This window comes from Crinia signifera, chromosome 4 (genome assembly GCF_055691185.1).
Source record: "Crinia signifera chromosome 4, ASM5569118v1, whole genome shotgun sequence".
In the NCBI taxonomy this organism is placed as follows: Eukaryota; Metazoa; Chordata; class Amphibia; order Anura; family Myobatrachidae; genus Crinia; species Crinia signifera.
In genome coordinates, this window is record NC_139220.1 from 67,525,809 (window position 1) to 67,669,987 (window position 144,179).

Below are 144,179 nucleotides of genomic sequence, written 5' to 3' on the forward strand. Positions count from 1 at the left end.
GCATATTTAGACTTGTAGGCATTGTGTGAACAAGATAGCGTTGAAAAATCGGCTCTAGCTTATTCCGCCTTAGAGAAAACCGCGTTGACATTTTTTCCAAATGCCTTGCAATAACTCCTTAAGGAAAAGAGCTAGAAGGCTGAAAATGCATATTTAGACTTGTAGGCATTGTCTGAACAAGATAGCGTTGAAAAATCTGCTCCAGCTTATTCCGCCTTAGAGAAAACCGCGTTGACATTTTTTCCAAATGCCTTGCAATAACTCCTTAAGGAAAAGAGCTAGAAGGCTGAAAATGCATATTTAGACTTGTAGGCATTGTCTGAACAAGATAGCGTTGAAAAATCTGCTCCAGCTTATTCCGCCTTAGAGAAAACCGCGTTGACATTTTTTCCAAATGCCTTGCAATAACTCCTTAACGAAAAGAGCTAGAAGGCTGAAAATGCATATTTAGACTTGTAGGCATTGTGTGAACAAGATAGCGTTGAAAAATCGGCTCTAGCTTATTCCGCCTTAGAGAAAACCGCGTTGACATTTTTTCCAAATGCCTTGCAATAACTCCTTAAGGAAAAGAGCTAGAAGGCTGAAAATGCATATTTAGACTTGTAGGCATTGTCTGAACAAGATAGCGTTGAAAAATCTGCTCCAGCTTATTCCGCCTTAGAGAAAACCGCGTTGACATTTTTTCCAAATGCCTTGCAATAACTCCTTAAGGAAAAGAGCTAGAAGGCTGAAAATGCATATTTAGACTTGTAGGCATTGTCTGAACAAGATAGCGTTGAAAAATCGGCTCTAGCTTATTCCGCCTTAGAGAAAACCGCGTTGACATTTTTTCCAAATGCCTTGCAATAACTCCTTAACGAAAAGAGATAGAAGGCTGAAAATGCATATTTAGACTTGTAGGCATTGTCTGAACAAGATAGCGTTAAAAAATCTGCTCCAGCTTATTCCGCCTTAGAGAAAACCGCGTTGACATTTTTTCCAAATGCCTTGCAATAACTCCTTAACGAAAAGAGATAGAAGGCTGAAAATGCATATTTAGACTTGTAGGCATTGTCTGAACAAGATAGCGTTGAAAAATCTGCTCCAGCTTATTCCGCCTTAGAGAAAACCGCGTTGACATTTTTTCCAAATGCCTTGCAATAACTCCTTAACGAAAAGAGATAGAAGGCTGAAAATGCATATTTAGACTTGTAGGCATTGTGTGAACAAGATAGCGTTGAAAAATCTGCTCCAGCTTATTCCGCCTTAGAGAAAACCGCGTTGACATTTTTTCCAAATGCCTTGCAATAACTCCTTAACGAAAAGAGCTAGAAGGCTGAAAATGCATATTTAGACTTGTAGGCATTGTGTGAACAAGATAGCGTTGAAAAATCGGCTCTAGCTTATTCCGCCTTAGAGAAAACCGCGTTGACATTTTTTCCAAATGCCTTGCAATAACTCCTTAAGGAAAAGAGCTAGAAGGCTGAAAATGCATATTTAGACTTGTAGGCATTGTCTGAACAAGATAGCGTTGAAAAATCTGCTCCAGCTTATTCCGCCTTAGAGAAAACCGCGTTGACATTTTTTCCAAATGCCTTGCAATAACTCCTTAACGAAAAGAGCTAGAAGGCTGAAAATGCATATTTAGACTTGTAGGCACTGTCTGAACAAGATAGCGTTGAAAAATCTGCTCCAGCTTATTCCGCCTTAGAGAAAACCGCGTTGACATTTTTTCCAAATGCCTTGCAATAACTCCTTAACGAAAAGAGCTAGAAGGCTGAAAATGCATATTTAGACTTGTAGGCATTGTGTGAACAAGATAGCGTTGAAAAATCGGCTCTAGCTTATTCCGCCTTAGAGAAAACCGCGTTGACATTTTTTCCAAATGCCTTGCAATAACTCCTTAACGAAAAGAGCTAGAAGGCTGAAAATGCATATTTAGACTTGTAGGCATTGTCTGAACAAGATAGCGTTGAAAAATCTACTCCAGCTTATTCCGCCTTCGAGAAAACCGCGTTGACATTTTTTCCAAATGCCTTGCAATAACTCCTTAACGAAAAGAGATAGAAGGCTGAAAATGCATATTTAGACTTGTAGGCATTGTCTGAACAAGATAGCGTTGAAAAATCTGCTCCAGCTTATTCCGCCTTAGAGAAAACCGCGTTGACATTTTTTCCAAATGCCTTGCAATAACTCCTTAACGAAAAGAGCTAGAAGGCTGAAAATGCATATTTAGACTTGTAGGCATTGTGTGAACAAGATAGCGTTGAAAAATCGGCTCTAGCTTATTCCGCCTTAGAGAAAACCGCGTTGACATTTTTTCCAAATGCCTTGCAATAACTCCTTAAGGAAAAGAGCTAGAAGGCTGAAAATGCATATTTAGACTTGTAGGCATTGTCTGAACAAGATAGCGTTGAAAAATCTGCTCCAGCTTATTCCGCCTTAGAGAAAACCGCGTTGACATTTTTTCCAAATGCCTTGCAATAACTCCTTAACGAAAAGAGCTAGAAGGCTGAAAATGCATATTTAGACTTGTAGGCATTGTCTGAACAAGATAGCGTTGAAAAATCGGCTCTAGCTTATTCCGCCTTAGAGAAAACCGCGTTGACATTTTTTCCAAATGCCTTGCAATAACTCCTTAACGAAAAGAGATAGAAGGCTGAAAATGCATATTTAGACTTGTAGGCATTGTCTGAACAAGATAGCGTTGAAAAATCTGCTCCAGCTTATTCCGCCTTAGAGAAAACCGCGTTGACATTTTTTCCAAATGCCTTGCAATAACTCCTTAACGAAAAGAGATAGAAGGCTGAAAATGCATATTTAGACTTGTAGGCATTGTCTGAACAAGATAGCGTTGAAAAATCTGCTCCAGCTTATTCCGCCTTAGAGAAAACCGCGTTGACATTTTTTCCAAATGCCTTGCAATAACTCCTTAACGAAAAGAGATAGAAGGCTGAAAATGCATATTTAGACTTGTAGGCATTGTGTGAACAAGATAGCGTTGAAAAATCTGCTCCAGCTTATTCCGCCTTAGAGAAAACCGCGTTGACATTTTTTCCAAATGCCTTGCAATAACTCCTTAACGAAAAGAGCTAGAAGGCTGAAAATGCATATTTAGACTTGTAGACATTGTCTGAACAAGATAGCGTTGAAAAATCGGCTCTAGCTTATTCCGCCTTAGAGAAAACCGCGTTGACATTTTTTCCAAATGCCTTGCAATAACTCCTTAACGAAAAGAGCTAGAAGGCTGAAAATGCATATTTAGACTTGTAGGCATTGTGTGAACAAGATAGCGTTGAAAAATCGGCTCTAGCTTATTCCGCCTTAGAGAAAACCGCGTTGACATTTTTTCCAAATGCCTTGCAATAACTCCTTAACGAAAAGAGATAGAAGGCTGAAAATGCATATTTAGACTTGTAGGCATTGTCTGAACAAGATAGCGTTGAAAAATCTGCTCCAGCTTATTCCGCCTTAGAGAAAACCGCGTTGACATTTTTTCCAAATGCCTTGCAATAACTCCTTAACGAAAAGAGATAGAAGGCTGAAAATGCATATTTAGACTTGTAGGCATTGTGTGAACAAGATAGCGTTGAAAAATCGGCTCTAGCTTATTCCGCCTTAGAGAAAACCGCGTTGACATTTTTTCCAAATGCCTTGCAATAACTCCTTAAGGAAAAGAGCTAGAAGGCTGAAAATGCATATTTAGACTTGTAGGCATTGTCTGAACAAGATAGCGTTGAAAAATCTGCTCCAGCTTATTCCGCCTTAGAGAAAACCGCGTTGACATTTTTTCCAAATGCCTTGCAATAACTCCTTAAGGAAAAGAGCTAGAAGGCTGAAAATGCATATTTAGACTTGTAGGCATTGTCTGAACAAGATAGCGTTGAAAAATCTGCTCCAGCTTATTCCGCCTTAGAGAAAACCGCGTTGACATTTTTTCCAAATGCCTTGCAATAACTCCTTAACGAAAAGAGCTAGAAGGCTGAAAATGCATATTTAGACTTGTAGGCATTGTGTGAACAAGATAGCGTTGAAAAATCGGCTCTAGCTTATTCCGCCTTAGAGAAAACCGCGTTGACATTTTTTCCAAATGCCTTGCAATAACTCCTTAAGGAAAAGAGCTAGAAGGCTGAAAATGCATATTTAGACTTGTAGGCATTGTCTGAACAAGATAGCGTTGAAAAATCTGCTCCAGCTTATTCCGCCTTAGAGAAAACCGCGTTGACATTTTTTCCAAATGCCTTGCAATAACTCCTTAAGGAAAAGAGCTAGAAGGCTGAAAATGCATATTTAGACTTGTAGGCATTGTCTGAACAAGATAGCGTTGAAAAATCGGCTCTAGCTTATTCCGCCTTAGAGAAAACCGCGTTGACATTTTTTCCAAATGCCTTGCAATAACTCCTTAACGAAAAGAGATAGAAGGCTGAAAATGCATATTTAGACTTGTAGGCATTGTCTGAACAAGATAGCGTTAAAAAATCTGCTCCAGCTTATTCCGCCTTAGAGAAAACCGCGTTGACATTTTTTCCAAATGCCTTGCAATAACTCCTTAACGAAAAGAGATAGAAGGCTGAAAATGCATATTTAGACTTGTAGGCATTGTCTGAACAAGATAGCGTTGAAAAATCTGCTCCAGCTTATTCCGCCTTAGAGAAAACCGCGTTGACATTTTTTCCAAATGCCTTGCAATAACTCCTTAACGAAAAGAGATAGAAGGCTGAAAATGCATATTTAGACTTGTAGGCATTGTGTGAACAAGATAGCGTTGAAAAATCTGCTCCAGCTTATTCCGCCTTAGAGAAAACCGCGTTGACATTTTTTCCAAATGCCTTGCAATAACTCCTTAACGAAAAGAGCTAGAAGGCTGAAAATGCATATTTAGACTTGTAGGCATTGTGTGAACAAGATAGCGTTGAAAAATCGGCTCTAGCTTATTCCGCCTTAGAGAAAACCGCGTTGACATTTTTTCCAAATGCCTTGCAATAACTCCTTAAGGAAAAGAGCTAGAAGGCTGAAAATGCATATTTAGACTTGTAGGCATTGTCTGAACAAGATAGCGTTGAAAAATCTGCTCCAGCTTATTCCGCCTTAGAGAAAACCGCGTTGACATTTTTTCCAAATGCCTTGCAATAACTCCTTAAGGAAAAGAGCTAGAAGGCTGAAAATGCATATTTAGACTTGTAGGCATTGTCTGAACAAGATAGCGTTGAAAAATCGGCTCTAGCTTATTCCGCCTTAGAGAAAACCGCGTTGACATTTTTTCCAAATGCCTTGCAATAACTCCTTAACGAAAAGAGATAGAAGGCTGAAAATGCATATTTAGACTTGTAGGCATTGTCTGAACAAGATAGCGTTAAAAAATCTGCTCCAGCTTATTCCGCCTTAGAGAAAACCGCGTTGACATTTTTTCCAAATGCCTTGCAATAACTCCTTAACGAAAAGAGATAGAAGGCTGAAAATGCATATTTAGACTTGTAGGCATTGTCTGAACAAGATAGCGTTGAAAAATCTGCTCCAGCTTATTCCGCCTTAGAGAAAACCGCGTTGACATTTTTTCCAAATGCCTTGCAATAACTCCTTAACGAAAAGAGATAGAAGGCTGAAAATGCATATTTAGACTTGTAGGCATTGTGTGAACAAGATAGCGTTGAAAAATCTGCTCCAGCTTATTCCGCCTTAGAGAAAACCGCGTTGACATTTTTTCCAAATGCCTTGCAATAACTCCTTAACGAAAAGAGCTAGAAGGCTGAAAATGCATATTTAGACTTGTAGGCATTGTGTGAACAAGATAGCGTTGAAAAATCGGCTCTAGCTTATTCCGCCTTAGAGAAAACCGCGTTGACATTTTTTCCAAATGCCTTGCAATAACTCCTTAAGGAAAAGAGCTAGAAGGCTGAAAATGCATATTTAGACTTGTAGGCATTGTCTGAACAAGATAGCGTTGAAAAATCTGCTCCAGCTTATTCCGCCTTAGAGAAAACCGCGTTGACATTTTTTCCAAATGCCTTGCAATAACTCCTTAACGAAAAGAGCTAGAAGGCTGAAAATGCATATTTAGACTTGTAGGCACTGTCTGAACAAGATAGCGTTGAAAAATCTGCTCCAGCTTATTCCGCCTTAGAGAAAACCGCGTTGACATTTTTTCCAAATGCCTTGCAATAACTCCTTAACGAAAAGAGCTAGAAGGCTGAAAATGCATATTTAGACTTGTAGGCATTGTGTGAACAAGATAGCGTTGAAAAATCGGCTCTAGCTTATTCCGCCTTAGAGAAAACCGCGTTGACATTTTTTCCAAATGCCTTGCAATAACTCCTTAACGAAAAGAGCTAGAAGGCTGAAAATGCATATTTAGACTTGTAGGCATTGTCTGAACAAGATAGCGTTGAAAAATCTACTCCAGCTTATTCCGCCTTCGAGAAAACCGCGTTGACATTTTTTCCAAATGCCTTGCAATAACTCCTTAACGAAAAGAGATAGAAGGCTGAAAATGCATATTTAGACTTGTAGGCATTGTCTGAACAAGATAGCGTTGAAAAATCTGCTCCAGCTTATTCCGCCTTAGAGAAAACCGCGTTGACATTTTTTCCAAATGCCTTGCAATAACTCCTTAACGAAAAGAGCTAGAAGGCTGAAAATGCATATTTAGACTTGTAGGCATTGTGTGAACAAGATAGCGTTGAAAAATCGGCTCTAGCTTATTCCGCCTTAGAGAAAACCGCGTTGACATTTTTTCCAAATGCCTTGCAATAACTCCTTAAGGAAAAGAGCTAGAAGGCTGAAAATGCATATTTAGACTTGTAGGCATTGTCTGAACAAGATAGCGTTGAAAAATCTGCTCCAGCTTATTCCGCCTTAGAGAAAACCGCGTTGACATTTTTTCCAAATGCCTTGCAATAACTCCTTAACGAAAAGAGCTAGAAGGCTGAAAATGCATATTTAGACTTGTAGGCATTGTCTGAACAAGATAGCGTTGAAAAATCGGCTCTAGCTTATTCCGCCTTAGAGAAAACCGCGTTGACATTTTTTCCAAATGCCTTGCAATAACTCCTTAACGAAAAGAGATAGAAGGCTGAAAATGCATATTTAGACTTGTAGGCATTGTCTGAACAAGATAGCGTTGAAAAATCTGCTCCAGCTTATTCCGCCTTAGAGAAAACCGCGTTGACATTTTTTCCAAATGCCTTGCAATAACTCCTTAACGAAAAGAGATAGAAGGCTGAAAATGCATATTTAGACTTGTAGGCATTGTCTGAACAAGATAGCGTTGAAAAATCTGCTCCAGCTTATTCCGCCTTAGAGAAAACCGCGTTGACATTTTTTCCAAATGCCTTGCAATAACTCCTTAACGAAAAGAGATAGAAGGCTGAAAATGCATATTTAGACTTGTAGGCATTGTGTGAACAAGATAGCGTTGAAAAATCTGCTCCAGCTTATTCCGCCTTAGAGAAAACCGCGTTGACATTTTTTCCAAATGCCTTGCAATAACTCCTTAACGAAAAGAGCTAGAAGGCTGAAAATGCATATTTAGACTTGTAGACATTGTCTGAACAAGATAGCGTTGAAAAATCGGCTCTAGCTTATTCCGCCTTAGAGAAAACCGCGTTGACATTTTTTCCAAATGCCTTGCAATAACTCCTTAACGAAAAGAGATAGAAGGCTGAAAATGCATATTTAGACTTGTAGGCATTGTCTGAACAAGATAGCGTTGAAAAATCTGCTCCAGCTTATTCCGCCTTAGAGAAAACCGCGTTGACATTTTTTCCAAATGCCTTGCAATAACTCCTTAACGAAAAGAGATAGAAGGCTGAAAATGCATATTTAGACTTGTAGGCATTGTCTGAACAAGATAGCGTTGAAAAATCTGCTCCAGCTTATTCCGCCTTAGAGAAAACCGCGTTGACATTTTTTCCAAATGCCTTGCAATAACTCCTTAACGAAAAGAGCTAGAAGGCTGAAAATGCATATTTAGACTTGTAGGCATTGTGTGAACAAGATAGCGTTGAAAAATCGGCTCTAGCTTATTCCGCCTTAGAGAAAACCGCGTTGACATTTTTTCCAAATGCCTTGCAATAACTCCTTAACGAAAAGAGCTAGAAGGCTGAAAATGCATATTTAGACTTGTAGGCATTGTCTGAACAAGATAGCGTTGAAAAATCTGCTCCAGCTTATTCCGCCTTAGAGAAAACCGCGTTGACATTTTTTCCAAATGCCTTGCAATAACTCCTTAACGAAAAGAGCTAGAAGGCTGAAAATGCATATTTAGACTTGTAGGCATTGTCTGAACAAGATAGCGTTGAAAAATCTGCTCCAGCTTATTCCGCCTTAGAGAAAACCGCGTTGACATTTTTTCCAAATGCCTTGCAATAACTCCTTAACGAAAAGAGCTAGAAGGCTGAAAATGCATATTTAGACTTGTAGACATTGTCTGAACAAGATAGCGTTGAAAAATCGGCTCTAGCTTATTCCGCCTTAGAGAAAACCGCGTTGACATTTTTTCCAAATGCCTTGCAATAACTCCTTAACGAAAAGAGATAGAAGGCTGAAAATGCATATTTAGACTTGTAGGCATTGTCTGAACAAGATAGCGTTGAAAAATCTGCTCCAGCTTATTCCGCCTTAGAGAAAACCGCGTTGACATTTTTTCCAAATGCCTTGCAATAACTCCTTAACGAAAAGAGATAGAAGGCTGAAAATGCATATTTAGACTTGTAGGCATTGTGTGAACAAGATAGCGTTGAAAAATCGGCTCTAGCTTATTCCGCCTTAGAGAAAACCGCGTTGACATTTTTTCCAAATGCCTTGCAATAACTCCTTAAGGAAAAGAGCTAGAAGGCTGAAAATGCATATTTAGACTTGTAGGCATTGTCTGAACAAGATAGCGTTGAAAAATCTGCTCCAGCTTATTCCGCCTTAGAGAAAACCGCGTTGACATTTTTTCCAAATGCCTTGCAATAACTCCTTAAGGAAAAGAGCTAGAAGGCTGAAAATGCATATTTAGACTTGTAGGCATTGTCTGAACAAGATAGCGTTGAAAAATCTGCTCCAGCTTATTCCGCCTTAGAGAAAACCGCGTTGACATTTTTTCCAAATGCCTTGCAATAACTCCTTAACGAAAAGAGCTAGAAGGCTGAAAATGCATATTTAGACTTGTAGGCATTGTGTGAACAAGATAGCGTTGAAAAATCGGCTCTAGCTTATTCCGCCTTAGAGAAAACCGCGTTGACATTTTTTCCAAATGCCTTGCAATAACTCCTTAAGGAAAAGAGCTAGAAGGCTGAAAATGCATATTTAGACTTGTAGGCATTGTCTGAACAAGATAGCGTTGAAAAATCTGCTCCAGCTTATTCCGCCTTAGAGAAAACCGCGTTGACATTTTTTCCAAATGCCTTGCAATAACTCCTTAAGGAAAAGAGCTAGAAGGCTGAAAATGCATATTTAGACTTGTAGGCATTGTCTGAACAAGATAGCGTTGAAAAATCGGCTCTAGCTTATTCCGCCTTAGAGAAAACCGCGTTGACATTTTTTCCAAATGCCTTGCAATAACTCCTTAACGAAAAGAGATAGAAGGCTGAAAATGCATATTTAGACTTGTAGGCATTGTCTGAACAAGATAGCGTTAAAAAATCTGCTCCAGCTTATTCCGCCTTAGAGAAAACCGCGTTGACATTTTTTCCAAATGCCTTGCAATAACTCCTTAACGAAAAGAGATAGAAGGCTGAAAATGCATATTTAGACTTGTAGGCATTGTCTGAACAAGATAGCGTTGAAAAATCTGCTCCAGCTTATTCCGCCTTAGAGAAAACCGCGTTGACATTTTTTCCAAATGCCTTGCAATAACTCCTTAACGAAAAGAGATAGAAGGCTGAAAATGCATATTTAGACTTGTAGGCATTGTCTGAACAAGATAGCATTGAAAAATCGGCTCTAGCTTATTCCGCCTTAGAGAAAACCGCGTTGACATTTTTTCCAAATGCCTTGCAATAACTCCTTAACGAAAAGAGATAGAAGGCTGAAAATGCATATTTAGACTTGTAGGCATTGTGTGAACAAGATAGCGTTGAAAAATCGGCTCTAGCTTATTCCGCCTTAGAGAAAACCGCGTTGACATTTTTTCCAAATGCCTTGCAATAACTCCTTAAGGAAAAGAGCTAGAAGGCTGAAAATGCATATTTAGACTTGTAGGCATTGTCTGAACAAGATAGCGTTGAAAAATCTGCTCCAGCTTATTCCGCCTTAGAGAAAACCGCGTTGACATTTTTTCCAAATGCCTTGCAATAACTCCTTAACGAAAAGAGATAGAAGGCTGAAAATGCATATTTAGACTTGTAGGCATTGTCTGAACAAGATAGCGTTAAAAAATCTGCTCCAGCTTATTCCGCCTTAGAGAAAACCGCGTTGACATTTTTTCCAAATGCCTTGCAATAACTCCTTAACGAAAAGAGATAGAAGGCTGAAAATGCATATTTAGACTTGTAGGCATTGTCTGAACAAGATAGCGTTGAAAAATCTGCTCCAGCTTATTCCGCCTTAGAGAAAACCGCGTTGACATTTTTTCCAAATGCCTTGCAATAACTCCTTAACGAAAAGAGATAGAAGGCTGAAAATGCATATTTAGACTTGTAGGCATTGTCTGAACAAGATAGCATTGAAAAATCGGCTCTAGCTTATTCCGCCTTAGAGAAAACCGCGTTGACATTTTTTCCAAATGCCTTGCAATAACTCCTTAACGAAAAGAGATAGAAGGCTGAAAATGCATATTTAGACTTGTAGGCATTGTGTGAACAAGATAGCGTTGAAAAATCGGCTCTAGCTTATTCCGCCTTAGAGAAAACCGCGTTGACATTTTTTCCAAATGCCTTGCAATAACTCCTTAAGGAAAAGAGCTAGAAGGCTGAAAATGCATATTTAGACTTGTAGGCATTGTCTGAACAAGATAGCGTTGAAAAATCTGCTCCAGCTTATTCCGCCTTAGAGAAAACCGCGTTGACATTTTTTCCAAATGCCTTGCAATAACTCCTTAAGGAAAAGAGCTAGAAGGCTGAAAATGCATATTTAGACTTGTAGGCATTGTGTGAACAAGATAGCGTTGAAAAATCGGCTCTAGCTTATTCCGCCTTAGAGAAAACCGCGTTGACATTTTTTCCAAATGCCTTGCAATAACTCCTTAAGGAAAAGAGCTAGAAGGCTGAAAATGCATATTTAGACTTGTAGGCATTGTCTGAACAAGATAGCGTTGAAAAATCTGCTCCAGCTTATTCCGCCTTAGAGAAAACCGCGTTGACATTTTTTCCAAATGCCTTGCAATAACTCCTTAAGGAAAAGAGCTAGAAGGCTGAAAATGCATATTTAGACTTGTAGGCATTGTCTGAACAAGATAGCGTTGAAAAATCTGCTCCAGCTTATTCCGCCTTAGAGAAAACCGCGTTGACATTTTTTCCAAATGCCTTGCAATAACTCCTTAACGAAAAGAGCTAGAAGGCTGAAAATGCATATTTAGACTTGTAGGCATTGTGTGAACAAGATAGCGTTGAAAAATCGGCTCTAGCTTATTCCGCCTTAGAGAAAACCGCGTTGACATTTTTTCCAAATGCCTTGCAATAACTCCTTAACGAAAAGAGCTAGAAGGCTGAAAATGCATATTTAGACTTGTAGGCATTGTCTGAACAAGATAGCGTTGAAAAATCTGCTCCAGCTTATTCCGCCTTAGAGAAAACCGCGTTGACATTTTTTCCAAATGCCTTGCAATAACTCCTTAACGAAAAGAGCTAGAAGGCTGAAAATGCATATTTAGACTTGTAGGCATTGTCTGAACAAGATAGCGTTGAAAAATCTGCTCCAGCTTATTCCGCCTTAGAGAAAACCGCGTTGACATTTTTTCCAAATGCCTTGCAATAACTCCTTAACGAAAAGAGCTAGAAGGCTGAAAATGCATATTTAGACTTGTAGACATTGTCTGAACAAGATAGCGTTGAAAAATCGGCTCTAGCTTATTCCGCCTTAGAGAAAACCGCGTTGACATTTTTTCCAAATGCCTTGCAATAACTCCTTAACGAAAAGAGATAGAAGGCTGAAAATGCATATTTAGACTTGTAGGCATTGTCTGAACAAGATAGCGTTGAAAAATCTGCTCCAGCTTATTCCGCCTTAGAGAAAACCGCGTTGACATTTTTTCCAAATGCCTTGCAATAACTCCTTAACGAAAAGAGATAGAAGGCTGAAAATGCATATTTAGACTTGTAGGCATTGTGTGAACAAGATAGCGTTGAAAAATCGGCTCTAGCTTATTCCGCCTTAGAGAAAACCGCGTTGACATTTTTTCCAAATGCCTTGCAATAACTCCTTAAGGAAAAGAGCTAGAAGGCTGAAAATGCATATTTAGACTTGTAGGCATTGTCTGAACAAGATAGCGTTGAAAAATCTGCTCCAGCTTATTCCGCCTTAGAGAAAACCGCGTTGACATTTTTTCCAAATGCCTTGCAATAACTCCTTAAGGAAAAGAGCTAGAAGGCTGAAAATGCATATTTAGACTTGTAGGCATTGTCTGAACAAGATAGCGTTGAAAAATCTGCTCCAGCTTATTCCGCCTTAGAGAAAACCGCGTTGACATTTTTTCCAAATGCCTTGCAATAACTCCTTAACGAAAAGAGCTAGAAGGCTGAAAATGCATATTTAGACTTGTAGGCATTGTGTGAACAAGATAGCGTTGAAAAATCGGCTCTAGCTTATTCCGCCTTAGAGAAAACCGCGTTGACATTTTTTCCAAATGCCTTGCAATAACTCCTTAAGGAAAAGAGCTAGAAGGCTGAAAATGCATATTTAGACTTGTAGGCATTGTCTGAACAAGATAGCGTTGAAAAATCTGCTCCAGCTTATTCCGCCTTAGAGAAAACCGCGTTGACATTTTTTCCAAATGCCTTGCAATAACTCCTTAAGGAAAAGAGCTAGAAGGCTGAAAATGCATATTTAGACTTGTAGGCATTGTCTGAACAAGATAGCGTTGAAAAATCGGCTCTAGCTTATTCCGCCTTAGAGAAAACCGCGTTGACATTTTTTCCAAATGCCTTGCAATAACTCCTTAACGAAAAGAGATAGAAGGCTGAAAATGCATATTTAGACTTGTAGGCATTGTCTGAACAAGATAGCGTTAAAAAATCTGCTCCAGCTTATTCCGCCTTAGAGAAAACCGCGTTGACATTTTTTCCAAATGCCTTGCAATAACTCCTTAACGAAAAGAGATAGAAGGCTGAAAATGCATATTTAGACTTGTAGGCATTGTCTGAACAAGATAGCGTTGAAAAATCTGCTCCAGCTTATTCCGCCTTAGAGAAAACCGCGTTGACATTTTTTCCAAATGCCTTGCAATAACTCCTTAACGAAAAGAGATAGAAGGCTGAAAATGCATATTTAGACTTGTAGGCATTGTCTGAACAAGATAGCATTGAAAAATCGGCTCTAGCTTATTCCGCCTTAGAGAAAACCGCGTTGACATTTTTTCCAAATGCCTTGCAATAACTCCTTAACGAAAAGAGATAGAAGGCTGAAAATGCATATTTAGACTTGTAGGCATTGTCTGAACAAGATAGCGTTGAAAAATCTGCTCCAGCTTATTCCGCCTTAGAGAAAACCGCGTTGACATTTTTTCCAAATGCCTTGCAATAACTCCTTAACGAAAAGAGATAGAAGGCTGAAAATGCATATTTAGACTTGTAGGCATTGTGTGAACAAGATAGCGTTGAAAAATCGGCTCTAGCTTATTCCGCCTTAGAGAAAACCGCGTTGACATTTTTTCCAAATGCCTTGCAATAACTCCTTAAGGAAAAGAGCTAGAAGGCTGAAAATGCATATTTAGACTTGTAGGCATTGTCTGAACAAGATAGCGTTGAAAAATCTGCTCCAGCTTATTCCGCCTTAGAGAAAACCGCGTTGACATTTTTTCCAAATGCCTTGCAATAACTCCTTAAGGAAAAGAGCTAGAAGGCTGAAAATGCATATTTAGACTTGTAGGCATTGTCTGAACAAGATAGCGTTGAAAAATCTGCTCCAGCTTATTCCGCCTTAGAGAAAACCGCGTTGACATTTTTTCCAAATGCCTTGCAATAACTCCTTAACGAAAAGAGCTAGAAGGCTGAAAATGCATATTTAGACTTGTAGGCATTGTGTGAACAAGATAGCGTTGAAAAATCGGCTCTAGCTTATTCCGCCTTAGAGAAAACCGCGTTGACATTTTTTCCAAATGCCTTGCAATAACTCCTTAAGGAAAAGAGCTAGAAGGCTGAAAATGCATATTTAGACTTGTAGGCATTGTCTGAACAAGATAGCGTTGAAAAATCTGCTCCAGCTTATTCCGCCTTAGAGAAAACCGCGTTGACATTTTTTCCAAATGCCTTGCAATAACTCCTTAAGGAAAAGAGCTAGAAGGCTGAAAATGCATATTTAGACTTGTAGGCATTGTCTGAACAAGATAGCGTTGAAAAATCGGCTCTAGCTTATTCCGCCTTAGAGAAAACCGCGTTGACATTTTTTCCAAATGCCTTGCAATAACTCCTTAACGAAAAGAGATAGAAGGCTGAAAATGCATATTTAGACTTGTAGGCATTGTCTGAACAAGATAGCGTTGAAAAATCTGCTCCAGCTTATTCCGCCTTAGAGAAAACCGCGTTGACATTTTTTCCAAATGCCTTGCAATAACTCCTTAAGGAAAAGAGCTAGAAGGCTGAAAATGCATATTTAGACTTGTAGGCATTGTGTGAACAAGATAGCGTTGAAAAATCGGCTCTAGCTTATTCCGCCTTAGAGAAAACCGCGTTGACATTTTTTCCAAATGCCTTGCAATAACTCCTTAAGGAAAAGAGCTAGAAGGCTGAAAATGCATATTTAGACTTGTAGGCATTGTCTGAACAAGATAGCGTTGAAAAATCTGCTCCAGCTTATTCCGCCTTAGAGAAAACCGCGTTGACATTTTTTCCAAATGCCTTGCAATAACTCCTTAAGGAAAAGAGCTAGAAGGCTGAAAATGCATATTTAGACTTGTAGGCATTGTCTGAACAAGATAGCGTTGAAAAATCTGCTCCAGCTTATTCCGCCTTAGAGAAAACCGCGTTGACATTTTTTCCAAATGCCTTGCAATAACTCCTTAACGAAAAGAGCTAGAAGGCTGAAAATGCATATTTAGACTTGTAGGCATTGTGTGAACAAGATAGCGTTGAAAAATCGGCTCTAGCTTATTCCGCCTTAGAGAAAACCGCGTTGACATTTTTTCCAAATGCCTTGCAATAACTCCTTAACGAAAAGAGCTAGAAGGCTGAAAATGCATATTTAGACTTGTAGGCATTGTCTGAACAAGATAGCGTTGAAAAATCTGCTCCAGCTTATTCCGCCTTAGAGAAAACCGCGTTGACATTTTTTCCAAATGCCTTGCAATAACTCCTTAAGGAAAAGAGCTAGAAGGCTGAAAATGCATATTTAGACTTGTAGGCATTGTCTGAACAAGATAGCGTTGAAAAATCTGCTCCAGCTTATTCCGCCTTAGAGAAAACCGCGTTGACATTTTTTCCAAATGCCTTGCAATAACTCCTTAACGAAAAGAGCTAGAAGGCTGAAAATGCATATTTAGACTTGTAGGCATTGTCTGAACAAGATAGCGTTGAAAAATCTGCTCCAGCTTATTCCGCCTTAGAGAAAACCGCGTTGACATTTTTTCCAAATGCCTTGCAATAACTCCTTAACGAAAAGAGCTAGAAGGCTGAAAATGCATATTTAGACTTGTAGACATTGTCTGAACAAGATAGCGTTGAAAAATCGGCTCTAGCTTATTCCGCCTTAGAGAAAACCGCGTTGACATTTTTTCCAAATGCCTTGCAATAACTCCTTAACGAAAAGAGATAGAAGGCTGAAAATGCATATTTAGACTTGTAGGCATTGTCTGAACAAGATAGCGTTGAAAAATCTGCTCCAGCTTATTCCGCCTTAGAGAAAACCGCGTTGACATTTTTTCCAAATGCCTTGCAATAACTCCTTAACGAAAAGAGATAGAAGGCTGAAAATGCATATTTAGACTTGTAGGCATTGTGTGAACAAGATAGCGTTGAAAAATCGGCTCTAGCTTATTCCGCCTTAGAGAAAACCGCGTTGACATTTTTTCCAAATGCCTTGCAATAACTCCTTAAGGAAAAGAGCTAGAAGGCTGAAAATGCATATTTAGACTTGTAGGCATTGTCTGAACAAGATAGCGTTGAAAAATCTGCTCCAGCTTATTCCGCCTTAGAGAAAACCGCGTTGACATTTTTTCCAAATGCCTTGCAATAACTCCTTAAGGAAAAGAGCTAGAAGGCTGAAAATGCATATTTAGACTTGTAGGCATTGTCTGAACAAGATAGCGTTGAAAAATCTGCTCCAGCTTATTCCGCCTTAGAGAAAACCGCGTTGACATTTTTTCCAAATGCCTTGCAATAACTCCTTAACGAAAAGAGCTAGAAGGCTGAAAATGCATATTTAGACTTGTAGGCATTGTGTGAACAAGATAGCGTTGAAAAATCGGCTCTAGCTTATTCCGCCTTAGAGAAAACCGCGTTGACATTTTTTCCAAATGCCTTGCAATAACTCCTTAAGGAAAAGAGCTAGAAGGCTGAAAATGCATATTTAGACTTGTAGGCATTGTCTGAACAAGATAGCGTTGAAAAATCTGCTCCAGCTTATTCCGCCTTAGAGAAAACCGCGTTGACATTTTTTCCAAATGCCTTGCAATAACTCCTTAAGGAAAAGAGCTAGAAGGCTGAAAATGCATATTTAGACTTGTAGGCATTGTCTGAACAAGATAGCGTTGAAAAATCGGCTCTAGCTTATTCCGCCTTAGAGAAAACCGCGTTGACATTTTTTCCAAATGCCTTGCAATAACTCCTTAACGAAAAGAGATAGAAGGCTGAAAATGCATATTTAGACTTGTAGGCATTGTCTGAACAAGATAGCGTTAAAAAATCTGCTCCAGCTTATTCCGCCTTAGAGAAAACCGCGTTGACATTTTTTCCAAATGCCTTGCAATAACTCCTTAACGAAAAGAGATAGAAGGCTGAAAATGCATATTTAGACTTGTAGGCATTGTCTGAACAAGATAGCGTTGAAAAATCTGCTCCAGCTTATTCCGCCTTAGAGAAAACCGCGTTGACATTTTTTCCAAATGCCTTGCAATAACTCCTTAACGAAAAGAGATAGAAGGCTGAAAATGCATATTTAGACTTGTAGGCATTGTCTGAACAAGATAGCATTGAAAAATCGGCTCTAGCTTATTCCGCCTTAGAGAAAACCGCGTTGACATTTTTTCCAAATGCCTTGCAATAACTCCTTAACGAAAAGAGATAGAAGGCTGAAAATGCATATTTAGACTTGTAGGCATTGTCTGAACAAGATAGCGTTGAAAAATCTGCTCCAGCTTATTCCGCCTTAGAGAAAACCGCGTTGACATTTTTTCCAAATGCCTTGCAATAACTCCTTAACGAAAAGAGATAGAAGGCTGAAAATGCATATTTAGACTTGTAGGCATTGTGTGAACAAGATAGCGTTGAAAAATCGGCTCTAGCTTATTCCGCCTTAGAGAAAACCGCGTTGACATTTTTTCCAAATGCCTTGCAATAACTCCTTAAGGAAAAGAGCTAGAAGGCTGAAAATGCATATTTAGACTTGTAGGCATTGTCTGAACAAGATAGCGTTGAAAAATCTGCTCCAGCTTATTCCGCCTTAGAGAAAACCGCGTTGACATTTTTTCCAAATGCCTTGCAATAACTCCTTAAGGAAAAGAGCTAGAAGGCTGAAAATGCATATTTAGACTTGTAGGCATTGTCTGAACAAGATAGCGTTGAAAAATCTGCTCCAGCTTATTCCGCCTTAGAGAAAACCGCGTTGACATTTTTTCCAAATGCCTTGCAATAACTCCTTAACGAAAAGAGCTAGAAGGCTGAAAATGCATATTTAGACTTGTAGGCATTGTGTGAACAAGATAGCGTTGAAAAATCGGCTCTAGCTTATTCCGCCTTAGAGAAAACCGCGTTGACATTTTTTCCAAATGCCTTGCAATAACTCCTTAAGGAAAAGAGCTAGAAGGCTGAAAATGCATATTTAGACTTGTAGGCATTGTCTGAACAAGATAGCGTTGAAAAATCTGCTCCAGCTTATTCCGCCTTAGAGAAAACCGCGTTGACATTTTTTCCAAATGCCTTGCAATAACTCCTTAAGGAAAAGAGCTAGAAGGCTGAAAATGCATATTTAGACTTGTAGGCATTGTCTGAACAAGATAGCGTTGAAAAATCGGCTCTAGCTTATTCCGCCTTAGAGAAAACCGCGTTGACATTTTTTCCAAATGCCTTGCAATAACTCCTTAACGAAAAGAGATAGAAGGCTGAAAATGCATATTTAGACTTGTAGGCATTGTCTGAACAAGATAGCGTTGAAAAATCTGCTCCAGCTTATTCCGCCTTAGAGAAAACCGCGTTGACATTTTTTCCAAATGCCTTGCAATAACTCCTTAAGGAAAAGAGCTAGAAGGCTGAAAATGCATATTTAGACTTGTAGGCATTGTGTGAACAAGATAGCGTTGAAAAATCGGCTCTAGCTTATTCCGCCTTAGAGAAAACCGCGTTGACATTTTTTCCAAATGCCTTGCAATAACTCCTTAAGGAAAAGAGCTAGAAGGCTGAAAATGCATATTTAGACTTGTAGGCATTGTCTGAACAAGATAGCGTTGAAAAATCTGCTCCAGCTTATTCCGCCTTAGAGAAAACCGCGTTGACATTTTTTCCAAATGCCTTGCAATAACTCCTTAAGGAAAAGAGCTAGAAGGCTGAAAATGCATATTTAGACTTGTAGGCATTGTCTGAACAAGATAGCGTTGAAAAATCTGCTCCAGCTTATTCCGCCTTAGAGAAAACCGCGTTGACATTTTTTCCAAATGCCTTGCAATAACTCCTTAACGAAAAGAGCTAGAAGGCTGAAAATGCATATTTAGACTTGTAGGCATTGTGTGAACAAGATAGCGTTGAAAAATCGGCTCTAGCTTATTCCGCCTTAGAGAAAACCGCGTTGACATTTTTTCCAAATGCCTTGCAATAACTCCTTAACGAAAAGAGCTAGAAGGCTGAAAATGCATATTTAGACTTGTAGGCATTGTCTGAACAAGATAGCGTTGAAAAATCTGCTCCAGCTTATTCCGCCTTAGAGAAAACCGCGTTGACATTTTTTCCAAATGCCTTGCAATAACTCCTTAAGGAAAAGAGCTAGAAGGCTGAAAATGCATATTTAGACTTGTAGGCATTGTCTGAACAAGATAGCGTTGAAAAATCTGCTCCAGCTTATTCCGCCTTAGAGAAAACCGCGTTGACATTTTTTCCAAATGCCTTGCAATAACTCCTTAACGAAAAGAGCTAGAAGGCTGAAAATGCATATTTAGACTTGTAGGCATTGTCTGAACAAGATAGCGTTGAAAAATCTGCTCCAGCTTATTCCGCCTTAGAGAAAACCGCGTTGACATTTTTTCCAAATGCCTTGCAATAACTCCTTAACGAAAAGAGCTAGAAGGCTGAAAATGCATATTTAGACTTGTAGACATTGTCTGAACAAGATAGCGTTGAAAAATCGGCTCTAGCTTATTCCGCCTTAGAGAAAACCGCGTTGACATTTTTTCCAAATGCCTTGCAATAACTCCTTAACGAAAAGAGATAGAAGGCTGAAAATGCATATTTAGACTTGTAGGCATTGTCTGAACAAGATAGCGTTGAAAAATCTGCTCCAGCTTATTCCGCCTTAGAGAAAACCGCGTTGACATTTTTTCCAAATGCCTTGCAATAACTCCTTAACGAAAAGAGATAGAAGGCTGAAAATGCATATTTAGACTTGTAGGCATTGTGTGAACAAGATAGCGTTGAAAAATCGGCTCTAGCTTATTCCGCCTTAGAGAAAACCGCGTTGACATTTTTTCCAAATGCCTTGCAATAACTCCTTAAGGAAAAGAGCTAGAAGGCTGAAAATGCATATTTAGACTTGTAGGCATTGTCTGAACAAGATAGCGTTGAAAAATCTGCTCCAGCTTATTCCGCCTTAGAGAAAACCGCGTTGACATTTTTTCCAAATGCCTTGCAATAACTCCTTAAGGAAAAGAGCTAGAAGGCTGAAAATGCATATTTAGACTTGTAGGCATTGTCTGAACAAGATAGCGTTGAAAAATCTGCTCCAGCTTATTCCGCCTTAGAGAAAACCGCGTTGACATTTTTTCCAAATGCCTTGCAATAACTCCTTAACGAAAAGAGCTAGAAGGCTGAAAATGCATATTTAGACTTGTAGGCATTGTGTGAACAAGATAGCGTTGAAAAATCGGCTCTAGCTTATTCCGCCTTAGAGAAAACCGCGTTGACATTTTTTCCAAATGCCTTGCAATAACTCCTTAAGGAAAAGAGCTAGAAGGCTGAAAATGCATATTTAGACTTGTAGGCATTGTCTGAACAAGATAGCGTTGAAAAATCTGCTCCAGCTTATTCCGCCTTAGAGAAAACCGCGTTGACATTTTTTCCAAATGCCTTGCAATAACTCCTTAACGAAAAGAGCTAGAAGGCTGAAAATGCATATTTAGACTTGTAGGCATTGTGTGAACAAGATAGCGTTGAAAAATCGGCTCTAGCTTATTCCGCCTTAGAGAAAACCGCGTTGACATTTTTTCCAAATGCCTTGCAATAACTCCTTAACGAAAAGAGCTAGAAGGCTGAAAATGCATATTTAGACTTATAGGCATTGTCTGAACAAGATAGCGTTGAAAAATCGGCTCTAGCTTATTCCGCCTTAGAGAAAACCGCGTTGACATTTTTTCCAAATGCCTTGCAATATCTCCTTAACGAAAAGAGCTAGAAAGCTGAAAATGCATATTTAGACTTGTAGGCATTGTGTGAACAAGATAGCGTTGAAAAATCTGCTCCAGCTTATTCCGCCTTCGAGAAAACCGCGTTGACATTTTTTCCAAATGCCTTGCAATAACTCCTTAACGAAAAGAGATAGAAGGCTGAAAATGCATATTTAGACTTGTAGGCATTGTGTGAACAAGATAGCGTTGAAAAATCTGCTCCAGCTTATTCCGCCTTAGAGAAAACCGCGTTGACATTTTTTCCAAATGCCTTGCAATAACTCCTTAACGAAAAGAGATAGAAGGCTGAAAATGCATATTTAGACTTGTAGGCATTGTCTGAACAAGATAGCGTTGAAAAATCGGCTCTAGCTTATTCCGCCTTAGAGAAAACCGCGTTGACATTTTTTCCAAATGCCTTGCAATAACTCCTTAACGAAAAGAGCTAGAAGGCTGAAAATGCATATTTAGACTTGTAGGCATTGTGTGAACAAGATAGCGTTGAAAAATCGGCTCTAGCTTATTCCGCCTTAGAGAAAACCGCGTTGACATTTTTTCCAAATGCCTTGCAATAACTCCTTAACGAAAAGAGATAGAAGGCTGAAAATGCATATTTAGACTTGTAGGCATTGTCTGAACAAGATAGCGTTGAAAAATCTGCTCCAGCTTATTCCGCCTTAGAGAAAACCGCGTTGACATTTTTTCCAAATGCCTTGCAATAACTCCTTAACGAAAAGAGATAGAAGGCTGAAAATGCATATTTAGACTTGTAGGCATTGTGTGAACAAGATAGCGTTGAAAAATCGGCTCTAGCTTATTCCGCCTTAGAGAAAACCGCGTTGACATTTTTTCCAAATGCCTTGCAATAACTCCTTAAGGAAAAGAGCTAGAAGGCTGAAAATGCATATTTAGACTTGTAGGCATTGTCTGAACAAGATAGCGTTGAAAAATCTGCTCCAGCTTATTCCGCCTTAGAGAAAACCGCGTTGACATTTTTTCCAAATGCCTTGCAATAACTCCTTAAGGAAAAGAGCTAGAAGGCTGAAAATGCATATTTAGACTTGTAGGCATTGTCTGAACAAGATAGCGTTGAAAAATCTGCTCCAGCTTATTCCGCCTTAGAGAAAACCGCGTTGACATTTTTTCCAAATGCCTTGCAATAACTCCTTAACGAAAAGAGCTAGAAGGCTGAAAATGCATATTTAGACTTGTAGGCATTGTGTGAACAAGATAGCGTTGAAAAATCGGCTCTAGCTTATTCCGCCTTAGAGAAAACCGCGTTGACATTTTTTCCAAATGCCTTGCAATAACTCCTTAACGAAAAGAGCTAGAAGGCTGAAAATGCATATTTAGACTTGTAGGCATTGTGTGAACAAGATAGCGTTGAAAAATCGGCTCTAGCTTATTCCGCCTTAGAGAAAACCGCGTTGACATTTTTTCCAAATGCCTTGCAATAACTCCTTAACGAAAAGAGATAGAAGGCTGAAAATGCATATTTAGACTTGTAGGCATTGTGTGAACAAGATAGCGTTGAAAAATCTGCTCCAGCTTATTCCGCCTTAGAGAAAACCGCGTTGACATTTTTTCCAAATGCCTTGCAATAACTCCTTAACGAAAAGAGCTAGAAGGCTGAAAATGCATATTTAGACTTGTAGGCATTGTGTGAACAAGATAGCGTTGAAAAATCGGCTCTAGCTTATTCCGCCTTAGAGAAAACCGCGTTGACATTTTTTCCAAATGCCTTGCAATAACTCCTTAACGAAAAGAGCTAGAAGGCTGAAAATGCATATTTAGACTTGTAGGCATTGTGTGAACAAGATAGCGTTGAAAAATCGGCTCTAGCTTATTCCGCCTTAGAGAAAACCGCGTTGACATTTTTTCCAAATGCCTTGCAATAACTCCTTAACGAAAAGAGATAGAAGGCTGAAAATGCATATTTAGACTTGTAGGCATTGTCTGAACAAGATAGCGTTGAAAAATCTGCTCCAGCTTATTCCGCCTTAGAGAAAACCGCGTTGACATTTTTTCCAAATGCCTTGCAATAACTCCTTAACGAAAAGAGATAGAAGGCTGAAAATGCATATTTAGACTTGTAGGCATTGTGTGAACAAGATAGCGTTGAAAAATCGGCTCTAGCTTATTCCGCCTTAGAGAAAACCGCGTTGACATTTTTTCCAAATGCCTTGCAATAACTCCTTAAGGAAAAGAGCTAGAAGGCTGAAAATGCATATTTAGACTTGTAGGCATTGTCTGAACAAGATAGCGTTGAAAAATCTGCTCCAGCTTATTCCGCCTTAGAGAAAACCGCGTTGACATTTTTTCCAAATGCCTTGCAATAACTCCTTAAGGAAAAGAGCTAGAAGGCTGAAAATGCATATTTAGACTTGTAGGCATTGTCTGAACAAGATAGCGTTGAAAAATCTGCTCCAGCTTATTCCGCCTTAGAGAAAACCGCGTTGACATTTTTTCCAAATGCCTTGCAATAACTCCTTAACGAAAAGAGCTAGAAGGCTGAAAATGCATATTTAGACTTGTAGGCATTGTGTGAACAAGATAGCGTTGAAAAATCGGCTCTAGCTTATTCCGCCTTAGAGAAAACCGCGTTGACATTTTTTCCAAATGCCTTGCAATAACTCCTTAAGGAAAAGAGCTAGAAGGCTGAAAATGCATATTTAGACTTGTAGGCATTGTCTGAACAAGATAGCGTTGAAAAATCTGCTCCAGCTTATTCCGCCTTAGAGAAAACCGCGTTGACATTTTTTCCAAATGCCTTGCAATAACTCCTTAAGGAAAAGAGCTAGAAGGCTGAAAATGCATATTTAGACTTGTAGGCATTGTCTGAACAAGATAGCGTTGAAAAATCGGCTCTAGCTTATTCCGCCTTAGAGAAAACCGCGTTGACATTTTTTCCAAATGCCTTGCAATAACTCCTTAACGAAAAGAGATAGAAGGCTGAAAATGCATATTTAGACTTGTAGGCATTGTCTGAACAAGATAGCGTTAAAAAATCTGCTCCAGCTTATTCCGCCTTAGAGAAAACCGCGTTGACATTTTTTCCAAATGCCTTGCAATAACTCCTTAACGAAAAGAGATAGAAGGCTGAAAATGCATATTTAGACTTGTAGGCATTGTCTGAACAAGATAGCGTTGAAAAATCTGCTCCAGCTTATTCCGCCTTAGAGAAAACCGCGTTGACATTTTTTCCAAATGCCTTGCAATAACTCCTTAACGAAAAGAGATAGAAGGCTGAAAATGCATATTTAGACTTGTAGGCATTGTGTGAACAAGATAGCGTTGAAAAATCTGCTCCAGCTTATTCCGCCTTAGAGAAAACCGCGTTGACATTTTTTCCAAATGCCTTGCAATAACTCCTTAACGAAAAGAGCTAGAAGGCTGAAAATGCATATTTAGACTTGTAGGCATTGTGTGAACAAGATAGCGTTGAAAAATCGGCTCTAGCTTATTCCGCCTTAGAGAAAACCGCGTTGACATTTTTTCCAAATGCCTTGCAATAACTCCTTAAGGAAAAGAGCTAGAAGGCTGAAAATGCATATTTAGACTTGTAGGCATTGTCTGAACAAGATAGCGTTGAAAAATCTGCTCCAGCTTATTCCGCCTTAGAGAAAACCGCGTTGACATTTTTTCCAAATGCCTTGCAATAACTCCTTAAGGAAAAGAGCTAGAAGGCTGAAAATGCATATTTAGACTTGTAGGCATTGTCTGAACAAGATAGCGTTGAAAAATCGGCTCTAGCTTATTCCGCCTTAGAGAAAACCGCGTTGACATTTTTTCCAAATGCCTTGCAATAACTCCTTAACGAAAAGAGATAGAAGGCTGAAAATGCATATTTAGACTTGTAGGCATTGTCTGAACAAGATAGCGTTAAAAAATCTGCTCCAGCTTATTCCGCCTTAGAGAAAACCGCGTTGACATTTTTTCCAAATGCCTTGCAATAACTCCTTAACGAAAAGAGATAGAAGGCTGAAAATGCATATTTAGACTTGTAGGCATTGTCTGAACAAGATAGCGTTGAAAAATCTGCTCCAGCTTATTCCGCCTTAGAGAAAACCGCGTTGACATTTTTTCCAAATGCCTTGCAATAACTCCTTAACGAAAAGAGATAGAAGGCTGAAAATGCATATTTAGACTTGTAGGCATTGTGTGAACAAGATAGCGTTGAAAAATCTGCTCCAGCTTATTCCGCCTTAGAGAAAACCGCGTTGACATTTTTTCCAAATGCCTTGCAATAACTCCTTAACGAAAAGAGCTAGAAGGCTGAAAATGCATATTTAGACTTGTAGGCATTGTGTGAACAAGATAGCGTTGAAAAATCGGCTCTAGCTTATTCCGCCTTAGAGAAAACCGCGTTGACATTTTTTCCAAATGCCTTGCAATAACTCCTTAAGGAAAAGAGCTAGAAGGCTGAAAATGCATATTTAGACTTGTAGGCATTGTCTGAACAAGATAGCGTTGAAAAATCTGCTCCAGCTTATTCCGCCTTAGAGAAAACCGCGTTGACATTTTTTCCAAATGCCTTGCAATAACTCCTTAACGAAAAGAGCTAGAAGGCTGAAAATGCATATTTAGACTTGTAGGCACTGTCTGAACAAGATAGCGTTGAAAAATCTGCTCCAGCTTATTCCGCCTTAGAGAAAACCGCGTTGACATTTTTTCCAAATGCCTTGCAATAACTCCTTAACGAAAAGAGCTAGAAGGCTGAAAATGCATATTTAGACTTGTAGGCATTGTGTGAACAAGATAGCGTTGAAAAATCGGCTCTAGCTTATTCCGCCTTAGAGAAAACCGCGTTGACATTTTTTCCAAATGCCTTGCAATAACTCCTTAACGAAAAGAGCTAGAAGGCTGAAAATGCATATTTAGACTTGTAGGCATTGTCTGAACAAGATAGCGTTGAAAAATCTACTCCAGCTTATTCCGCCTTCGAGAAAACCGCGTTGACATTTTTTCCAAATGCCTTGCAATAACTCCTTAACGAAAAGAGATAGAAGGCTGAAAATGCATATTTAGACTTGTAGGCATTGTCTGAACAAGATAGCGTTGAAAAATCTGCTCCAGCTTATTCCGCCTTAGAGAAAACCGCGTTGACATTTTTTCCAAATGCCTTGCAATAACTCCTTAACGAAAAGAGCTAGAAGGCTGAAAATGCATATTTAGACTTGTAGGCATTGTGTGAACAAGATAGCGTTGAAAAATCGGCTCCAGCTTATTCCGCCTTAGAGAAAACCGCGTTGACATTTTTTCCAAATGCCTTGCAATAACTCCTTAAGGAAAAGAGCTAGAAGGCTGAAAATGCATATTTAGACTTGTAGGCATTGTCTGAACAAGATAGCGTTGAAAAATCTGCTCCAGCTTATTCCGCCTTAGAGAAAACCGCGTTGACATTTTTTCCAAATGCCTTGCAATAACTCCTTAACGAAAAGAGCTAGAAGGCTGAAAATGCATATTTAGACTTGTAGGCATTGTCTGAACAAGATAGCGTTGAAAAATCTGCTCCAGCTTATTCCGCCTTAGAGAAAACCGCGTTGACATTTTTTCCAAATGCCTTGCAATAACTCCTTAACGAAAAGAGCTAGAAGGCTGAAAATGCATATTTAGACTTGTAGGCATTGTCTGAACAAGATAGCGTTGAAAAATCTGCTCCAGCTTATTCCGCCTTAGAGAAAACCGCGTTGACATTTTTTCCAAATGCCTTGCAATAACTCCTTAACGAAAAGAGCTAGAAGGCTGAAAATGCATATTTAGACTTGTAGACATTGTCTGAACAAGATAGCGTTGAAAAATCGGCTCTAGCTTATTCCGCCTTAGAGAAAACCGCGTTGACATTTTTTCCAAATGCCTTGCAATAACTCCTTAACGAAAAGAGATAGAAGGCTGAAAATTCATATTTAGACTTGTAGGCATTGTCTGAACAAGATAGCGTTGAAAAATCTGCTCCAGCTTATTCCGCCTTAGAGAAAACCGCGTTGACATTTTTTCCAAATGCCTTGCAATAACTCCTTAACGAAAAGAGATAGAAGGCTGAAAATGCATATTTAGACTTGTAGGCATTGTGTGAACAAGATAGCGTTGAAAAATCGGCTCTAGCTTATTCCGCCTTAGAGAAAACCGCGTTGACATTTTTTCCAAATGCCTTGCAATAACTCCTTAAGGAAAAGAGCTAGAAGGCTGAAAATGCATATTTAGACTTGTAGGCATTGTCTGAACAAGATAGCGTTGAAAAATCTGCTCCAGCTTATTCCGCCTTAGAGAAAACCGCGTTGACATTTTTTCCAAATGCCTTGCAATAACTCCTTAAGGAAAAGAGCTAGAAGGCTGAAAATGCATATTTAGACTTGTAGGCATTGTCTGAACAAGATAGCGTTGAAAAATCTGCTCCAGCTTATTCCGCCTTAGAGAAAACCGCGTTGACATTTTTTCCAAATGCCTTGCAATAACTCCTTAACGAAAAGAGCTAGAAGGCTGAAAATGCATATTTAGACTTGTAGGCATTGTGTGAACAAGATAGCGTTGAAAAATCGGCTCTAGCTTATTCCGCCTTAGAGAAAACCGCGTTGACATTTTTTCCAAATGCCTTGCAATAACTCCTTAAGGAAAAGAGCTAGAAGGCTGAAAATGCATATTTAGACTTGTAGGCATTGTCTGAACAAGATAGCGTTGAAAAATCTGCTCCAGCTTATTCCGCCTTAGAGAAAACCGCGTTGACATTTTTTCCAAATGCCTTGCAATAACTCCTTAAGGAAAAGAGCTAGAAGGCTGAAAATGCATATTTAGACTTGTAGGCATTGTCTGAACAAGATAGCGTTGAAAAATCGGCTCTAGCTTATTCCGCCTTAGAGAAAACCGCGTTGACATTTTTTCCAAATGCCTTGCAATAACTCCTTAACGAAAAGAGATAGAAGGCTGAAAATGCATATTTAGACTTGTAGGCATTGTCTGAACAAGATAGCGTTAAAAAATCTGCTCCAGCTTATTCCGCCTTAGAGAAAACCGCGTTGACATTTTTTCCAAATGCCTTGCAATAACTCCTTAACGAAAAGAGATAGAAGGCTGAAAATGCATATTTAGACTTGTAGGCATTGTCTGAACAAGATAGCGTTGAAAAATCTGCTCCAGCTTATTCCGCCTTAGAGAAAACCGCGTTGACATTTTTTCCAAATGCCTTGCAATAACTCCTTAACGAAAAGAGATAGAAGGCTGAAAATGCATATTTAGACTTGTAGGCATTGTCTGAACAAGATAGCATTGAAAAATCGGCTCTAGCTTATTCCGCCTTAGAGAAAACCGCGTTGACATTTTTTCCAAATGCCTTGCAATAACTCCTTAACGAAAAGAGATAGAAGGCTGAAAATGCATATTTAGACTTGTAGGCATTGTGTGAACAAGATAGCGTTGAAAAATCGGCTCTAGCTTATTCCGCCTTAGAGAAAACCGCGTTGACATTTTTTCCAAATGCCTTGCAATAACTCCTTAAGGAAAAGAGCTAGAAGGCTGAAAATGCATATTTAGACTTGTAGGCATTGTCTGAACAAGATAGCGTTGAAAAATCTGCTCCAGCTTATTCCGCCTTAGAGAAAACCGCGTTGACATTTTTTCCAAATGCCTTGCAATAACTCCTTAACGAAAAGAGATAGAAGGCTGAAAATGCATATTTAGACTTGTAGGCATTGTCTGAACAAGATAGCGTTAAAAAATCTGCTCCAGCTTATTCCGCCTTAGAGAAAACCGCGTTGACATTTTTTCCAAATGCCTTGCAATAACTCCTTAACGAAAAGAGATAGAAGGCTGAAAATGCATATTTAGACTTGTAGGCATTGTCTGAACAAGATAGCGTTGAAAAATCTGCTCCAGCTTATTCCGCCTTAGAGAAAACCGCGTTGACATTTTTTCCAAATGCCTTGCAATAACTCCTTAACGAAAAGAGATAGAAGGCTGAAAATGCATATTTAGACTTGTAGGCATTGTCTGAACAAGATAGCATTGAAAAATCGGCTCTAGCTTATTCCGCCTTAGAGAAAACCGCGTTGACATTTTTTCCAAATGCCTTGCAATAACTCCTTAACGAAAAGAGATAGAAGGCTGAAAATGCATATTTAGACTTGTAGGCATTGTGTGAACAAGATAGCGTTGAAAAATCGGCTCTAGCTTATTCCGCCTTAGAGAAAACCGCGTTGACATTTTTTCCAAATGCCTTGCAATAACTCCTTAAGGAAAAGAGCTAGAAGGCTGAAAATGCATATTTAGACTTGTAGGCATTGTCTGAACAAGATAGCGTTGAAAAATCTGCTCCAGCTTATTCCGCCTTAGAGAAAACCGCGTTGACATTTTTTCCAAATGCCTTGCAATAACTCCTTAAGGAAAAGAGCTAGAAGGCTGAAAATGCATATTTAGACTTGTAGGCATTGTGTGAACAAGATAGCGTTGAAAAATCGGCTCTAGCTTATTCCGCCTTAGAGAAAACCGCGTTGACATTTTTTCCAAATGCCTTGCAATAACTCCTTAAGGAAAAGAGCTAGAAGGCTGAAAATGCATATTTAGACTTGTAGGCATTGTCTGAACAAGATAGCGTTGAAAAATCTGCTCCAGCTTATTCCGCCTTAGAGAAAACCGCGTTGACATTTTTTCCAAATGCCTTGCAATAACTCCTTAAGGAAAAGAGCTAGAAGGCTGAAAATGCATATTTAGACTTGTAGGCATTGTCTGAACAAGATAGCGTTGAAAAATCTGCTCCAGCTTATTCCGCCTTAGAGAAAACCGCGTTGACATTTTTTCCAAATGCCTTGCAATAACTCCTTAACGAAAAGAGCTAGAAGGCTGAAAATGCATATTTAGACTTGTAGGCATTGTGTGAACAAGATAGCGTTGAAAAATCGGCTCTAGCTTATTCCGCCTTAGAGAAAACCGCGTTGACATTTTTTCCAAATGCCTTGCAATAACTCCTTAACGAAAAGAGCTAGAAGGCTGAAAATGCATATTTAGACTTGTAGGCATTGTCTGAACAAGATAGCGTTGAAAAATCTGCTCCAGCTTATTCCGCCTTAGAGAAAACCGCGTTGACATTTTTTCCAAATGCCTTGCAATAACTCCTTAACGAAAAGAGCTAGAAGGCTGAAAATGCATATTTAGACTTGTAGGCATTGTCTGAACAAGATAGCGTTGAAAAATCTGCTCCAGCTTATTCCGCCTTAGAGAAAACCGCGTTGACATTTTTTCCAAATGCCTTGCAATAACTCCTTAACGAAAAGAGCTAGAAGGCTGAAAATGCATATTTAGACTTGTAGACATTGTCTGAACAAGATAGCGTTGAAAAATCGGCTCTAGCTTATTCCGCCTTAGAGAAAACCGCGTTGACATTTTTTCCAAATGCCTTGCAATAACTCCTTAACGAAAAGAGATAGAAGGCTGAAAATGCATATTTAGACTTGTAGGCATTGTCTGAACAAGATAGCGTTGAAAAATCTGCTCCAGCTTATTCCGCCTTAGAGAAAACCGCGTTGACATTTTTTCCAAATGCCTTGCAATAACTCCTTAACGAAAAGAGATAGAAGGCTGAAAATGCATATTTAGACTTGTAGGCATTGTGTGAACAAGATAGCGTTGAAAAATCGGCTCTAGCTTATTCCGCCTTAGAGAAAACCGCGTTGACATTTTTTCCAAATGCCTTGCAATAACTCCTTAAGGAAAAGAGCTAGAAGGCTGAAAATGCATATTTAGACTTGTAGGCATTGTCTGAACAAGATAGCGTTGAAAAATCTGCTCCAGCTTATTCCGCCTTAGAGAAAACCGCGTTGACATTTTTTCCAAATGCCTTGCAATAACTCCTTAAGGAAAAGAGCTAGAAGGCTGAAAATGCATATTTAGACTTGTAGGCATTGTCTGAACAAGATAGCGTTGAAAAATCTGCTCCAGCTTATTCCGCCTTAGAGAAAACCGCGTTGACATTTTTTCCAAATGCCTTGCAATAACTCCTTAACGAAAAGAGCTAGAAGGCTGAAAATGCATATTTAGACTTGTAGGCATTGTGTGAACAAGATAGCGTTGAAAAATCGGCTCTAGCTTATTCCGCCTTAGAGAAAACCGCGTTGACATTTTTTCCAAATGCCTTGCAATAACTCCTTAAGGAAAAGAGCTAGAAGGCTGAAAATGCATATTTAGACTTGTAGGCATTGTCTGAACAAGATAGCGTTGAAAAATCTGCTCCAGCTTATTCCGCCTTAGAGAAAACCGCGTTGACATTTTTTCCAAATGCCTTGCAATAACTCCTTAAGGAAAAGAGCTAGAAGGCTGAAAATGCATATTTAGACTTGTAGGCATTGTCTGAACAAGATAGCGTTGAAAAATCGGCTCTAGCTTATTCCGCCTTAGAGAAAACCGCGTTGACATTTTTTCCAAATGCCTTGCAATAACTCCTTAACGAAAAGAGATAGAAGGCTGAAAATGCATATTTAGACTTGTAGGCATTGTCTGAACAAGATAGCGTTAAAAAATCTGCTCCAGCTTATTCCGCCTTAGAGAAAACCGCGTTGACATTTTTTCCAAATGCCTTGCAATAACTCCTTAACGAAAAGAGATAGAAGGCTGAAAATGCATATTTAGACTTGTAGGCATTGTCTGAACAAGATAGCGTTGAAAAATCTGCTCCAGCTTATTCCGCCTTAGAGAAAACCGCGTTGACATTTTTTCCAAATGCCTTGCAATAACTCCTTAACGAAAAGAGATAGAAGGCTGAAAATGCATATTTAGACTTGTAGGCATTGTCTGAACAAGATAGCATTGAAAAATCGGCTCTAGCTTATTCCGCCTTAGAGAAAACCGCGTTGACATTTTTTCCAAATGCCTTGCAATAACTCCTTAACGAAAAGAGATAGAAGGCTGAAAATGCATATTTAGACTTGTAGGCATTGTCTGAACAAGATAGCGTTGAAAAATCTGCTCCAGCTTATTCCGCCTTAGAGAAAACCGCGTTGACATTTTTTCCAAATGCCTTGCAATAACTCCTTAACGAAAAGAGATAGAAGGCTGAAAATGCATATTTAGACTTGTAGGCATTGTGTGAACAAGATAGCGTTGAAAAATCGGCTCTAGCTTATTCCGCCTTAGAGAAAACCGCGTTGACATTTTTTCCAAATGCCTTGCAATAACTCCTTAAGGAAAAGAGCTAGAAGGCTGAAAATGCATATTTAGACTTGTAGGCATTGTCTGAACAAGATAGCGTTGAAAAATCTGCTCCAGCTTATTCCGCCTTAGAGAAAACCGCGTTGACATTTTTTCCAAATGCCTTGCAATAACTCCTTAAGGAAAAGAGCTAGAAGGCTGAAAATGCATATTTAGACTTGTAGGCATTGTCTGAACAAGATAGCGTTGAAAAATCTGCTCCAGCTTATTCCGCCTTAGAGAAAACCGCGTTGACATTTTTTCCAAATGCCTTGCAATAACTCCTTAACGAAAAGAGCTAGAAGGCTGAAAATGCATATTTAGACTTGTAGGCATTGTGTGAACAAGATAGCGTTGAAAAATCGGCTCTAGCTTATTCCGCCTTAGAGAAAACCGCGTTGACATTTTTTCCAAATGCCTTGCAATAACTCCTTAAGGAAAAGAGCTAGAAGGCTGAAAATGCATATTTAGACTTGTAGGCATTGTCTGAACAAGATAGCGTTGAAAAATCTGCTCCAGCTTATTCCGCCTTAGAGAAAACCGCGTTGACATTTTTTCCAAATGCCTTGCAATAACTCCTTAAGGAAAAGAGCTAGAAGGCTGAAAATGCATATTTAGACTTGTAGGCATTGTCTGAACAAGATAGCGTTGAAAAATCGGCTCTAGCTTATTCCGCCTTAGAGAAAACCGCGTTGACATTTTTTCCAAATGCCTTGCAATAACTCCTTAACGAAAAGAGATAGAAGGCTGAAAATGCATATTTAGACTTGTAGGCATTGTCTGAACAAGATAGCGTTGAAAAATCTGCTCCAGCTTATTCCGCCTTAGAGAAAACCGCGTTGACATTTTTTCCAAATGCCTTGCAATAACTCCTTAAGGAAAAGAGCTAGAAGGCTGAAAATGCATATTTAGACTTGTAGGCATTGTGTGAACAAGATAGCGTTGAAAAATCGGCTCTAGCTTATTCCGCCTTAGAGAAAACCGCGTTGACATTTTTTCCAAATGCCTTGCAATAACTCCTTAAGGAAAAGAGCTAGAAGGCTGAAAATGCATATTTAGACTTGTAGGCATTGTCTGAACAAGATAGCGTTGAAAAATCTGCTCCAGCTTATTCCGCCTTAGAGAAAACCGCGTTGACATTTTTTCCAAATGCCTTGCAATAACTCCTTAAGGAAAAGAGCTAGAAGGCTGAAAATGCATATTTAGACTTGTAGGCATTGTCTGAACAAGATAGCGTTGAAAAATCTGCTCCAGCTTATTCCGCCTTAGAGAAAACCGCGTTGACATTTTTTCCAAATGCCTTGCAATAACTCCTTAACGAAAAGAGCTAGAAGGCTGAAAATGCATATTTAGACTTGTAGGCATTGTGTGAACAAGATAGCGTTGAAAAATCGGCTCTAGCTTATTCCGCCTTAGAGAAAACCGCGTTGACATTTTTTCCAAATGCCTTGCAATAACTCCTTAACGAAAAGAGCTAGAAGGCTGAAAATGCATATTTAGACTTGTAGGCATTGTCTGAACAAGATAGCGTTGAAAAATCTGCTCCAGCTTATTCCGCCTTAGAGAAAACCGCGTTGACATTTTTTCCAAATGCCTTGCAATAACTCCTTAAGGAAAAGAGCTAGAAGGCTGAAAATGCATATTTAGACTTGTAGGCATTGTCTGAACAAGATAGCGTTGAAAAATCTGCTCCAGCTTATTCCGCCTTAGAGAAAACCGCGTTGACATTTTTTCCAAATGCCTTGCAATAACTCCTTAACGAAAAGAGCTAGAAGGCTGAAAATGCATATTTAGACTTGTAGGCATTGTCTGAACAAGATAGCGTTGAAAAATCTGCTCCAGCTTATTCCGCCTTAGAGAAAACCGCGTTGACATTTTTTCCAAATGCCTTGCAATAACTCCTTAACGAAAAGAGCTAGAAGGCTGAAAATGCATATTTAGACTTGTAGACATTGTCTGAACAAGATAGCGTTGAAAAATCGGCTCTAGCTTATTCCGCCTTAGAGAAAACCGCGTTGACATTTTTTCCAAATGCCTTGCAATAACTCCTTAACGAAAAGAGATAGAAGGCTGAAAATGCATATTTAGACTTGTAGGCATTGTCTGAACAAGATAGCGTTGAAAAATCTGCTCCAGCTTATTCCGCCTTAGAGAAAACCGCGTTGACATTTTTTCCAAATGCCTTGCAATAACTCCTTAACGAAAAGAGATAGAAGGCTGAAAATGCATATTTAGACTTGTAGGCATTGTGTGAACAAGATAGCGTTGAAAAATCGGCTCTAGCTTATTCCGCCTTAGAGAAAACCGCGTTGACATTTTTTCCAAATGCCTTGCAATAACTCCTTAAGGAAAAGAGCTAGAAGGCTGAAAATGCATATTTAGACTTGTAGGCATTGTCTGAACAAGATAGCGTTGAAAAATCTGCTCCAGCTTATTCCGCCTTAGAGAAAACCGCGTTGACATTTTTTCCAAATGCCTTGCAATAACTCCTTAAGGAAAAGAGCTAGAAGGCTGAAAATGCATATTTAGACTTGTAGGCATTGTCTGAACAAGATAGCGTTGAAAAATCTGCTCCAGCTTATTCCGCCTTAGAGAAAACCGCGTTGACATTTTTTCCAAATGCCTTGCAATAACTCCTTAACGAAAAGAGCTAGAAGGCTGAAAATGCATATTTAGACTTGTAGGCATTGTGTGAACAAGATAGCGTTGAAAAATCGGCTCTAGCTTATTCCGCCTTAGAGAAAACCGCGTTGACATTTTTTCCAAATGCCTTGCAATAACTCCTTAAGGAAAAGAGCTAGAAGGCTGAAAATGCATATTTAGACTTGTAGGCATTGTCTGAACAAGATAGCGTTGAAAAATCTGCTCCAGCTTATTCCGCCTTAGAGAAAACCGCGTTGACATTTTTTCCAAATGCCTTGCAATAACTCCTTAAGGAAAAGAGCTAGAAGGCTGAAAATGCATATTTAGACTTGTAGGCATTGTCTGAACAAGATAGCGTTGAAAAATCGGCTCTAGCTTATTCCGCCTTAGAGAAAACCGCGTTGACATTTTTTCCAAATGCCTTGCAATAACTCCTTAACGAAAAGAGATAGAAGGCTGAAAATGCATATTTAGACTTGTAGGCATTGTCTGAACAAGATAGCGTTAAAAAATCTGCTCCAGCTTATTCCGCCTTAGAGAAAACCGCGTTGACATTTTTTCCAAATGCCTTGCAATAACTCCTTAACGAAAAGAGATAGAAGGCTGAAAATGCATATTTAGACTTGTAGGCATTGTCTGAACAAGATAGCGTTGAAAAATCTGCTCCAGCTTATTCCGCCTTAGAGAAAACCGCGTTGACATTTTTTCCAAATGCCTTGCAATAACTCCTTAACGAAAAGAGATAGAAGGCTGAAAATGCATATTTAGACTTGTAGGCATTGTCTGAACAAGATAGCATTGAAAAATCGGCTCTAGCTTATTCCGCCTTAGAGAAAACCGCGTTGACATTTTTTCCAAATGCCTTGCAATAACTCCTTAACGAAAAGAGATAGAAGGCTGAAAATGCATATTTAGACTTGTAGGCATTGTCTGAACAAGATAGCGTTGAAAAATCTGCTCCAGCTTATTCCGCCTTAGAGAAAACCGCGTTGACATTTTTTCCAAATGCCTTGCAATAACTCCTTAACGAAAAGAGATAGAAGGCTGAAAATGCATATTTAGACTTGTAGGCATTGTGTGAACAAGATAGCGTTGAAAAATCGGCTCTAGCTTATTCCGCCTTAGAGAAAACCGCGTTGACATTTTTTCCAAATGCCTTGCAATAACTCCTTAAGGAAAAGAGCTAGAAGGCTGAAAATGCATATTTAGACTTGTAGGCATTGTCTGAACAAGATAGCGTTGAAAAATCTGCTCCAGCTTATTCCGCCTTAGAGAAAACCGCGTTGACATTTTTTCCAAATGCCTTGCAATAACTCCTTAAGGAAAAGAGCTAGAAGGCTGAAAATGCATATTTAGACTTGTAGGCATTGTCTGAACAAGATAGCGTTGAAAAATCTGCTCCAGCTTATTCCGCCTTAGAGAAAACCGCGTTGACATTTTTTCCAAATGCCTTGCAATAACTCCTTAACGAAAAGAGCTAGAAGGCTGAAAATGCATATTTAGACTTGTAGGCATTGTGTGAACAAGATAGCGTTGAAAAATCGGCTCTAGCTTATTCCGCCTTAGAGAAAACCGCGTTGACATTTTTTCCAAATGCCTTGCAATAACTCCTTAAGGAAAAGAGCTAGAAGGCTGAAAATGCATATTTAGACTTGTAGGCATTGTCTGAACAAGATAGCGTTGAAAAATCTGCTCCAGCTTATTCCGCCTTAGAGAAAACCGCGTTGACATTTTTTCCAAATGCCTTGCAATAACTCCTTAAGGAAAAGAGCTAGAAGGCTGAAAATGCATATTTAGACTTGTAGGCATTGTCTGAACAAGATAGCGTTGAAAAATCGGCTCTAGCTTATTCCGCCTTAGAGAAAACCGCGTTGACATTTTTTCCAAATGCCTTGCAATAACTCCTTAACGAAAAGAGATAGAAGGCTGAAAATGCATATTTAGACTTGTAGGCATTGTCTGAACAAGATAGCGTTGAAAAATCTGCTCCAGCTTATTCCGCCTTAGAGAAAACCGCGTTGACATTTTTTCCAAATGCCTTGCAATAACTCCTTAACGAAAAGAGATAGAAGGCTGAAAATGCATATTTAGACTTGTAGGCATTGTGTGAACAAGATAGCGTTGAAAAATCTGCTCCAGCTTATTCCGCCTTAGAGAAAACCGCGTTGACATTTTTTCCAAATGCCTTGCAATAACTCCTTAACGAAAAGAGCTAGAAGGCTGAAAATGCATATTTAGACTTGTAGGCATTGTGTGAACAAGATAGCGTTGAAAAATCGGCTCTAGCTTATTCCGCCTTAGAGAAAACCGCGTTGACATTTTTTCCAAATGCCTTGCAATAACTCCTTAAGGAAAAGAGCTAGAAGGCTGAAAATGCATATTTAGACTTGTAGGCATTGTCTGAACAAGATAGCGTTGAAAAATCGGCTCTAGCTTATTCCGCCTTAGAGAAAACCGCGTTGACATTTTTTCCAAATGCCTTGCAATAACTCCTTAACGAAAAGAGATAGAAGGCTGAAAATGCATATTTAGACTTGTAGGCATTGTCTGAACAAGATAGCGTTAAAAAATCTGCTCCAGCTTATTTCGCCTTAGAGAAAACCGCGTTGACATTTTTTCCAAATGCCTTGCAATAACTCCTTAACGAAAAGAGATAGAAGGCTGAAAATGCATATTTAGACTTGTAGGCATTGTCTGAACAAGATAGCGTTGAAAAATCTGCTCCAGCTTATTCCGCCTTAGAGAAAACCGCGTTGACATTTTTTCCAAATGCCTTGCAATAACTCCTTAACGAAAAGAGATAGAAGGCTGAAAATGCATATTTAGACTTGTAGGCATTGTGTGAACAAGATAGCGTTGAAAAATCTGCTCCAGCTTATTCCGCCTTAGAGAAAACCGCGTTGACATTTTTTCCAAATGCCTTGCAATAACTCCTTAAGGAAAAGAGCTAGAAGGCTGAAAATGCATATTTAGACTTGTAGGCATTGTCTGAACAAGATAGCGTTGAAAAATCGGCTCTAGCTTATTCCGCCTTAGAGAAAACCGCGTTGACATTTTTTCCAAATGCCTTGCAATAACTCCTTAACGAAAAGAGATAGAAGGCTGAAAATGCATATTTAGACTTGTAGGCATTGTCTGAACAAGATAGCGTTAAAAAATCTGCTCCAGCTTATTCCGCCTTAGAGAAAACCGCGTTGACATTTTTTCCAAATGCCTTGCAATAACTCCTTAACGAAAAGAGATAGAAGGCTGAAAATGCATATTTAGACTTGTAGGCATTGTCTGAACAAGATAGCGTTGAAAAATCTGCTCCAGCTTATTCCGCCTTAGAGAAAACCGCGTTGACATTTTTTCCAAATGCCTTGCAATAACTCCTTAACGAAAAGAGATAGAAGGCTGAAAATGCATATTTAGACTTGTAGGCATTGTGTGAACAAGATAGCGTTGAAAAATCTGCTCCAGCTTATTCCGCCTTAGAGAAAACCGCGTTGACATTTTTTCCAAATGCCTTGCAATAACTCCTTAACGAAAAGAGCTAGAAGGCTGAAAATGCATATTTAGACTTGTAGGCATTGTGTGAACAAGATAGCGTTGAAAAATCGGCTCTAGCTTATTCCGCCTTAGAGAAAACCGCGTTGACATTTTTTCCAAATGCCTTGCAATAACTCCTTAAGGAAAAGAGCTAGAAGGCTGAAAATGCATATTTAGACTTGTAGGCATTGTCTGAACAAGATAGCGTTGAAAAATCGGCTCTAGCTTATTCCGCCTTAGAGAAAACCGCGTTGACATTTTTTCCAAATGCCTTGCAATAACTCCTTAACGAAAAGAGATAGAAGGCTGAAAATGCATATTTAGACTTGTAGGCATTGTCTGAACAAGATAGCGTTAAAAAATCTGCTCCAGCTTATTTCGCCTTAGAGAAAACCGCGTTGACATTTTTTCCAAATGCCTTGCAATAACTCCTTAACGAAAAGAGATAGAAGGCTGAAAATGCATATTTAGACTTGTAGGCATTGTGTGAACAAGATAGCGTTGAAAAATCTGCTCCAGCTTATTCCGCCTTAGAGAAAACCGCGTTGACATTTTTTCCAAATGCCTTGCAATAACTCCTTAACGAAAAGAGCTAGAAGGCTGAAAATGCATATTTAGACTTGTAGGCATTGTGTGAACAAGATAGCGTTGAAAAATCGGCTCTAGCTTATTCCGCCTTAGAGAAAACCGCGTTGACATTTTTTCCAAATGCCTTGCAATAACTCCTTAAGGAAAAGAGCTAGAAGGCTGAAAATGCATATTTAGACTTGTAGGCATTGTCTGAACAAGATAGCGTTGAAAAATCTGCTCCAGCTTATTCCGCCTTAGAGAAAACCGCGTTGACATTTTTTCCAAATGCCTTGCAATAACTCCTTAACGAAAAGAGCTAGAAGGCTGAAAATGCATATTTAGACTTGTAGGCATTGTCTGAACAAGATAGCGTTGAAAAATCTGCTCCAGCTTATTCCGCCTTAGAGAAAACCGCGTTGACATTTTTTCCAAATGCCTTGCAATAACTCCTTAACGAAAAGAGCTAGAAGGCTGAAAATGCATATTTAGACTTGTAGGCATTGTGTGAACAAGATAGCGTTGAAAAATCGGCTCTAGCTTATTCCGCCTTAGAGAAAACCGCGTTGACATTTTTTCCAAATGCCTTGCAATAACTCCTTAACGAAAAGAGCTAGAAGGCTGAAAATGCATATTTAGACTTGTAGGCATTGTCTGAACAAGATAGCGTTGAAAAATCTACTCCAGCTTATTCCGCCTTCGAGAAAACCGCGTTGACATTTTTTCCAAATGCCTTGCAATAACTCCTTAACGAAAAGAGATAGAAGGCTGAAAATGCATATTTAGACTTGTAGGCATTGTCTGAACAAGATAGCGTTGAAAAATCTGCTCCAGCTTATTCCGCCTTAGAGAAAACCGCGTTGACATTTTTTCCAAATGCCTTGCAATAACTCCTTAACGAAAAGAGCTAGAAGGCTGAAAATGCATATTTAGACTTGTAGGCATTGTGTGAACAAGATAGCGTTGAAAAATCGGCTCTAGCTTATTCCGCCTTAGAGAAAACCGCGTTGACATTTTTTCCAAATGCCTTGCAATAACTCCTTAACGAAAAGAGCTAGAAGGCTGAAAATGCATATTTAGACTTGTAGGCATTGTCTGAACAAGATAGCGTTGAAAAATCTACTCCAGCTTATTCCGCCTTCGAGAAAACCGCGTTGACATTTTTTCCAAATGCCTTGCAATAACTCCTTAACGAAAAGAGATAGAAGGCTGAAAATGCATATTTAGACTTGTAGGCATTGTCTGAACAAGATAGCGTTGAAAAATCTGCTCCAGCTTATTCCGCCTTAGAGAAAACCGCGTTGACATTTTTTCCAAATGCCTTGCAATAACTCCTTAACGAAAAGAGCTAGAAGGCTGAAAATGCATATTTAGACTTGTAGGCATTGTGTGAACAAGATAGCGTTGAAAAATCGGCTCTAGCTTATTCCGCCTTAGAGAAAACCGCGTTGACATTTTTTCCAAATGCCTTGCAATAACTCCTTAAGGAAAAGAGCTAGAAGGCTGAAAATGCATATTTAGACTTGTAGGCATTGTCTGAACAAGATAGCGTTGAAAAATCTGCTCCAGCTTATTCCGCCTTAGAGAAAACCGCGTTGACATTTTTTCCAAATGCCTTGCAATAACTCCTTAACGAAAAGAGCTAGAAGGCTGAAAATGCATATTTAGACTTGTAGGCATTGTCTGAACAAGATAGCGTTGAAAAATCGGCTCTAGCTTATTCCGCCTTAGAGAAAACCGCGTTGACATTTTTTCCAAATGCCTTGCAATAACTCCTTAACGAAAAGAGATAGAAGGCTGAAAATGCATATTTAGACTTGTAGGCATTGTCTGAACAAGATAGCGTTGAAAAATCTGCTCCAGCTTATTCCGCCTTAGAGAAAACCGCGTTGACATTTTTTCCAAATGCCTTGCAATAACTCCTTAACGAAAAGAGATAGAAGGCTGAAAATGCATATTTAGACTTGTAGGCATTGTCTGAACAAGATAGCGTTGAAAAATCTGCTCCAGCTTATTCCGCCTTAGAGAAAACCGCGTTGACATTTTTTCCAAATGCCTTGCAATAACTCCTTAACGAAAAGAGATAGAAGGCTGAAAATGCATATTTAGACTTGTAGGCATTGTGTGAACAAGATAGCGTTGAAAAATCTGCTCCAGCTTATTCCGCCTTAGAGAAAACCGCGTTGACATTTTTTCCAAATGCCTTGCAATAACTCCTTAACGAAAAGAGCTAGAAGGCTGAAAATGCATATTTAGACTTGTAGACATTGTCTGAACAAGATAGCGTTGAAAAATCGGCTCTAGCTTATTCCGCCTTAGAGAAAACCGCGTTGACATTTTTTCCAAATGCCTTGCAATAACTCCTTAACGAAAAGAGATAGAAGGCTGAAAATGCATATTTAGACTTGTAGGCATTGTCTGAACAAGATAGCGTTGAAAAATCTGCTCCAGCTTATTCCGCCTTAGAGAAAACCGCGTTGACATTTTTTCCAAATGCCTTGCAATAACTCCTTAACGAAAAGAGATAGAAGGCTGAAAATGCATATTTAGACTTGTAGGCATTGTGTGAACAAGATAGCGTTGAAAAATCGGCTCTAGCTTATTCCGCCTTAGAGAAAACCGCGTTGACATTTTTTCCAAATGCCTTGCAATAACTCCTTAAGGAAAAGAGCTAGAAGGCTGAAAATGCATATTTAGACTTGTAGGCATTGTCTGAACAAGATAGCGTTGAAAAATCTGCTCCAGCTTATTCCGCCTTAGAGAAAACCGCGTTGACATTTTTTCCAAATGCCTTGCAATAACTCCTTAAGGAAAAGAGCTAGAAGGCTGAAAATGCATATTTAGACTTGTAGGCATTGTGTGAACAAGATAGCGTTGAAAAATCGGCTCTAGCTTATTCCGCCTTAGAGAAAACCGCGTTGACATTTTTTCCAAATGCCTTGCAATAACTCCTTAAGGAAAAGAGCTAGAAGGCTGAAAATGCATATTTAGACTTGTAGGCATTGTCTGAACAAGATAGCGTTGAAAAATCTGCTCCAGCTTATTCCGCCTTAGAGAAAACCGCGTTGACATTTTTTCCAAATGCCTTGCAATAACTCCTTAAGGAAAAGAGCTAGAAGGCTGAAAATGCATATTTAGACTTGTAGGCATTGTCTGAACAAGATAGCGTTGAAAAATCTGCTCCAGCTTATTCCGCCTTAGAGAAAACCGCGTTGACATTTTTTCCAAATGCCTTGCAATAACTCCTTAACGAAAAGAGCTAGAAGGCTGAAAATGCATATTTAGACTTGTAGGCATTGTGTGAACAAGATAGCGTTGAAAAATCGGCTCTAGCTTATTCCGCCTTAGAGAAAACCGCGTTGACATTTTTTCCAAATGCCTTGCAATAACTCCTTAACGAAAAGAGCTAGAAGGCTGAAAATGCATATTTAGACTTGTAGGCATTGTCTGAACAAGATAGCGTTGAAAAATCTGCTCCAGCTTATTCCGCCTTAGAGAAAACCGCGTTGACATTTTTTCCAAATGCCTTGCAATAACTCCTTAACGAAAAGAGCTAGAAGGCTGAAAATGCATATTTAGACTTGTAGGCATTGTCTGAACAAGATAGCGTTGAAAAATCTGCTCCAGCTTATTCCGCCTTAGAGAAAACCGCGTTGACATTTTTTCCAAATGCCTTGCAATAACTCCTTAACGAAAAGAGCTAGAAGGCTGAAAATGCATATTTAGACTTGTAGACATTGTCTGAACAAGATAGCGTTGAAAAATCGGCTCTAGCTTATTCCGCCTTAGAGAAAACCGCGTTGACATTTTTTCCAAATGCCTTGCAATAACTCCTTAACGAAAAGAGATAGAAGGCTGAAAATGCATATTTAGACTTGTAGGCATTGTCTGAACAAGATAGCGTTGAAAAATCTGCTCCAGCTTATTCCGCCTTAGAGAAAACCGCGTTGACATTTTTTCCAAATGCCTTGCAATAACTCCTTAACGAAAAGAGATAGAAGGCTGAAAATGCATATTTAGACTTGTAGGCATTGTGTGAACAAGATAGCGTTGAAAAATCGGCTCTAGCTTATTCCGCCTTAGAGAAAACCGCGTTGACATTTTTTCCAAATGCCTTGCAATAACTCCTTAAGGAAAAGAGCTAGAAGGCTGAAAATGCATATTTAGACTTGTAGGCATTGTCTGAACAAGATAGCGTTGAAAAATCTGCTCCAGCTTATTCCGCCTTAGAGAAAACCGCGTTGACATTTTTTCCAAATGCCTTGCAATAACTCCTTAAGGAAAAGAGCTAGAAGGCTGAAAATGCATATTTAGACTTGTAGGCATTGTCTGAACAAGATAGCGTTGAAAAATCTGCTCCAGCTTATTCCGCCTTAGAGAAAACCGCGTTGACATTTTTTCCAAATGCCTTGCAATAACTCCTTAACGAAAAGAGCTAGAAGGCTGAAAATGCATATTTAGACTTGTAGGCATTGTGTGAACAAGATAGCGTTGAAAAATCGGCTCTAGCTTATTCCGCCTTAGAGAAAACCGCGTTGACATTTTTTCCAAATGCCTTGCAATAACTCCTTAAGGAAAAGAGCTAGAAGGCTGAAAATGCATATTTAGACTTGTAGGCATTGTCTGAACAAGATAGCGTTGAAAAATCTGCTCCAGCTTATTCCGCCTTAGAGAAAACCGCGTTGACATTTTTTCCAAATGCCTTGCAATAACTCCTTAAGGAAAAGAGCTAGAAGGCTGAAAATGCATATTTAGACTTGTAGGCATTGTCTGAACAAGATAGCGTTGAAAAATCGGCTCTAGCTTATTCCGCCTTAGAGAAAACCGCGTTGACATTTTTTCCAAATGCCTTGCAATAACTCCTTAACGAAAAGAGATAGAAGGCTGAAAATGCATATTTAGACTTGTAGGCATTGTCTGAACAAGATAGCGTTAAAAAATCTGCTCCAGCTTATTCCGCCTTAGAGAAAACCGCGTTGACATTTTTTCCAAATGCCTTGCAATAACTCCTTAACGAAAAGAGATAGAAGGCTGAAAATGCATATTTAGACTTGTAGGCATTGTCTGAACAAGATAGCGTTGAAAAATCTGCTCCAGCTTATTCCGCCTTAGAGAAAACCGCGTTGACATTTTTTCCAAATGCCTTGCAATAACTCCTTAACGAAAAGAGATAGAAGGCTGAAAATGCATATTTAGACTTGTAGGCATTGTCTGAACAAGATAGCATTGAAAAATCGGCTCTAGCTTATTCCGCCTTAGAGAAAACCGCGTTGACATTTTTTCCAAATGCCTTGCAATAACTCCTTAACGAAAAGAGATAGAAGGCTGAAAATGCATATTTAGACTTGTAGGCATTGTCTGAACAAGATAGCGTTGAAAAATCTGCTCCAGCTTATTCCGCCTTAGAGAAAACCGCGTTGACATTTTTTCCAAATGCCTTGCAATAACTCCTTAACGAAAAGAGATAGAAGGCTGAAAATGCATATTTAGACTTGTAGGCATTGTGTGAACAAGATAGCGTTGAAAAATCGGCTCTAGCTTATTCCGCCTTAGAGAAAACCGCGTTGACATTTTTTCCAAATGCCTTGCAATAACTCCTTAAGGAAAAGAGCTAGAAGGCTGAAAATGCATATTTAGACTTGTAGGCATTGTCTGAACAAGATAGCGTTGAAAAATCTGCTCCAGCTTATTCCGCCTTAGAGAAAACCGCGTTGACATTTTTTCCAAATGCCTTGCAATAACTCCTTAAGGAAAAGAGCTAGAAGGCTGAAAATGCATATTTAGACTTGTAGGCATTGTCTGAACAAGATAGCGTTGAAAAATCTGCTCCAGCTTATTCCGCCTTAGAGAAAACCGCGTTGACATTTTTTCCAAATGCCTTGCAATAACTCCTTAACGAAAAGAGCTAGAAGGCTGAAAATGCATATTTAGACTTGTAGGCATTGTGTGAACAAGATAGCGTTGAAAAATCGGCTCTAGCTTATTCCGCCTTAGAGAAAACCGCGTTGACATTTTTTCCAAATGCCTTGCAATAACTCCTTAAGGAAAAGAGCTAGAAGGCTGAAAATGCATATTTAGACTTGTAGGCATTGTCTGAACAAGATAGCGTTGAAAAATCTGCTCCAGCTTATTCCGCCTTAGAGAAAACCGCGTTGACATTTTTTCCAAATGCCTTGCAATAACTCCTTAAGGAAAAGAGCTAGAAGGCTGAAAATGCATATTTAGACTTGTAGGCATTGTCTGAACAAGATAGCGTTGAAAAATCGGCTCTAGCTTATTCCGCCTTAGAGAAAACCGCGTTGACATTTTTTCCAAATGCCTTGCAATAACTCCTTAACGAAAAGAGATAGAAGGCTGAAAATGCATATTTAGACTTGTAGGCATTGTCTGAACAAGATAGCGTTGAAAAATCTGCTCCAGCTTATTCCGCCTTAGAGAAAACCGCGTTGACATTTTTTCCAAATGCCTTGCAATAACTCCTTAAGGAAAAGAGCTAGAAGGCTGAAAATGCATATTTAGACTTGTAGGCATTGTGTGAACAAGATAGCGTTGAAAAATCGGCTCTAGCTTATTCCGCCTTAGAGAAAACCGCGTTGACATTTTTTCCAAATGCCTTGCAATAACTCCTTAAGGAAAAGAGCTAGAAGGCTGAAAATGCATATTTAGACTTGTAGGCATTGTCTGAACAAGATAGCGTTGAAAAATCTGCTCCAGCTTATTCCGCCTTAGAGAAAACCGCGTTGACATTTTTTCCAAATGCCTTGCAATAACTCCTTAAGGAAAAGAGCTAGAAGGCTGAAAATGCATATTTAGACTTGTAGGCATTGTCTGAACAAGATAGCGTTGAAAAATCTGCTCCAGCTTATTCCGCCTTAGAGAAAACCGCGTTGACATTTTTTCCAAATGCCTTGCAATAACTCCTTAACGAAAAGAGCTAGAAGGCTGAAAATGCATATTTAGACTTGTAGGCATTGTGTGAACAAGATAGCGTTGAAAAATCGGCTCTAGCTTATTCCGCCTTAGAGAAAACCGCGTTGACATTTTTTCCAAATGCCTTGCAATAACTCCTTAACGAAAAGAGCTAGAAGGCTGAAAATGCATATTTAGACTTGTAGGCATTGTCTGAACAAGATAGCGTTGAAAAATCTGCTCCAGCTTATTCCGCCTTAGAGAAAACCGCGTTGACATTTTTTCCAAATGCCTTGCAATAACTCCTTAAGGAAAAGAGCTAGAAGGCTGAAAATGCATATTTAGACTTGTAGGCATTGTCTGAACAAGATAGCGTTGAAAAATCTGCTCCAGCTTATTCCGCCTTAGAGAAAACCGCGTTGACATTTTTTCCAAATGCCTTGCAATAACTCCTTAACGAAAAGAGCTAGAAGGCTGAAAATGCATATTTAGACTTGTAGGCATTGTCTGAACAAGATAGCGTTGAAAAATCTGCTCCAGCTTATTCCGCCTTAGAGAAAACCGCGTTGACATTTTTTCCAAATGCCTTGCAATAACTCCTTAACGAAAAGAGCTAGAAGGCTGAAAATGCATATTTAGACTTGTAGACATTGTCTGAACAAGATAGCGTTGAAAAATCGGCTCTAGCTTATTCCGCCTTAGAGAAAACCGCGTTGACATTTTTTCCAAATGCCTTGCAATAACTCCTTAACGAAAAGAGATAGAAGGCTGAAAATGCATATTTAGACTTGTAGGCATTGTCTGAACAAGATAGCGTTGAAAAATCTGCTCCAGCTTATTCCGCCTTAGAGAAAACCGCGTTGACATTTTTTCCAAATGCCTTGCAATAACTCCTTAACGAAAAGAGATAGAAGGCTGAAAATGCATATTTAGACTTGTAGGCATTGTGTGAACAAGATAGCGTTGAAAAATCGGCTCTAGCTTATTCCGCCTTAGAGAAAACCGCGTTGACATTTTTTCCAAATGCCTTGCAATAACTCCTTAAGGAAAAGAGCTAGAAGGCTGAAAATGCATATTTAGACTTGTAGGCATTGTCTGAACAAGATAGCGTTGAAAAATCTGCTCCAGCTTATTCCGCCTTAGAGAAAACCGCGTTGACATTTTTTCCAAATGCCTTGCAATAACTCCTTAAGGAAAAGAGCTAGAAGGCTGAAAATGCATATTTAGACTTGTAGGCATTGTCTGAACAAGATAGCGTTGAAAAATCTGCTCCAGCTTATTCCGCCTTAGAGAAAACCGCGTTGACATTTTTTCCAAATGCCTTGCAATAACTCCTTAACGAAAAGAGCTAGAAGGCTGAAAATGCATATTTAGACTTGTAGGCATTGTGTGAACAAGATAGCGTTGAAAAATCGGCTCTAGCTTATTCCGCCTTAGAGAAAACCGCGTTGACATTTTTTCCAAATGCCTTGCAATAACTCCTTAAGGAAAAGAGCTAGAAGGCTGAAAATGCATATTTAGACTTGTAGGCATTGTCTGAACAAGATAGCGTTGAAAAATCTGCTCCAGCTTATTCCGCCTTAGAGAAAACCGCGTTGACATTTTTTCCAAATGCCTTGCAATAACTCCTTAAGGAAAAGAGCTAGAAGGCTGAAAATGCATATTTAGACTTGTAGGCATTGTCTGAACAAGATAGCGTTGAAAAATCGGCTCTAGCTTATTCCGCCTTAGAGAAAACCGCGTTGACATTTTTTCCAAATGCCTTGCAATAACTCCTTAACGAAAAGAGATAGAAGGCTGAAAATGCATATTTAGACTTGTAGGCATTGTCTGAACAAGATAGCGTTAAAAAATCTGCTCCAGCTTATTCCGCCTTAGAGAAAACCGCGTTGACATTTTTTCCAAATGCCTTGCAATAACTCCTTAACGAAAAGAGATAGAAGGCTGAAAATGCATATTTAGACTTGTAGGCATTGTCTGAACAAGATAGCGTTGAAAAATCTGCTCCAGCTTATTCCGCCTTAGAGAAAACCGCGTTGACATTTTTTCCAAATGCCTTGCAATAACTCCTTAACGAAAAGAGATAGAAGGCTGAAAATGCATATTTAGACTTGTAGGCATTGTCTGAACAAGATAGCATTGAAAAATCGGCTCTAGCTTATTCCGCCTTAGAGAAAACCGCGTTGACATTTTTTCCAAATGCCTTGCAATAACTCCTTAACGAAAAGAGATAGAAGGCTGAAAATGCATATTTAGACTTGTAGGCATTGTCTGAACAAGATAGCGTTGAAAAATCTGCTCCAGCTTATTCCGCCTTAGAGAAAACCGCGTTGACATTTTTTCCAAATGCCTTGCAATAACTCCTTAACGAAAAGAGATAGAAGGCTGAAAATGCATATTTAGACTTGTAGGCATTGTGTGAACAAGATAGCGTTGAAAAATCGGCTCTAGCTTATTCCGCCTTAGAGAAAACCGCGTTGACATTTTTTCCAAATGCCTTGCAATAACTCCTTAAGGAAAAGAGCTAGAAGGCTGAAAATGCATATTTAGACTTGTAGGCATTGTCTGAACAAGATAGCGTTGAAAAATCTGCTCCAGCTTATTCCGCCTTAGAGAAAACCGCGTTGACATTTTTTCCAAATGCCTTGCAATAACTCCTTAAGGAAAAGAGCTAGAAGGCTGAAAATGCATATTTAGACTTGTAGGCATTGTCTGAACAAGATAGCGTTGAAAAATCTGCTCCAGCTTATTCCGCCTTAGAGAAAACCGCGTTGACATTTTTTCCAAATGCCTTGCAATAACTCCTTAACGAAAAGAGCTAGAAGGCTGAAAATGCATATTTAGACTTGTAGGCATTGTGTGAACAAGATAGCGTTGAAAAATCGGCTCTAGCTTATTCCGCCTTAGAGAAAACCGCGTTGACATTTTTTCCAAATGCCTTGCAATAACTCCTTAAGGAAAAGAGCTAGAAGGCTGAAAATGCATATTTAGACTTGTAGGCATTGTCTGAACAAGATAGCGTTGAAAAATCTGCTCCAGCTTATTCCGCCTTAGAGAAAACCGCGTTGACATTTTTTCCAAATGCCTTGCAATAACTCCTTAAGGAAAAGAGCTAGAAGGCTGAAAATGCATATTTAGACTTGTAGGCATTGTCTGAACAAGATAGCGTTGAAAAATCGGCTCTAGCTTATTCCGCCTTAGAGAAAACCGCGTTGACATTTTTTCCAAATGCCTTGCAATAACTCCTTAACGAAAAGAGATAGAAGGCTGAAAATGCATATTTAGACTTGTAGGCATTGTCTGAACAAGATAGCGTTAAAAAATCTGCTCCAGCTTATTCCGCCTTAGAGAAAACCGCGTTGACATTTTTTCCAAATGCCTTGCAATAACTCCTTAACGAAAAGAGATAGAAGGCTGAAAATGCATATTTAGACTTGTAGGCATTGTCTGAACAAGATAGCGTTGAAAAATCTGCTCCAGCTTATTCCGCCTTAGAGAAAACCGCGTTGACATTTTTTCCAAATGCCTTGCAATAACTCCTTAACGAAAAGAGATAGAAGGCTGAAAATGCATATTTAGACTTGTAGGCATTGTGTGAACAAGATAGCGTTGAAAAATCTGCTCCAGCTTATTCCGCCTTAGAGAAAACCGCGTTGACATTTTTTCCAAATGCCTTGCAATAACTCCTTAACGAAAAGAGCTAGAAGGCTGAAAATGCATATTTAGACTTGTAGGCATTGTGTGAACAAGATAGCGTTGAAAAATCGGCTCTAGCTTATTCCGCCTTAGAGAAAACCGCGTTGACATTTTTTCCAAATGCCTTGCAATAACTCCTTAAGGAAAAGAGCTAGAAGGCTGAAAATGCATATTTAGACTTGTAGGCATTGTCTGAACAAGATAGCGTTGAAAAATCTGCTCCAGCTTATTCCGCCTTAGAGAAAACCGCGTTGACATTTTTTCCAAATGCCTTGCAATAACTCCTTAAGGAAAAGAGCTAGAAGGCTGAAAATGCATATTTAGACTTGTAGGCATTGTCTGAACAAGATAGCGTTGAAAAATCGGCTCTAGCTTATTCCGCCTTAGAGAAAACCGCGTTGACATTTTTTCCAAATGCCTTGCAATAACTCCTTAACGAAAAGAGATAGAAGGCTGAAAATGCATATTTAGACTTGTAGGCATTGTCTGAACAAGATAGCGTTAAAAAATCTGCTCCAGCTTATTTCGCCTTAGAGAAAACCGCGTTGACATTTTTTCCAAATGCCTTGCAATAACTCCTTAACGAAAAGAGATAGAAGGCTGAAAATGCATATTTAGACTTGTAGGCATTGTCTGAACAAGATAGCGTTGAAAAATCTGCTCCAGCTTATTCCGCCTTAGAGAAAACCGCGTTGACATTTTTTCCAAATGCCTTGCAATAACTCCTTAACGAAAAGAGATAGAAGGCTGAAAATGCATATTTAGACTTGTAGGCATTGTCTGAACAAGATAGCGTTGAAAAATCTGCTCCAGCTTATTCCGCCTTAGAGAAAACCGCGTTGACATTTTTTCCAAATGCCTTGCAATAACTCCTTAACGAAAAGAGATAGAAGGCTGAAAATGCATATTTAGACTTGTAGGCATTGTGTGAACAAGATAGCGTTGAAAAATCGGCTCTAGCTTATTCCGCCTTAGAGAAAACCGCGTTGACATTTTTTCCAAATGCCTTGCAATAACTCCTTAAGGAAAAGAGCTAGAAGGCTGAAAATGCATATTTAGACTTGTAGGCATTGTCTGAACAAGATAGCGTTGAAAAATCTGCTCCAGCTTATTCCGCCTTAGAGAAAACCGCGTTGACATTTTTTCCAAATGCCTTGCAATAACTCCTTAAGGAAAAGAGCTAGAAGGCTGAAAATGCATATTTAGACTTGTAGGCATTGTCTGAACAAGATAGCGTTGAAAAATCTGCTCCAGCTTATTCCGCCTTAGAGAAAACCGCGTTGACATTTTTTCCAAATGCCTTGCAATAACTCCTTAACGAAAAGAGCTAGAAGGCTGAAAATGCATATTTAGACTTGTAGGCATTGTCTGAACAAGATAGCGTTGAAAAATCTGCTCCAGCTTATTCCGCCTTAGAGAAAACCGCGTTGACATTTTTTCCAAATGCCTTGCAATAACTCCTTAACGAAAAGAGCTAGAAGGCTGAAAATGCATATTTAGACTTGTAGGCATTGTGTGAACAAGATAGCGTTGAAAAATCGGCTCTAGCTTATTCCGCCTTAGAGAAAACCGCGTTGACATTTTTTCCAAATGCCTTGCAATAACTCCTTAACGAAAAGAGCTAGAAGGCTGAAAATGCATATTTAGACTTGTAGGCATTGTCTGAACAAGATAGCGTTGAAAAATCTACTCCAGCTTATTCCGCCTTCGAGAAAACCGCGTTGACATTTTTTCCAAATGCCTTGCAATAACTCCTTAACGAAAAGAGATAGAAGGCTGAAAATGCATATTTAGACTTGTAGGCATTGTCTGAACAAGATAGCGTTGAAAAATCTGCTCCAGCTTATTCCGCCTTAGAGAAAACCGCGTTGACATTTTTTCCAAATGCCTTGCAATAACTCCTTAACGAAAAGAGCTAGAAGGCTGAAAATGCATATTTAGACTTGTAGGCATTGTGTGAACAAGATAGCGTTGAAAAATCGGCTCTAGCTTATTCCGCCTTAGAGAAAACCGCGTTGACATTTTTTCCAAATGCCTTGCAATAACTCCTTAAGGAAAAGAGCTAGAAGGCTGAAAATGCATATTTAGACTTGTAGGCATTGTCTGAACAAGATAGCGTTGAAAAATCTGCTCCAGCTTATTCCGCCTTAGAGAAAACCGCGTTGACATTTTTTCCAAATGCCTTGCAATAACTCCTTAACGAAAAGAGCTAGAAGGCTGAAAATGCATATTTAGACTTGTAGGCATTGTGTGAACAAGATAGCGTTGAAAAATCGGCTCTAGCTTATTCCGCCTTAGAGAAAACCGCGTTGACATTTTTTCCAAATGCCTTGCAATAACTCCTTAAGGAAAAGAGCTAGAAGGCTGAAAATGCATATTTAGACTTGTAGGCATTGTCTGAACAAGATAGCGTTGAAAAATCTGCTCCAGCTTATTCCGCCTTAGAGAAAACCGCGTTGACATTTTTTCCAAATGCCTTGCAATAACTCCTTAAGGAAAAGAGCTAGAAGGCTGAAAATGCATATTTAGACTTGTAGGCATTGTCTGAACAAGATAGCGTTGAAAAATCGGCTCTAGCTTATTCCGCCTTAGAGAAAACCGCGTTGACATTTTTTCCAAATGCCTTGCAATAACTCCTTAAGGAAAAGAGCTAGAAGGCTGAAAATGCATATTTAGACTTGTAGGCATTGTCTGAACAAGATAGCGTTGAAAAATCTGCTCCAGCTTATTCCGCCTTAGAGAAAACCGCGTTGACATTTTTTCCAAATGCCTTGCAATAACTCCTTAACGAAAAGAGCTAGAAGGCTGAAAATGCATATTTAGACTTGTAGGCATTGTGTGAACAAGATAGCGTTGAAAAATCGGCTCTAGCTTATTCCGCCTTAGAGAAAACCGCGTTGACATTTTTTCCAAATGCCTTGCAATAACTCCTTAAGGAAAAGAGCTAGAAGGCTGAAAATGCATATTTAGACTTGTAGGCATTGTCTGAACAAGATAGCGTTGAAAAATCTGCTCCAGCTTATTCCGCCTTAGAGAAAACCGCGTTGACATTTTTTCCAAATGCCTTGCAATAACTCCTTAAGGAAAAGAGCTAGAAGGCTGAAAATGCATATTTAGACTTGTAGGCATTGTCTGAACAAGATAGCGTTGAAAAATCGGCTCTAGCTTATTCCGCCTTAGAGAAAACCGCGTTGACATTTTTTCCAAATGCCTTGCAATAACTCCTTAACGAAAAGAGATAGAAGGCTGAAAATGCATATTTAGACTTGTAGGCATTGTCTGAACAAGATAGCGTTAAAAAATCTGCTCCAGCTTATTCCGCCTTAGAGAAAACCGCGTTGACATTTTTTCCAAATGCCTTGCAATAACTCCTTAACGAAAAGAGATAGAAGGCTGAAAATGCATATTTAGACTTGTAGGCATTGTCTGAACAAGATAGCGTTGAAAAATCTGCTCCAGCTTATTCCGCCTTAGAGAAAACCGCGTTGACATTTTTTCCAAATGCCTTGCAATAACTCCTTAACGAAAAGAGATAGAAGGCTGAAAATGCATATTTAGACTTGTAGGCATTGTCTGAACAAGATAGCATTGAAAAATCGGCTCTAGCTTATTCCGCCTTAGAGAAAACCGCGTTGACATTTTTTCCAAATGCCTTGCAATAACTCCTTAACGAAAAGAGATAGAAGGCTGAAAATGCATATTTAGACTTGTAGGCATTGTGTGAACAAGATAGCGTTGAAAAATCTGCTCCAGCTTATTCCGCCTTAGAGAAAACCGCGTTGACATTTTTTCCAAATGCCTTGCAATAACTCCTTAACGAAAAGAGATAGAAGGCTGAAAATGCATATTTAGACTTGTAGGCATTGTGTGAACAAGATAGCGTTGAAAAATCGGCTCTAGCTTATTCCGCCTTAGAGAAAACCGCGTTGACATTTTTTCCAAATGCCTTGCAATAACTCCTTAAGGAAAAGAGCTAGAAGGCTGAAAATGCATATTTAGACTTGTAGGCATTGTCTGAACAAGATAGCGTTGAAAAATCTGCTCCAGCTTATTCCGCCTTAGAGAAAACCGCGTTGACATTTTTTCCAAATGCCTTGCAATAACTCCTTAAGGAAAAGAGCTAGAAGGCTGAAAATGCATATTTAGACTTGTAGGCATTGTCTGAACAAGATAGCGTTGAAAAATCTGCTCCAGCTTATTCCGCCTTAGAGAAAACCGCGTTGACATTTTTTCCAAATGCCTTGCAATAACTCCTTAACGAAAAGAGCTAGAAGGCTGAAAATGCATATTTAGACTTGTAGGCATTGTGTGAACAAGATAGCGTTGAAAAATCGGCTCTAGCTTATTCCGCCTTAGAGAAAACCGCGTTGACATTTTTTCCAAATGCCTTGCAATAACTCCTTAAGGAAAAGAGCTAGAAGGCTGAAAATGCATATTTAGACTTGTAGGCATTGTCTGAACAAGATAGCGTTGAAAAATCTGCTCCAGCTTATTCCGCCTTAGAGAAAACCGCGTTGACATTTTTTCCAAATGCCTTGCAATAACTCCTTAAGGAAAAGAGCTAGAAGGCTGAAAATGCATATTTAGACTTGTAGGCATTGTCTGAACAAGATAGCGTTGAAAAATCGGCTCTAGCTTATTCCGCCTTAGAGAAAACCGCGTTGACATTTTTTCCAAATGCCTTGCAATAACTCCTTAACGAAAAGAGATAGAAGGCTGAAAATGCATATTTAGACTTGTAGGCATTGTCTGAACAAGATAGCGTTAAAAAATCTGCTCCAGCTTATTCCGCCTTAGAGAAAACCGCGTTGACATTTTTTCCAAATGCCTTGCAATAACTCCTTAACGAAAAGAGATAGAAGGCTGAAAATGCATATTTAGACTTGTAGGCATTGTCTGAACAAGATAGCGTTGAAAAATCTGCTCCAGCTTATTCCGCCTTAGAGAAAACCGCGTTGACATTTTTTCCAAATGCCTTGCAATAACTCCTTAACGAAAAGAGATAGAAGGCTGAAAATGCATATTTAGACTTGTAGGCATTGTCTGAACAAGATAGCATTGAAAAATCGGCTCTAGCTTATTCCGCCTTAGAGAAAACCGCGTTGACATTTTTTCCAAATGCCTTGCAATAACTCCTTAACGAAAAGAGATAGAAGGCTGAAAATGCATATTTAGACTTGTAGGCATTGTCTGAACAAGATAGCGTTGAAAAATCTGCTCCAGCTTATTCCGCCTTAGAGAAAACCGCGTTGACATTTTTTCCAAATGCCTTGCAATAACTCCTTAAGGAAAAGAGCTAGAAGGCTGAAAATGCATATTTAGACTTGTAGGCATTGTCTGAACAAGATAGCGTTGAAAAATCGGCTCTAGCTTATTCCGCCTTAGAGAAAACCGCGTTGACATTTTTTCCAAATGCCTTGCAATAACTCCTTAACGAAAAGAGATAGAAGGCTGAAAATGCATATTTAGACTTGTAGGCATTGTCTGAACAAGATAGCGTTAAAAAATCTGCTCCAGCTTATTCCGCCTTAGAGAAAACCGCGTTGACATTTTTTCCAAATGCCTTGCAATAACTCCTTAACGAAAAGAGATAGAAGGCTGAAAATGCATATTTAGACTTGTAGGCATTGTCTGAACAAGATAGCGTTGAAAAATCTGCTCCAGCTTATTCCGCCTTAGAGAAAACCGCGTTGACATTTTTTCCAAATGCCTTGCAATAACTCCTTAACGAAAAGAGATAGAAGGCTGAAAATGCATATTTAGACTTGTAGGCATTGTGTGAACAAGATAGCGTTGAAAAATCTGCTCCAGCTTATTCCGCCTTAGAGAAAACCGCGTTGACATTTTTTCCAAATGCCTTGCAATAACTCCTTAACGAAAAGAGCTAGAAGGCTGAAAATGCATATTTAGACTTGTAGGCATTGTGTGAACAAGATAGCGTTGAAAAATCGGCTCTAGCTTATTCCGCCTTAGAGAAAACCGCGTTGACATTTTTTCCAAATGCCTTGCAATAACTCCTTAACGAAAAGAGATAGAAGGCTGAAAATGCATATTTAGACTTGTAGGCATTGTCTGAACAAGATAGCGTTAAAAAATCTGCTCCAGCTTATTCCGCCTTAGAGAAAACCGCGTTGACATTTTTTCCAAATGCCTTGCAATAACTCCTTAACGAAAAGAGATAGAAGGCTGAAAATGCATATTTAGACTTGTAGGCATTGTCTGAACAAGATAGCGTTGAAAAATCTGCTCCAGCTTATTCCGCCTTAGAGAAAACCGCGTTGACATTTTTTCCAAATGCCTTGCAATAACTCCTTAACGAAAAGAGATAGAAGGCTGAAAATGCATATTTAGACTTGTAGGCATTGTCTGAACAAGATAGCATTGAAAAATCGGCTCTAGCTTATTCCGCCTTAGAGAAAACCGCGTTGACATTTTTTCCAAATGCCTTGCAATAACTCCTTAAGGAAAAGAGCTAGAAGGCTGAAAATGCATATTTAGACTTGTAGGCATTGTCTGAACAAGATAGCGTTGAAAAATCTGCTCCAGCTTATTCCGCCTTAGAGAAAACCGCGTTGACATTTTTTCCAAATGCCTTGCAATAACTCCTTAAGGAAAAGAGCTAGAAGGCTGAAAATGCATATTTAGACTTGTAGGCATTGTCTGAACAAGATAGCGTTGAAAAATCGGCTCTAGCTTATTCCGCCTTAGAGAAAACCGCGTTGACATTTTTTCCAAATGCCTTGCAATAACTCCTTAACGAAAAGAGATAGAAGGCTGAAAATGCATATTTAGACTTGTAGGCATTGTCTGAACAAGATAGCGTTAAAAAATCTGCTCCAGCTTATTCCGCCTTAGAGAAAACCGCGTTGACATTTTTTCCAAATGCCTTGCAATAACTCCTTAACGAAAAGAGATAGAAGGCTGAAAATGCATATTTAGACTTGTAGGCATTGTCTGAACAAGATAGCGTTGAAAAATCTGCTCCAGCTTATTCCGCCTTAGAGAAAACCGCGTTGACATTTTTTCCAAATGCCTTGCAATAACTCCTTAACGAAAAGAGATAGAAGGCTGAAAATGCATATTTAGACTTGTAGGCATTGTGTGAACAAGATAGCGTTGAAAAATCTGCTCCAGCTTATTCCGCCTTAGAGAAAACCGCGTTGACATTTTTTCCAAATGCCTTGCAATAACTCCTTAACGAAAAGAGCTAGAAGGCTGAAAATGCATATTTAGACTTGTAGGCATTGTGTGAACAAGATAGCGTTGAAAAATCGGCTCTAGCTTATTCCGCCTTAGAGAAAACCGCGTTGACATTTTTTCCAAATGCCTTGCAATAACTCCTTAAGGAAAAGAGCTAGAAGGCTGAAAATGCATATTTAGACTTGTAGGCATTGTCTGAACAAGATAGCGTTGAAAAATCTGCTCCAGCTTATTCCGCCTTAGAGAAAACCGCGTTGACATTTTTTCCAAATGCCTTGCAATAACTCCTTAAGGAAAAGAGCTAGAAGGCTGAAAATGCATATTTAGACTTGTAGGCATTGTCTGAACAAGATAGCGTTGAAAAATCGGCTCTAGCTTATTCCGCCTTAGAGAAAACCGCGTTGACATTTTTTCCAAATGCCTTGCAATAACTCCTTAACGAAAAGAGATAGAAGGCTGAAAATGCATATTTAGACTTGTAGGCATTGTCTGAACAAGATAGCGTTAAAAAATCTGCTCCAGCTTATTCCGCCTTAGAGAAAACCGCGTTGACATTTTTTCCAAATGCCTTGCAATAACTCCTTAAGGAAAAGAGCTAGAAGGCTGAAAATGCATATTTAGACTTGTAGGCATTGTCTGAACAAGATAGCGTTGAAAAATCTGCTCCAGCTTATTCCGCCTTAGAGAAAACCGCGTTGACATTTTTTCCAAATGCCTTGCAATAACTCCTTAACGAAAAGAGCTAGAAGGCTGAAAATGCATATTTAGACTTGTAGGCATTGTCTGAACAAGATAGCGTTGAAAAATCTGCTCCAGCTTATTCCGCCTTAGAGAAAACCGCGTTGACATTTTTTCCAAATGCCTTGCAATAACTCCTTAACGAAAAGAGCTAGAAGGCTGAAAATGCATATTTAGACTTGTAGGCATTGTGTGAACAAGATAGCGTTGAAAAATCTGCTCCAGCTTATTCCGCCTTAGAGAAAACCGCGTTGACATTTTTTCCAAATGCCTTGCAATAACTCCTTAACGAAAAGAGCTAGAAGGCTGAAAATGCATATTTAGACTTGTAGGCATTGTCTGAACAAGATAGCGTTGAAAAATCTGCTCCAGCTTATTCCGCCTTAGAGAAAACCGCGTTGACATTTTTTCCAAATGCCTTGCAATAACTCCTTAACGAAAAGAGCTAGAAGGCTGAAAATGCATATTTAGACTTGTAGGCATTGTGTGAACAAGATAGCGTTGAAAAATCTGCTCCAGCTTATTCCGCCTTAGAGAAAACCGCGTTGACATTTTTTCCAAATGCCTTGCAATAACTCCTTAACGAAAAGAGCTAGAAGGCTGAAAATGCATATTTAGACTTGTAGGCATTGTCTGAACAAGATAGCGTTGAAAAATCGGCTCTAGCTTATTCCGCCTTAGAGAAAACCGCGTTGACATTTTTTCCAAATGCCTTGCAATAACTCCTTAACGAAAAGAGATAGAAGGCTGAAAATGCATATTTAGACTTGTAGGCATTGTCTGAACAAGATAGCGTTAAAAAATCTGCTCCAGCTTATTCCGCCTTAGAGAAAACCGCGTTGACATTTTTTCCAAATGCCTTGCAATAACTCCTTAACGAAAAGAGATAGAAGGCTGAAAATGCATATTTAGACTTGTAGGCATTGTCTGAACAAGATAGCGTTGAAAAATCTGCTCCAGCTTATTCCGCCTTAGAGAAAACCGCGTTGACATTTTTTCCAAATGCCTTGCAATAACTCCTTAACGAAAAGAGCTAGAAGGCTGAAAATGCATATTTAGACTTGTAGGCATTGTGTGAACAAGATAGCGTTGAAAAATCGGCTCTAGCTTATTCCGCCTTAGAGAAAACCGCGTTGACATTTTTTCCAAATGCCTTGCAATAACTCCTTAACGAAAAGAGCTAGAAGGCTGAAAATGCATATTTAGACTTGTAGGCATTGTCTGAACAAGATAGCGTTGAAAAATCTACTCCAGCTTATTCCGCCTTCGAGAAAACCGCGTTGACATTTTTTCCAAATGCCTTGCAATAACTCCTTAACGAAAAGAGATAGAAGGCTGAAAATGCATATTTAGACTTGTAGGCATTGTCTGAACAAGATAGCGTTGAAAAATCTGCTCCAGCTTATTCCGCCTTAGAGAAAACCGCGTTGACATTTTTTCCAAATGCCTTGCAATAACTCCTTAACGAAAAGAGCTAGAAGGCTGAAAATGCATATTTAGACTTGTAGGCATTGTCTGAACAAGATAGCGTTGAAAAATCGGCTCTAGCTTATTCCGCCTTAGAGAAAACCGCGTTGACATTTTTTCCAAATGCCTTGCAATAACTCCTTAACGAAAAGAGATAGAAGGCTGAAAATGCATATTTAGACTTGTAGGCATTGTCTGAACAAGATAGCGTTAAAAAATCTGCTCCAGCTTATTCCGCCTTAGAGAAAACCGCGTTGACATTTTTTCCAAATGCCTTGCAATAACTCCTTAACGAAAAGAGATAGAAGGCTGAAAATGCATATTTAGACTTGTAGGCATTGTCTGAACAAGATAGCGTTGAAAAATCTGCTCCAGCTTATTCCGCCTTAGAGAAAACCGCGTTGACATTTTTTCCAAATGCCTTGCAATAACTCCTTAACGAAAAGAGATAGAAGGCTGAAAATGCATATTTAGACTTGTAGGCATTGTGTGAACAAGATAGCGTTGAAAAATCTGCTCCAGCTTATTCCGCCTTAGAGAAAACCGCGTTGACATTTTTTCCAAATGCCTTGCAATAACTCCTTAACGAAAAGAGCTAGAAGGCTGAAAATGCATATTTAGACTTGTAGGCATTGTGTGAACAAGATAGCGTTGAAAAATCGGCTCTAGCTTATTCCGCCTTAGAGAAAACCGCGTTGACATTTTTTCCAAATGCCTTGCAATAACTCCTTAAGGAAAAGAGCTAGAAGGCTGAAAATGCATATTTAGACTTGTAGGCATTGTCTGAACAAGATAGCGTTGAAAAATCTGCTCCAGCTTATTCCGCCTTAGAGAAAACCGCGTTGACATTTTTTCCAAATGCCTTGCAATAACTCCTTAAGGAAAAGAGCTAGAAGGCTGAAAATGCATATTTAGACTTGTAGGCATTGTCTGAACAAGATAGCGTTGAAAAATCGGCTCTAGCTTATTCCGCCTTAGAGAAAACCGCGTTGACATTTTTTCCAAATGCCTTGCAATAACTCCTTAACGAAAAGAGATAGAAGGCTGAAAATGCATATTTAGACTTGTAGGCATTGTCTGAACAAGATAGCGTTAAAAAATCTGCTCCAGCTTATTCCGCCTTAGAGAAAACCGCGTTGACATTTTTTCCAAATGCCTTGCAATAACTCCTTAACGAAAAGAGATAGAAGGCTGAAAATGCATATTTAGACTTGTAGGCATTGTCTGAACAAGATAGCGTTGAAAAATCTGCTCCAGCTTATTCCGCCTTAGAGAAAACCGCGTTGACATTTTTTCCAAATGCCTTGCAATAACTCCTTAACGAAAAGAGATAGAAGGCTGAAAATGCATATTTAGACTTGTAGGCATTGTCTGAACAAGATAGCGTTGAAAAATCTGCTCCAGCTTATTCCGCCTTAGAGAAAACCGCGTTGACATTTTTTCCAAATGCCTTGCAATAACTCCTTAACGAAAAGAGCTAGAAGGCTGAAAATGCATATTTAGACTTGTAGGCATTGTCTGAACAAGATAGCGTTGAAAAATCTGCTCCAGCTTATTCCGCCTTAGAGAAAACCGCGTTGACATTTTTTCCAAATGCCTTGCAATAACTCCTTAAGGAAAAGAGCTAGAAGGCTGAAAATGCATATTTAGACTTGTAGGCATTGTCTGAACAAGATAGCGTTGAAAAATCTGCTCCAGCTTATTCCGCCTTAGAGAAAACCGCGTTGACATTTTTTCCAAATGCCTTGCAATAACTCCTTAACGAAAAGAGCTAGAAGGCTGAAAATGCATATTTAGACTTGTAGGCATTGTCTGAACAAGATAGCGTTGAAAAATCTGCTCCAGCTTATTCCGCCTTAGAGAAAACCGCGTTGACATTTTTTCCAAATGCCTTGCAATAACTCCTTAACGAAAAGAGCTAGAAGGCTGAAAATGCATATTTAGACTTGTAGGCATTGTGTGAACAAGATAGCGTTGAAAAATCGGCTCTAGCTTATTCCGCCTTAGAGAAAACCGCGTTGACATTTTTTCCAAATGCCTTGCAATAACTCCTTAACGAAAAGAGCTAGAAGGCTGAAAATGCATATTTAGACTTGTAGGCATTGTCTGAACAAGATAGCGTTGAAAAATCTACTCCAGCTTATTCCGCCTTCGAGAAAACCGCGTTGACATTTTTTCCAAATGCCTTGCAATAACTCCTTAACGAAAAGAGATAGAAGGCTGAAAATGCATATTTAGACTTGTAGGCATTGTCTGAACAAGATAGCATTGAAAAATCGGCTCTAGCTTATTCCGCCTTAGAGAAAACCGCGTTGACATTTTTTCCAAATGCCTTGCAATAACTCCTTAACGAAAAGAGATAGAAGGCTGAAAATGCATATTTAGACTTGTAGGCATTGTCTGAACAAGATAGCGTTGAAAAATCTGCTCCAGCTTATTCCGCCTTAGAGAAAACCGCGTTGACATTTTTTCCAAATGCCTTGCAATAACTCCTTAAGGAAAAGAGCTAGAAGGCTGAAAATGCATATTTAGACTTGTAGGCATTGTCTGAACAAGATAGCGTTGAAAAATCGGCTCTAGCTTATTCCGCCTTAGAGAAAACCGCGTTGACATTTTTTCCAAATGCCTTGCAATAACTCCTTAACGAAAAGAGATAGAAGGCTGAAAATGCATATTTAGACTTGTAGGCATTGTCTGAACAAGATAGCGTTAAAAAATCTGCTCCAGCTTATTCCGCCTTAGAGAAAACCGCGTTGACATTTTTTCCAAATGCCTTGCAATAACTCCTTAACGAAAAGAGATAGAAGGCTGAAAATGCATATTTAGACTTGTAGGCATTGTCTGAACAAGATAGCGTTGAAAAATCTGCTCCAGCTTATTCCGCCTTAGAGAAAACCGCGTTGACATTTTTTCCAAATGCCTTGCAATAACTCCTTAACGAAAAGAGATAGAAGGCTGAAAATGCATATTTAGACTTGTAGGCATTGTGTGAACAAGATAGCGTTGAAAAATCTGCTCCAGCTTATTCCGCCTTAGAGAAAACCGCGTTGACATTTTTTCCAAATGCCTTGCAATAACTCCTTAACGAAAAGAGCTAGAAGGCTGAAAATGCATATTTAGACTTGTAGGCATTGTGTGAACAAGATAGCGTTGAAAAATCGGCTCTAGCTTATTCCGCCTTAGAGAAAACCGCGTTGACATTTTTTCCAAATGCCTTGCAATAACTCCTTAACGAAAAGAGATAGAAGGCTGAAAATGCATATTTAGACTTGTAGGCATTGTCTGAACAAGATAGCGTTAAAAAATCTGCTCCAGCTTATTCCGCCTTAGAGAAAACCGCGTTGACATTTTTTCCAAATGCCTTGCAATAACTCCTTAACGAAAAGAGATAGAAGGCTGAAAATGCATATTTAGACTTGTAGGCATTGTCTGAACAAGATAGCGTTGAAAAATCTGCTCCAGCTTATTCCGCCTTAGAGAAAACCGCGTTGACATTTTTTCCAAATGCCTTGCAATAACTCCTTAACGAAAAGAGATAGAAGGCTGAAAATGCATATTTAGACTTGTAGGCATTGTCTGAACAAGATAGCATTGAAAAATCGGCTCTAGCTTATTCCGCCTTAGAGAAAACCGCGTTGACATTTTTTCCAAATGCCTTGCAATAACTCCTTAAGGAAAAGAGCTAGAAGGCTGAAAATGCATATTTAGACTTGTAGGCATTGTCTGAACAAGATAGCGTTGAAAAATCTGCTCCAGCTTATTCCGCCTTAGAGAAAACCGCGTTGACATTTTTTCCAAATGCCTTGCAATAACTCCTTAAGGAAAAGAGCTAGAAGGCTGAAAATGCATATTTAGACTTGTAGGCATTGTCTGAACAAGATAGCGTTGAAAAATCGGCTCTAGCTTATTCCGCCTTAGAGAAAACCGCGTTGACATTTTTTCCAAATGCCTTGCAATAACTCCTTAACGAAAAGAGATAGAAGGCTGAAAATGCATATTTAGACTTGTAGGCATTGTCTGAACAAGATAGCGTTAAAAAATCTGCTCCAGCTTATTCCGCCTTAGAGAAAACCGCGTTGACATTTTTTCCAAATGCCTTGCAATAACTCCTTAACGAAAAGAGATAGAAGGCTGAAAATGCATATTTAGACTTGTAGGCATTGTCTGAACAAGATAGCGTTGAAAAATCTGCTCCAGCTTATTCCGCCTTAGAGAAAACCGCGTTGACATTTTTTCCAAATGCCTTGCAATAACTCCTTAACGAAAAGAGATAGAAGGCTGAAAATGCATATTTAGACTTGTAGGCATTGTGTGAACAAGATAGCGTTGAAAAATCTGCTCCAGCTTATTCCGCCTTAGAGAAAACCGCGTTGACATTTTTTCCAAATGCCTTGCAATAACTCCTTAACGAAAAGAGCTAGAAGGCTGAAAATGCATATTTAGACTTGTAGGCATTGTGTGAACAAGATAGCGTTGAAAAATCGGCTCTAGCTTATTCCGCCTTAGAGAAAACCGCGTTGACATTTTTTCCAAATGCCTTGCAATAACTCCTTAAGGAAAAGAGCTAGAAGGCTGAAAATGCATATTTAGACTTGTAGGCATTGTCTGAACAAGATAGCGTTGAAAAATCTGCTCCAGCTTATTCCGCCTTAGAGAAAACCGCGTTGACATTTTTTCCAAATGCCTTGCAATAACTCCTTAAGGAAAAGAGCTAGAAGGCTGAAAATGCATATTTAGACTTGTAGGCATTGTCTGAACAAGATAGCGTTGAAAAATCGGCTCTAGCTTATTCCGCCTTAGAGAAAACCGCGTTGACATTTTTTCCAAATGCCTTGCAATAACTCCTTAACGAAAAGAGATAGAAGGCTGAAAATGCATATTTAGACTTGTAGGCATTGTCTGAACAAGATAGCGTTAAAAAATCTGCTCCAGCTTATTCCGCCTTAGAGAAAACCGCGTTGACATTTTTTCCAAATGCCTTGCAATAACTCCTTAAGGAAAAGAGCTAGAAGGCTGAAAATGCATATTTAGACTTGTAGGCATTGTCTGAACAAGATAGCGTTGAAAAATCTGCTCCAGCTTATTCCGCCTTAGAGAAAACCGCGTTGACATTTTTTCCAAATGCCTTGCAATAACTCCTTAACGAAAAGAGCTAGAAGGCTGAAAATGCATATTTAGACTTGTAGGCATTGTCTGAACAAGATAGCGTTGAAAAATCTGCTCCAGCTTATTCCGCCTTAGAGAAAACCGCGTTGACATTTTTTCCAAATGCCTTGCAATAACTCCTTAACGAAAAGAGCTAGAAGGCTGAAAATGCATATTTAGACTTGTAGGCATTGTGTGAACAAGATAGCGTTGAAAAATCTGCTCCAGCTTATTCCGCCTTAGAGAAAACCGCGTTGACATTTTTTCCAAATGCCTTGCAATAACTCCTTAACGAAAAGAGCTAGAAGGCTGAAAATGCATATTTAGACTTGTAGGCATTGTCTGAACAAGATAGCGTTGAAAAATCTGCTCCAGCTTATTCCGCCTTAGAGAAAACCGCGTTGACATTTTTTCCAAATGCCTTGCAATAACTCCTTAACGAAAAGAGCTAGAAGGCTGAAAATGCATATTTAGACTTGTAGGCATTGTGTGAACAAGATAGCGTTGAAAAATCTGCTCCAGCTTATTCCGCCTTAGAGAAAACCGCGTTGACATTTTTTCCAAATGCCTTGCAATAACTCCTTAACGAAAAGAGCTAGAAGGCTGAAAATGCATATTTAGACTTGTAGGCATTGTCTGAACAAGATAGCGTTGAAAAATCGGCTCTAGCTTATTCCGCCTTAGAGAAAACCGCGTTGACATTTTTTCCAAATGCCTTGCAATAACTCCTTAACGAAAAGAGATAGAAGGCTGAAAATGCATATTTAGACTTGTAGGCATTGTCTGAACAAGATAGCGTTAAAAAATCTGCTCCAGCTTATTCCGCCTTAGAGAAAACCGCGTTGACATTTTTTCCAAATGCCTTGCAATAACTCCTTAACGAAAAGAGATAGAAGGCTGAAAATGCATATTTAGACTTGTAGGCATTGTCTGAACAAGATAGCGTTGAAAAATCTGCTCCAGCTTATTCCGCCTTAGAGAAAACCGCGTTGACATTTTTTCCAAATGCCTTGCAATAACTCCTTAACGAAAAGAGCTAGAAGGCTGAAAATGCATATTTAGACTTGTAGGCATTGTGTGAACAAGATAGCGTTGAAAAATCGGCTCTAGCTTATTCCGCCTTAGAGAAAACCGCGTTGACATTTTTTCCAAATGCCTTGCAATAACTCCTTAACGAAAAGAGCTAGAAGGCTGAAAATGCATATTTAGACTTGTAGGCATTGTCTGAACAAGATAGCGTTGAAAAATCTACTCCAGCTTATTCCGCCTTCGAGAAAACCGCGTTGACATTTTTTCCAAATGCCTTGCAATAACTCCTTAACGAAAAGAGATAGAAGGCTGAAAATGCATATTTAGACTTGTAGGCATTGTCTGAACAAGATAGCGTTGAAAAATCTGCTCCAGCTTATTCCGCCTTAGAGAAAACCGCGTTGACATTTTTTCCAAATGCCTTGCAATAACTCCTTAACGAAAAGAGCTAGAAGGCTGAAAATGCATATTTAGACTTGTAGGCATTGTCTGAACAAGATAGCGTTGAAAAATCGGCTCTAGCTTATTCCGCCTTAGAGAAAACCGCGTTGACATTTTTTCCAAATGCCTTGCAATAACTCCTTAACGAAAAGAGATAGAAGGCTGAAAATGCATATTTAGACTTGTAGGCATTGTCTGAACAAGATAGCGTTAAAAAATCTGCTCCAGCTTATTCCGCCTTAGAGAAAACCGCGTTGACATTTTTTCCAAATGCCTTGCAATAACTCCTTAACGAAAAGAGATAGAAGGCTGAAAATGCATATTTAGACTTGTAGGCATTGTCTGAACAAGATAGCGTTGAAAAATCTGCTCCAGCTTATTCCGCCTTAGAGAAAACCGCGTTGACATTTTTTCCAAATGCCTTGCAATAACTCCTTAACGAAAAGAGATAGAAGGCTGAAAATGCATATTTAGACTTGTAGGCATTGTGTGAACAAGATAGCGTTGAAAAATCTGCTCCAGCTTATTCCGCCTTAGAGAAAACCGCGTTGACATTTTTTCCAAATGCCTTGCAATAACTCCTTAACGAAAAGAGCTAGAAGGCTGAAAATGCATATTTAGACTTGTAGGCATTGTGTGAACAAGATAGCGTTGAAAAATCGGCTCTAGCTTATTCCGCCTTAGAGAAAACCGCGTTGACATTTTTTCCAAATGCCTTGCAATAACTCCTTAAGGAAAAGAGCTAGAAGGCTGAAAATGCATATTTAGACTTGTAGGCATTGTCTGAACAAGATAGCGTTGAAAAATCTGCTCCAGCTTATTCCGCCTTAGAGAAAACCGCGTTGACATTTTTTCCAAATGCCTTGCAATAACTCCTTAAGGAAAAGAGCTAGAAGGCTGAAAATGCATATTTAGACTTGTAGGCATTGTCTGAACAAGATAGCGTTGAAAAATCGGCTCTAGCTTATTCCGCCTTAGAGAAAACCGCGTTGACATTTTTTCCAAATGCCTTGCAATAACTCCTTAACGAAAAGAGATAGAAGGCTGAAAATGCATATTTAGACTTGTAGGCATTGTCTGAACAAGATAGCGTTAAAAAATCTGCTCCAGCTTATTCCGCCTTAGAGAAAACCGCGTTGACATTTTTTCCAAATGCCTTGCAATAACTCCTTAACGAAAAGAGATAGAAGGCTGAAAATGCATATTTAGACTTGTAGGCATTGTCTGAACAAGATAGCGTTGAAAAATCTGCTCCAGCTTATTCCGCCTTAGAGAAAACCGCGTTGACATTTTTTCCAAATGCCTTGCAATAACTCCTTAACGAAAAGAGATAGAAGGCTGAAAATGCATATTTAGACTTGTAGGCATTGTCTGAACAAGATAGCGTTGAAAAATCTGCTCCAGCTTATTCCGCCTTAGAGAAAACCGCGTTGACATTTTTTCCAAATGCCTTGCAATAACTCCTTAACGAAAAGAGCTAGAAGGCTGAAAATGCATATTTAGACTTGTAGGCATTGTCTGAACAAGATAGCGTTGAAAAATCTGCTCCAGCTTATTCCGCCTTAGAGAAAACCGCGTTGACATTTTTTCCAAATGCCTTGCAATAACTCCTTAAGGAAAAGAGCTAGAAGGCTGAAAATGCATATTTAGACTTGTAGGCATTGTCTGAACAAGATAGCGTTGAAAAATCTGCTCCAGCTTATTCCGCCTTAGAGAAAACCGCGTTGACATTTTTTCCAAATGCCTTGCAATAACTCCTTAACGAAAAGAGCTAGAAGGCTGAAAATGCATATTTAGACTTGTAGGCATTGTCTGAACAAGATAGCGTTGAAAAATCTGCTCCAGCTTATTCCGCCTTAGAGAAAACCGCGTTGACATTTTTTCCAAATGCCTTGCAATAACTCCTTAACGAAAAGAGCTAGAAGGCTGAAAATGCATATTTAGACTTGTAGGCATTGTGTGAACAAGATAGCGTTGAAAAATCGGCTCTAGCTTATTCCGCCTTAGAGAAAACCGCGTTGACATTTTTTCCAAATGCCTTGCAATAACTCCTTAACGAAAAGAGCTAGAAGGCTGAAAATGCATATTTAGACTTGTAGGCATTGTCTGAACAAGATAGCGTTGAAAAATCTACTCCAGCTTATTCCGCCTTCGAGAAAACCGCGTTGACATTTTTTCCAAATGCCTTGCAATAACTCCTTAACGAAAAGAGATAGAAGGCTGAAAATGCATATTTAGACTTGTAGGCATTGTCTGAACAAGATAGCGTTGAAAAATCTGCTCCAGCTTATTCCGCCTTAGAGAAAACCGCGTTGACATTTTTTCCAAATGCCTTGCAATAACTCCTTAACGAAAAGAGCTAGAAGGCTGAAAATGCATATTTAGACTTGTAGGCATTGTGTGAACAAGATAGCGTTGAAAAATCGGCTCTAGCTTATTCCGCCTTAGAGAAAACCGCGTTGACATTTTTTCCAAATGCCTTGCAATAACTCCTTAAGGAAAAGAGCTAGAAGGCTGAAAATGCATATTTAGACTTGTAGGCATTGTCTGAACAAGATAGCGTTGAAAAATCTGCTCCAGCTTATTCCGCCTTAGAGAAAACCGCGTTGACATTTTTTCCAAATGCCTTGCAATAACTCCTTAACGAAAAGAGCTAGAAGGCTGAAAATGCATATTTAGACTTGTAGGCATTGTCTGAACAAGATAGCGTTGAAAAATCGGCTCTAGCTTATTCCGCCTTAGAGAAAACCGCGTTGACATTTTTTCCAAATGCCTTGCAATAACTCCTTAACGAAAAGAGATAGAAGGCTGAAAATGCATATTTAGACTTGTAGGCATTGTCTGAACAAGATAGCGTTGAAAAATCTGCTCCAGCTTATTCCGCCTTAGAGAAAACCGCGTTGACATTTTTTCCAAATGCCTTGCAATAACTCCTTAACGAAAAGAGATAGAAGGCTGAAAATGCATATTTAGACTTGTAGGCATTGTCTGAACAAGATAGCGTTGAAAAATCTGCTCCAGCTTATTCCGCCTTAGAGAAAACCGCGTTGACATTTTTTCCAAATGCCTTGCAATAACTCCTTAACGAAAAGAGATAGAAGGCTGAAAATGCATATTTAGACTTGTAGGCATTGTGTGAACAAGATAGCGTTGAAAAATCTGCTCCAGCTTATTCCGCCTTAGAGAAAACCGCGTTGACATTTTTTCCAAATGCCTTGCAATAACTCCTTAACGAAAAGAGCTAGAAGGCTGAAAATGCATATTTAGACTTGTAGACATTGTCTGAACAAGATAGCGTTGAAAAATCGGCTCTAGCTTATTCCGCCTTAGAGAAAACCGCGTTGACATTTTTTCCAAATGCCTTGCAATAACTCCTTAACGAAAAGAGATAGAAGGCTGAAAATGCATATTTAGACTTGTAGGCATTGTCTGAACAAGATAGCGTTGAAAAATCTGCTCCAGCTTATTCCGCCTTAGAGAAAACCGCGTTGACATTTTTTCCAAATGCCTTGCAATAACTCCTTAACGAAAAGAGATAGAAGGCTGAAAATGCATATTTAGACTTGTAGGCATTGTCTGAACAAGATAGCGTTGAAAAATCTGCTCCAGCTTATTCCGCCTTAGAGAAAACCGCGTTGACATTTTTTCCAAATGCCTTGCAATAACTCCTTAACGAAAAGAGCTAGAAGGCTGAAAATGCATATTTAGACTTGTAGGCATTGTGTGAACAAGATAGCGTTGAAAAATCGGCTCTAGCTTATTCCGCCTTAGAGAAAACCGCGTTGACATTTTTTCCAAATGCCTTGCAATAACTCCTTAACGAAAAGAGCTAGAAGGCTGAAAATGCATATTTAGACTTGTAGGCATTGTCTGAACAAGATAGCGTTGAAAAATCTGCTCCAGCTTATTCCGCCTTAGAGAAAACCGCGTTGACATTTTTTCCAAATGCCTTGCAATAACTCCTTAACGAAAAGAGCTAGAAGGCTGAAAATGCATATTTAGACTTGTAGGCATTGTCTGAACAAGATAGCGTTGAAAAATCTGCTCCAGCTTATTCCGCCTTAGAGAAAACCGCGTTGACATTTTTTCCAAATGCCTTGCAATAACTCCTTAACGAAAAGAGCTAGAAGGCTGAAAATGCATATTTAGACTTGTAGACATTGTCTGAACAAGATAGCGTTGAAAAATCGGCTCTAGCTTATTCCGCCTTAGAGAAAACCGCGTTGACATTTTTTCCAAATGCCTTGCAATAACTCCTTAACGAAAAGAGATAGAAGGCTGAAAATGCATATTTAGACTTGTAGGCATTGTCTGAACAAGATAGCGTTGAAAAATCTGCTCCAGCTTATTCCGCCTTAGAGAAAACCGCGTTGACATTTTTTCCAAATGCCTTGCAATAACTCCTTAACGAAAAGAGATAGAAGGCTGAAAATGCATATTTAGACTTGTAGGCATTGTGTGAACAAGATAGCGTTGAAAAATCGGCTCTAGCATATTCCGCCTTAGAGAAAACCGCGTTGACATTTTTTCCAAATGCCTTGCAATAACTCCTTAAGGAAAAGAGCTAGAAGGCTGAAAATGCATATTTAGACTTGTAGGCATTGTCTGAACAAGATAGCGTTGAAAAATCTGCTCCAGCTTATTCCGCCTTAGAGAAAACCGCGTTGACATTTTTTCCAAATGCCTTGCAATAACTCCTTAAGGAAAAGAGCTAGAAGGCTGAAAATGCATATTTAGACTTGTAGGCATTGTCTGAACAAGATAGCGTTGAAAAATCTGCTCCAGCTTATTCCGCCTTAGAGAAAACCGCGTTGACATTTTTTCCAAATGCCTTGCAATAACTCCTTAAGGAAAAGAGCTAGAAGGCTGAAAATGCATATTTAGACTTGTAGGCATTGTCTGAACAAGATAGCGTTGAAAAATCGGCTCTAGCTTATTCCGCCTTAGAGAAAACCGCGTTGACATTTTTTCCAAATGCCTTGCAATAACTCCTTAACGAAAAGAGATAGAAGGCTGAAAATGCATATTTAGACTTGTAGGCATTGTCTGAACAAGATAGCGTTAAAAAATCTGCTCCAGCTTATTCCGCCTTAGAGAAAACCGCGTTGACATTTTTTCCAAATGCCTTGCAATAACTCCTTAACGAAAAGAGATAGAAGGCTGAAAATGCATATTTAGACTTGTAGGCATTGTCTGAACAAGATAGCGTTGAAAAATCTGCTCCAGCTTATTCCGCCTTAGAGAAAACCGCGTTGACATTTTTTCCAAATGCCTTGCAATAACTCCTTAACGAAAAGAGATAGAAGGCTGAAAATGCATATTTAGACTTGTAGGCATTGTGTGAACAAGATAGCGTTGAAAAATCTGCTCCAGCTTATTCCGCCTTAGAGAAAACCGCGTTGACATTTTTTCCAAATGCCTTGCAATAACTCCTTAACGAAAAGAGCTAGAAGGCTGAAAATGCATATTTAGACTTGTAGGCATTGTGTGAACAAGATAGCGTTGAAAAATCGGCTCTAGCTTATTCCGCCTTAGAGAAAACCGCGTTGACATTTTTTCCAAATGCCTTGCAATAACTCCTTAAGGAAAAGAGCTAGAAGGCTGAAAATGCACATTTAGACTTGTAGGCATTGTCTGAACAAGATAGCGTTGAAAAATCTGCTCCAGCTTATTCCGCCTTAGAGAAAACCGCGTTGACATTTTTTCCAAATGCCTTGCAATAACTCCTTAAGGAAAAGAGCTAGAAGGCTGAAAATGCATATTTAGACTTGTAGGCATTGTCTGAACAAGATAGCGTTGAAAAATCGGCTCTAGCTTATTCCGCCTTAGAGAAAACCGCGTTGACATTTTTTCCAAATGCCTTGCAATAACTCCTTAACGAAAAGAGATAGAAGGCTGAAAATGCATATTTAGACTTGTAGGCATTGTCTGAACAAGATAGCGTTAAAAAATCTGCTCCAGCTTATTCCGCCTTAGAGAAAACCGCGTTGACATTTTTTCCAAATGCCTTGCAATAACTCCTTAACGAAAAGAGATAGAAGGCTGAAAATGCATATTTAGACTTGTAGGCATTGTCTGAACAAGATAGCGTTGAAAAATCTGCTCCAGCTTATTCCGCCTTAGAGAAAACCGCGTTGACATTTTTTCCAAATGCCTTGCAATAACTCCTTAACGAAAAGAGATAGAAGGCTGAAAATGCATATTTAGACTTGTAGGCATTGTGTGAACAAGATAGCGTTGAAAAATCTGCTCCAGCTTATTCCGCCTTAGAGAAAACCGCGTTGACATTTTTTCCAAATGCCTTGCAATAACTCCTTAACGAAAAGAGCTAGAAGGCTGAAAATGCATATTTAGACTTGTAGGCATTGTGTGAACAAGATAGCGTTGAAAAATCGGCTCTAGCTTATTCCGCCTTAGAGAAAACCGCGTTGACATTTTTTCCAAATGCCTTGCAATAACTCCTTAAGGAAAAGAGCTAGAAGGCTGAAAATGCATATTTAGACTTGTAGGCATTGTCTGAACAAGATAGCGTTGAAAAATCTGCTCCAGCTTATTCCGCCTTAGAGAAAACCGCGTTGACATTTTTTCCAAATGCCTTGCAATAACTCCTTAACGAAAAGAGCTAGAAGGCTGAAAATGCATATTTAGACTTGTAGGCATTGTCTGAACAAGATAGCGTTGAAAAATCTGCTCCAGCTTATTCCGCCTTAGAGAAAACCGCGTTGACATTTTTTCCAAATGCCTTGCAATAACTCCTTAACGAAAAGAGCTAGAAGGCTGAAAATGCATATTTAGACTTGTAGGCATTGTGTGAACAAGATAGCGTTGAAAAATCGGCTCTAGCTTATTCCGCCTTAGAGAAAACCGCGTTGACATTTTTTCCAAATGCCTTGCAATAACTCCTTAACGAAAAGAGCTAGAAGGCTGAAAATGCATATTTAGACTTGTAGGCATTGTCTGAACAAGATAGCGTTGAAAAATCTACTCCAGCTTATTCCGCCTTCGAGAAAACCGCGTTGACATTTTTTCCAAATGCCTTGCAATAACTCCTTAACGAAAAGAGATAGAAGGCTGAAAATGCATATTTAGACTTGTAGGCATTGTCTGAACAAGATAGCGTTGAAAAATCTGCTCCAGCTTATTCCGCCTTAGAGAAAACCGCGTTGACATTTTTTCCAAATGCCTTGCAATAACTCCTTAACGAAAAGAGCTAGAAGGCTGAAAATGCATATTTAGACTTGTAGGCATTGTGTGAACAAGATAGCGTTGAAAAATCGGCTCTAGCTTATTCCGCCTTAGAGAAAACCGCGTTGACATTTTTTCCAAATGCCTTGCAATAACTCCTTAAGGAAAAGAGCTAGAAGGCTGAAAATGCATATTTAGACTTGTAGGCATTGTCTGAACAAGATAGCGTTGAAAAATCTGCTCCAGCTTATTCCGCCTTAGAGAAAACCGCGTTGACATTTTTTCCAAATGCCTTGCAATAACTCCTTAACGAAAAGAGCTAGAAGGCTGAAAATGCATATTTAGACTTGTAGGCATTGTCTGAACAAGATAGCGTTGAAAAATCGGCTCTAGCTTATTCCGCCTTAGAGAAAACCGCGTTGACATTTTTTCCAAATGCCTTGCAATAACTCCTTAACGAAAAGAGATAGAAGGCTGAAAATGCATATTTAGACTTGTAGGCATTGTCTGAACAAGATAGCGTTGAAAAATCTGCTCCAGCTTATTCCGCCTTAGAGAAAACCGCGTTGACATTTTTTCCAAATGCCTTGCAATAACTCCTTAACGAAAAGAGATAGAAGGCTGAAAATGCATATTTAGACTTGTAGGCATTGTGTGAACAAGATAGCGTTGAAAAATCTGCTCCAGCTTATTCCGCCTTAGAGAAAACCGCGTTGACATTTTTTCCAAATGCCTTGCAATAACTCCTTAACGAAAAGAGCTAGAAGGCTGAAAATGCATATTTAGACTTGTAGACATTGTCTGAACAAGATAGCGTTGAAAAATCGGCTCTAGCTTATTCCGCCTTAGAGAAAACCGCGTTGACATTTTTTCCAAATGCCTTGCAATAACTCCTTAACGAAAAGAGATAGAAGGCTGAAAATGCATATTTAGACTTGTAGGCATTGTCTGAACAAGATAGCGTTGAAAAATCTGCTCCAGCTTATTCCGCCTTAGAGAAAACCGCGTTGACATTTTTTCCAAATGCCTTGCAATAACTCCTTAACGAAAAGAGCTAGAAGGCTGAAAATGCATATTTAGACTTGTAGGCATTGTGTGAACAAGATAGCGTTGAAAAATCGGCTCTAGCTTATTCCGCCTTAGAGAAAACCGCGTTGACATTTTTTCCAAATGCCTTGCAATAACTCCTTAAGGAAAAGAGCTAGAAGGCTGAAAATGCATATTTAGACTTGTAGGCATTGTCTGAACAAGATAGCGTTGAAAAATCTGCTCCAGCTTATTCCGCCTTAGAGAAAACCGCGTTGACATTTTTTCCAAATGCCTTGCAATAACTCCTTAACGAAAAGAGCTAGAAGGCTGAAAATGCATATTTAGACTTGTAGGCATTGTCTGAACAAGATAGCGTTGAAAAATCGGCTCTAGCTTATTCCGCCTTAGAGAAAACCGCGTTGACATTTTTTCCAAATGCCTTGCAATAACTCCTTAACGAAAAGAGATAGAAGGCTGAAAATGCATATTTAGACTTGTAGGCATTGTCTGAACAAGATAGCGTTGAAAAATCTGCTCCAGCTTATTCCGCCTTAGAGAAAACCGCGTTGACATTTTTTCCAAATGCCTTGCAATAACTCCTTAACGAAAAGAGATAGAAGGCTGAAAATGCATATTTAGACTTGTAGGCATTGTGTGAACAAGATAGCGTTGAAAAATCTGCTCCAGCTTATTCCGCCTTAGAGAAAACCGCGTTGACATTTTTTCCAAATGCCTTGCAATAACTCCTTAACGAAAAGAGCTAGAAGGCTGAAAATGCATATTTAGACTTGTAGACATTGTCTGAACAAGATAGCGTTGAAAAATCGGCTCTAGCTTATTCCGCCTTAGAGAAAACCGCGTTGACATTTTTTCCAAATGCCTTGCAATAACTCCTTAACGAAAAGAGATAGAAGGCTGAAAATGCATATTTAGACTTGTAGGCATTGTCTGAACAAGATAGCGTTGAAAAATCTGCTCCAGCTTATTCCGCCTTAGAGAAAACCGCGTTGACATTTTTTCCAAATGCCTTGCAATAACTCCTTAACGAAAAGAGATAGAAGGCTGAAAATGCATATTTAGACTTGTAGGCATTGTCTGAACAAGATAGCGTTGAAAAATCTGCTCCAGCTTATTCCGCCTTAGAGAAAACCGCGTTGACATTTTTTCCAAATGCCTTGCAATAACTCCTTAACGAAAAGAGCTAGAAGGCTGAAAATGCATATTTAGACTTGTAGGCATTGTGTGAACAAGATAGCGTTGAAAAATCGGCTCTAGCTTATTCCGCCTTAGAGAAAACCGCGTTGACATTTTTTCCAAATGCCTTGCAATAACTCCTTAAGGAAAAGAGCTAGAAGGCTGAAAATGCACATTTAGACTTGTAGGCATTGTCTGAACAAGATAGCGTTGAAAAATCTGCTCCAGCTTATTCCGCCTTAGAGAAAACCGCGTTGACATTTTTTCCAAATGCCTTGCAATAACTCCTTAAGGAAAAGAGCTAGAAGGCTGAAAATGCATATTTAGACTTGTAGGCATTGTCTGAACAAGATAGCGTTGAAAAATCGGCTCTAGCTTATTCCGCCTTAGAGAAAACCGCGTTGACATTTTTTCCAAATGCCTTGCAATAACTCCTTAACGAAAAGAGATAGAAGGCTGAAAATGCATATTTAGACTTGTAGGCATTGTCTGAACAAGATAGCGTTAAAAAATCTGCTCCAGCTTATTCCGCCTTAGAGAAAACCGCGTTGACATTTTTTCCAAATGCCTTGCAATAACTCCTTAACGAAAAGAGATAGAAGGCTGAAAATGCATATTTAGACTTGTAGGCATTGTCTGAACAAGATAGCGTTGAAAAATCTGCTCCAGCTTATTCCGCCTTAGAGAAAACCGCGTTGACATTTTTTCCAAATGCCTTGCAATAACTCCTTAACGAAAAGAGCTAGAAGGCTGAAAATGCATATTTAGACTTGTAGGCATTGTGTGAACAAGATAGCGTTGAAAAATCGGCTCTAGCTTATTCCGCCTTAGAGAAAACCGCGTTGACATTTTTTCCAAATGCCTTGCAATAACTCCTTAACGAAAAGAGCTAGAAGGCTGAAAATGCATATTTAGACTTGTAGGCATTGTCTGAACAAGATAGCGTTGAAAAATCTACTCCAGCTTATTCCGCCTTCGAGAAAACCGCGTTGACATTTTTTCCAAATGCCTTGCAATAACTCCTTAACGAAAAGAGATAGAAGGCTGAAAATGCATATTTAGACTTGTAGGCATTGTCTGAACAAGATAGCGTTGAAAAATCTGCTCCAGCTTATTCCGCCTTAGAGAAAACCGCGTTGACATTTTTTCCAAATGCCTTGCAATAACTCCTTAACGAAAAGAGCTAGAAGGCTGAAAATGCATATTTAGACTTGTAGGCATTGTCTGAACAAGATAGCGTTGAAAAATCGGCTCTAGCTTATTCCGCCTTAGAGAAAACTGCGTTGACATTTTTTCCAAATGCCTTGCAATAACTCCTTAACGAAAAGAGATAGAAGGCTGAAAATGCATATTTAGACTTGTAGGCATTGTCTGAACAAGATAGCGTTAAAAAATCTGCTCCAGCTTATTCCGCCTTAGAGAAAACCGCGTTGACATTTTTTCCAAATGCCTTGCAATAACTCCTTAACGAAAAGAGATAGAAGGCTGAAAATGCATATTTAGACTTGTAGGCATTGTCTGAACAAGATAGCGTTGAAAAATCTGCTCCAGCTTATTCCGCCTTAGAGAAAACCGCGTTGACATTTTTTCCAAATGCCTTGCAATAACTCCTTAACGAAAAGAGATAGAAGGCTGAAAATGCATATTTAGACTTGTAGGCATTGTGTGAACAAGATAGCGTTGAAAAATCTGCTCCAGCTTATTCCGCCTTAGAGAAAACCGCGTTGACATTTTTTCCAAATGCCTTGCAATAACTCCTTAACGAAAAGAGCTAGAAGGCTGAAAATGCATATTTAGACTTGTAGGCATTGTGTGAACAAGATAGCGTTGAAAAATCGGCTCTAGCTTATTCCGCCTTAGAGAAAACCGCGTTGACATTTTTTCCAAATGCCTTGCAATAACTCCTTAAGGAAAAGAGCTAGAAGGCTGAAAATGCATATTTAGACTTGTAGGCATTGTCTGAACAAGATAGCGTTGAAAAATCTGCTCCAGCTTATTCCGCCTTAGAGAAAACCGCGTTGACATTTTTTCCAAATGCCTTGCAATAACTCCTTAAGGAAAAGAGCTAGAAGGCTGAAAATGCATATTTAGACTTGTAGGCATTGTCTGAACAAGATAGCGTTGAAAAATCGGCTCTACCTTATTCCGCCTTAGAGAAAACCGCGTTGACATTTTTTCCAAATGCCTTGCAATAACTCCTTAACGAAAAGAGATAGAAGGCTGAAAATGCATATTTAGACTTGTAGGCATTGTCTGAACAAGATAGCGTTAAAAAATCTGCTCCAGCTTATTCCGCCTTAGAGAAAACCGCGTTGACATTTTTTCCAAATGCCTTGCAATAACTCCTTAACGAAAAGAGATAGAAGGCTGAAAATGCATATTTAGACTTGTAGGCATTGTCTGAACAAGATAGCGTTGAAAAATCTGCTCCAGCTTATTCCGCCTTAGAGAAAACCGCGTTGACATTTTTTCCAAATGCCTTGCAATAACTCCTTAACGAAAAGAGATAGAAGGCTGAAAATGCATATTTAGACTTGTAGGCATTGTGTGAACAAGATAGCGTTGAAAAATCTGCTCCAGCTTATTCCGCCTTAGAGAAAACCGCGTTGACATTTTTTCCAAATGCCTTGCAATAACTCCTTAACGAAAAGAGCTAGAAGGCTGAAAATGCATATTTAGACTTGTAGGCATTGTCTGAACAAGATAGCGTTGAAAAATCTGCTCCAGCTTATTCCGCCTTAGAGAAAACCGCGTTGACATTTTTTCCAAATGCCTTGCAATAACTCCTTAAGGAAAAGAGCTAGAAGGCTGAAAATGCATATTTAGACTTGTAGGCATTGTCTGAACAAGATAGCGTTGAAAAATCTGCTCCAGCTTATTCCGCCTTAGAGAAAACCGCGTTGACATTTTTTCCAAATGCCTTGCAATAACTCCTTAACGAAAAGAGCTAGAAGGCTGAAAATGCATATTTAGACTTGTAGGCATTGTCTGAACAAGATAGCGTTGAAAAATCTGCTCCAGCTTATTCCGCCTTAGAGAAAACCGCGTTGACATTTTTTCCAAATGCCTTGCAATAACTCCTTAACGAAAAGAGCTAGAAGGCTGAAAATGCATATTTAGACTTGTAGGCATTGTGTGAACAAGATAGCGTTGAAAAATCGGCTCTAGCTTATTCCGCCTTAGAGAAAACCGCGTTGACATTTTTTCCAAATGCCTTGCAATAACTCCTTAACGAAAAGAGCTAGAAGGCTGAAAATGCATATTTAGACTTGTAGGCATTGTCTGAACAAGATAGCGTTGAAAAATCTACTCCAGCTTATTCCGCCTTCGAGAAAACCGCGTTGACATTTTTTCCAAATGCCTTGCAATAACTCCTTAACGAAAAGAGATAGAAGGCTGAAAATGCATATTTAGACTTGTAGGCATTGTCTGAACAAGATAGCGTTGAAAAATCTGCTCCAGCTTATTCCGCCTTAGAGAAAACCGCGTTGACATTTTTTCCAAATGCCTTGCAATAACTCCTTAACGAAAAGAGCTAGAAGGCTGAAAATGCATATTTAGACTTGTAGGCATTGTGTGAACAAGATAGCGTTGAAAAATCGGCTCTAGCTTATTCCGCCTTAGAGAAAACCGCGTTGACATTTTTTCCAAATGCCTTGCAATAACTCCTTAAGGAAAAGAGCTAGAAGGCTGAAAATGCATATTTAGACTTGTAGGCATTGTCTGAACAAGATAGCGTTGAAAAATCTGCTCCAGCTTATTCCGCCTTAGAGAAAACCGCGTTGACATTTTTTCCAAATGCCTTGCAATAACTCCTTAACGAAAAGAGCTAGAAGGCTGAAAATGCATATTTAGACTTGTAGGCATTGTCTGAACAAGATAGCGTTGAAAAATCGGCTCTAGCTTATTCCGCCTTAGAGAAAACCGCGTTGACATTTTTTCCAAATGCCTTGCAATAACTCCTTAACGAAAAGAGATAGAAGGCTGAAAATGCATATTTAGACTTGTAGGCATTGTCTGAACAAGATAGCGTTGAAAAATCTGCTCCAGCTTATTCCGCCTTAGAGAAAACCGCGTTGACATTTTTTCCAAATGCCTTGCAATAACTCCTTAACGAAAAGAGATAGAAGGCTGAAAATGCATATTTAGACTTGTAGGCATTGTCTGAACAAGATAGCGTTGAAAAATCTGCTCCAGCTTATTCCGCCTTAGAGAAAACCGCGTTGACATTTTTTCCAAATGCCTTGCAATAACTCCTTAACGAAAAGAGATAGAAGGCTGAAAATGCATATTTAGACTTGTAGGCATTGTGTGAACAAGATAGCGTTGAAAAATCTGCTCCAGCTTATTCCGCCTTAGAGAAAACCGCGTTGACATTTTTTCCAAATGCCTTGCAATAACTCCTTAACGAAAAGAGCTAGAAGGCTGAAAATGCATATTTAGACTTGTAGACATTGTCTGAACAAGATAGCGTTGAAAAATCGGCTCTAGCTTATTCCGCCTTAGAGAAAACCGCGTTGACATTTTTTCCAAATGCCTTGCAATAACTCCTTAACGAAAAGAGATAGAAGGCTGAAAATGCATATTTAGACTTGTAGGCATTGTCTGAACAAGATAGCGTTGAAAAATCTGCTCCAGCTTATTCCGCCTTAGAGAAAACCGCGTTGACATTTTTTCCAAATGCCTTGCAATAACTCCTTAACGAAAAGAGATAGAAGGCTGAAAATGCATATTTAGACTTGTAGGCATTGTCTGAACAAGATAGCGTTGAAAAATCTGCTCCAGCTTATTCCGCCTTAGAGAAAACCGCGTTGACATTTTTTCCAAATGCCTTGCAATAACTCCTTAACGAAAAGAGCTAGAAGGCTGAAAATGCATATTTAGACTTGTAGGCATTGTGTGAACAAGATAGCGTTGAAAAATCGGCTCTAGCTTATTCCGCCTTAGAGAAAACCGCGTTGACATTTTTTCCAAATGCCTTGCAATAACTCCTTAACGAAAAGAGCTAGAAGGCTGAAAATGCATATTTAGACTTGTAGGCATTGTCTGAACAAGATAGCGTTGAAAAATCTGCTCCAGCTTATTCCGCCTTAGAGAAAACCGCGTTGACATTTTTTCCAAATGCCTTGCAATAACTCCTTAACGAAAAGAGCTAGAAGGCTGAAAATGCATATTTAGACTTGTAGGCATTGTCTGAACAAGATAGCGTTGAAAAATCTGCTCCAGCTTATTCCGCCTTAGAGAAAACCGCGTTGACATTTTTTCCAAATGCCTTGCAATAACTCCTTAACGAAAAGAGCTAGAAGGCTGAAAATGCATATTTAGACTTGTAGACATTGTCTGAACAAGATAGCGTTGAAAAATCGGCTCTAGCTTATTCCGCCTTAGAGAAAACCGCGTTGACATTTTTTCCAAATGCCTTGCAATAACTCCTTAACGAAAAGAGATAGAAGGCTGAAAATGCATATTTAGACTTGTAGGCATTGTCTGAACAAGATAGCGTTGAAAAATCTGCTCCAGCTTATTCCGCCTTAGAGAAAACCGCGTTGACATTTTTTCCAAATGCCTTGCAATAACTCCTTAACGAAAAGAGATAGAAGGCTGAAAATGCATATTTAGACTTGTAGGCATTGTGTGAACAAGATAGCGTTGAAAAATCGGCTCTAGCATATTCCGCCTTAGAGAAAACCGCGTTGACATTTTTTCCAAATGCCTTGCAATAACTCCTTAAGGAAAAGAGCTAGAAGGCTGAAAATGCATATTTAGACTTGTAGGCATTGTCTGAACAAGATAGCGTTGAAAAATCTGCTCCAGCTTATTCCGCCTTAGAGAAAACCGCGTTGACATTTTTTCCAAATGCCTTGCAATAACTCCTTAAGGAAAAGAGCTAGAAGGCTGAAAATGCATATTTAGACTTGTAGGCATTGTCTGAACAAGATAGCGTTGAAAAATCTGCTCCAGCTTATTCCGCCTTAGAGAAAACCGCGTTGACATTTTTTCCAAATGCCTTGCAATAACTCCTTAAGGAAAAGAGCTAGAAGGCTGAAAATGCATATTTAGACTTGTAGGCATTGTCTGAACAAGATAGCGTTGAAAAATCGGCTCTAGCTTATTCCGCCTTAGAGAAAACCGCGTTGACATTTTTTCCAAATGCCTTGCAATAACTCCTTAACGAAAAGAGATAGAAGGCTGAAAATGCATATTTAGACTTGTAGGCATTGTCTGAACAAGATAGCGTTAAAAAATCTGCTCCAGCTTATTCCGCCTTAGAGAAAACCGCGTTGACATTTTTTCCAAATGCCTTGCAATAACTCCTTAACGAAAAGAGATAGAAGGCTGAAAATGCATATTTAGACTTGTAGGCATTGTCTGAACAAGATAGCGTTGAAAAATCTGCTCCAGCTTATTCCGCCTTAGAGAAAACCGCGTTGACATTTTTTCCAAATGCCTTGCAATAACTCCTTAACGAAAAGAGATAGAAGGCTGAAAATGCATATTTAGACTTGTAGGCATTGTGTGAACAAGATAGCGTTGAAAAATCTGCTCCAGCTTATTCCGCCTTAGAGAAAACCGCGTTGACATTTTTTCCAAATGCCTTGCAATAACTCCTTAACGAAAAGAGCTAGAAGGCTGAAAATGCATATTTAGACTTGTAGGCATTGTGTGAACAAGATAGCGTTGAAAAATCGGCTCTAGCTTATTCCGCCTTAGAGAAAACCGCGTTGACATTTTTTCCAAATGCCTTGCAATAACTCCTTAAGGAAAAGAGCTAGAAGGCTGAAAATGCACATTTAGACTTGTAGGCATTGTCTGAACAAGATAGCGTTGAAAAATCTGCTCCAGCTTATTCCGCCTTAGAGAAAACCGCGTTGACATTTTTTCCAAATGCCTTGCAATAACTCCTTAAGGAAAAGAGCTAGAAGGCTGAAAATGCATATTTAGACTTGTAGGCATTGTCTGAACAAGATAGCGTTGAAAAATCGGCTCTAGCTTATTCCGCCTTAGAGAAAACCGCGTTGACATTTTTTCCAAATGCCTTGCAATAACTCCTTAACGAAAAGAGATAGAAGGCTGAAAATGCATATTTAGACTTGTAGGCATTGTCTGAACAAGATAGCGTTAAAAAATCTGCTCCAGCTTATTCCGCCTTAGAGAAAACCGCGTTGACATTTTTTCCAAATGCCTTGCAATAACTCCTTAACGAAAAGAGATAGAAGGCTGAAAATGCATATTTAGACTTGTAGGCATTGTCTGAACAAGATAGCGTTGAAAAATCTGCTCCAGCTTATTCCGCCTTAGAGAAAACCGCGTTGACATTTTTTCCAAATGCCTTGCAATAACTCCTTAACGAAAAGAGATAGAAGGCTGAAAATGCATATTTAGACTTGTAGGCATTGTGTGAACAAGATAGCGTTGAAAAATCTGCTCCAGCTTATTCCGCCTTAGAGAAAACCGCGTTGACATTTTTTCCAAATGCCTTGCAATAACTCCTTAACGAAAAGAGCTAGAAGGCTGAAAATGCATATTTAGACTTGTAGGCATTGTGTGAACAAGATAGCGTTGAAAAATCGGCTCTAGCTTATTCCGCCTTAGAGAAAACCGCGTTGACATTTTTTCCAAATGCCTTGCAATAACTCCTTAAGGAAAAGAGCTAGAAGGCTGAAAATGCATATTTAGACTTGTAGGCATTGTCTGAACAAGATAGCGTTGAAAAATCTGCTCCAGCTTATTCCGCCTTAGAGAAAACCGCGTTGACATTTTTTCCAAATGCCTTGCAATAACTCCTTAACGAAAAGAGCTAGAAGGCTGAAAATGCATATTTAGACTTGTAGGCATTGTCTGAACAAGATAGCGTTGAAAAATCTGCTCCAGCTTATTCCGCCTTAGAGAAAACCGCGTTGACATTTTTTCCAAATGCCTTGCAATAACTCCTTAACGAAAAGAGCTAGAAGGCTGAAAATGCATATTTAGACTTGTAGGCATTGTGTGAACAAGATAGCGTTGAAAAATCGGCTCTAGCTTATTCCGCCTTAGAGAAAACCGCGTTGACATTTTTTCCAAATGCCTTGCAATAACTCCTTAACGAAAAGAGCTAGAAGGCTGAAAATGCATATTTAGACTTGTAGGCATTGTCTGAACAAGATAGCGTTGAAAAATCTACTCCAGCTTATTCCGCCTTCGAGAAAACCGCGTTGACATTTTTTCCAAATGCCTTGCAATAACTCCTTAACGAAAAGAGATAGAAGGCTGAAAATGCATATTTAGACTTGTAGGCATTGTCTGAACAAGATAGCGTTGAAAAATCTGCTCCAGCTTATTCCGCCTTAGAGAAAACCGCGTTGACATTTTTTCCAAATGCCTTGCAATAACTCCTTAACGAAAAGAGCTAGAAGGCTGAAAATGCATATTTAGACTTGTAGGCATTGTGTGAACAAGATAGCGTTGAAAAATCGGCTCTAGCTTATTCCGCCTTAGAGAAAACCGCGTTGACATTTTTTCCAAATGCCTTGCAATAACTCCTTAAGGAAAAGAGCTAGAAGGCTGAAAATGCATATTTAGACTTGTAGGCATTGTCTGAACAAGATAGCGTTGAAAAATCTGCTCCAGCTTATTCCGCCTTAGAGAAAACCGCGTTGACATTTTTTCCAAATGCCTTGCAATAACTCCTTAACGAAAAGAGCTAGAAGGCTGAAAATGCATATTTAGACTTGTAGGCATTGTCTGAACAAGATAGCGTTGAAAAATCGGCTCTAGCTTATTCCGCCTTAGAGAAAACCGCGTTGACATTTTTTCCAAATGCCTTGCAATAACTCCTTAACGAAAAGAGATAGAAGGCTGAAAATGCATATTTAGACTTGTAGGCATTGTCTGAACAAGATAGCGTTGAAAAATCTGCTCCAGCTTATTCCGCCTTAGAGAAAACCGCGTTGACATTTTTTCCAAATGCCTTGCAATAACTCCTTAACGAAAAGAGATAGAAGGCTGAAAATGCATATTTAGACTTGTAGGCATTGTGTGAACAAGATAGCGTTGAAAAATCTGCTCCAGCTTATTCCGCCTTAGAGAAAACCGCGTTGACATTTTTTCCAAATGCCTTGCAATAACTCCTTAACGAAAAGAGCTAGAAGGCTGAAAATGCATATTTAGACTTGTAGACATTGTCTGAACAAGATAGCGTTGAAAAATCGGCTCTAGCTTATTCCGCCTTAGAGAAAACCGCGTTGACATTTTTTCCAAATGCCTTGCAATAACTCCTTAACGAAAAGAGATAGAAGGCTGAAAATGCATATTTAGACTTGTAGGCATTGTCTGAACAAGATAGCGTTGAAAAATCTGCTCCAGCTTATTCCGCCTTAGAGAAAACCGCGTTGACATTTTTTCCAAATGCCTTGCAATAACTCCTTAACGAAAAGAGCTAGAAGGCTGAAAATGCATATTTAGACTTGTAGGCATTGTGTGAACAAGATAGCGTTGAAAAATCGGCTCTAGCTTATTCCGCCTTAGAGAAAACCGCGTTGACATTTTTTCCAAATGCCTTGCAATAACTCCTTAAGGAAAAGAGCTAGAAGGCTGAAAATGCATATTTAGACTTGTAGGCATTGTCTGAACAAGATAGCGTTGAAAAATCTGCTCCAGCTTATTCCGCCTTAGAGAAAACCGCGTTGACATTTTTTCCAAATGCCTTGCAATAACTCCTTAACGAAAAGAGCTAGAAGGCTGAAAATGCATATTTAGACTTGTAGGCATTGTCTGAACAAGATAGCGTTGAAAAATCGGCTCTAGCTTATTCCGCCTTAGAGAAAACCGCGTTGACATTTTTTCCAAATGCCTTGCAATAACTCCTTAACGAAAAGAGATAGAAGGCTGAAAATGCATATTTAGACTTGTAGGCATTGTCTGAACAAGATAGCGTTGAAAAATCTGCTCCAGCTTATTCCGCCTTAGAGAAAACCGCGTTGACATTTTTTCCAAATGCCTTGCAATAACTCCTTAACGAAAAGAGATAGAAGGCTGAAAATGCATATTTAGACTTGTAGGCATTGTGTGAACAAGATAGCGTTGAAAAATCTGCTCCAGCTTATTCCGCCTTAGAGAAAACCGCGTTGACATTTTTTCCAAATGCCTTGCAATAACTCCTTAACGAAAAGAGCTAGAAGGCTGAAAATGCATATTTAGACTTGTAGACATTGTCTGAACAAGATAGCGTTGAAAAATCGGCTCTAGCTTATTCCGCCTTAGAGAAAACCGCGTTGACATTTTTTCCAAATGCCTTGCAATAACTCCTTAACGAAAAGAGATAGAAGGCTGAAAATGCATATTTAGACTTGTAGGCATTGTCTGAACAAGATAGCGTTGAAAAATCTGCTCCAGCTTATTCCGCCTTAGAGAAAACCGCGTTGACATTTTTTCCAAATGCCTTGCAATAACTCCTTAACGAAAAGAGATAGAAGGCTGAAAATGCATATTTAGACTTGTAGGCATTGTCTGAACAAGATAGCGTTGAAAAATCTGCTCCAGCTTATTCCGCCTTAGAGAAAACCGCGTTGACATTTTTTCCAAATGCCTTGCAATAACTCCTTAACGAAAAGAGCTAGAAGGCTGAAAATGCATATTTAGACTTGTAGGCATTGTGTGAACAAGATAGCGTTGAAAAATCGGCTCTAGCTTATTCCGCCTTAGAGAAAACCGCGTTGACATTTTTTCCAAATGCCTTGCAATAACTCCTTAAGGAAAAGAGCTAGAAGGCTGAAAATGCACATTTAGACTTGTAGGCATTGTCTGAACAAGATAGCGTTGAAAAATCTGCTCCAGCTTATTCCGCCTTAGAGAAAACCGCGTTGACATTTTTTCCAAATGCCTTGCAATAACTCCTTAAGGAAAAGAGCTAGAAGGCTGAAAATGCATATTTAGACTTGTAGGCATTGTCTGAACAAGATAGCGTTGAAAAATCGGCTCTAGCTTATTCCGCCTTAGAGAAAACCGCGTTGACATTTTTTCCAAATGCCTTGCAATAACTCCTTAACGAAAAGAGATAGAAGGCTGAAAATGCATATTTAGACTTGTAGGCATTGTCTGAACAAGATAGCGTTAAAAAATCTGCTCCAGCTTATTCCGCCTTAGAGAAAACCGCGTTGACATTTTTTCCAAATGCCTTGCAATAACTCCTTAACGAAAAGAGATAGAAGGCTGAAAATGCATATTTAGACTTGTAGGCATTGTCTGAACAAGATAGCGTTGAAAAATCTGCTCCAGCTTATTCCGCCTTAGAGAAAACCGCGTTGACATTTTTTCCAAATGCCTTGCAATAACTCCTTAACGAAAAGAGATAGAAGGCTGAAAATGCATATTTAGACTTGTAGGCATTGTGTGAACAAGATAGCGTTGAAAAATCTGCTCCAGCTTATTCCGCCTTAGAGAAAACCGCGTTGACATTTTTTCCAAATGCCTTGCAATAACTCCTTAACGAAAAGAGCTAGAAGGCTGAAAATGCATATTTAGACTTGTAGGCATTGTGTGAACAAGATAGCGTTGAAAAATCGGCTCTAGCTTATTCCGCCTTAGAGAAAACCGCGTTGACATTTTTTCCAAATGCCTTGCAATAACTCCTTAAGGAAAAGAGCTAGAAGGCTGAAAATGCATATTTAGACTTGTAGGCATTGTCTGAACAAGATAGCGTTGAAAAATCTGCTCCAGCTTATTCCGCCTTAGAGAAAACCGCGTTGACATTTTTTCCAAATGCCTTGCAATAACTCCTTAACGAAAAGAGCTAGAAGGCTGAAAATGCATATTTAGACTTGTAGGCATTGTCTGAACAAGATAGCGTTGAAAAATCTGCTCCAGCTTATTCCGCCTTAGAGAAAACCGCGTTGACATTTTTTCCAAATGCCTTGCAATAACTCCTTAACGAAAAGAGCTAGAAGGCTGAAAATGCATATTTAGACTTGTAGGCATTGTGTGAACAAGATAGCGTTGAAAAATCGGCTCTAGCTTATTCCGCCTTAGAGAAAACCGCGTTGACATTTTTTCCAAATGCCTTGCAATAACTCCTTAACGAAAAGAGCTAGAAGGCTGAAAATGCATATTTAGACTTGTAGGCATTGTCTGAACAAGATAGCGTTGAAAAATCTACTCCAGCTTATTCCGCCTTCGAGAAAACCGCGTTGACATTTTTTCCAAATGCCTTGCAATAACTCCTTAACGAAAAGAGATAGAAGGCTGAAAATGCATATTTAGACTTGTAGGCATTGTCTGAACAAGATAGCGTTGAAAAATCTGCTCCAGCTTATTCCGCCTTAGAGAAAACCGCGTTGACATTTTTTCCAAATGCCTTGCAATAACTCCTTAACGAAAAGAGCTAGAAGGCTGAAAATGCATATTTAGACTTGTAGGCATTGTGTGAACAAGATAGCGTTGAAAAATCGGCTCTAGCTTATTCCGCCTTAGAGAAAACCGCGTTGACATTTTTTCCAAATGCCTTGCAATAACTCCTTAAGGAAAAGAGCTAGAAGGCTGAAAATGCATATTTAGACTTGTAGGCATTGTCTGAACAAGATAGCGTTGAAAAATCTGCTCCAGCTTATTCCGCCTTAGAGAAAACCGCGTTGACATTTTTTCCAAATGCCTTGCAATAACTCCTTAACGAAAAGAGCTAGAAGGCTGAAAATGCATATTTAGACTTGTAGGCATTGTCTGAACAAGATAGCGTTGAAAAATCGGCTCTAGCTTATTCCGCCTTAGAGAAAACCGCGTTGACATTTTTTCCAAATGCCTTGCAATAACTCCTTAACGAAAAGAGATAGAAGGCTGAAAATGCATATTTAGACTTGTAGGCATTGTCTGAACAAGATAGCGTTGAAAAATCTGCTCCAGCTTATTCCGCCTTAGAGAAAACCGCGTTGACATTTTTTCCAAATGCCTTGCAATAACTCCTTAACGAAAAGAGATAGAAGGCTGAAAATGCATATTTAGACTTGTAGGCATTGTCTGAACAAGATAGCGTTGAAAAATCTGCTCCAGCTTATTCCGCCTTAGAGAAAACCGCGTTGACATTTTTTCCAAATGCCTTGCAATAACTCCTTAACGAAAAGAGATAGAAGGCTGAAAATGCATATTTAGACTTGTAGGCATTGTGTGAACAAGATAGCGTTGAAAAATCTGCTCCAGCTTATTCCGCCTTAGAGAAAACCGCGTTGACATTTTTTCCAAATGCCTTGCAATAACTCCTTAACGAAAAGAGCTAGAAGGCTGAAAATGCATATTTAGACTTGTAGACATTGTCTGAACAAGATAGCGTTGAAAAATCGGCTCTAGCTTATTCCGCCTTAGAGAAAACCGCGTTGACATTTTTTCCAAATGCCTTGCAATAACTCCTTAACGAAAAGAGATAGAAGGCTGAAAATGCATATTTAGACTTGTAGGCATTGTCTGAACAAGATAGCGTTGAAAAATCTGCTCCAGCTTATTCCGCCTTAGAGAAAACCGCGTTGACATTTTTTCCAAATGCCTTGCAATAACTCCTTAACGAAAAGAGATAGAAGGCTGAAAATGCATATTTAGACTTGTAGGCATTGTCTGAACAAGATAGCGTTGAAAAATCTGCTCCAGCTTATTCCGCCTTAGAGAAAACCGCGTTGACATTTTTTCCAAATGCCTTGCAATAACTCCTTAACGAAAAGAGCTAGAAGGCTGAAAATGCATATTTAGACTTGTAGGCATTGTGTGAACAAGATAGCGTTGAAAAATCGGCTCTAGCTTATTCCGCCTTAGAGAAAACCGCGTTGACATTTTTTCCAAATGCCTTGCAATAACTCCTTAACGAAAAGAGCTAGAAGGCTGAAAATGCATATTTAGACTTGTAGGCATTGTCTGAACAAGATAGCGTTGAAAAATCTGCTCCAGCTTATTCCGCCTTAGAGAAAACCGCGTTGACATTTTTTCCAAATGCCTTGCAATAACTCCTTAACGAAAAGAGCTAGAAGGCTGAAAATGCATATTTAGACTTGTAGGCATTGTCTGAACAAGATAGCGTTGAAAAATCTGCTCCAGCTTATTCCGCCTTAGAGAAAACCGCGTTGACATTTTTTCCAAATGCCTTGCAATAACTCCTTAACGAAAAGAGCTAGAAGGCTGAAAATGCATATTTAGACTTGTAGACATTGTCTGAACAAGATAGCGTTGAAAAATCGGCTCTAGCTTATTCCGCCTTAGAGAAAACCGCGTTGACATTTTTTCCAAATGCCTTGCAATAACTCCTTAACGAAAAGAGATAGAAGGCTGAAAATGCATATTTAGACTTGTAGGCATTGTCTGAACAAGATAGCGTTGAAAAATCTGCTCCAGCTTATTCCGCCTTAGAGAAAACCGCGTTGACATTTTTTCCAAATGCCTTGCAATAACTCCTTAACGAAAAGAGATAGAAGGCTGAAAATGCATATTTAGACTTGTAGGCATTGTCTGAACAAGATAGCGTTGAAAAATCGGCTCTAGCTTATTCCGCCTTAGAGAAAACCGCGTTGACATTTTTTCCAAATGCCTTGCAATAACTCCTTAAGGAAAAGAGCTAGAAGGCTGAAAATGCATATTTAGACTTGTAGGCATTGTCTGAACAAGATAGCGTTGAAAAATCGGTTCTAGCTTATTCCGCCTTAGAGAAAACCGCGTTGACATTTTTTCCAAATGCCTTGCAATAACTCCTTAACGAAAAGAGATAGAAGGCTGAAAATGCATATTTAGACTTGTAGGCATTGTCTGAACAAGATAGCGTTAAAAAATCTGCTCCAGCTTATTCCGCCTTAGAGAAAACCGCGTTGACATTTTTTCCAAATGCCTTGCAATAACTCCTTAACGAAAAGAGATAGAAGGCTGAAAATGCATATTTAGACTTGTAGGCATTGTCTGAACAAGATAGCGTTGAAAAATCTGCTCCAGCTTATTCCGCCTTAGAGAAAACCGCGTTGACATTTTTTCCAAATGCCTTGCAATAACTCCTTAACGAAAAGAGATAGAAGGCTGAAAATGCATATTTAGACTTGTAGGCATTGTGTGAACAAGATAGCGTTGAAAAATCTGCTCCAGCTTATTCCGCCTTAGAGAAAACCGCGTTGACATTTTTTCCAAATGCCTTGCAATAACTCCTTAACGAAAAGAGCTAGAAGGCTGAAAATGCATATTTAGACTTGTAGGCATTGTGTGAACAAGATAGCGTTGAAAAATCGGCTCTAGCTTATTCCGCCTTAGAGAAAACCGCGTTGACATTTTTTCCAAATGCCTTGCAATAACTCCTTAAGGAAAAGAGCTAGAAGGCTGAAAATGCACATTTAGACTTGTAGGCATTGTCTGAACAAGATAGCGTTGAAAAATCTGCTCTAGCTTATTCCGCCTTAGAGAAAACCGCGTTGACATTTTTTCCAAATGCCTTGCAATAACTCCTTAACGAAAAGAGCTAGAAGGCTGAAAATGCATATTTAGACTTGTAGGCATTGTCTGAACAAGATAGCGTTGAAAAATCTGCTCCAGCTTATTCCGCCTTAGAGAAAACCGCGTTGACATTTTTTCCAAATGCCTTGCAATAACTCCTTAACGAAAAGAGCTAGAAGGCTGAAAATGCATATTTAGACTTGTAGGCATTGTCTGAACAAGATAGCGTTGAAAAATCTGCTCCAGCTTATTCCGCCTTAGAGAAAACCGCGTTGACATTTTTTCCAAATGCCTTGCAATAACTCCTTAACGAAAAGAGCTAGAAGGCTGAAAATGCATATTTAGACTTGTAGACATTGTCTGAACAAGATAGCGTTGAAAAATCGGCTCTAGCTTATTCCGCCTTAGAGAAAACCGCGTTGACATTTTTTCCAAATGCCTTGCAATAACTCCTTAACGAAAAGAGATAGAAGGCTGAAAATGCATATTTAGACTTGTAGGCATTGTCTGAACAAGATAGCGTTGAAAAATCTGCTCCAGCTTATTCCGCCTTAGAGAAAACCGCGTTGACATTTTTTCCAAATGCCTTGCAATAACTCCTTAACGAAAAGAGATAGAAGGCTGAAAATGCATATTTAGACTTGTAGGCATTGTGTGAACAAGATAGCGTTGAAAAATCGGCTCTAGCATATTCCGCCTTAGAGAAAACCGCGTTGACATTTTTTCCAAATGCCTTGCAATAACTCCTTAAGGAAAAGAGCTAGAAGGCTGAAAATGCATATTTAGACTTGTAGGCATTGTCTGAACAAGATAGCGTTGAAAAATCTGCTCCAGCTTATTCCGCCTTAGAGAAAACCGCGTTGACATTTTTTCCAAATGCCTTGCAATAACTCCTTAAGGAAAAGAGCTAGAAGGCTGAAAATGCATATTTAGACTTGTAGGCATTGTCTGAACAAGATAGCGTTGAAAAATCGGCTCTAGCTTATTCCGCCTTAGAGAAAACCGCGTTGACATTTTTTCCAAATGCCTTGCAATAACTCCTTAACGAAAAGAGATAGAAGGCTGAAAATGCATATTTAGACTTGTAGGCATTGTCTGAACAAGATAGCGTTAAAAAATCTGCTCCAGCTTATTCCGCCTTAGAGAAAACCGCGTTGACATTTTTTCCAAATGCCTTGCAATAACTCCTTAACGAAAAGAGATAGAAGGCTGAAAATGCATATTTAGACTTGTAGGCATTGTCTGAACAAGATAGCGTTGAAAAATCTGCTCCAGCTTATTCCGCCTTAGAGAAAACCGCGTTGACATTTTTTCCAAATGCCTTGCAATAACTCCTTAACGAAAAGAGATAGAAGGCTGAAAATGCATATTTAGACTTGTAGGCATTGTGTGAACAAGATAGCGTTGAAAAATCTGCTCCAGCTTATTCCGCCTTAGAGAAAACCGCGTTGACATTTTTTCCAAATGCCTTGCAATAACTCCTTAACGAAAAGAGCTAGAAGGCTGAAAATGCATATTTAGACTTGTAGGCATTGTGTGAACAAGATAGCGTTGAAAAATCGGCTCTAGCTTATTCCGCCTTAGAGAAAACCGCGTTGACATTTTTTCCAAATGCCTTGCAATAACTCCTTAAGGAAAAGAGCTAGAAGGCTGAAAATGCACATTTAGACTTGTAGGCATTGTCTGAACAAGATAGCGTTGAAAAATCTGCTCCAGCTTATTCCGCCTTAGAGAAAACCGCGTTGACATTTTTTCCAAATGCCTTGCAATAACTCCTTAAGGAAAAGAGCTAGAAGGCTGAAAATGCATATTTAGACTTGTAGGCATTGTCTGAACAAGATAGCGTTGAAAAATCGGCTCTAGCTTATTCCGCCTTAGAGAAAACCGCGTTGACATTTTTTCCAAATGCCTTGCAATAACTCCTTAACGAAAAGAGATAGAAGGCTGAAAATGCATATTTAGACTTGTAGGCATTGTCTGAACAAGATAGCGTTAAAAAATCTGCTCCAGCTTATTCCGCCTTAGAGAAAACCGCGTTGACATTTTTTCCAAATGCCTTGCAATAACTCCTTAACGAAAAGAGATAGAAGGCTGAAAATGCATATTTAGACTTGTAGGCATTGTCTGAACAAGATAGCGTTGAAAAATCTGCTCCAGCTTATTCCGCCTTAGAGAAAACCGCGTTGACATTTTTTCCAAATGCCTTGCAATAACTCCTTAACGAAAAGAGATAGAAGGCTGAAAATGCATATTTAGACTTGTAGGCATTGTGTGAACAAGATAGCGTTGAAAAATCTGCTCCAGCTTATTCCGCCTTAGAGAAAACCGCGTTGACATTTTTTCCAAATGCCTTGCAATAACTCCTTAACGAAAAGAGCTAGAAGGCTGAAAATGCATATTTAGACTTGTAGGCATTGTGTGAACAAGATAGCGTTGAAAAATCGGCTCTAGCTTATTCCGCCTTAGAGAAAACCGCGTTGACATTTTTTCCAAATGCCTTGCAATAACTCCTTAAGGAAAAGAGCTAGAAGGCTGAAAATGCATATTTAGACTTGTAGGCATTGTCTGAACAAGATAGCGTTGAAAAATCTGCTCCAGCTTATTCCGCCTTAGAGAAAACCGCGTTGACATTTTTTCCAAATGCCTTGCAATAACTCCTTAACGAAAAGAGCTAGAAGGCTGAAAATGCATATTTAGACTTGTAGGCATTGTCTGAACAAGATAGCGTTGAAAAATCTGCTCCAGCTTATTCCGCCTTAGAGAAAACCGCGTTGACATTTTTTCCAAATGCCTTGCAATAACTCCTTAACGAAAAGAGCTAGAAGGCTGAAAATGCATATTTAGACTTGTAGGCATTGTGTGAACAAGATAGCGTTGAAAAATCGGCTCTAGCTTATTCCGCCTTAGAGAAAACCGCGTTGACATTTTTTCCAAATGCCTTGCAATAACTCCTTAACGAAAAGAGCTAGAAGGCTGAAAATGCATATTTAGACTTGTAGGCATTGTCTGAACAAGATAGCGTTGAAAAATCTACTCCAGCTTATTCCGCCTTCGAGAAAACCGCGTTGACATTTTTTCCAAATGCCTTGCAATAACTCCTTAACGAAAAGAGATAGAAGGCTGAAAATGCATATTTAGACTTGTAGGCATTGTCTGAACAAGATAGCGTTGAAAAATCTGCTCCAGCTTATTCCGCCTTAGAGAAAACCGCGTTGACATTTTTTCCAAATGCCTTGCAATAACTCCTTAACGAAAAGAGCTAGAAGGCTGAAAATGCATATTTAGACTTGTAGGCATTGTGTGAACAAGATAGCGTTGAAAAATCGGCTCTAGCTTATTCCGCCTTAGAGAAAACCGCGTTGACATTTTTTCCAAATGCCTTGCAATAACTCCTTAAGGAAAAGAGCTAGAAGGCTGAAAATGCATATTTAGACTTGTAGGCATTGTCTGAACAAGATAGCGTTGAAAAATCTGCTCCAGCTTATTCCGCCTTAGAGAAAACCGCGTTGACATTTTTTCCAAATGCCTTGCAATAACTCCTTAACGAAAAGAGCTAGAAGGCTGAAAATGCATATTTAGACTTGTAGGCATTGTCTGAACAAGATAGCGTTGAAAAATCGGCTCTAGCTTATTCCGCCTTAGAGAAAACCGCGTTGACATTTTTTCCAAATGCCTTGCAATAACTCCTTAACGAAAAGAGATAGAAGGCTGAAAATGCATATTTAGACTTGTAGGCATTGTCTGAACAAGATAGCGTTGAAAAATCTGCTCCAGCTTATTCCGCCTTAGAGAAAACCGCGTTGACATTTTTTCCAAATGCCTTGCAATAACTCCTTAACGAAAAGAGATAGAAGGCTGAAAATGCATATTTAGACTTGTAGGCATTGTGTGAACAAGATAGCGTTGAAAAATCTGCTCCAGCTTATTCCGCCTTAGAGAAAACCGCGTTGACATTTTTTCCAAATGCCTTGCAATAACTCCTTAACGAAAAGAGCTAGAAGGCTGAAAATGCATATTTAGACTTGTAGACATTGTCTGAACAAGATAGCGTTGAAAAATCGGCTCTAGCTTATTCCGCCTTAGAGAAAACCGCGTTGACATTTTTTCCAAATGCCTTGCAATAACTCCTTAACGAAAAGAGATAGAAGGCTGAAAATGCATATTTAGACTTGTAGGCATTGTCTGAACAAGATAGCGTTGAAAAATCTGCTCCAGCTTATTCCGCCTTAGAGAAAACCGCGTTGACATTTTTTCCAAATGCCTTGCAATAACTCCTTAACGAAAAGAGCTAGAAGGCTGAAAATGCATATTTAGACTTGTAGGCATTGTGTGAACAAGATAGCGTTGAAAAATCGGCTCTAGCTTATTCCGCCTTAGAGAAAACCGCGTTGACATTTTTTCCAAATGCCTTGCAATAACTCCTTAAGGAAAAGAGCTAGAAGGCTGAAAATGCATATTTAGACTTGTAGGCATTGTCTGAACAAGATAGCGTTGAAAAATCTGCTCCAGCTTATTCCGCCTTAGAGAAAACCGCGTTGACATTTTTTCCAAATGCCTTGCAATAACTCCTTAACGAAAAGAGCTAGAAGGCTGAAAATGCATATTTAGACTTGTAGGCATTGTCTGAACAAGATAGCGTTGAAAAATCGGCTCTAGCTTATTCCGCCTTAGAGAAAACCGCGTTGACATTTTTTCCAAATGCCTTGCAATAACTCCTTAACGAAAAGAGATAGAAGGCTGAAAATGCATATTTAGACTTGTAGGCATTGTCTGAACAAGATAGCGTTGAAAAATCTGCTCCAGCTTATTCCGCCTTAGAGAAAACCGCGTTGACATTTTTTCCAAATGCCTTGCAATAACTCCTTAACGAAAAGAGATAGAAGGCTGAAAATGCATATTTAGACTTGTAGGCATTGTGTGAACAAGATAGCGTTGAAAAATCTGCTCCAGCTTATTCCGCCTTAGAGAAAACCGCGTTGACATTTTTTCCAAATGCCTTGCAATAACTCCTTAACGAAAAGAGCTAGAAGGCTGAAAATGCATATTTAGACTTGTAGACATTGTCTGAACAAGATAGCGTTGAAAAATCGGCTCTAGCTTATTCCGCCTTAGAGAAAACCGCGTTGACATTTTTTCCAAATGCCTTGCAATAACTCCTTAACGAAAAGAGATAGAAGGCTGAAAATGCATATTTAGACTTGTAGGCATTGTCTGAACAAGATAGCGTTGAAAAATCTGCTCCAGCTTATTCCGCCTTAGAGAAAACCGCGTTGACATTTTTTCCAAATGCCTTGCAATAACTCCTTAACGAAAAGAGATAGAAGGCTGAAAATGCATATTTAGACTTGTAGGCATTGTCTGAACAAGATAGCGTTGAAAAATCTGCTCCAGCTTATTCCGCCTTAGAGAAAACCGCGTTGACATTTTTTCCAAATGCCTTGCAATAACTCCTTAACGAAAAGAGCTAGAAGGCTGAAAATGCATATTTAGACTTGTAGGCATTGTGTGAACAAGATAGCGTTGAAAAATCGGCTCTAGCTTATTCCGCCTTAGAGAAAACCGCGTTGACATTTTTTCCAAATGCCTTGCAATAACTCCTTAAGGAAAAGAGCTAGAAGGCTGAAAATGCACATTTAGACTTGTAGGCATTGTCTGAACAAGATAGCGTTGAAAAATCTGCTCCAGCTTATTCCGCCTTAGAGAAAACCGCGTTGACATTTTTTCCAAATGCCTTGCAATAACTCCTTAAGGAAAAGAGCTAGAAGGCTGAAAATGCATATTTAGACTTGTAGGCATTGTCTGAACAAGATAGCGTTGAAAAATCGGCTCTAGCTTATTCCGCCTTAGAGAAAACCGCGTTGACATTTTTTCCAAATGCCTTGCAATAACTCCTTAACGAAAAGAGATAGAAGGCTGAAAATGCATATTTAGACTTGTAGGCATTGTCTGAACAAGATAGCGTTAAAAAATCTGCTCCAGCTTATTCCGCCTTAGAGAAAACCGCGTTGACATTTTTTCCAAATGCCTTGCAATAACTCCTTAACGAAAAGAGATAGAAGGCTGAAAATGCATATTTAGACTTGTAGGCATTGTCTGAACAAGATAGCGTTGAAAAATCTGCTCCAGCTTATTCCGCCTTAGAGAAAACCGCGTTGACATTTTTTCCAAATGCCTTGCAATAACTCCTTAACGAAAAGAGATAGAAGGCTGAAAATGCATATTTAGACTTGTAGGCATTGTGTGAACAAGATAGCGTTGAAAAATCTGCTCCAGCTTATTCCGCCTTAGAGAAAACCGCGTTGACATTTTTTCCAAATGCCTTGCAATAACTCCTTAACGAAAAGAGCTAGAAGGCTGAAAATGCATATTTAGACTTGTAGGCATTGTGTGAACAAGATAGCGTTGAAAAATCGGCTCTAGCTTATTCCGCCTTAGAGAAAACCGCGTTGACATTTTTTCCAAATGCCTTGCAATAACTCCTTAAGGAAAAGAGCTAGAAGGCTGAAAATGCATATTTAGACTTGTAGGCATTGTCTGAACAAGATAGCGTTGAAAAATCTGCTCCAGCTTATTCCGCCTTAGAGAAAACCGCGTTGACATTTTTTCCAAATGCCTTGCAATAACTCCTTAACGAAAAGAGCTAGAAGGCTGAAAATGCATATTTAGACTTGTAGGCATTGTCTGAACAAGATAGCGTTGAAAAATCTGCTCCAGCTTATTCCGCCTTAGAGAAAACCGCGTTGACATTTTTTCCAAATGCCTTGCAATAACTCCTTAACGAAAAGAGCTAGAAGGCTGAAAATGCATATTTAGACTTGTAGGCATTGTGTGAACAAGATAGCGTTGAAAAATCGGCTCTAGCTTATTCCGCCTTAGAGAAAACCGCGTTGACATTTTTTCCAAATGCCTTGCAATAACTCCTTAACGAAAAGAGCTAGAAGGCTGAAAATGCATATTTAGACTTGTAGGCATTGTCTGAACAAGATAGCGTTGAAAAATCTACTCCAGCTTATTCCGCCTTCGAGAAAACCGCGTTGACATTTTTTCCAAATGCCTTGCAATAACTCCTTAACGAAAAGAGATAGAAGGCTGAAAATGCATATTTAGACTTGTAGGCATTGTCTGAACAAGATAGCGTTGAAAAATCTGCTCCAGCTTATTCCGCCTTAGAGAAAACCGCGTTGACATTTTTTCCAAATGCCTTGCAATAACTCCTTAACGAAAAGAGCTAGAAGGCTGAAAATGCATATTTAGACTTGTAGGCATTGTGTGAACAAGATAGCGTTGAAAAATCGGCTCTAGCTTATTCCGCCTTAGAGAAAACCGCGTTGACATTTTTTCCAAATGCCTTGCAATAACTCCTTAAGGAAAAGAGCTAGAAGGCTGAAAATGCATATTTAGACTTGTAGGCATTGTCTGAACAAGATAGCGTTGAAAAATCTGCTCCAGCTTATTCCGCCTTAGAGAAAACCGCGTTGACATTTTTTCCAAATGCCTTGCAATAACTCCTTAACGAAAAGAGCTAGAAGGCTGAAAATGCATATTTAGACTTGTAGGCATTGTCTGAACAAGATAGCGTTGAAAAATCGGCTCTAGCTTATTCCGCCTTAGAGAAAACCGCGTTGACATTTTTTCCAAATGCCTTGCAATAACTCCTTAACGAAAAGAGATAGAAGGCTGAAAATGCATATTTAGACTTGTAGGCATTGTCTGAACAAGATAGCGTTGAAAAATCTGCTCCAGCTTATTCCGCCTTAGAGAAAACCGCGTTGACATTTTTTCCAAATGCCTTGCAATAACTCCTTAACGAAAAGAGATAGAAGGCTGAAAATGCATATTTAGACTTGTAGGCATTGTCTGAACAAGATAGCGTTGAAAAATCTGCTCCAGCTTATTCCGCCTTAGAGAAAACCGCGTTGACATTTTTTCCAAATGCCTTGCAATAACTCCTTAACGAAAAGAGATAGAAGGCTGAAAATGCATATTTAGACTTGTAGGCATTGTGTGAACAAGATAGCGTTGAAAAATCTGCTCCAGCTTATTCCGCCTTAGAGAAAACCGCGTTGACATTTTTTCCAAATGCCTTGCAATAACTCCTTAACGAAAAGAGCTAGAAGGCTGAAAATGCATATTTAGACTTGTAGACATTGTCTGAACAAGATAGCGTTGAAAAATCGGCTCTAGCTTATTCCGCCTTAGAGAAAACCGCGTTGACATTTTTTCCAAATGCCTTGCAATAACTCCTTAACGAAAAGAGATAGAAGGCTGAAAATGCATATTTAGACTTGTAGGCATTGTCTGAACAAGATAGCGTTGAAAAATCTGCTCCAGCTTATTCCGCCTTAGAGAAAACCGCGTTGACATTTTTTCCAAATGCCTTGCAATAACTCCTTAACGAAAAGAGATAGAAGGCTGAAAATGCATATTTAGACTTGTAGGCATTGTCTGAACAAGATAGCGTTGAAAAATCTGCTCCAGCTTATTCCGCCTTAGAGAAAACCGCGTTGACATTTTTTCCAAATGCCTTGCAATAACTCCTTAACGAAAAGAGCTAGAAGGCTGAAAATGCATATTTAGACTTGTAGGCATTGTGTGAACAAGATAGCGTTGAAAAATCGGCTCTAGCTTATTCCGCCTTAGAGAAAACCGCGTTGACATTTTTTCCAAATGCCTTGCAATAACTCCTTAACGAAAAGAGCTAGAAGGCTGAAAATGCATATTTAGACTTGTAGGCATTGTCTGAACAAGATAGCGTTGAAAAATCTGCTCCAGCTTATTCCGCCTTAGAGAAAACCGCGTTGACATTTTTTCCAAATGCCTTGCAATAACTCCTTAACGAAAAGAGCTAGAAGGCTGAAAATGCATATTTAGACTTGTAGGCATTGTCTGAACAAGATAGCGTTGAAAAATCTGCTCCAGCTTATTCCGCCTTAGAGAAAACCGCGTTGACATTTTTTCCAAATGCCTTGCAATAACTCCTTAACGAAAAGAGCTAGAAGGCTGAAAATGCATATTTAGACTTGTAGACATTGTCTGAACAAGATAGCGTTGAAAAATCGGCTCTAGCTTATTCCGCCTTAGAGAAAACCGCGTTGACATTTTTTCCAAATGCCTTGCAATAACTCCTTAACGAAAAGAGATAGAAGGCTGAAAATGCATATTTAGACTTGTAGGCATTGTCTGAACAAGATAGCGTTGAAAAATCTGCTCCAGCTTATTCCGCCTTAGAGAAAACCGCGTTGACATTTTTTCCAAATGCCTTGCAATAACTCCTTAACGAAAAGAGATAGAAGGCTGAAAATGCATATTTAGACTTGTAGGCATTGTCTGAACAAGATAGCGTTGAAAAATCGGCTCTAGCTTATTCCGCCTTAGAGAAAACCGCGTTGACATTTTTTCCAAATGCCTTGCAATAACTCCTTAAGGAAAAGAGCTAGAAGGCTGAAAATGCATATTTAGACTTGTAGGCATTGTCTGAACAAGATAGCGTTGAAAAATCGGTTCTAGCTTATTCCGCCTTAGAGAAAACCGCGTTGACATTTTTTCCAAATGCCTTGCAATAACTCCTTAACGAAAAGAGATAGAAGGCTGAAAATGCATATTTAGACTTGTAGGCATTGTCTGAACAAGATAGCGTTAAAAAATCTGCTCCAGCTTATTCCGCCTTAGAGAAAACCGCGTTGACATTTTTTCCAAATGCCTTGCAATAACTCCTTAACGAAAAGAGATAGAAGGCTGAAAATGCATATTTAGACTTGTAGGCATTGTCTGAACAAGATAGCGTTGAAAAATCTGCTCCAGCTTATTCCGCCTTAGAGAAAACCGCGTTGACATTTTTTCCAAATGCCTTGCAATAACTCCTTAACGAAAAGAGATAGAAGGCTGAAAATGCATATTTAGACTTGTAGGCATTGTGTGAACAAGATAGCGTTGAAAAATCTGCTCCAGCTTATTCCGCCTTAGAGAAAACCGCGTTGACATTTTTTCCAAATGCCTTGCAATAACTCCTTAACGAAAAGAGCTAGAAGGCTGAAAATGCATATTTAGACTTGTAGGCATTGTGTGAACAAGATAGCGTTGAAAAATCGGCTCTAGCTTATTCCGCCTTAGAGAAAACCGCGTTGACATTTTTTCCAAATGCCTTGCAATAACTCCTTAAGGAAAAGAGCTAGAAGGCTGAAAATGCACATTTAGACTTGTAGGCATTGTCTGAACAAGATAGCGTTGAAAAATCTGCTCCAGCTTATTCCGCCTTAGAGAAAACCGCGTTGACATTTTTTCCAAATGCCTTGCAATAACTCCTTAAGGAAAAGAGCTAGAAGGCTGAAAATGCATATTTAGACTTGTAGGCATTGTCTGAACAAGATAGCGTTGAAAAATCGGCTCTAGCTTATTCCGCCTTAGAGAAAACCGCGTTGACATTTTTTCCAAATGCCTTGCAATAACTCCTTAACGAAAAGAGATAGAAGGCTGAAAATGCATATTTAGACTTGTAGGCATTGTCTGAACAAGATAGCGTTAAAAAATCTGCTCCAGCTTATTCCGCCTTAGAGAAAACCGCGTTGACATTTTTTCCAAATGCCTTGCAATAACTCCTTAACGAAAAGAGATAGAAGGCTGAAAATGCATATTTAGACTTGTAGGCATTGTCTGAACAAGATAGCGTTGAAAAATCTGCTCCAGCTTATTCCGCCTTAGAGAAAACCGCGTTGACATTTTTTCCAAATGCCTTGCAATAACTCCTTAACGAAAAGAGATAGAAGGCTGAAAATGCATATTTAGACTTGTAGGCATTGTGTGAACAAGATAGCGTTGAAAAATCTGCTCCAGCTTATTCCGCCTTAGAGAAAACCGCGTTGACATTTTTTCCAAATGCCTTGCAATAACTCCTTAACGAAAAGAGCTAGAAGGCTGAAAATGCATATTTAGACTTGTAGGCATTGTGTGAACAAGATAGCGTTGAAAAATCGGCTCTAGCTTATTCCGCCTTAGAGAAAACCGCGTTGACATTTTTTCCAAATGCCTTGCAATAACTCCTTAAGGAAAAGAGCTAGAAGGCTGAAAATGCATATTTAGACTTGTAGGCATTGTCTGAACAAGATAGCGTTGAAAAATCTGCTCCAGCTTATTCCGCCTTAGAGAAAACCGCGTTGACATTTTTTCCAAATGCCTTGCAATAACTCCTTAACGAAAAGAGCTAGAAGGCTGAAAATGCATATTTAGACTTGTAGGCATTGTCTGAACAAGATAGCGTTGAAAAATCTGCTCCAGCTTATTCCGCCTTAGAGAAAACCGCGTTGACATTTTTTCCAAATGCCTTGCAATAACTCCTTAACGAAAAGAGCTAGAAGGCTGAAAATGCATATTTAGACTTGTAGGCATTGTGTGAACAAGATAGCGTTGAAAAATCGGCTCTAGCTTATTCCGCCTTAGAGAAAACCGCGTTGACATTTTTTCCAAATGCCTTGCAATAACTCCTTAACGAAAAGAGCTAGAAGGCTGAAAATGCATATTTAGACTTGTAGGCATTGTCTGAACAAGATAGCGTTGAAAAATCTACTCCAGCTTATTCCGCCTTCGAGAAAACCGCGTTGACATTTTTTCCAAATGCCTTGCAATAACTCCTTAACGAAAAGAGATAGAAGGCTGAAAATGCATATTTAGACTTGTAGGCATTGTCTGAACAAGATAGCGTTGAAAAATCTGCTCCAGCTTATTCCGCCTTAGAGAAAACCGCGTTGACATTTTTTCCAAATGCCTTGCAATAACTCCTTAACGAAAAGAGCTAGAAGGCTGAAAATGCATATTTAGACTTGTAGGCATTGTGTGAACAAGATAGCGTTGAAAAATCGGCTCTAGCTTATTCCGCCTTAGAGAAAACCGCGTTGACATTTTTTCCAAATGCCTTGCAATAACTCCTTAAGGAAAAGAGCTAGAAGGCTGAAAATGCATATTTAGACTTGTAGGCATTGTCTGAACAAGATAGCGTTGAAAAATCTGCTCCAGCTTATTCCGCCTTAGAGAAAACCGCGTTGACATTTTTTCCAAATGCCTTGCAATAACTCCTTAACGAAAAGAGCTAGAAGGCTGAAAATGCATATTTAGACTTGTAGGCATTGTCTGAACAAGATAGCGTTGAAAAATCGGCTCTAGCTTATTCCGCCTTAGAGAAAACCGCGTTGACATTTTTTCCAAATGCCTTGCAATAACTCCTTAACGAAAAGAGATAGAAGGCTGAAAATGCATATTTAGACTTGTAGGCATTGTCTGAACAAGATAGCGTTGAAAAATCTGCTCCAGCTTATTCCGCCTTAGAGAAAACCGCGTTGACATTTTTTCCAAATGCCTTGCAATAACTCCTTAACGAAAAGAGATAGAAGGCTGAAAATGCATATTTAGACTTGTAGGCATTGTGTGAACAAGATAGCGTTGAAAAATCTGCTCCAGCTTATTCCGCCTTAGAGAAAACCGCGTTGACATTTTTTCCAAATGCCTTGCAATAACTCCTTAACGAAAAGAGCTAGAAGGCTGAAAATGCATATTTAGACTTGTAGACATTGTCTGAACAAGATAGCGTTGAAAAATCGGCTCTAGCTTATTCCGCCTTAGAGAAAACCGCGTTGACATTTTTTCCAAATGCCTTGCAATAACTCCTTAACGAAAAGAGATAGAAGGCTGAAAATGCATATTTAGACTTGTAGGCATTGTCTGAACAAGATAGCGTTGAAAAATCTGCTCCAGCTTATTCCGCCTTAGAGAAAACCGCGTTGACATTTTTTCCAAATGCCTTGCAATAACTCCTTAACGAAAAGAGCTAGAAGGCTGAAAATGCATATTTAGACTTGTAGGCATTGTGTGAACAAGATAGCGTTGAAAAATCGGCTCTAGCTTATTCCGCCTTAGAGAAAACCGCGTTGACATTTTTTCCAAATGCCTTGCAATAACTCCTTAAGGAAAAGAGCTAGAAGGCTGAAAATGCATATTTAGACTTGTAGGCATTGTCTGAACAAGATAGCGTTGAAAAATCTGCTCCAGCTTATTCCGCCTTAGAGAAAACCGCGTTGACATTTTTTCCAAATGCCTTGCAATAACTCCTTAACGAAAAGAGCTAGAAGGCTGAAAATGCATATTTAGACTTGTAGGCATTGTCTGAACAAGATAGCGTTGAAAAATCGGCTCTAGCTTATTCCGCCTTAGAGAAAACCGCGTTGACATTTTTTCCAAATGCCTTGCAATAACTCCTTAACGAAAAGAGATAGAAGGCTGAAAATGCATATTTAGACTTGTAGGCATTGTCTGAACAAGATAGCGTTGAAAAATCTGCTCCAGCTTATTCCGCCTTAGAGAAAACCGCGTTGACATTTTTTCCAAATGCCTTGCAATAACTCCTTAACGAAAAGAGATAGAAGGCTGAAAATGCATATTTAGACTTGTAGGCATTGTGTGAACAAGATAGCGTTGAAAAATCTGCTCCAGCTTATTCCGCCTTAGAGAAAACCGCGTTGACATTTTTTCCAAATGCCTTGCAATAACTCCTTAACGAAAAGAGCTAGAAGGCTGAAAATGCATATTTAGACTTGTAGACATTGTCTGAACAAGATAGCGTTGAAAAATCGGCTCTAGCTTATTCCGCCTTAGAGAAAACCGCGTTGACATTTTTTCCAAATGCCTTGCAATAACTCCTTAACGAAAAGAGATAGAAGGCTGAAAATGCATATTTAGACTTGTAGGCATTGTCTGAACAAGATAGCGTTGAAAAATCTGCTCCAGCTTATTCCGCCTTAGAGAAAACCGCGTTGACATTTTTTCCAAATGCCTTGCAATAACTCCTTAACGAAAAGAGATAGAAGGCTGAAAATGCATATTTAGACTTGTAGGCATTGTCTGAACAAGATAGCGTTGAAAAATCTGCTCCAGCTTATTCCGCCTTAGAGAAAACCGCGTTGACATTTTTTCCAAATGCCTTGCAATAACTCCTTAACGAAAAGAGCTAGAAGGCTGAAAATGCATATTTAGACTTGTAGGCATTGTGTGAACAAGATAGCGTTGAAAAATCGGCTCTAGCTTATTCCGCCTTAGAGAAAACCGCGTTGACATTTTTTCCAAATGCCTTGCAATAACTCCTTAAGGAAAAGAGCTAGAAGGCTGAAAATGCACATTTAGACTTGTAGGCATTGTCTGAACAAGATAGCGTTGAAAAATCTGCTCCAGCTTATTCCGCCTTAGAGAAAACCGCGTTGACATTTTTTCCAAATGCCTTGCAATAACTCCTTAAGGAAAAGAGCTAGAAGGCTGAAAATGCATATTTAGACTTGTAGGCATTGTCTGAACAAGATAGCGTTGAAAAATCGGCTCTAGCTTATTCCGCCTTAGAGAAAACCGCGTTGACATTTTTTCCAAATGCCTTGCAATAACTCCTTAACGAAAAGAGATAGAAGGCTGAAAATGCATATTTAGACTTGTAGGCATTGTCTGAACAAGATAGCGTTAAAAAATCTGCTCCAGCTTATTCCGCCTTAGAGAAAACCGCGTTGACATTTTTTCCAAATGCCTTGCAATAACTCCTTAACGAAAAGAGATAGAAGGCTGAAAATGCATATTTAGACTTGTAGGCATTGTCTGAACAAGATAGCGTTGAAAAATCTGCTCCAGCTTATTCCGCCTTAGAGAAAACCGCGTTGACATTTTTTCCAAATGCCTTGCAATAACTCCTTAACGAAAAGAGATAGAAGGCTGAAAATGCATATTTAGACTTGTAGGCATTGTGTGAACAAGATAGCGTTGAAAAATCTGCTCCAGCTTATTCCGCCTTAGAGAAAACCGCGTTGACATTTTTTCCAAATGCCTTGCAATAACTCCTTAACGAAAAGAGCTAGAAGGCTGAAAATGCATATTTAGACTTGTAGGCATTGTGTGAACAAGATAGCGTTGAAAAATCGGCTCTAGCTTATTCCGCCTTAGAGAAAACCGCGTTGACATTTTTTCCAAATGCCTTGCAATAACTCCTTAAGGAAAAGAGCTAGAAGGCTGAAAATGCATATTTAGACTTGTAGGCATTGTCTGAACAAGATAGCGTTGAAAAATCTGCTCCAGCTTATTCCGCCTTAGAGAAAACCGCGTTGACATTTTTTCCAAATGCCTTGCAATAACTCCTTAACGAAAAGAGCTAGAAGGCTGAAAATGCATATTTAGACTTGTAGGCATTGTCTGAACAAGATAGCGTTGAAAAATCTGCTCCAGCTTATTCCGCCTTAGAGAAAACCGCGTTGACATTTTTTCCAAATGCCTTGCAATAACTCCTTAACGAAAAGAGCTAGAAGGCTGAAAATGCATATTTAGACTTGTAGGCATTGTGTGAACAAGATAGCGTTGAAAAATCGGCTCTAGCTTATTCCGCCTTAGAGAAAACCGCGTTGACATTTTTTCCAAATGCCTTGCAATAACTCCTTAACGAAAAGAGCTAGAAGGCTGAAAATGCATATTTAGACTTGTAGGCATTGTCTGAACAAGATAGCGTTGAAAAATCTACTCCAGCTTATTCCGCCTTCGAGAAAACCGCGTTGACATTTTTTCCAAATGCCTTGCAATAACTCCTTAACGAAAAGAGATAGAAGGCTGAAAATGCATATTTAGACTTGTAGGCATTGTCTGAACAAGATAGCGTTGAAAAATCTGCTCCAGCTTATTCCGCCTTAGAGAAAACCGCGTTGACATTTTTTCCAAATGCCTTGCAATAACTCCTTAACGAAAAGAGCTAGAAGGCTGAAAATGCATATTTAGACTTGTAGGCATTGTGTGAACAAGATAGCGTTGAAAAATCGGCTCTAGCTTATTCCGCCTTAGAGAAAACCGCGTTGACATTTTTTCCAAATGCCTTGCAATAACTCCTTAAGGAAAAGAGCTAGAAGGCTGAAAATGCATATTTAGACTTGTAGGCATTGTCTGAACAAGATAGCGTTGAAAAATCTGCTCCAGCTTATTCCGCCTTAGAGAAAACCGCGTTGACATTTTTTCCAAATGCCTTGCAATAACTCCTTAACGAAAAGAGCTAGAAGGCTGAAAATGCATATTTAGACTTGTAGGCATTGTCTGAACAAGATAGCGTTGAAAAATCGGCTCTAGCTTATTCCGCCTTAGAGAAAACCGCGTTGACATTTTTTCCAAATGCCTTGCAATAACTCCTTAACGAAAAGAGATAGAAGGCTGAAAATGCATATTTAGACTTGTAGGCATTGTCTGAACAAGATAGCGTTGAAAAATCTGCTCCAGCTTATTCCGCCTTAGAGAAAACCGCGTTGACATTTTTTCCAAATGCCTTGCAATAACTCCTTAACGAAAAGAGATAGAAGGCTGAAAATGCATATTTAGACTTGTAGGCATTGTCTGAACAAGATAGCGTTGAAAAATCTGCTCCAGCTTATTCCGCCTTAGAGAAAACCGCGTTGACATTTTTTCCAAATGCCTTGCAATAACTCCTTAACGAAAAGAGATAGAAGGCTGAAAATGCATATTTAGACTTGTAGGCATTGTGTGAACAAGATAGCGTTGAAAAATCTGCTCCAGCTTATTCCGCCTTAGAGAAAACCGCGTTGACATTTTTTCCAAATGCCTTGCAATAACTCCTTAACGAAAAGAGCTAGAAGGCTGAAAATGCATATTTAGACTTGTAGACATTGTCTGAACAAGATAGCGTTGAAAAATCGGCTCTAGCTTATTCCGCCTTAGAGAAAACCGCGTTGACATTTTTTCCAAATGCCTTGCAATAACTCCTTAACGAAAAGAGATAGAAGGCTGAAAATGCATATTTAGACTTGTAGGCATTGTCTGAACAAGATAGCGTTGAAAAATCTGCTCCAGCTTATTCCGCCTTAGAGAAAACCGCGTTGACATTTTTTCCAAATGCCTTGCAATAACTCCTTAACGAAAAGAGATAGAAGGCTGAAAATGCATATTTAGACTTGTAGGCATTGTCTGAACAAGATAGCGTTGAAAAATCTGCTCCAGCTTATTCCGCCTTAGAGAAAACCGCGTTGACATTTTTTCCAAATGCCTTGCAATAACTCCTTAACGAAAAGAGCTAGAAGGCTGAAAATGCATATTTAGACTTGTAGGCATTGTGTGAACAAGATAGCGTTGAAAAATCGGCTCTAGCTTATTCCGCCTTAGAGAAAACCGCGTTGACATTTTTTCCAAATGCCTTGCAATAACTCCTTAACGAAAAGAGCTAGAAGGCTGAAAATGCATATTTAGACTTGTAGGCATTGTCTGAACAAGATAGCGTTGAAAAATCTGCTCCAGCTTATTCCGCCTTAGAGAAAACCGCGTTGACATTTTTTCCAAATGCCTTGCAATAACTCCTTAACGAAAAGAGCTAGAAGGCTGAAAATGCATATTTAGACTTGTAGGCATTGTCTGAACAAGATAGCGTTGAAAAATCTGCTCCAGCTTATTCCGCCTTAGAGAAAACCGCGTTGACATTTTTTCCAAATGCCTTGCAATAACTCCTTAACGAAAAGAGCTAGAAGGCTGAAAATGCATATTTAGACTTGTAGACATTGTCTGAACAAGATAGCGTTGAAAAATCGGCTCTAGCTTATTCCGCCTTAGAGAAAACCGCGTTGACATTTTTTCCAAATGCCTTGCAATAACTCCTTAACGAAAAGAGATAGAAGGCTGAAAATGCATATTTAGACTTGTAGGCATTGTCTGAACAAGATAGCGTTGAAAAATCTGCTCCAGCTTATTCCGCCTTAGAGAAAACCGCGTTGACATTTTTTCCAAATGCCTTGCAATAACTCCTTAACGAAAAGAGATAGAAGGCTGAAAATGCATATTTAGACTTGTAGGCATTGTCTGAACAAGATAGCGTTGAAAAATCTGCTCCAGCTTATTCCGCCTTAGAGAAAACCGCGTTGACATTTTTTCCAAATGCCTTGCAATAACTCCTTAACGAAAAGAGATAGAAGGCTGAAAATGCATATTTAGACTTGTAGGCATTGTGTGAACAAGATAGCGTTGAAAAATCTGCTCCAGCTTATTCCGCCTTAGAGAAAACCGCGTTGACATTTTTTCCAAATGCCTTGCAATAACTCCTTAACGAAAAGAGCTAGAAGGCTGAAAATGCATATTTAGACTTGTAGGCATTGTGTGAACAAGATAGCGTTGAAAAATCGGCTCTAGCTTATTCCGCCTTAGAGAAAACCGCGTTGACATTTTTCCAAATGCCTTGCAATAACTCCTTAAGGAAAAGAGCTAGAAGGCTGAAAATGCATATTTAGACTTGTAGGCATTGTCTGAACAAGATAGCGTTGAAAAATCTGCTCCAGCTTATTCCGCCTTAGAGAAAACCGCGTTGACATTTTTTCCAAATGCCTTGCAATAACTCCTTAAGGAAAAGAGCTAGAAGGCTGAAAATGCATATTTAGACTTGTAGGCATTGTCTGAACAAGATAGCGTTGAAAAATCGGCTCTAGCTTATTCCGCCTTAGAGAAAACCGCGTTGACATTTTTTCCAAATGCCTTGCAATAACTCCTTAACGAAAAGAGATAGAAGGCTGAAAATGCATATTTAGACTTGTAGGCATTGTCTGAACAAGATAGCGTTGAAAAATCTGCTCCAGCTTATTCCGCCTTAGAGAAAACCGCGTTGACATTTTTTCCAAATGCCTTGCAATAACTCCTTAACGAAAAGAGATAGAAGGCTGAAAATGCATATTTAGACTTGTAGGCATTGTCTGAACAAGATAGCGTTGAAAAATCTGCTCCAGCTTATTCCGCCTTAGAGAAAACCGCGTTGACATTTTTTCCAAATGCCTTGCAATAACTCCTTAACGAAAAGAGATAGAAGGCTGAAAATGCATATTTAGACTTGTAGGCATTGTGTGAACAAGATAGCGTTGAAAAATCTGCTCCAGCTTATTCCGCCTTAGAGAAAACCGCGTTGACATTTTTTCCAAATGCCTTGCAATAACTCCTTAACGAAAAGAGCTAGAAGGCTGAAAATGCATATTTAGACTTGTAGACATTGTCTGAACAAGATAGCGTTGAAAAATCGGCTCTAGCTTATTCCGCCTTAGAGAAAACCGCGTTGACATTTTTTCCAAATGCCTTGCAATAACTCCTTAACGAAAAGAGATAGAAGGCTGAAAATGCATATTTAGACTTGTAGGCATTGTCTGAACAAGATAGCGTTGAAAAATCTGCTCCAGCTTATTCCGCCTTAGAGAAAACCGCGTTGACATTTTTTCCAAATGCCTTGCAATAACTCCTTAACGAAAAGAGATAGAAGGCTGAAAATGCATATTTAGACTTGTAGGCATTGTCTGAACAAGATAGCGTTGAAAAATCTGCTCCAGCTTATTCCGCCTTAGAGAAAACCGCGTTGACATTTTTTCCAAATGCCTTGCAATAACTCCTTAACGAAAAGAGCTAGAAGGCTGAAAATGCATATTTAGACTTGTAGGCATTGTGTGAACAAGATAGCGTTGAAAAATCGGCTCTAGCTTATTCCGCCTTAGAGAAAACCGCGTTGACATTTTTTCCAAATGCCTTGCAATAACTCCTTAACGAAAAGAGCTAGAAGGCTGAAAATGCATATTTAGACTTGTAGGCATTGTCTGAACAAGATAGCGTTGAAAAATCTGCTCCAGCTTATTCCGCCTTAGAGAAAACCGCGTTGACATTTTTTCCAAATGCCTTGCAATAACTCCTTAACGAAAAGAGCTAGAAGGCTGAAAATGCATATTTAGACTTGTAGGCATTGTCTGAACAAGATAGCGTTGAAAAATCTGCTCCAGCTTATTCCGCCTTAGAGAAAACCGCGTTGACATTTTTTCCAAATGCCTTGCAATAACTCCTTAACGAAAAGAGCTAGAAGGCTGAAAATGCATATTTAGACTTGTAGACATTGTCTGAACAAGATAGCGTTGAAAAATCGGCTCTAGCTTATTCCGCCTTAGAGAAAACCGCGTTGACATTTTTTCCAAATGCCTTGCAATAACTCCTTAACGAAAAGAGATAGAAGGCTGAAAATGCATATTTAGACTTGTAGGCATTGTCTGAACAAGATAGCGTTGAAAAATCTGCTCCAGCTTATTCCGCCTTAGAGAAAACCGCGTTGACATTTTTTCCAAATGCCTTGCAATAACTCCTTAACGAAAAGAGATAGAAGGCTGAAAATGCATATTTAGACTTGTAGGCATTGTCTGAACAAGATAGCGTTGAAAAATCGGCTCTAGCTTATTCCGCCTTAGAGAAAACCGCGTTGACATTTTTTCCAAATGCCTTGCAATAACTCCTTAACGAAAAGAGCTAGAAGGCTGAAAATGCATATTTAGACTTGTAGGCATTGTGTGAACAAGATAGCGTTGAAAAATCGGCTCTAGCTTATTCCGCCTTAGAGAAAACCGCGTTGACATTTTTTCCAAATGCCTTGCAATAACTCCTTAACGAAAAGAGCTAGAAGGCTGAAAATGCATATTTAGACTTGTAGGCATTGTGTGAACAAGATAGCGTTGAAAAATCGGCTCTAGCTTATTCCGCCTTAGAGAAAACCGCGTTGACATTTTTTCCAAATGCCTTGCAATAACTCCTTAAGGAAAAGAGCTAGAAGGCTGAAAATGCATATTTAGACTTGTAGGCATTGTCTGAACAAGATAGCGTTGAAAAATCTGCTCCAGCTTATTCCGCCTTAGAGAAAACCGCGTTGACATTTTTTCCAAATGCCTTGCAATAACTCCTTAACGAAAAGAGCTAGAAGGCTGAAAATGCATATTTAGACTTGTAGGCATTGTCTGAACAAGATAGCGTTGAAAAATCTGCTCCAGCTTATTCCGCCTTAGAGAAAACCGCGTTGACATTTTTTCCAAATGCCTTGCAATAACTCCTTAACGAAAAGAGCTAGAAGGCTGAAAATGCATATTTAGACTTGTAGACATTGTCTGAACAAGATAGCGTTGAAAAATCGGCTCTAGCTTATTCAGCCTTAGAGAAAACCGCGTTGACATTTTTTCCAAATGCCTTGCAATAACTCCTTAACGAAAAGAGATAGAAGGCTGAAAATGCATATTTAGACTTGTAGGCATTGTCTGAACAAGATAGCGTTGAAAAATCTGCTCCAGCTTATTCCGCCTTAGAGAAAACCGCGTTGACATTTTTTCCAAATGCCTTGCAATAACTCCTTAACGAAAAGAGATAGAAGGCTGAAAATGCATATTTAGACTTGTAGGCATTGTCTGAACAAGATAGCGTTGAAAAATCTGCTCCAGCTTATTCCGCCTTAGAGAAAACCGCGTTGACATTTTTTCCAAATGCCTTGCAATAACTCCTTAACGAAAAGAGCTAGAAGGCTGAAAATGCATATTTAGACTTGTAGGCATTGTGTGAACAAGATAGCGTTGAAAAATCGGCTCTAGCTTATTCCGCCTTAGAGAAAACCGCGTTGACATTTTTTCCAAATGCCTTGCAATAACTCCTTAACGAAAAGAGCTAGAAGGCTGAAAATGCATATTTAGACTTGTAGGCATTGTCTGAACAAGATAGCGTTGAAAAATCTGCTCCAGCTTATTCCGCCTTAGAGAAAACCGCGTTGACATTTTTTCCAAATGCCTTGCAATAACTCCTTAACGAAAAGAGCTAGAAGGCTGAAAATGCATATTTAGACTTGTAGGCATTGTCTGAACAAGATAGCGTTGAAAAATCTGCTCCAGCTTATTCCGCCTTAGAGAAAACCGCGTTGACATTTTTTCCAAATGCCTTGCAATAACTCCTTAACGAAAAGAGCTAGAAGGCTGAAAATGCATATTTAGACTTGTAGACATTGTCTGAACAAGATAGCGTTGAAAAATCGGCTCTAGCTTATTCCGCCTTAGAGAAAACCGCGTTGACATTTTTTCCAAATGCCTTGCAATAACTCCTTAACGAAAAGAGATAGAAGGCTGAAAATGCATATTTAGACTTGTAGGCATTGTCTGAACAAGATAGCGTTGAAAAATCTGCTCCAGCTTATTCCGCCTTAGAGAAAACCGCGTTGACATTTTTTCCAAATGCCTTGCAATAACTCCTTAACGAAAAGAGATAGAAGGCTGAAAATGCATATTTAGACTTGTAGGCATTGTCTGAACAAGATAGCGTTGAAAAATCTGCTCCAGCTTATTCCGCCTTAGAGAAAACCGCGTTGACATTTTTTCCAAATGCCTTGCAATAACTCCTTAACGAAAAGAGATAGAAGGCTGAAAATGCATATTTAGACTTGTAGGCATTGTGTGAACAAGATAGCGTTGAAAAATCTGCTCCAGCTTATTCCGCCTTAGAGAAAACCGCGTTGACATTTTTTCCAAATGCCTTGCAATAACTCCTTAACGAAAAGAGCTAGAAGGCTGAAAATGCATATTTAGACTTGTAGGCATTGTGTGAACAAGATAGCGTTGAAAAATCGGCTCTAGCTTATTCCGCCTTAGAGAAAACCGCGTTGACATTTTTCCAAATGCCTTGCAATAACTCCTTAAGGAAAAGAGCTAGAAGGCTGAAAATGCATATTTAGACTTGTAGGCATTGTCTGAACAAGATAGCGTTGAAAAATCTGCTCCAGCTTATTCCGCCTTAGAGAAAACCGCGTTGACATTTTTTCCAAATGCCTTGCAATAACTCCTTAAGGAAAAGAGCTAGAAGGCTGAAAATGCATATTTAGACTTGTAGGCATTGTCTGAACAAGATAGCGTTGAAAAATCGGCTCTAGCTTATTCCGCCTTAGAGAAAACCGCGTTGACATTTTTTCCAAATGCCTTGCAATAACTCCTTAACGAAAAGAGATAGAAGGCTGAAAATGCATATTTAGACTTGTAGGCATTGTCTGAACAAGATAGCGTTGAAAAATCTGCTCCAGCTTATTCCGCCTTAGAGAAAACCGCGTTGACATTTTTTCCAAATGCCTTGCAATAACTCCTTAACGAAAAGAGATAGAAGGCTGAAAATGCATATTTAGACTTGTAGGCATTGTCTGAACAAGATAGCGTTGAAAAATCTGCTCCAGCTTATTCCGCCTTAGAGAAAACCGCGTTGACATTTTTTCCAAATGCCTTGCAATAACTCCTTAACGAAAAGAGATAGAAGGCTGAAAATGCATATTTAGACTTGTAGGCATTGTGTGAACAAGATAGCGTTGAAAAATCTGCTCCAGCTTATTCCGCCTTAGAGAAAACCGCGTTGACATTTTTTCCAAATGCCTTGCAATAACTCCTTAACGAAAAGAGCTAGAAGGCTGAAAATGCATATTTAGACTTGTAGACATTGTCTGAACAAGATAGCGTTGAAAAATCGGCTCTAGCTTATTCCGCCTTAGAGAAAACCGCGTTGACATTTTTTCCAAATGCCTTGCAATAACTCCTTAACGAAAAGAGATAGAAGGCTGAAAATGCATATTTAGACTTGTAGGCATTGTCTGAACAAGATAGCGTTGAAAAATCTGCTCCAGCTTATTCCGCCTTAGAGAAAACCGCGTTGACATTTTTTCCAAATGCCTTGCAATAACTCCTTAACGAAAAGAGATAGAAGGCTGAAAATGCATATTTAGACTTGTAGGCATTGTCTGAACAAGATAGCGTTGAAAAATCTGCTCCAGCTTATTCCGCCTTAGAGAAAACCGCGTTGACATTTTTTCCAAATGCCTTGCAATAACTCCTTAACGAAAAGAGCTAGAAGGCTGAAAATGCATATTTAGACTTGTAGGCATTGTGTGAACAAGATAGCGTTGAAAAATCGGCTCTAGCTTATTCCGCCTTAGAGAAAACCGCGTTGACATTTTTTCCAAATGCCTTGCAATAACTCCTTAACGAAAAGAGCTAGAAGGCTGAAAATGCATATTTAGACTTGTAGGCATTGTCTGAACAAGATAGCGTTGAAAAATCTGCTCCAGCTTATTCCGCCTTAGAGAAAACCGCGTTGACATTTTTTCCAAATGCCTTGCAATAACTCCTTAACGAAAAGAGCTAGAAGGCTGAAAATGCATATTTAGACTTGTAGGCATTGTCTGAACAAGATAGCGTTGAAAAATCTGCTCCAGCTTATTCCGCCTTAGAGAAAACCGCGTTGACATTTTTTCCAAATGCCTTGCAATAACTCCTTAACGAAAAGAGCTAGAAGGCTGAAAATGCATATTTAGACTTGTAGACATTGTCTGAACAAGATAGCGTTGAAAAATCGGCTCTAGCTTATTCCGCCTTAGAGAAAACCGCGTTGACATTTTTTCCAAATGCCTTGCAATAACTCCTTAACGAAAAGAGATAGAAGGCTGAAAATGCATATTTAGACTTGTAGGCATTGTCTGAACAAGATAGCGTTGAAAAATCTGCTCCAGCTTATTCCGCCTTAGAGAAAACCGCGTTGACATTTTTTCCAAATGCCTTGCAATAACTCCTTAACGAAAAGAGATAGAAGGCTGAAAATGCATATTTAGACTTGTAGGCATTGTCTGAACAAGATAGCGTTGAAAAATCTGCTCCAGCTTATTCCGCCTTAGAGAAAACCGCGTTGACATTTTTTCCAAATGCCTTGCAATAACTCCTTAACGAAAAGAGATAGAAGGCTGAAAATGCATATTTAGACTTGTAGGCATTGTGTGAACAAGATAGCGTTGAAAAATCTGCTCCAGCTTATTCCGCCTTAGAGAAAACCGCGTTGACATTTTTTCCAAATGCCTTGCAATAACTCCTTAACGAAAAGAGCTAGAAGGCTGAAAATGCATATTTAGACTTGTAGGCATTGTGTGAACAAGATAGCGTTGAAAAATCGGCTCTAGCTTATTCCGCCTTAGAGAAAACCGCGTTGACATTTTTCCAAATGCCTTGCAATAACTCCTTAAGGAAAAGAGCTAGAAGGCTGAAAATGCATATTTAGACTTGTAGGCATTGTCTGAACAAGATAGCGTTGAAAAATCTGCTCCAGCTTATTCCGCCTTAGAGAAAACCGCGTTGACATTTTTTCCAAATGCCTTGCAATAACTCCTTAAGGAAAAGAGCTAGAAGGCTGAAAATGCATATTTAGACTTGTAGGCATTGTCTGAACAAGATAGCGTTGAAAAATCGGCTCTAGCTTATTCCGCCTTAGAGAAAACCGCGTTGACATTTTTTCCAAATGCCTTGCAATAACTCCTTAACGAAAAGAGATAGAAGGCTGAAAATGCATATTTAGACTTGTAGGCATTGTCTGAACAAGATAGCGTTGAAAAATCTGCTCCAGCTTATTCCGCCTTAGAGAAAACCGCGTTGACATTTTTTCCAAATGCCTTGCAATAACTCCTTAACGAAAAGAGATAGAAGGCTGAAAATGCATATTTAGACTTGTAGGCATTGTCTGAACAAGATAGCGTTGAAAAATCTGCTCCAGCTTATTCCGCCTTAGAGAAAACCGCGTTGACATTTTTTCCAAATGCCTTGCAATAACTCCTTAACGAAAAGAGATAGAAGGCTGAAAATGCATATTTAGACTTGTAGGCATTGTGTGAACAAGATAGCGTTGAAAAATCTGCTCCAGCTTATTCCGCCTTAGAGAAAACCGCGTTGACATTTTTTCCAAATGCCTTGCAATAACTCCTTAACGAAAAGAGCTAGAAGGCTGAAAATGCATATTTAGACTTGTAGACATTGTCTGAACAAGATAGCGTTGAAAAATCGGCTCTAGCTTATTCCGCCTTAGAGAAAACCGCGTTGACATTTTTTCCAAATGCCTTGCAATAACTCCTTAACGAAAAGAGATAGAAGGCTGAAAATGCATATTTAGACTTGTAGGCATTGTCTGAACAAGATAGCGTTGAAAAATCTGCTCCAGCTTATTCCGCCTTAGAGAAAACCGCGTTGACATTTTTTCCAAATGCCTTGCAATAACTCCTTAACGAAAAGAGATAGAAGGCTGAAAATGCATATTTAGACTTGTAGGCATTGTCTGAACAAGATAGCGTTGAAAAATCTGCTCCAGCTTATTCCGCCTTAGAGAAAACCGCGTTGACATTTTTTCCAAATGCCTTGCAATAACTCCTTAACGAAAAGAGCTAGAAGGCTGAAAATGCATATTTAGACTTGTAGGCATTGTGTGAACAAGATAGCGTTGAAAAATCGGCTCTAGCTTATTCCGCCTTAGAGAAAACCGCGTTGACATTTTTTCCAAATGCCTTGCAATAACTCCTTAACGAAAAGAGCTAGAAGGCTGAAAATGCATATTTAGACTTGTAGGCATTGTCTGAACAAGATAGCGTTGAAAAATCTGCTCCAGCTTATTCCGCCTTAGAGAAAACCGCGTTGACATTTTTTCCAAATGCCTTGCAATAACTCCTTAACGAAAAGAGCTAGAAGGCTGAAAATGCATATTTAGACTTGTAGGCATTGTCTGAACAAGATAGCGTTGAAAAATCTGCTCCAGCTTATTCCGCCTTAGAGAAAACCGCGTTGACATTTTTTCCAAATGCCTTGCAATAACTCCTTAACGAAAAGAGCTAGAAGGCTGAAAATGCATATTTAGACTTGTAGACATTGTCTGAACAAGATAGCGTTGAAAAATCGGCTCTAGCTTATTCCGCCTTAGAGAAAACCGCGTTGACATTTTTTCCAAATGCCTTGCAATAACTCCTTAACGAAAAGAGATAGAAGGCTGAAAATGCATATTTAGACTTGTAGGCATTGTCTGAACAAGATAGCGTTGAAAAATCTGCTCCAGCTTATTCCGCCTTAGAGAAAACCGCGTTGACATTTTTTCCAAATGCCTTGCAATAACTCCTTAACGAAAAGAGATAGAAGGCTGAAAATGCATATTTAGACTTGTAGGCATTGTCTGAACAAGATAGCGTTGAAAAATCGGCTCTAGCTTATTCCGCCTTAGAGAAAACCGCGTTGACATTTTTTCCAAATGCCTTGCAATAACTCCTTAACGAAAAGAGCTAGAAGGCTGAAAATGCATATTTAGACTTGTAGGCATTGTGTGAACAAGATAGCGTTGAAAAATCGGCTCTAGCTTATTCCGCCTTAGAGAAAACCGCGTTGACATTTTTTCCAAATGCCTTGCAATAACTCCTTAACGAAAAGAGCTAGAAGGCTGAAAATGCATATTTAGACTTGTAGGCATTGTGTGAACAAGATAGCGTTGAAAAATCGGCTCTAGCTTATTCCGCCTTAGAGAAAACCGCGTTGACATTTTTTCCAAATGCCTTGCAATAACTCCTTAAGGAAAAGAGCTAGAAGGCTGAAAATGCATATTTAGACTTGTAGGCATTGTCTGAACAAGATAGCGTTGAAAAATCTGCTCCAGCTTATTCCGCCTTAGAGAAAACCGCGTTGACATTTTTTCCAAATGCCTTGCAATAACTCCTTAACGAAAAGAGCTAGAAGGCTGAAAATGCATATTTAGACTTGTAGGCATTGTCTGAACAAGATAGCGTTGAAAAATCTGCTCCAGCTTATTCCGCCTTAGAGAAAACCGCGTTGACATTTTTTCCAAATGCCTTGCAATAACTCCTTAACGAAAAGAGCTAGAAGGCTGAAAATGCATATTTAGACTTGTAGACATTGTCTGAACAAGATAGCGTTGAAAAATCGGCTCTAGCTTATTCAGCCTTAGAGAAAACCGCGTTGACATTTTTTCCAAATGCCTTGCAATAACTCCTTAACGAAAAGAGATAGAAGGCTGAAAATGCATATTTAGACTTGTAGGCATTGTCTGAACAAGATAGCGTTGAAAAATCTGCTCCAGCTTATTCCGCCTTAGAGAAAACCGCGTTGACATTTTTTCCAAATGCCTTGCAATAACTCCTTAACGAAAAGAGATAGAAGGCTGAAAATGCATATTTAGACTTGTAGGCATTGTCTGAACAAGATAGCGTTGAAAAATCTGCTCCAGCTTATTCCGCCTTAGAGAAAACCGCGTTGACATTTTTTCCAAATGCCTTGCAATAACTCCTTAACGAAAAGAGCTAGAAGGCTGAAAATGCATATTTAGACTTGTAGGCATTGTGTGAACAAGATAGCGTTGAAAAATCGGCTCTAGCTTATTCCGCCTTAGAGAAAACCGCGTTGACATTTTTTCCAAATGCCTTGCAATAACTCCTTAACGAAAAGAGCTAGAAGGCTGAAAATGCATATTTAGACTTGTAGGCATTGTCTGAACAAGATAGCGTTGAAAAATCTGCTCCAGCTTATTCCGCCTTAGAGAAAACCGCGTTGACATTTTTTCCAAATGCCTTGCAATAACTCCTTAACGAAAAGAGCTAGAAGGCTGAAAATGCATATTTAGACTTGTAGGCATTGTCTGAACAAGATAGCGTTGAAAAATCTGCTCCAGCTTATTCCGCCTTAGAGAAAACCGCGTTGACATTTTTTCCAAATGCCTTGCAATAACTCCTTAACGAAAAGAGCTAGAAGGCTGAAAATGCATATTTAGACTTGTAGACATTGTCTGAACAAGATAGCGTTGAAAAATCGGCTCTAGCTTATTCCGCCTTAGAGAAAACCGCGTTGACATTTTTTCCAAATGCCTTGCAATAACTCCTTAACGAAAAGAGATAGAAGGCTGAAAATGCATATTTAGACTTGTAGGCATTGTCTGAACAAGATAGCGTTGAAAAATCTGCTCCAGCTTATTCCGCCTTAGAGAAAACCGCGTTGACATTTTTTCCAAATGCCTTGCAATAACTCCTTAACGAAAAGAGATAGAAGGCTGAAAATGCATATTTAGACTTGTAGGCATTGTCTGAACAAGATAGCGTTGAAAAATCTGCTCCAGCTTATTCCGCCTTAGAGAAAACCGCGTTGACATTTTTTCCAAATGCCTTGCAATAACTCCTTAACGAAAAGAGATAGAAGGCTGAAAATGCATATTTAGACTTGTAGGCATTGTGTGAACAAGATAGCGTTGAAAAATCTGCTCCAGCTTATTCCGCCTTAGAGAAAACCGCGTTGACATTTTTTCCAAATGCCTTGCAATAACTCCTTAACGAAAAGAGCTAGAAGGCTGAAAATGCATATTTAGACTTGTAGGCATTGTGTGAACAAGATAGCGTTGAAAAATCGGCTCTAGCTTATTCCGCCTTAGAGAAAACCGCGTTGACATTTTTCCAAATGCCTTGCAATAACTCCTTAAGGAAAAGAGCTAGAAGGCTGAAAATGCATATTTAGACTTGTAGGCATTGTCTGAACAAGATAGCGTTGAAAAATCTGCTCCAGCTTATTCCGCCTTAGAGAAAACCGCGTTGACATTTTTTCCAAATGCCTTGCAATAACTCCTTAAGGAAAAGAGCTAGAAGGCTGAAAATGCATATTTAGACTTGTAGGCATTGTCTGAACAAGATAGCGTTGAAAAATCGGCTCTAGCTTATTCCGCCTTAGAGAAAACCGCGTTGACATTTTTTCCAAATGCCTTGCAATAACTCCTTAACGAAAAGAGATAGAAGGCTGAAAATGCATATTTAGACTTGTAGGCATTGTCTGAACAAGATAGCGTTGAAAAATCTGCTCCAGCTTATTCCGCCTTAGAGAAAACCGCGTTGACATTTTTTCCAAATGCCTTGCAATAACTCCTTAACGAAAAGAGATAGAAGGCTGAAAATGCATATTTAGACTTGTAGGCATTGTCTGAACAAGATAGCGTTGAAAAATCTGCTCCAGCTTATTCCGCCTTAGAGAAAACCGCGTTGACATTTTTTCCAAATGCCTTGCAATAACTCCTTAACGAAAAGAGATAGAAGGCTGAAAATGCATATTTAGACTTGTAGGCATTGTGTGAACAAGATAGCGTTGAAAAATCTGCTCCAGCTTATTCCGCCTTAGAGAAAACCGCGTTGACATTTTTTCCAAATGCCTTGCAATAACTCCTTAACGAAAAGAGCTAGAAGGCTGAAAATGCATATTTAGACTTGTAGACATTGTCTGAACAAGATCGCGTTGAAAAATCGGCTCTAGCTTATTCCGCCTTAGAGAAAACCGCGTTGACATTTTTTCCAAATGCCTTGCAATAACTCCTTAACGAAAAGAGATAGAAGGCTGAAAATGCATATTTAGACTTGTAGGCATTGTCTGAACAAGATAGCGTTGAAAAATCTGCTCCAGCTTATTCCGCCTTAGAGAAAACCGCGTTGACATTTTTTCCAAATGCCTTGCAATAACTCCTTAACGAAAAGAGCTAGAAGGCTGAAAATGCATATTTAGACTTGTAGGCATTGTGTGAACAAGATAGCGTTGAAAAATCGGCTCTAGCTTATTCCGCCTTAGAGAAAACCGCGTTGACATTTTTTCCAAATGCCTTGCAATAACTCCTTAACGAAAAGAGCTAGAAGGCTGAAAATGCATATTTAGACTTGTAGGCATTGTCTGAACAAGATAGCGTTGAAAAATCTGCTCCAGCTTATTCCGCCTTAGAGAAAACCGCGTTGACATTTTTTCCAAATGCCTTGCAATAACTCCTTAACGAAAAGAGCTAGAAGGCTGAAAATGCATATTTAGACTTGTAGGCATTGTCTGAACAAGATAGCGTTGAAAAATCTGCTCCAGCTTATTCCGCCTTAGAGAAAACCGCGTTGACATTTTTTCCAAATGCCTTGCAATAACTCCTTAACGAAAAGAGCTAGAAGGCTGAAAATGCATATTTAGACTTGTAGACATTGTCTGAACAAGATAGCGTTGAAAAATCGGCTCTAGCTTATTCCGCCTTAGAGAAAACCGCGTTGACATTTTTTCCAAATGCCTTGCAATAACTCCTTAACGAAAAGAGATAGAAGGCTGAAAATGCATATTTAGACTTGTAGGCATTGTCTGAACAAGATAGCGTTGAAAAATCTGCTCCAGCTTATTCCGCCTTAGAGAAAACCGCGTTGACATTTTTTCCAAATGCCTTGCAATAACTCCTTAACGAAAAGAGATAGAAGGCTGAAAATGCATATTTAGACTTGTAGGCATTGTCTGAACAAGATAGCGTTGAAAAATCTGCTCCAGCTTATTCCGCCTTAGAGAAAACCGCGTTGACATTTTTTCCAAATGCCTTGCAATAACTCCTTAACGAAAAGAGATAGAAGGCTGAAAATGCATATTTAGACTTGTAGGCATTGTGTGAACAAGATAGCGTTGAAAAATCTGCTCCAGCTTATTCCGCCTTAGAGAAAACCGCGTTGACATTTTTTCCAAATGCCTTGCAATAACTCCTTAACGAAAAGAGCTAGAAGGCTGAAAATGCATATTTAGACTTGTAGGCATTGTGTGAACAAGATAGCGTTGAAAAATCGGCTCTAGCTTATTCCGCCTTAGAGAAAACCGCGTTGACATTTTTCCAAATGCCTTGCAATAACTCCTTAAGGAAAAGAGCTAGAAGGCTGAAAATGCATATTTAGACTTGTAGGCATTGTCTGAACAAGATAGCGTTGAAAAATCTGCTCCAGCTTATTCCGCCTTAGAGAAAACCGCGTTGACATTTTTTCCAAATGCCTTGCAATAACTCCTTAAGGAAAAGAGCTAGAAGGCTGAAAATGCATATTTAGACTTGTAGGCATTGTCTGAACAAGATAGCGTTGAAAAATCGGCTCTAGCTTATTCCGCCTTAGAGAAAACCGCGTTGACATTTTTTCCAAATGCCTTGCAATAACTCCTTAACGAAAAGAGATAGAAGGCTGAAAATGCATATTTAGACTTGTAGGCATTGTCTGAACAAGATAGCGTTGAAAAATCTGCTCCAGCTTATTCCGCCTTAGAGAAAACCGCGTTGACATTTTTTCCAAATGCCTTGCAATAACTCCTTAACGAAAAGAGATAGAAGGCTGAAAATGCATATTTAGACTTGTAGGCATTGTCTGAACAAGATAGCGTTGAAAAATCTGCTCCAGCTTATTCCGCCTTAGAGAAAACCGCGTTGACATTTTTTCCAAATGCCTTGCAATAACTCCTTAACGAAAAGAGATAGAAGGCTGAAAATGCATATTTAGACTTGTAGGCATTGTGTGAACAAGATAGCGTTGAAAAATCTGCTCCAGCTTATTCCGCCTTAGAGAAAACCGCGTTGACATTTTTTCCAAATGCCTTGCAATAACTCCTTAACGAAAAGAGCTAGAAGGCTGAAAATGCATATTTAGACTTGTAGACATTGTCTGAACAAGATCGCGTTGAAAAATCGGCTCTAGCTTATTCCGCCTTAGAGAAAACCGCGTTGACATTTTTTCCAAATGCCTTGCAATAACTCCTTAACGAAAAGAGATAGAAGGCTGAAAATGCATATTTAGACTTGTAGGCATTGTCTGAACAAGATAGCGTTGAAAAATCTGCTCCAGCTTATTCCGCCTTAGAGAAAACCGCGTTGACATTTTTTCCAAATGCCTTGCAATAACTCCTTAACGAAAAGAGATAGAAGGCTGAAAATGCATATTTAGACTTGTAGGCATTGTCTGAACAAGATAGCGTTGAAAAATCTGCTCCAGCTTATTCCGCCTTAGAGAAAACCGCGTTGACATTTTTTCCAAATGCCTTGCAATAACTCCTTAACGAAAAGAGCTAGAAGGCTGAAAATGCATATTTAGACTTGTAGGCATTGTGTGAACAAGATAGCGTTGAAAAATCGGCTCTAGCTTATTCCGCCTTAGAGAAAACCGCGTTGACATTTTTTCCAAATGCCTTGCAATAACTCCTTAACGAAAAGAGCTAGAAGGCTGAAAATGCATATTTAGACTTGTAGGCATTGTCTGAACAAGATAGCGTTGAAAAATCTGCTCCAGCTTATTCCGCCTTAGAGAAAACCGCGTTGACATTTTTTCCAAATGCCTTGCAATAACTCCTTAACGAAAAGAGCTAGAAGGCTGAAAATGCATATTTAGACTTGTAGGCATTGTCTGAACAAGATAGCGTTGAAAAATCTGCTCCAGCTTATTCCGCCTTAGAGAAAACCGCGTTGACATTTTTTCCAAATGCCTTGCAATAACTCCTTAACGAAAAGAGCTAGAAGGCTGAAAATGCATATTTAGACTTGTAGACATTGTCTGAACAAGATAGCGTTGAAAAATCGGCTCTAGCTTATTCCGCCTTAGAGAAAACCGCGTTGACATTTTTTCCAAATGCCTTGCAATAACTCCTTAACGAAAAGAGATAGAAGGCTGAAAATGCATATTTAGACTTGTAGGCATTGTCTGAACAAGATAGCGTTGAAAAATCTGCTCCAGCTTATTCCGCCTTAGAGAAAACCGCGTTGACATTTTTTCCAAATGCCTTGCAATAACTCCTTAACGAAAAGAGATAGAAGGCTGAAAATGCATATTTAGACTTGTAGGCATTGTCTGAACAAGATAGCGTTGAAAAATCTGCTCCAGCTTATTCCGCCTTAGAGAAAACCGCGTTGACATTTTTTCCAAATGCCTTGCAATAACTCCTTAACGAAAAGAGATAGAAGGCTGAAAATGCATATTTAGACTTGTAGGCATTGTGTGAACAAGATAGCGTTGAAAAATCTGCTCCAGCTTATTCCGCCTTAGAGAAAACCGCGTTGACATTTTTTCCAAATGCCTTGCAATAACTCCTTAACGAAAAGAGCTAGAAGGCTGAAAATGCATATTTAGACTTGTAGGCATTGTGTGAACAAGATAGCGTTGAAAAATCGGCTCTAGCTTATTCCGCCTTAGAGAAAACCGCGTTGACATTTTTCCAAATGCCTTGCAATAACTCCTTAAGGAAAAGAGCTAGAAGGCTGAAAATGCATATTTAGACTTGTAGGCATTGTCTGAACAAGATAGCGTTGAAAAATCTGCTCCAGCTTATTCCGCCTTAGAGAAAACCGCGTTGACATTTTTTCCAAATGCCTTGCAATAACTCCTTAAGGAAAAGAGCTAGAAGGCTGAAAATGCATATTTAGACTTGTAGGCATTGTCTGAACAAGATAGCGTTGAAAAATCGGCTCTAGCTTATTCCGCCTTAGAGAAAACCGCGTTGACATTTTTTCCAAATGCCTTGCAATAACTCCTTAACGAAAAGAGATAGAAGGCTGAAAATGCATATTTAGACTTGTAGGCATTGTCTGAACAAGATAGCGTTGAAAAATCTGCTCCAGCTTATTCCGCCTTAGAGAAAACCGCGTTGACATTTTTTCCAAATGCCTTGCAATAACTCCTTAAAGAAAAGAGATAGAAGGCTGAAAATGCATATTTAGACTTGTAGGCATTGTCTGAACAAGATAGCGTTGAAAAATCTGCTCCAGCTTATTCCGCCTTAGAGAAAACCGCGTTGACATTTTTTCCAAATGCCTTGCAATAACTCCTTAACGAAAAGAGATAGAAGGCTGAAAATGCATATTTAGACTTGTAGGCATTGTGTGAACAAGATAGCGTTGAAAAATCTGCTCCAGCTTATTCCGCCTTAGAGAAAACCGCGTTGACATTTTTTCCAAATGCCTTGCAATAACTCCTTAACGAAAAGAGCTAGAAGGCTGAAAATGCATATTTAGACTTGTAGACATTGTCTGAACAAGATAGCGTTGAAAAATCGGCTCTAGCTTATTCCGCCTTAGAGAAAACCGCGTTGACATTTTTTCCAAATGCCTTGCAATAACTCCTTAACGAAAAGAGATAGAAGGCTGAAAATGCATATTTAGACTTGTAGGCATTGTCTGAACAAGATAGCGTTGAAAAATCTGCTCCAGCTTATTCCGCCTTAGAGAAAACCGCGTTGACATTTTTTCCAAATGCCTTGCAATAACTCCTTAACGAAAAGAGATAGAAGGCTGAAAATGCATATTTAGACTTGTAGGCATTGTCTGAACAAGATAGCGTTGAAAAATCGGCTCTAGCTTATTCCGCCTTAGAGAAAACCGCGTTGACATTTTTTCCAAATGCCTTGCAATAACTCCTTAACGAAAAGAGCTAGAAGGCTGAAAATGCATATTTAGACTTGTAGGCATTGTGTGAACAAGATAGCGTTGAAAAATCGGCTCTAGCTTATTCCGCCTTAGAGAAAACCGCGTTGACATTTTTTCCAAATGCCTTGCAATAACTCCTTAACGAAAAGAGCTAGAAGGCTGAAAATGCATATTTAGACTTGTAGGCATTGTGTGAACAAGATAGCGTTGAAAAATCGGCTCTAGCTTATTCCGCCTTAGAGAAAACCGCGTTGACATTTTTTCCAAATGCCTTGCAATAACTCCTTAAGGAAAAGAGCTAGAAGGCTGAAAATGCATATTTAGACTTGTAGGCATTGTCTGAACAAGATAGCGTTGAAAAATCTGCTCCAGCTTATTCCGCCTTAGAGAAAACCGCGTTGACATTTTTTCCAAATGCCTTGCAATAACTCCTTAACGAAAAGAGCTAGAAGGCTGAAAATGCATATTTAGACTTGTAGGCATTGTCTGAACAAGATAGCGTTGAAAAATCTGCTCCAGCTTATTCCGCCTTAGAGAAAACCGCGTTGACATTTTTTCCAAATGCCTTGCAATAACTCCTTAACGAAAAGAGCTAGAAGGCTGAAAATGCATATTTAGACTTGTAGACATTGTCTGAACAAGATAGCGTTGAAAAATCGGCTCTAGCTTATTCCGCCTTAGAGAAAACCGCGTTGACATTTTTTCCAAATGCCTTGCAATAACTCCTTAACGAAAAGAGATAGAAGGCTGAAAATGCATATTTAGACTTGTAGGCATTGTCTGAACAAGATAGCGTTGAAAAATCTGCTCCAGCTTATTCCGCCTTAGAGAAAACCGCGTTGACATTTTTTCCAAATGCCTTGCAATAACTCCTTAACGAAAAGAGATAGAAGGCTGAAAATGCATATTTAGACTTGTAGGCATTGTCTGAACAAGATAGCGTTGAAAAATCTGCTCCAGCTTATTCCGCCTTAGAGAAAACCGCGTTGACATTTTTTCCAAATGCCTTGCAATAACTCCTTAACGAAAAGAGCTAGAAGGCTGAAAATGCATATTTAGACTTGTAGGCATTGTGTGAACAAGATAGCGTTGAAAAATCGGCTCTAGCTTATTCCGCCTTAGAGAAAACCGCGTTGACATTTTTTCCAAATGCCTTGCAATAACTCCTTAAGGAAAAGAGCTAGAAGGCTGAAAATGCATATTTAGACTTGTAGGCATTGTCTGAACAAGATAGCGTTGAAAAATCTGCTCCAGCTTATTCCGCCTTAGAGAAAACCGCGTTGACATTTTTTCCAAATGCCTTGCAATAACTCCTTAACGAAAAGAGCTAGAAGGCTGAAAATGCATATTTAGACTTGTAGGCATTGTCTGAACAAGATAGCGTTGAAAAATCTGCTCCAGCTTATTCCGCCTTAGAGAAAACCGCGTTGACATTTTTTCCAAATGCCTTGCAATAACTCCTTAACGAAAAGAGCTAGAAGGCTGAAAATGCATATTTAGACTTGTAGGCATTGTCTGAACAAGATAGCGTTGAAAAATCGGCTCTAGCTTATTCCGCCTTAGAGAAAACCGCGTTGACATTTTTTCCAAATGCCTTGCAATAACTCCTTAAGGAAAAGAGCTAGAAGGCTGAAAATGCATATTTAGACTTGTAGGCATTGTCTGAACAAGATAGCGTTGAAAAATCTGCTCCAGCTTATTCCGCCTTAGAGAAAACCGCGTTGACATTTTTTCCAAATGCCTTGCAATAACTCCTTAACGAAAAGAGATAGAAGGCTGAAAATGCATATTTAGACTTGTAGGCATTGTCTGAACAAGATAGCGTTGAAAAATCGGCTCTAGCTTATTCCGCCTTAGAGAAAACCGCGTTGACATTTTTTCCAAATGCCTTGCAATAACTCCTTAACGAAAAGAGATAGAAGGCTGAAAATGCATATTTAGACTTGTAGGCATTGTCTGAACAAGATAGCGTTAAAAAATCGGCTCTAGCTTATTCCGCCTTAGAGAAAACCGCGTTGACATTTTTTCCAAATGCCTTGCAATAACTCCTTAACGAAAAGAGCTAGAAGGCTGAAAATGCATATTTAGACTTGTAGGCATTGTCTGAACAAGATAGCGTTGAAAAATCTGCTCCAGCTTATTCCGCCTTAGAGAAAACCGCGTTGACATTTTTTCCAAATGCCTTGCAATAACTCCTTAACGAAAAGAGATAGAAGGCTGAAAATGCATATTTAGACTTGTAGGCATTGTGTGAACAAGATAGCGTTGAAAAATCTGCTCCAGCTTATTCCGCCTTAGAGAAAACCGCGTTGACATTTTTTCCAAATGCCTTGCAATAACTCCTTAACGAAAAGAGCTAGAAGGCTGAAAATGCATATTTAGACTTGTAGGCATTGTCTGAACAAGATAGCGTTGAAAAATCGGCTCTAGCTTATTCCGCCTTAGAGAAAACCGCGTTGACATTTTTTCCAAATGCCTTGCAATAACTCCTTAACGAAAAGAGATAGAAGGCTGAAAATGCATATTTAGACTTGTAGGCATTGTCTGAACAAGATAGCGTTAAAAAATCGGCTCTAGCTTATTCCGCCTTAGAGAAAACCGCGTTGACATTTTTTCCAAATGCCTTGCAATAACTCCTTAACGAAAAGAGCTAGAAGGCTGAAAATGCATATTTAGACTTGTAGGCATTGTCTGAACAAGATAGCGTTGAAAAATCTGCTCCAGCTTATTCCGCCTTAGAGAAAACCGCGTTGACATTTTTTCCAAATGCCTTGCAATAACTCCTTAACGAAAAGAGCTAGAAGGCTGAAAATGCATATTTAGACTTGTAGGCATTGTGTGAACAAGATAGCGTTGAAAAATCGGCTCTAGCTTATTCCGCCTTAGAGAAAACCGCGTTGACATTTTTTCCAAATGCCTTGCAATAACTCCTTAAGGAAAAGAGCTAGAAGGCTGAAAATGCATATTTAGACTTGTAGGCATTGTCTGAACAAGATAGCGTTGAAAAATCTGCTCCAGCTTATTCCGCCTTAGAGAAAACCGCGTTGACATTTTTTCCAAATGCCTTGCAATAACTCCTTAACGAAAAGAGATAGAAGGCTGAAAATGCATATTTAGACTTGTAGGCATTGTGTGAACAAGATAGCGTTGAAAAATCGGCTCTAGCTTATTCCGCCTTAGAGAAACCCGCGTTGACATTTTTTCCAAATGCCTTGCAATAACTCCTTAACGAAAAGAGATAGAAGGCTGAAAATGCATATTTAGACTTGTAGGCATTGTCTGAACAAGATAGCGTTGAAAAATCTGCTCCAGCTTATTCCGCCTTAGAGAAAACCGCGTTGACATTTTTTCCAAATGCCTTGCAATAACTCCTTAACGAAAAGAGATAGAAGGCTGAAAATGCATATTTAGACTTGTAGGCATTGTCTGAACAAGATAGCGTTGAAAAATCTGCTCCAGCTTATTCCGCCTTAGAGAAAACCGCGTTGACATTTTTTCCAAATGCCTTGCAATAACTCCTTAACGAAAAGAGATAGAAGGCTGAAAATGCATATTTAGACTTGTAGGCATTGTGTGAACAAGATAGCGTTGAAAAATCTGCTCCAGCTTATTCCGCCTTAGAGAAAACCGCGTTGACATTTTTTCCAAATGCCTTGCAATAACTCCTTAACGAAAAGAGCTAGAAGGCTGAAAATGCATATTTAGACTTGTAGGCATTGTCTGAACAAGATAGCGTTGAAAAATCGGCTCTAGCTTATTCCGCCTTAGAGAAAACCGCGTTGACATTTTTTCCAAATGCCTTGCAATAACTCCTTAACGAAAAGAGATAGAAGGCTGAAAATGCATATTTAGACTTGTAGGCATTGTCTGAACAAGATAGCGTTAAAAAATCGGCTCTAGCTTATTCCGCCTTAGAGAAAACCGCGTTGACATTTTTTCCAAATGCCTTGCAATAACTCCTTAACGAAAAGAGCTAGAAGGCTGAAAATGCATATTTAGACTTGTAGGCATTGTCTGAACAAGATAGCGTTGAAAAATCTGCTCCAGCTTATTCCGCCTTAGAGAAAACCGCGTTGACATTTTTTCCAAATGCCTTGCAATAACTCCTTAACGAAAAGAGCTAGAAGGCTGAAAATGCATATTTAGACTTGTAGGCATTGTGTGAACAAGATAGCGTTGAAAAATCGGCTCTAGCTTATTCCGCCTTAGAGAAAACCGCGTTGACATTTTTTCCAAATGCCTTGCAATAACTCCTTAAGGAAAAGAGCTAGAAGGCTGAAAATGCATATTTAGACTTGTAGGCATTGTCTGAACAAGATAGCGTTGAAAAATCTGCTCCAGCTTATTCCGCCTTAGAGAAAACCGCGTTGACATTTTTTCCAAATGCCTTGCAATAACTCCTTAACGAAAAGAGATAGAAGGCTGAAAATGCATATTTAGACTTGTAGGCATTGTGTGAACAAGATAGCGTTGAAAAATCGGCTCTAGCTTATTCCGCCTTAGAGAAACCCGCGTTGACATTTTTTCCAAATGCCTTGCAATAACTCCTTAACGAAAAGAGATAGAAGGCTGAAAATGCATATTTAGACTTGTAGGCATTGTCTGAACAAGATAGCGTTGAAAAATCTGCTCCAGCTTATTCCGCCTTAGAGAAAACCGCGTTGACATTTTTTCCAAATGCCTTGCAATAACTCCTTAACGAAAAGAGATAGAAGGCTGAAAATGCATATTTAGACTTGTAGGCATTGTGTGAACAAGATAGCGTTGAAAAATCTGCTCCAGCTTATTCCGCCTTAGAGAAAACCGCGTTGATATTTTTTCCAAATGCCTTGCAATAACTCCTTAACGAAAAGAGCTAGAAGGCTGAAAATGCATATTTAGACTTGTAGGCATTGTGTGAACAAGATAGCGTTGAAAAATCGGCTCTAGCTTATTCCGCCTTAGAGAAAACCGCGTTGACATTTTTTCCAAATGCCTTGCAATAACTCCTTAAGGAAAAGAGCTAGAAGGCTGAAAATGCATATTTAGACTTGTAGGCATTGTCTGAACAAGATAGCGTTGAAAAATCTGCTCCAGCTTATTCCGCCTTAGAGAAAACCGCGTTGACATTTTTTCCAAATGCCTTGCAATAACTCCTTAACGAAAAGAGCTAGAAGGCTGAAAATGCATATTTAGACTTGTAGGCATTGTGTGAACAAGATAGCGTTGAAAAATCGGCTCTAGCTTATTCCGCCTTAGAGAAAACCGCGTTGACATTTTTTCCAAATGCCTTGCAATAACTCCTTAACGAAAAGAGCTAGAAGGCTGAAAATGCATATTTAGACTTGTAGGCATTGTGTGAACAAGATAGCGTTGAAAAATCGGCTCTAGCTTATTCCGCCTTAGAGAAAACCGCGTTGACATTTTTTCCAAATGCCTTGCAATAACTCCTTAAGGAAAAGAGCTAGAAGGCTGAAAATGCATATTTAGACTTGTAGGCATTGTCTGAACAAGATAGCGTTGAAAAATCTGCTCCAGCTTATTCCGCCTTAGAGAAAACCGCGTTGACATTTTTTCCAAATGCCTTGCAATAACTCCTTAACGAAAAGAGCTAGAAGGCTGAAAATGCATATTTAGACTTGTAGGCATTGTGTGAACAAGATAGCGTTGAAAAATCGGCTCTAGCTTATTCCGCCTTAGAGAAAACCGCGTTGACATTTTTTCCAAATGCCTTGCAATAACTCCTTAACGAAAAGAGCTAGAAGGCTGAAAATGCATATTTAGACTTGTAGGCATTGTCTGAACAAGATAGCGTTGAAAAATCGGCTCCAGCTTATTCCGCCTTAGAGAAAACCGCGTTGACATTTTTTCCAAATGCCTTGCAATAACTCCTTAACGAAAAGAGATAGAAGGCTGAAAATGCATATTTAGACTTGTAGGCATTGTCTGAACAAGATAGCGTTAAAAAATCGGCTCTAGCTTATTCCGCCTTAGAGAAAACCGCGTTGACATTTTTTCCAAATGCCTTGCAATATCTCCTTAACGAAAAGAGCTAGAAAGCTGAAAATGCATATTTAGACTTGTAGGCATTGTGTGAACAAGATAGCGTTGAAAAATCGGCTCTAGCTTATTCCGCCTTAGAGAAAACCGCGTTGACATTTTTTCCAAATGCCTTGCAATAACTCCTTAACGAAAAGAGCTAGAAGGCTGAAAATGCATATTTAGACTTGTAGGCATTGTCTGAACAAGATAGCGTTGAAAAATCTGCTCCAGCTTATTCCGCCTTAGAGAAAACCGCGTTGACATTTTTTCCAAATGCCTTGCAATAACTCCTTAACGAAAAGAGCTAGAAGGCTGAAAATGCATATTTAGACTTGTAGGCATTGTGTGAACAAGATAGCGTTGAAAAATCTGCTCCAGCTTATTCCGCCTTAGAGAAAACCGCGTTGACATTTTTTCCAAATGCCTTGCAATAACTCCTTAACGAAAAGAGCTAGAAGGCTGAAAATGCATATTTAGACTTGTAGGCATTGTCTGAACAAGATAGCGTTGAAAAATCGGCTCTAGCTTATTCCGCCTTAGAGAAAACCGCGTTGACATTTTTTCCAAATGCCTTGCAATAACTCCTTAACGAAAAGAGATAGAAGGCTGAAAATGCATATTTAGACTTGTAGGCATTGTCTGAACAAGATAGCGTTGAAAAATCTGCTCCAGCTTATTCCGCCTTAGAGAAAACCGCGTTGACATTTTTTCCAAATGCCTTGCAATAACTCCTTAACGAAAAGAGCTAGAAGGCTGAAAATGCATATTTAGACTTGTAGGCATTGTCTGAACAAGATAGCGTTGAAAAATCTGCTCCAGCTTATTCCGCCTTAGAGAAAACCGCGTTGACATTTTTTCCAAATGCCTTGCAATAACTCCTTAACGAAAAGAGCTAGAAGGCTGAAAATGCATATTTAGACTTGTAGACATTGTCTGAACAAGATAGCGTTGAAAAATAGGCTCTAGCTTATTCCGCCTTAGAGAAAACCGCGTTGACATTTTTTCCAAATGCCTTGCAATAACTCCTTAACGAAAAGAGCTAGAAGGCTGAAAATGCATATTTAGACTTGTAGGCATTGTCTGAACAAGATAGCGTTGAAAAATCTGCTCCAGCTTATTCCGCCTTAGAGAAAACCGCGTTGACATTTTTTCCAAATGCCTTGCAATAACTCCTTAACGAAAAGAGCTAGAAGGCTGAAAATGCATATTTAGACTTGTAGGCATTGTCTGAACAAGATAGCGTTGAAAAATCTGCTCCAGCTTATTCCGCCTTAGAGAAAACCGCGTTGACATTTTTTCCAAATGCCTTGCAATAACTCCTTAACGAAAAGAGCTAGAAGGCTGAAAATGCATATTTAGACTTGTAGACATTGTCTGAACAAGATAGCGTTGAAAAATCGGCTCTAGCTTATTCCGCCTTAGAGAAAACCGCGTTGACATTTTTTCCAAATGCCTTGCAATAACTCCTTAACGAAAAGAGATAGAAGGCTGAAAATGCATATTTAGACTTGTAGGCATTGTCTGAACAAGATAGCGTTGAAAAATCTGCTCCAGCTTATTCCGCCTTAGAGAAAACCGCGTTGACATTTTTTCCAAATGCCTTGCAATAACTCCTTAACGAAAAGAGATAGAAGGCTGAAAATGCATATTTAGACTTGTAGGCATTGTCTGAACAAGATAGCGTTGAAAAATCTGCTCCAGCTTATTCCGCCTTAGAGAAAACCGCGTTGACATTTTTTCCAAATGCCTTGCAATAACTCCTTAACGAAAAGAGCTAGAAGGCTGAAAATGCATATTTAGACTTGTAGACATTGTCTGAACAAGATAGCGTTGAAAAATCGGCTCTAGCTTATTCCGCCTTAGAGAAAACCGCGTTGACATTTTTTCCAAATGCCTTGCAATAACTCCTTAACGAAAAGAGATAGAAGGCTGAAAATGCATATTTAGACTTGTAGGCATTGTCTGAACAAGATAGCGTTGAAAAATCTGCTCCAGCTTATTCCGCCTTAGAGAAAACCGCGTTGACATTTTTTCCAAATGCCTTGCAATAACTCCTTAACGAAAAGAGATAGAAGGCTGAAAATGCATATTTAGACTTGTAGGCATTGTCTGAACAAGATAGCGTTGAAAAATCTGCTCCAGCTTATTCCGCCTTAGAGAAAACCGCGTTGACATTTTTTCCAAATGCCTTGCAATAACTCCTTAACGAAAAGAGCTAGAAGGCTGAAAATGCATATTTAGACTTGTAGGCATTGTGTGAACAAGATAGCGTTGAAAAATCTGCTCCAGCTTATTCCGCCTTAGAGAAAACCGCGTTGACATTTTTTCCAAATGCCTTGCAATAACTCCTTAACGAAAAGAGCTAGAAGGCTGAAAATGCATATTTAGACTTGTAGGCATTGTCTGAACAAGATAGCGTTGAAAAATCGGCTCTAGCTTATTCCGCCTTAGAGAAAACCGCGTTGACATTTTTTCCAAATGCCTTGCAATAACTCCTTAACGAAAAGAGATAGAAGGCTGAAAATGCATATTTAGACTTGTAGGCATTGTCTGAACAAGATAGCGTTGAAAAATCTGCTCCAGCTTATTCCGCCTTAGAGAAAACCGCGTTGACATTTTTTCCAAATGCCTTGCAATAACTCCTTAAAGAAAAGAGCTAGAAGGCTGAAAATGCATATTTAGACTTGTAGGCATTGTCTGAACAAGATAGCGTTGAAAAATCTGCTCCAGCTTATTCCGCCTTAGAGAAAACCGCGTTGACATTTTTTCCAAATGCCTTGCAATAACTCCTTAACGAAAAGAGCTAGAAGGCTGAAAATGCATATTTAGACTTGTAGACATTGTCTGAACAAGATAGCGTTGAAAAATAGGCTCTAGCTTATTCCGCCTTAGAGAAAACCGCGTTGACATTTTTTCCAAATGCCTTGCAATAACTCCTTAACGAAAAGAGCTAGAAGGCTGAAAATGCATATTTAGACTTGTAGGCATTGTCTGAACAAGATAGCGTTGAAAAATCTGCTCCAGCTTATTCCGCCTTAGAGAAAACCGCGTTGACATTTTTTCCAAATGCCTTGCAATAACTCCTTAACGAAAAGAGCTAGAAGGCTGAAAATGCATATTTAGACTTGTAGGCATTGTCTGAACAAGATAGCGTTGAAAAATCTGCTCCAGCTTATTCCGCCTTAGAGAAAACCGCGTTGACATTTTTTCCAAATGCCTTGCAATAACTCCTTAACGAAAAGAGCTAGAAGGCTGAAAATGCATATTTAGACTTGTAGACATTGTCTGAACAAGATAGCGTTGAAAAATCGGCTCTAGCTTATTCCGCCTTAGAGAAAACCGCGTTGACATTTTTTCCAAATGCCTTGCAATAACTCCTTAACGAAAAGAGATAGAAGGCTGAAAATGCATATTTAGACTTGTAGGCATTGTCTGAACAAGATAGCGTTGAAAAATCTGCTCCAGCTTATTCCGCCTTAGAGAAAACCGCGTTGACATTTTTTCCAAATGCCTTGCAATAACTCCTTAACGAAAAGAGCTAGAAGGCTGAAAATGCATATTTAGACTTGTAGGCATTGTCTGAACAAGATAGCGTTGAAAAATCTGCTCCAGCTTATTCCGCCTTAGAGAAAACCGCGTTGACATTTTTTCCAAATGCCTTGCAATAACTCCTTAACGAAAAGAGCTAGAAGGCTGAAAATGCATATTTAGACTTGTAGACATTGTCTGAACAAGATAGCGTTGAAAAATCGGCTCTAGCTTATTCCGCCTTAGAGAAAACCGCGTTGACATTTTTTCCAAATGCCTTGCAATAACTCCTTAACGAAAAGAGATAGAAGGCTGAAAATGCATATTTAGACTTGTAGGCATTGTCTGAACAAGATAGCGTTGAAAAATCTGCTCCAGCTTATTCCGCCTTAGAGAAAACCGCGTTGACATTTTTTCCAAATGCCTTGCAATAACTCCTTAACGAAAAGAGATAGAAGGCTGAAAATGCATATTTAGACTTGTAGGCATTGTCTGAACAAGATAGCGTTGAAAAATCTGCTCCAGCTTATTCCGCCTTAGAGAAAACCGCGTTGACATTTTTTCCAAATGCCTTGCAATAACTCCTTAACGAAAAGAGCTAGAAGGCTGAAAATGCATATTTAGACTTGTAGACATTGTCTGAACAAGATAGCGTTGAAAAATCGGCTCTAGCTTATTCCGCCTTAGAGAAAACCGCGTTGACATTTTTTCCAAATGCCTTGCAATAACTCCTTAACGAAAAGAGATAGAAGGCTGAAAATGCATATTTAGACTTGTAGGCATTGTCTGAACAAGATAGCGTTGAAAAATCTGCTCCAGCTTATTCCGCCTTAGAGAAAACCGCGTTGACATTTTTTCCAAATGCCTTGCAATAACTCCTTAACGAAAAGAGATAGAAGGCTGAAAATGCATATTTAGACTTGTAGGCATTGTCTGAACAAGATAGCGTTGAAAAATCTGCTCCAGCTTATTCCGCCTTAGAGAAAACCGCGTTGACATTTTTTCCAAATGCCTTGCAATAACTCCTTAACGAAAAGAGCTAGAAGGCTGAAAATGCATATTTAGACTTGTAGGCATTGTGTGAACAAGATAGCGTTGAAAAATCTGCTCCAGCTTATTCCGCCTTAGAGAAAACCGCGTTGACATTTTTTCCAAATGCCTTGCAATAACTCCTTAACGAAAAGAGCTAGAAGGCTGAAAATGCATATTTAGACTTGTAGGCATTGTCTGAACAAGATAGCGTTGAAAAATCGGCTCTAGCTTATTCCGCCTTAGAGAAAACCGCGTTGACATTTTTTCCAAATGCCTTGCAATAACTCCTTAACGAAAAGAGATAGAAGGCTGAAAATGCATATTTAGACTTGTAGGCATTGTCTGAACAAGATAGCGTTGAAAAATCTGCTCCAGCTTATTCCGCCTTAGAGAAAACCGCGTTGACATTTTTTCCAAATGCCTTGCAATAACTCCTTAACGAAAAGAGCTAGAAGGCTGAAAATGCATATTTAGACTTGTAGGCATTGTCTGAACAAGATAGCGTTGAAAAATCTGCTCCAGCTTATTCCGCCTTAGAGAAAACCGCGTTGACATTTTTTCCAAATGCCTTGCAATAACTCCTTAACGAAAAGAGCTAGAAGGCTGAAAATGCATATTTAGACTTGTAGACATTGTCTGAACAAGATAGCGTTGAAAAATAGGCTCTAGCTTATTCCGCCTTAGAGAAAACCGCGTTGACATTTTTTCCAAATGCCTTGCAATAACTCCTTAACGAAAAGAGCTAGAAGGCTGAAAATGCATATTTAGACTTGTAGGCATTGTCTGAACAAGATAGCGTTGAAAAATCTGCTCCAGCTTATTCCGCCTTAGAGAAAACCGCGTTGACATTTTTTCCAAATGCCTTGCAATAACTCCTTAACGAAAAGAGCTAGAAGGCTGAAAATGCATATTTAGACTTGTAGGCATTGTGTGAACAAGATAGCGTTGAAAAATCTGCTCCAGCTTATTCCGCCTTAGAGAAAACCGCGTTGACATTTTTTCCAAATGCCTTGCAATAACTCCTTAACGAAAAGAGCTAGAAGGCTGAAAATGCATATTTAGACTTGTAGGCATTGTCTGAACAAGATAGCGTTGAAAAATCGGCTCTAGCTTATTCCGCCTTAGAGAAAACCGCGTTGACATTTTTTCCAAATGCCTTGCAATAACTCCTTAACGAAAAGAGATAGAAGGCTGAAAATGCATATTTAGACTTGTAGGCATTGTCTGAACAAGATAGCGTTGAAAAATCTGCTCCAGCTTATTCCGCCTTAGAGAAAACCGCGTTGACATTTTTTCCAAATGCCTTGCAATAACTCCTTAAAGAAAAGAGCTAGAAGGCTGAAAATGCATATTTAGACTTGTAGGCATTGTCTGAACAAGATAGCGTTGAAAAATCTGCTCCAGCTTATTCCGCCTTAGAGAAAACCGCGTTGACATTTTTTCCAAATGCCTTGCAATAACTCCTTAACGAAAAGAGCTAGAAGGCTGAAAATGCATATTTAGACTTGTAGACATTGTCTGAACAAGATAGCGTTGAAAAATAGGCTCTAGCTTATTCCGCCTTAGAGAAAACCGCGTTGACATTTTTTCCAAATGCCTTGCAATAACTCCTTAACGAAAAGAGCTAGAAGGCTGAAAATGCATATTTAGACTTGTAGGCATTGTCTGAACAAGATAGCGTTGAAAAATCTGCTCCAGCTTATTCCGCCTTAGAGAAAACCGCGTTGACATTTTTTCCAAATGCCTTGCAATAACTCCTTAACGAAAAGAGCTAGAAGGCTGAAAATGCATATTTAGACTTGTAGGCATTGTCTGAACAAGATAGCGTTGAAAAATCTGCTCCAGCTTATTCCGCCTTAGAGAAAACCGCGTTGACATTTTTTCCAAATGCCTTGCAATAACTCCTTAACGAAAAGAGCTAGAAGGCTAAAAATGCATATTTAGACTTGTAGACATTGTCTGAACAAGATAGCGTTGAAAAATCGGCTCTAGCTTATTCCGCCTTAGAGAAAACCGCGTTGACATTTTTTCCAAATGCCTTGCAATAACTCCTTAACGAAAAGAGATAGAAGGCTGAAAATGCATATTTAGACTTGTAGGCATTGTCTGAACAAGATAGCGTTGAAAAATCTGCTCCAGCTTATTCCGCCTTAGAGAAAACCGCGTTGACATTTTTTCCAAATGCCTTGCAATAACTCCTTAACGAAAAGAGCTAGAAGGCTGAAAATGCATATTTAGACTTGTAGGCATTGTCTGAACAAGATAGCGTTGAAAAATCTGCTCCAGCTTATTCCGCCTTAGAGAAAACCGCGTTGACATTTTTTCCAAATGCCTTGCAATAACTCCTTAACGAAAAGAGCTAGAAGGCTGAAAATGCATATTTAGACTTGTAGACATTGTCTGAACAAGATAGCGTTGAAAAATCGGCTCTAGCTTATTCCGCCTTAGAGAAAACCGCGTTGACATTTTTTCCAAATGCCTTGCAATAACTCCTTAACGAAAAGAGATAGAAGGCTGAAAATGCATATTTAGACTTGTAGGCATTGTCTGAACAAGATAGCGTTGAAAAATCTGCTCCAGCTTATTCCGCCTTAGAGAAAACCGCGTTGACATTTTTTCCAAATGCCTTGCAATAACTCCTTAACGAAAAGAGATAGAAGGCTGAAAATGCATATTTAGACTTGTAGGCATTGTCTGAACAAGATAGCGTTGAAAAATCTGCTCCAGCTTATTCCGCCTTAGAGAAAACCGCGTTGACATTTTTTCCAAATGCCTTGCAATAACTCCTTAACGAAAAGAGCTAGAAGGCTGAAAATGCATATTTAGACTTGTAGACATTGTCTGAACAAGATAGCGTTGAAAAATCGGCTCTAGCTTATTCCGCCTTAGAGAAAACCGCGTTGACATTTTTTCCAAATGCCTTGCAATAACTCCTTAACGAAAAGAGATAGAAGGCTGAAAATGCATATTTAGACTTGTAGGCATTGTCTGAACAAGATAGCGTTGAAAAATCTGCTCCAGCTTATTCCGCCTTAGAGAAAACCGCGTTGACATTTTTTCCAAATGCCTTGCAATAACTCCTTAACGAAAAGAGATAGAAGGCTGAAAATGCATATTTAGACTTGTAGGCATTGTCTGAACAAGATAGCGTTGAAAAATCTGCTCCAGCTTATTCCGCCTTAGAGAAAACCGCGTTGACATTTTTTCCAAATGCCTTGCAATAACTCCTTAACGAAAAGAGCTAGAAGGCTGAAAATGCATATTTAGACTTGTAGGCATTGTGTGAACAAGATAGAGTTGAAAAATCTGCTCCAGCTTATTCCGCCTTAGAGAAAACCGCGTTGACATTTTTTCCAAATGCCTTGCAATAACTCCTTAACGAAAAGAGCTAGAAGGCTGAAAATGCATATTTAGACTTGTAGGCATTGTCTGAACAAGATAGCGTTGAAAAATCGGCTCTAGCTTATTCCGCCTTAGAGAAAACCGCGTTGACATTTTTTCCAAATGCCTTGCAATAACTCCTTAACGAAAAGAGATAGAAGGCTGAAAATGCATATTTAGACTTGTAGGCATTGTCTGAACAAGATAGCGTTGAAAAATCTGCTCCAGCTTATTCCGCCTTAGAGAAAACCGCGTTGACATTTTTTCCAAATGCCTTGCAATAACTCCTTAACGAAAAGAGCTAGAAGGCTGAAAATGCATATTTAGACTTGTAGGCATTGTCTGAACAAGATAGCGTTGAAAAATCTGCTCCAGCTTATTCCGCCTTAGAGAAAACCGCGTTGACATTTTTTCCAAATGCCTTGCAATAACTCCTTAACGAAAAGAGCTAGAAGGCTGAAAATGCATATTTAGACTTGTAGACATTGTCTGAACAAGATAGCGTTGAAAAATAGGCTCTAGCTTATTCCGCCTTAGAGAAAACCGCGTTGACATTTTTTCCAAATGCCTTGCAATAACTCCTTAACGAAAAGAGCTAGAAGGCTGAAAATGCATATTTAGACTTGTAGGCATTGTCTGAACAAGATAGCGTTGAAAAATCTGCTCCAGCTTATTCCGCCTTAGAGAAAACCGCGTTGACATTTTTTCCAAATGCCTTGCAATAACTCCTTAACGAAAAGAGCTAGAAGGCTGAAAATGCATATTTAGACTTGTAGGCATTGTCTGAACAAGATAGCGTTGAAAAATCTGCTCCAGCTTATTCCGCCTTAGAGAAAACCGCGTTGACATTTTTTTCCAAATGCCTTGCAATAACTCCTTAACGAAAAGAGCTAGAAGGCTGAAAATGCATATTTAGACTTGTAGACATTGTCTGAACAAGATAGCGTTGAAAAATCGGCTCTAGCTTATTCCGCCTTAGAGAAAACCGCGTTGACATTTTTTCCAAATGCCTTGCAATAACTCCTTAACGAAAAGAGATAGAAGGCTGAAAATGCATATTTAGACTTGTAGGCATTGTCTGAACAAGATAGCGTTGAAAAATCTGCTCCAGCTTATTCCGCCTTAGAGAAAACCGCGTTGACATTTTTTCCAAATGCCTTGCAATAACTCCTTAACGAAAAGAGATAGAAGGCTGAAAATGCATATTTAGACTTGTAGGCATTGTCTGAACAAGATAGCGTTGAAAAATCTGCTCCAGCTTATTCCGCCTTAGAGAAAACCGCGTTGACATTTTTTCCAAATGCCTTGCAATAACTCCTTAACGAAAAGAGATAGAAGGCTGAAAATGCATATTTAGACTTGTAGGCATTGTGTGAACAAGATAGCGTTGAAAAATCTGCTCCAGCTTATTCCGCCTTAGAGAAAACCGCGTTGACATTTTTTCCAAATGCCTTGCAATAACTCCTTAACGAAAAGAGCTAGAAGGCTGAAAATGCATATTTAGACTTGTAGGCATTGTGTGAACAAGATAGCGTTGAAAAATCGGCTCTAGCTTATTCCGCCTTAGAGAAAACCGCGTTGACATTTTTCCAAATGCCTTGCAATAACTCCTTAAGGAAAAGAGCTAGAAGGCTGAAAATGCATATTTAGACTTGTAGGCATTGTCTGAACAAGATAGCGTTGAAAAATCTGCTCCAGCTTATTCCGCCTTAGAGAAAACCGCGTTGACATTTTTTCCAAATGCCTTGCAATAACTCCTTAAGGAAAAGAGCTAGAAGGCTGAAAATGCATATTTAGACTTGTAGGCATTGTCTGAACAAGATAGCGTTGAAAAATCGGCTCTAGCTTATTCCGCCTTAGAGAAAACCGCGTTGACATTTTTTCCAAATGCCTTGCAATAACTCCTTAACGAAAAGAGATAGAAGGCTGAAAATGCATATTTAGACTTGTAGGCATTGTCTGAACAAGATAGCGTTGAAAAATCTGCTCCAGCTTATTCCGCCTTAGAGAAAACCGCGTTGACATTTTTTCCAAATGCCTTGCAATAACTCCTTAACGAAAAGAGCTAGAAGGCTGAAAATGCATATTTAGACTTGTAGACATTGTCTGAACAAGATAGCGTTGAAAAATAGGCTCTAGCTTATTCCGCCTTAGAGAAAACCGCGTTGACATTTTTTCCAAATGCCTTGCAATAACTCCTTAACGAAAAGAGCTAGAAGGCTGAAAATGCATATTTAGACTTGTAGGCATTGTCTGAACAAGATAGCGTTGAAAAATCTGCTCCAGCTTATTCCGCCTTAGAGAAAACCGCGTTGACATTTTTTCCAAATGCCTTGCAATAACTCCTTAACGAAAAGAGCTAGAAGGCTGAAAATGCATATTTAGACTTGTAGGCATTGTGTGAACAAGATAGCGTTGAAAAATCTGCTCCAGCTTATTCCGCCTTAGAGAAAACCGCGTTGACATTTTTTCCAAATGCCTTGCAATAACTCCTTAACGAAAAGAGCTAGAAGGCTGAAAATGCATATTTAGACTTGTAGGCATTGTCTGAACAAGATAGCGTTGAAAAATCGGCTCTAGCTTATTCCGCCTTAGAGAAAACCGCGTTGACATTTTTTCCAAATGCCTTGCAATAACTCCTTAACGAAAAGAGATAGAAGGCTGAAAATGCATATTTAGACTTGTAGGCATTGTCTGAACAAGATAGCGTTGAAAAATCTGCTCCAGCTTATTCCACCTTAGAGAAAACCGCGTTGACATTTTTTCCAAATGCCTTGCAATAACTCCTTAAAGAAAAGAGCTAGAAGGCTGAAAATGCATATTTAGACTTGTAGGCATTGTCTGAACAAGATAGCGTTGAAAAATCTGCTCCAGCTTATTCCGCCTTAGAGAAAACCGCGTTGACATTTTTTCCAAATGCCTTGCAATAACTCCTTAACGAAAAGAGCTAGAAGGCTGAAAATGCATATTTAGACTTGTAGACATTGTCTGAACAAGATAGCGTTGAAAAATAGGCTCTAGCTTATTCCGCCTTAGAGAAAACCGCGTTGACATTTTTTCCAAATGCCTTGCAATAACTCCTTAACGAAAAGAGCTAGAAGGCTGAAAATGCATATTTAGACTTGTAGGCATTGTCTGAACAAGATAGCGTTGAAAAATCTGCTCCAGCTTATTCCGCCTTAGAGAAAACCGCGTTGACATTTTTTCCAAATGCCTTGCAATAACTCCTTAACGAAAAGAGCTAGAAGGCTGAAAATGCATATTTAGACTTGTAGGCATTGTCTGAACAAGATAGCGTTGAAAAATCTGCTCCAGCTTATTCCGCCTTAGAGAAAACCGCGTTGACATTTTTTCCAAATGCCTTGCAATAACTCCTTAACGAAAAGAGCTAGAAGGCTAAAAATGCATATTTAGACTTGTAGACATTGTCTGAACAAGATAGCGTTGAAAAATCGGCTCTAGCTTATTCCGCCTTAGAGAAAACCGCGTTGACATTTTTTCCAAATGCCTTGCAATAACTCCTTAACGAAAAGAGATAGAAGGCTGAAAATGCATATTTAGACTTGTAGGCATTGTCTGAACAAGATAGCGTTGAAAAATCTGCTCCAGCTTATTCCGCCTTAGAGAAAACCGCGTTGACATTTTTTCCAAATGCCTTGCAATAACTCCTTAACGAAAAGAGCTAGAAGGCTGAAAATGCATATTTAGACTTGTAGGCATTGTCTGAACAAGATAGCGTTGAAAAATCTGCTCCAGCTTATTCCGCCTTAGAGAAAACCGCGTTGACATTTTTTCCAAATGCCTTGCAATAACTCCTTAACGAAAAGAGCTAGAAGGCTGAAAATGCATATTTAGACTTGTAGACATTGTCTGAACAAGATAGCGTTGAAAAATCGGCTCTAGCTTATTCCGCCTTAGAGAAAACCGCGTTGACATTTTTTCCAAATGCCTTGCAATAACTCCTTAACGAAAAGAGATAGAAGGCTGAAAATGCATATTTAGACTTGTAGGCATTGTCTGAACAAGATAGCGTTGAAAAATCTGCTCCAGCTTATTCCGCCTTAGAGAAAACCGCGTTGACATTTTTTCCAAATGCCTTGCAATAACTCCTTAACGAAAAGAGATAGAAGGCTGAAAATGCATATTTAGACTTGTAGGCATTGTCTGAACAAGATAGCGTTGAAAAATCTGCTCCAGCTTATTCCGCCTTAGAGAAAACCGCGTTGACATTTTTTCCAAATGCCTTGCAATAACTCCTTAACGAAAAGAGCTAGAAGGCTGAAAATGCATATTTAGACTTGTAGACATTGTCTGAACAAGATAGCGTTGAAAAATCGGCTCTAGCTTATTCCGCCTTAGAGAAAACCGCGTTGACATTTTTTCCAAATGCCTTGCAATAACTCCTTAACGAAAAGAGATAGAAGGCTGAAAATGCATATTTAGACTTGTAGGCATTGTCTGAACAAGATAGCGTTGAAAAATCTGCTCCAGCTTATTCCGCCTTAGAGAAAACCGCGTTGACATTTTTTCCAAATGCCTTGCAATAACTCCTTAACGAAAAGAGATAGAAGGCTGAAAATGCATATTTAGACTTGTAGGCATTGTCTGAACAAGATAGCGTTGAAAAATCTGCTCCAGCTTATTCCGCCTTAGAGAAAACCGCGTTGACATTTTTTCCAAATGCCTTGCAATAACTCCTTAACGAAAAGAGCTAGAAGGCTGAAAATGCATATTTAGACTTGTAGGCATTGTGTGAACAAGATAGAGTTGAAAAATCTGCTCCAGCTTATTCCGCCTTAGAGAAAACCGCGTTGACATTTTTTCCAAATGCCTTGCAATAACTCCTTAACGAAAAGAGCTAGAAGGCTGAAAATGCATATTTAGACTTGTAGGCATTGTCTGAACAAGATAGCGTTGAAAAATCGGCTCTAGCTTATTCCGCCTTAGAGAAAACCGCGTTGACATTTTTTCCAAATGCCTTGCAATAACTCCTTAACGAAAAGAGATAGAAGGCTGAAAATGCATATTTAGACTTGTAGGCATTGTCTGAACAAGATAGCGTTGAAAAATCTGCTCCAGCTTATTCCGCCTTAGAGAAAACCGCGTTGACATTTTTTCCAAATGCCTTGCAATAACTCCTTAACGA